General features: G+C 40.4%; 6 protein-coding genes and 1 long non-coding RNA gene across 8 annotated transcripts; 5 read left to right on the forward strand and 2 right to left on the reverse strand.

The window, feature by feature from the left end:
• Nucleotides 1–41,666: 41,666 nt before the first annotated feature.
• Nucleotides 41,667–43,692, forward strand: msx1a (muscle segment homeobox 1a). The gene is made up of 2 exons (XM_075462050.1): nucleotides 41,667–42,199; nucleotides 42,467–43,692. Exons 1-2 carry the CDS (start codon nucleotides 41,773–41,775, stop codon nucleotides 42,883–42,885), a joined length of 846 nt encoding a protein of 281 aa, XP_075318165.1. The 5' UTR covers nucleotides 41,667–41,772; the 3' UTR covers nucleotides 42,886–43,692.
• A 6,158-nt stretch (nucleotides 43,693–49,850) lies between these two features.
• Nucleotides 49,851–51,653, reverse strand: LOC142377741 (cytokine-like protein 1). Its single transcript, XM_075462051.1, has 4 exons — nucleotides 51,454–51,653; nucleotides 51,317–51,361; nucleotides 50,794–50,940; nucleotides 49,851–50,693 (listed from the first exon to the last, which is right to left on the reverse strand). The coding sequence occupies exons 1-4, from the start codon at nucleotides 51,598–51,600 to the stop codon at nucleotides 50,592–50,594; spliced, it is 441 nt and encodes a 146-aa protein (XP_075318166.1). The 5' UTR covers nucleotides 51,601–51,653; the 3' UTR covers nucleotides 49,851–50,591.
• Nucleotides 51,654–52,426: 773 nt separating this feature from the next.
• On the reverse strand, nucleotides 52,427–65,582 carry LOC142376882 (limbin-like). 2 transcript variants are annotated; one of them, XM_075460531.1, is made up of 23 exons: nucleotides 65,045–65,582; nucleotides 64,694–64,769; nucleotides 64,310–64,491; nucleotides 64,154–64,210; nucleotides 63,866–64,052; nucleotides 63,639–63,739; nucleotides 63,465–63,530; nucleotides 63,192–63,326; nucleotides 62,869–63,008; nucleotides 62,349–62,673; nucleotides 61,983–62,222; nucleotides 60,882–61,057; nucleotides 59,999–60,158; nucleotides 59,695–59,871; nucleotides 59,258–59,568; nucleotides 58,840–59,014; nucleotides 57,995–58,138; nucleotides 57,633–57,860; nucleotides 57,216–57,445; nucleotides 57,025–57,112; nucleotides 56,720–56,895; nucleotides 53,394–53,495; nucleotides 52,427–53,157 (listed from the first exon to the last, which is right to left on the reverse strand). In XM_075460531.1, exons 1-23 carry the CDS (start codon nucleotides 65,273–65,275, stop codon nucleotides 52,776–52,778), a joined length of 4,089 nt encoding a protein of 1,362 aa, XP_075316646.1. In that variant the 5' UTR covers nucleotides 65,276–65,582; the 3' UTR covers nucleotides 52,427–52,775. The 2 variants fall into 2 exon arrangements, 1 of the variants encoding a protein (XP_075316646.1); XR_012769483.1 differs by lacking the exons at nucleotides 52,427–53,157; nucleotides 53,394–53,495 and having other exon boundaries at nucleotides 56,807–56,895; nucleotides 57,193–57,445.
• Nucleotides 65,583–65,752: 170 nt separating this feature from the next.
• Nucleotides 65,753–74,184, forward strand: evc (EvC ciliary complex subunit 1). The gene is made up of 20 exons (XM_075462053.1): nucleotides 65,753–66,352; nucleotides 66,449–66,565; nucleotides 66,684–66,785; nucleotides 67,201–67,424; nucleotides 67,517–67,601; nucleotides 67,699–67,797; nucleotides 67,932–68,060; nucleotides 68,149–68,310; nucleotides 68,433–68,649; nucleotides 69,355–69,503; nucleotides 69,687–69,785; nucleotides 69,867–70,079; nucleotides 70,230–70,339; nucleotides 70,526–70,727; nucleotides 71,558–71,782; nucleotides 71,892–72,027; nucleotides 72,235–72,337; nucleotides 72,437–72,563; nucleotides 72,683–72,779; nucleotides 73,802–74,184. The coding sequence occupies exons 1-20, from the start codon at nucleotides 66,173–66,175 to the stop codon at nucleotides 73,942–73,944; spliced, it is 2,919 nt and encodes a 972-aa protein (XP_075318168.1). The 5' UTR covers nucleotides 65,753–66,172; the 3' UTR covers nucleotides 73,945–74,184.
• A 1,817-nt stretch (nucleotides 74,185–76,001) lies between these two features.
• Nucleotides 76,002–79,204, forward strand: LOC142377743 (major intrinsically disordered Notch2-binding receptor 1-like). Its single transcript, XM_075462054.1, has 3 exons — nucleotides 76,002–78,014; nucleotides 78,492–78,710; nucleotides 79,010–79,204. The coding sequence occupies exons 1-3, from the start codon at nucleotides 76,002–76,004 to the stop codon at nucleotides 79,202–79,204; spliced, it is 2,427 nt and encodes an 808-aa protein (XP_075318169.1).
• Nucleotides 79,205–85,585: 6,381 nt separating this feature from the next.
• Nucleotides 85,586–93,735, forward strand: LOC142377744 (rac GTPase-activating protein 1-like). Its single transcript, XM_075462055.1, has 17 exons — nucleotides 85,586–85,677; nucleotides 86,054–86,181; nucleotides 86,551–86,753; nucleotides 86,968–87,122; nucleotides 87,931–88,000; nucleotides 88,096–88,149; nucleotides 88,319–88,396; nucleotides 88,533–88,650; nucleotides 88,764–88,909; nucleotides 89,028–89,192; nucleotides 89,290–89,385; nucleotides 89,569–89,767; nucleotides 89,911–90,016; nucleotides 90,208–90,340; nucleotides 91,305–91,413; nucleotides 91,868–91,976; nucleotides 92,199–93,735. Exons 2-17 carry the CDS (start codon nucleotides 86,097–86,099, stop codon nucleotides 92,272–92,274), a joined length of 1,902 nt encoding a protein of 633 aa, XP_075318170.1. The 5' UTR covers nucleotides 85,586–85,677; nucleotides 86,054–86,096; the 3' UTR covers nucleotides 92,275–93,735.
• Nucleotides 93,736–102,334: 8,599 nt separating this feature from the next.
• Nucleotides 102,335–103,488, forward strand: LOC142377745 (uncharacterized). Its single transcript, XR_012769544.1, has 3 exons — nucleotides 102,335–102,485; nucleotides 102,685–102,771; nucleotides 102,890–103,488. It is a non-coding gene; the product is annotated as an uncharacterized LOC142377745 (long non-coding RNA).
• Nucleotides 103,489–144,179: the final 40,691 nt, after the last annotated feature.

Genomic DNA, 144,179 nt, shown 5'->3' on the forward strand with positions numbered 1-144,179 from the left:
AATTATCAGTTAAATGGCCACAAGGTACAGAAAGAAATTTCACAAAAAAAGCTGAAACGATGACGGAACGTGACACAAAACAATCTATTTTAAAAACCTCCTTTTCATGATTAACACTGTGTGAAAACCCCACAGTTATCTCATGGATAGCATTTCCGTTTTAAAAGTGCATGCAGAATTGCCTTGCGATGACAAATCTTATTCACATTTCAGGCCAAACGCTCCTTTTGATGATGGCACTGCAGAATACGCAGTCTGTCCTTGAGTCCAGCGAGTTTGTGTGAGCCCTGTGAAAAAACACCCTTGATGTTTTCGTAGCCACAGTGGGTTTGTGCTATTGACCTTCTGAGTGGCTTTCATGCAGTGCAGTGCTACAGCGCACCTCAAAAGCCACAACAAGCTCATGAATCAGTCACTCAGGGTAGACGAGGCAAAACGTATTAAGTTTTTAAGTGTCGCAAGGAACGAAAGGATGATTTGCTGTTTAAGTTGGTTGTACTATAAACTGTTATTTTGTTGAATGCTACAGTGAAAAGACAAATACAATCTCAGAAATCTATGAGGTAGATGTTGATGTATCAAACAAACATTACAAGAAAATGGCAGTAATACCAAAGTTAGAAAAATACGAAGAAAGTTTGATAAAATTCATATTTATTTTCATTTTAATCACCAAATTAGCTATTCGACAAGGGATCCTCTGCATTGTTGTCTGTATGTGATACTGTATGTGATGTGTCTGTACGGCTGTGTGATAGCAAGCACTGCTCTCTGTGTTTGGACATGCCTGCATGTTGTTCCTTCTCTTTGCTTTGCGGCGGTGGCAGGGGATGTTATGGAAGGACGGATCAGCCGTCTCAGCGATGGATTAGACCGGACTCAGAGGCTCTGCAGGGAAATAGGGCCTTCATTAGAAAAATGGGAAATAGTCCTCTGTCTCATAAAGAGCCATTAGAGTTTATTGATGAGACTAATGTGTGTGTTTAAAGTAAATTATAAGGGGAGAGGCCATGCTTTAGGGGGAGCTGGTGATGAAAGGTTTGCATTAATGAACATGGTGGACAGGCTGCTGTTTTCCATTTGAACAAACCGCTTCCCCTTTGCTCAATACACTAAACCACAAACACACACAAACACACATATCGTACCTACTTAGAAATACTGTATGTTGCACATACGGACACTCTCTCTCTCTCACAAACACACACAGACACTCACCCCTCCTCCCTTGCAGCAACATACACATGTAAGTCATATACTAACCAGAGTAGGCCTGGCGCCCGGGGAGAGCAGCCTGGAATTGCCCCTAAGAAACCAAATCCACTTTATCAAACTGCCAGATGTCACTACCAATCCTCCTCCACTGGATGCTACTTTCACCAGGCAGTAGCACGAAAGAAACACAGGGCCTACTGAAGTTAAAATGGTGACAAGGACACATATAAAAAATAATACATATATATTAAATAAATAAAGCAGATTACCTGTAACTTATCAATCATTTTGAAATAAAAGCATTTTCCAAACTTTATTGCATAGCTGGAAAATACCGTCATGCACACATTTCTGAAGAAGAGTGTGCGTTCTGTGCGTAGATATATGGATTGTTTTAAAAATATATTTTACCCTAAATATAAAAGCTTAATGAGGAAACTGAGGCTGCAAATATGCTTGTACTAAACGCTGTGAATTTTATGCTACATTTCTTCTTTGTTTCTAACTAATTTTTTATGTATGGTCTCTGAATGTTTCAAATGTGACTTGGCTGTTAAGAGTATAACTTTTTACACGTGTATCTAGTGCGGAGACAGAAACATTAAGCTTGTCTGTTCTATGAAATCAAGAAAAATAATTTTCCTGACCAAATTTCATTCAGTGCCATTTTAGTTCAGCTCTCCGCATTGCTTGATGTGTTCCATGCCCACTCCAGTATGTTGCTGTTCTAAATAAGGCATGCACAAAAATGAACTTTCCAAAATGGTAAAAAGTCTTCATAACAACAGGATCGTGATTCCCGAAGATGCCAAGCAAAGCAAACACTTTTCAAAGTCCAACAGCTCCCTTAACAGCTCGAGTGCCTGCTCAGATTGAACAGGAAGTGAGAGGTAATTTGCCGTGAGCTCTGTCCAGCTTCAGAACTCCCAGACATTGTGTCGTCCAATTAGAGTGGAGTCGCATGCTCACAGAGACACGGAGCCAGAGGGTCACAAAGTTGAAACAGATTCCTACCGTCCCCAGACAGTTGTTGATTGAGTTCCTAGTAATCTGTATGCTGAAATCACTCTTTCCCCATTGTCAGTTTTTTTGTTGTGAGTGTGTATGCATGTGTTTTACATAAATCTGAGCATTCAGCTGCAAAAGGGACAGCCAGAGAAAACTTTGGATATCTTTTGAAAAACAAAATACTGTATTACGGGTACTTTGAGGAATGGAAATGGGAAATGGGGACATGCAATATGGTTTGAATCAAGTCAACCTTATTTTACCATTATGTCACTAATTACATTTCTTGCTTTTCCATTCTCAAAATGGATGTTGTCTTCAGTGGGAGAGAGACATTTTAACGCATTTCCATGCCATAATTAATTGGTTCCACTTAATAGCTTGGAAAAGGCCTCTGATTGTACTAACAACATGCTATCTTTTCCCCATCATATCCAGACACAATCAATTACTCCCTGGTCTCATTGTTGGAGGGTAAAACCCACATGAAAGTAGTTTTTTTTTACTACAAAATGCTCTCTCTATTTTAGGAGAAACAAAATGGTTAGAAAAGTTGGATATTTCTTTCAGTTTAATTTGGAGCTGGTACCAGTTTTTTGAAAATGTTTCATTTGAGCTTATAATGCAATTTTGCATGAATTCAGTCAAGCTCAGACTTTTTTCCTATTTGTGTTGCAAATATAAACCATGTTAGGAGATTTCATGCAAGAGATCCACAGTAGGCTAAAGTACAGAGCAACCCTAACCCCAAACCACAAAGGCTGAAGTTACATGTGGCAATAAGGAGTAGTTATCTGTCTTTGTTTCTCATATAATTCTTGACTTTGGGAAATATTTTTATTTTACTTCATATCTAATATTAGATGAGAAAATGTATTTGAATCTCACCTATACCCAGTAAGTATGAAGCCACTGCCACTAGTTCATTGCCATAGTTCAGCATCATGTGAGTAAACATGCATGAACACATTTGCAACAGTTATGACTTAGTTGTGGAGGAAGCTCTGCTAATGAAGAATGCCATACATGAAAAGTGCTCATATTGATCTTCTGTGGTGGTGCTGATATTACTGTGATTTAACAAATTTACAACAAAAACCTGCTATGATCTGATTAGGTGGGCTGGGGAACGGCACTGAATAAAAAAAAAAACTATACATAAAAGACAGTTATAGCCAACTGTGACATCACTCAGTGGTTTTGGAAGCCCTTAGTTGGCACAACATTTATGAATTTTTGAGAACAGATGAAATGGAGAGCCATGGCTCTTACCTGTCACTCAAAAGAGCCCTGCCCCTTAAGTGATCTGTTGGCAGAATAAGATACAATTTGCACAACTATATATTCATTAGTGTAACATCATGTGGGAATAAATGACCTTAACAAGCAGTTTATATTCCTCATCTTCCTCCATGTTGCACTGCGATGAAGGGACAAACCTAACACTGGCTGTGTAGAGAAAGCCTTTAGTTTTTTGCTTTTTATTTCCACAGCCAACACAGTTCTCCTGACATAGTTGGATGGGGATCAGTTGGCTGCAACCTGCAATTTATTCTCTGAATGTCACTAAATCTTATACACTCGACCCTATTAATGCCTTACTAACTTACATTTCCTACTCAAATCGTTAGTGTTTACAGTCTACAGTTTTAGAGGGTGAGTTGGATCAAGATTCAACTCACTTTTCAAGTCAGCCTCAAGTTGCCATTGGAGGAACTGTAGAACATATTGGACACTCTCTCTCTCACACACACACACACACACACACACACACTCGCACACACACACGCACACACACACGCACGTACGCACACACCCACACACACACACACACGTTTCAGACAACAACAGTCAATTCATACAATTTTCTCATCATACACAGGAAGTGGTTGTTCAGACATCACCATTCCCAAGATGCCACGGGTAACATGGTTTTTCCTTACCACCTCTTCATCATCTTCATCTTTCTCCCCCTTTCTCCCTTGTTTGTTTGTTTCCCTGATGTTTTTATTTAAGGCATCAAAAGACACCCCCCACTTGCTCCCTCCCTTGCGACGTCCCCTCAAAGCCCCTGAGCAGTCAGAATGATTTGTAAACTTCAAAAGACTGAGAGCCTCAGCCTGGTCTCCCCTGCTCATTTAGGTAATTCAATAAGCCAGGGGGGACGAGCGCAGCGGCGCTCTGCTTCCCCCTCCTGCCCTCTGTGCCCTCGCTCTTCCGAATGAAGCCTCTGTGGACTATCTGCCACACATGTCAGTCTTTTATGAAGGGAGACTGCTAAGGAAGGATCCAGTACTGAGAAATGCTTTGTGTCATACCTGTTTTAAAATAATCAAGTTGAGGCATACTGCTATTGGTGATGAGGCTATCCTACTCTTACAATCCCAAATATATCCCCAAAATAGTAGGGACAGCAAAAAAACCCAAAACATATTGATTCTTAAATAACCCAAGTTATTTAATGCATCTTTTTCATCAATTTAATTTAATTTGTTAATATACATCCAGTTTTGTATTTCAGGAGGACAACACATTCCCAAAAATAGGCTTGGACAGTAAAACCATTTTTATATTGTTGTCAGACATTCTCTCAAGACTTAAAAAACATTCTGACAATATGTATATATGTATATGTATATGTATTTGTATATGTATACAATGTATTATATACAATATGTATATAATAATGTATATAATACCAAGCAATGAAGCACTTCAGGTGTTATTTTGTCAAGTACTTCTGTAAAAACATCTACGTTGTCAATGCACATTTTCTGCTTTTGAATTATTAATTCGTGGGTCAGGACTGCAGGTATAGGGCAGTCCATTAACCATACCCTTCAATCCCTCAGCCATGGTTTTATATTGTATTTTTTAAAAAAAAGGAATGGACATCCCTGGAAAAGATGTTGTCAGTGTTGCTTGAAAATCCAGAGTTTTTTTCTGTATTATTGCTTCCGTTAAAAATGGTGAATGCGCTCTATCATAGACACTGAGATATCCCCATACCATCATGATGCCTGTCTTTTGGACTTGTTATTGACAACAGTCTGGATAATCCTTTTCCTCACACAGTGTTCTTTTTGGATTCCAAAATAGATCTGGAAAAGTGATTAGTATGAACACAAACCATATTTGAAGGTCTGCCGTGGATTATTCTTAATTAAGTTGATGCTGTCTCTGTACAAGGTCTAATTTTTTCTACAGTCAAGTTTTAAGTGGCATCTGTGAATGTAGTTACCAAAGTTTCCCCAAAGAAGTCCCTTGCAAATTTTGTTATATCAGTATGAATGTGGGTTCTTGATTCAGTGTTGTCTTACAAATCCAGAAACATAGATATCCAACTTAATCATGCGCCACTGCTCTATTAGCACATAAATCCCTCCAAATTCCTTGAATCTTTGATCATATTATGCACTATGGAGGGAGGGATGTGCAAGTCCCTTCTAATCCTTCTTTGAGATTAATTAAATCTGCACGATAAAACATGAAAAATCTGGTTAATGCTGTCAACAATAAAATAAAAGTCAATGTAAGTGTTTTTTGTTTCCTTATATTTTCCATGTGGCCCCAAATTCTTCTAATTTAGGTTTGTAGATATTCATCAATATGTCAAATAATTCCTTTTTCCACAGAGAGAATAGTGTGAAAGATCTTTAATTCCTCCTTTTAACTCTCACTCTTGCATCATGACTTAGAATATAAAGGGCTAATTTTAATGTCTGTTTGAATTGACAGCCTTAAAAAACAAAAGTGGTCCAACAGAGAGAGACCCTGGGGAAATCCTCTGTGCCGCTGTTACATCTTTACCTCTTCACTGTAGATGCTTTATCAGTCAGGTCACTGTATGCATGTGACAGTTCAGCAAGGCACCAGTGCCAGTAATGATATCCTTCTCCCTCCCTTCTCGTTGAGTAAGAGGTTGCAGCAGGTTTAAGCAGGCATCACCACAATGGCCCAGACTCATAAATGCTGGAAGAGCATAAATCTCTATCTTTATCAAAACCACACAGAGACATTGGTGGCCACTCCCCACTGTGGCTGCCTATACCACCAAATCTGCATCTGATAAACTCCCCCTCTCAGCCCCCCGGCTCCACATCAGACACAATTCATAAATGCCACACAAAACCTGGTAGGATGGTAAAAGGCGGCTTACTCTGAATTGGTCCACAGAAAATAATCTGACATTGGATGACTTGTTGCAGCTCATGTTGAAACATAAATCACAGTCCTTATACCTCAGTGAATTGCTTTATTTTAAACTGCAATTCAAGACTAAAAAGGTGGTGCCAGTTGTGACAGGAACAGTTTGTGTGTCTCACCAGAAAAGCAATGTGATTTCAGGCAAACACAAATGTCCAGGGAAGGGCTAAAGAAAAAGGAAAAATAATGTAACAGTCGACATATTGATCCACAGAAGGTTAAACTTCCTCAGGCCAGCATTGTGTCCCTCTCTCTGACTGAGCCCACCACATAAGGAGACAGTAAATGGTCCGTTTTATCTCTTTTCTGTCAACCATGACTACAAGAGTACCGGATACTTATCTGGAAAAAAAAAATAGGAAAAACACTTTAATTGCCCCCCCCATAATTTTTTCCTTTTTTTTTTTTACAGACATCCAAAAACCTTTCAAAGCAAAGTATGATTGGGATGAACTTGCAGAGCCTCTTCCGCAGGAAGGAAAAGCCGACTAATCACCTTGTCATTAATGCTTGAGCTCATAGGGATTGTGCCGACTGCTGGCACTGCCCACAGGGCCACGCTGCCCGCTGTCGTCGAAGCACGGTTGGCAGATGATTTGCTCCGAGGTGAAAACAGCTCACAGAGAATATTTGGACTGTGTTGTTCAAATATTTGTAATGCCCCAACACAGCTGCCGCCACCCAGAGCTGGCAAGGCAAAGACTGCCTGTAATTGATTTAATTATCAGTAATTACCCATGGGTTTTTGTGTACTCTCTGTAGTCCTGGACTAGAGAGGGATGGGGAGGGGGGCGTCTGAGTAAATGATGTGTTTCCATCTTAATTAATGCTGTGGTCCAGTCTGGTTAAAGTGCAGGAATACAAACACATGTAGATGTAATTTTGTGGAGACTGGCACAGATTAACGCTGAGGGTGGCAGTCTGACATGAGATGACATGAATGAAAGGATGGCACTTTTTTTATGCAGCTCTAAACATAAAACATTAAAGAAAAGATAGCTCATAAGTTACAGAAATCCAAATGTGTGCATGTGCCCTTTGCATTCACGTAACTTCCTGAATAATTTGAGTGTGAGGGCGGGGGTAGGGTGGGCGGAGAACTATTAAAAGTCTTGAGTTCTAGGCTGTAAATGTCATGTTTGGTTGAAGATTTCCGTTTTTTGCCTTCTAATTGGTGTCGGGGGAATTTTGGTTCTTAAAACGGGAGGCTGAAAAAAAAAAAAAAGCAAGTGAGGAAAGCAGGGGGTGGTTGGGGGTAGGGTAGGTGCTTAAGTCTACAAAACTGCAGAGTTGCTCTGAACCCAAACTGGGTTTTAATGGTTCCTACTCCAGGAGAGCTCGGGTCACTGAGATGGGAAAATGGGGTTGCGCTGGAATAATAATTCCCTGCTTTGATTTGACAGCGCAAGAAAAATATTGTGTCAACACATAAAAGAGGTTACGGGTGATCATAAACTACATTCACTGTTCATGACTGTTGAGTGGGAGGTGTTTCTGAGTTGAAAACCTCAATGTAGAAATTAAAAAAAAGATGTGGCAGGTTTTGTAGAAAGTAACATATTCATCGTGGGTATTTTGGTAAGAACAAAGGAGGCGTCTTAAAGAGGCCTTTTAAACAGAGTTGCTCCTTCTGGGGGAGCTTCAAAGGTGACGGTGAGCTGTTGTCATAACTCCCGCTTATGAATCTGAAAGCGTTTCTCTTTCACACACTCTGTGCCCAAACACCTCCACGTCTCCCCCTCTCTCCCCGAGTCTCGGCCTCGACAGTGAGTGGGTTACTCTTCTGTTTACAATATTTCAAATTCCCTCTCAAGTGTTTGGTTTGGCAGGTTGTCTGGCCTTTTCCCTTGCAATTACAGGCTTGCTGGATTTCTCAAATGGGGCTTTTGAAGAAATAACACTTTTCTCCCTGAGCTCAAGGGGAAAAAAATGGAGACGTTTGGCCAGCAGCTCATACAGTCAATCACGCAGACCGAGCTCGAGCTCTGTCTGACGCACTTGGCTTCTAAAATATCTTCAAAACTTGTGTGAGTGAGACATAGATGCACATGCACATTTTTGGCTCCTCAGTTTAGAGTCTTAACCTTAGTGCGACTAATGTACTGTCATGGAAGATGAATATTTGATGTGAAAACTGTTCAATGTTTTAATTTAGGAATCGTAGTTAAAATACCAGAGGTTACCAAACATACTTTTTTTTCCTTCTTGCTTTACTTTTCTACTACATTAAAGAAATGCAACAATAAAGTGGCCTTCATGTCAATTCAGACAAGGGTTCATAAATCTGTTTTCCCACCTGCTGAAGTTTAAGGGCCTCAAGAAAATTGTGAATGCACAAAGACGATGCTCTGTTGGATTAAATTGAATAAGAGATTATCATTGATCATTTTCAAAAGCATCTAAAACACAGAACCAGAATAACAAATTAGACAGTGAAGTGAATATTGAAAGGGTCATAAATGCCCACACATAACTATCTAAAACTGAGTATATAGGTTGAGTTTATTAAAGATTGGCAGAAAACTCCTGCCACACGGGCACGATTTGATACGAATAAGTCTTTTGGCCTCACAATGCAACGTGTAGTTTTTTCAGATTAAAGAGAATAAGGAGCCTCAGCTTCTCGTCTCCTGCTTTAGAGCAGTACCAACAGAGACAAATAAAGCAAAGGAGGACAGAATTAGAGCTCAGAGATAGTTGTTAGTTGTGTATCCACCCAGAAGGTGAAACAAAGTACGCAGACAGACCTACTTAAAGACAGACAAAGAGAATTTGTCTGTTTAAGAGATTTTTAAGGACGCACAGCAAGTCCTTGCCATGTCACGTTCTGGTAATTACAATAAATGTACAATTGCGCTGCTAAACTTTTTCTGTGAAGATTATGATGCAGAGTTCAGATGAAAGGCCCAAATAACATCAACATAGTTGGCCTTGCATTGTCAGAAGGAAGGAGGGTGGGGGGGTGAGTTCCTTACCCTGGGGCTAAGAATCTCCCCTCCCACTGCTCCTCCTCCTCCTTGCACCCCTCCACCCACACAAGGGAGTTAAAAATCCCATTTACTCTGGCTGGAGCCAGGAGTTGGCTTGAAAAGGCCGGGGACAAAAAGCGATTTTCCACGGAACAAAACCATTACAATGGTCCTGCTTTGATCTGCACCCCCCCACCTTCTCCAGTCCTACCAGTGCCAATTGAACTTTGTCACCATGCAACTGTCATCTACGAAGGGAAAGCCCTTCTACTCTGAATGAAGCGGTCCACAGCAATTTACTCCAGACAGCGCTTTGAAGTGTCAGAGAGAAGTCAAGCTCCCGGACTGCACTTTTTGGACCGCTCACCCTTTCTCTGCTCCTTCCCTCACTTTCTTTCTTCCTCTTGCCAAATTCAAATGGCCAGCAGGACAGCATGGACAGTCCAGCAGGGCTTCGAGAGAAGAGAGAGAACATTCAATTTCCAGCATCACTGTTTTCTCCCTCCCTCCCTCCCTCCCATCTAAGTAACAGAGGCATGCAGCGCTGGCATGTGGATAATCAGCCATGGGGCCCTGCAACATCAAAAGCTTGGAGAGCCCCTAAGAATACAAATGTGAGGCCTAATGGTACACTTCATTAATGTCCTCCCCATCAAAGCCCACTTTACTGACTTGGGAGATTGACTAATTTACACATTGTGGGAAATTGCTCCCAGCCATGCGTAAAACTGCCAAGCATTATATAGAGAGACTCAGAGGGGGAGGTGGGGAGGTAAGTGGAAGGGACAGCCTCTGTTCTCTTTTCGAGTGCTTTCTTGAACTATTGGAAGTGGCTTAGGGCCAAGCTGCATCGTCACACATGCAAATAGAGGGAGGGCACACCTTGGTTTCTCATGAAGCTGATTACTTCAGGAGTTTTAATTTTCCATATTGCTTTCCTCCCTTTCTTCCTCAGCAATGACTCTGCTTTGTTTATATTCATGTTTTTTTTTTATCTTTAAAAAGGTTTGAAATTTTGCTAATTGTGCTTCACTCCTTTTTGAGTATGATGAGGCCAGCGATATCGGTCTCAGGTGTAATGTAAAGACAAAGCAGAGACCAAGACAGGGAGCTGAGATCTCTATAAACATTGGAAACAGAAGGAAAATGCAATCTGTGTAAATAAAACAGTTTAAGATTTACTTGATGTAATATATTTGTTTAAACCCTAAAAACAGGTTATTCTGAGCTGCATCAGATGATGTAATCGTCATATTATGCATATGGATATGAATGAAGTCTTCTGTCCGTCCTCTGCGTTCATTTTGTGCGTATTTTGGTACGTTTTCAGAGACCTTGCGGATGTGTACTAAAACGCAGCAAATGGAGCAGTACCACCAGAAATTGTGGGGGCAGTGATGTATAGCTCACATGCGAAAGGAACAAACAAAAAGAAGATAAAAACAGAAATGGCAAAACTCCGTCCACATGCCAAATATATTTTATGTCTCTTTCTGTGAAGTTGCATTATCATGATTTCCTCCAGCGACGCCATGTTTGCTGTTGCCTGAAACTGACGTCAGAACTTCAGAGTGAATTCTGATCTATTCCCATGTATTGCATAACAACCATGTAAAGCATGCATGGGAGTATGTGGGCAGTGACGCTTGATAACATTCGAAACTGACATACCTATTTACGTAGATAAAGGGAGCATAAATGAGCCTTAAGTCTGGGGATTTAGCCACTGGCAGCTGTGATCCATCCCACCGTAACAACAGAAAATGGGAATTGCTAAACCACCAACGACTCAGGATCTCCACAACTTTAACCTCAGATTATTTCACTAACTTCTTGTTTACGGTGCAGGAAAGTTCCAACATAAATGATCTCTCTACACTTTTATTCTGGTTTTTAGTGTGGAAATATCTGGGCATAATGTTATAATCTATTAACATTTCTCTGGATTCAATTACATATTTCCCAAAGTAGGTAGAATAGTTTCTTTTCCGATCTCTCTGTCATGACAACTTTGCATTTGATGATTCACTTCTAACAGGACAGTTTATCCACCTGTATAACTATACAGCTGAGCAGCACTCCCAGCTTATTCAGGAAAGAAGTGGTTCTGTATACTCTCACTGATTCTGGACTTTGAAAGTTTGAATTGTTAGATAGTTCCAAAGATTCAGTTTGCACCTAAAGTTTAAAACAAGAAGTCAACCCTTAATGATACATGAATTTATCATCTTTAAACAGCTCTTATATCATGTGATAGTCCCTGCTTACAGGAGAGAAGGGCTTTATTGATACAAAGTAGAGGAATGTATCATGTTGGGGTTTTTCGGTGCAAAGTATGATAACATGTGGCGTGTGCTGGTCCAACAAGCTCAGTTCTCTCAAAGAAAAAGTGAGAATATTTGACAATGCAAAAATGTGAACTGTTTAACTACTTAACACATTAAAACTAGGGCTGGGCGAGTTAACTCGTTATTATCGCATTAACTCATTAATTATTTAACGCCGACAAATATTTTATCACGCATTAGCGCAGGTTGTATTATTTATTTTATTTTGTAAAAGTCTGTTGCTGTCTGCGGCAGAACCGGAAAAGAAAGTAATTGGCGGATCCACCAAACCTGGAGAAGGGTACGGAACTTTTATGTTTATGTTTATGCATTTGGCAGATTTTACTTGGTCATTTTCATTTTAAAGTTCTTCCAGACGGCGGAGTCGACAGAACCAAAGTCATCTGTAAACACTGCCAAGTTGAATTGTCTTATCACCATAGTAGTTCCAGTCTAAAATATCACTTATAGGCAAAACACACAATTGATACCAGCAAGTCATTCAACAAAACAGACAGTGGAGCGAGGCTTCTACATAAAAACTATGATGTTAAAAGTGTGTTTGCACAACAAATGTTATGGCACTTTCATTCATAAGGCAGTGCATTTAAAATAAAACTAAATGCTAAAAGGATTTTGCGTACAAATGCGATTAATCGTGATTAATCAGGGAAATCGTGTGATTAATTCGATTAAAATTTTTAATCGTTCCCCAGCCCTAATTAAAACACATTTTGCACAAGTGCAGACACTTCCGATTTTCTGTTGTATATAGTGTTTATTTCCTCTTCTAATGTTTTGCTCATAGGCACAATTTTATTGTTTATTAAATCTTGTTTTATTCTCACTTGATTCTACTTTATCTGTGTCTACTTTACTAAATATATGGTTTCAAAGCGCAAGAATTTGCAAGTGTTTTTGACAGTTAACCACATTCTGGATGTTATGTGCACTTGTCAGTCAATGTCATTTACAAGTTCAGAAAATACTGTTTGCCAGGAATGTATAGTTGAATGTATGTGTATTATAAATGCTCAATAAAAACATGGGAAACGTGAGTAAAATAAACTACAAAAAATATTTTGTCATGCTGTTGGACATATTCGACCTGGGGATGGGATCGCCCTTTTGGAATAAAAAAGATAAAAACCTAAGTATTGAACTGTCTCCTCATCCTAATTATCTCTCTTTGAATACATTTTTTACAATCGTACACACATACACACAAGCTCATATTACTGTCATCACTGACTATTACAAGCTAGAGCCGCATGCAGGCCCAGTGTGTTTTACAACCATGTAAACCATATGGAGACTTAAATGACAGCTTGAGATATTTCTTTTGCAGCTGTCCCACATACATGTTAGTGTGAGCATACACTTTATGTGTGTGTTTTTAGGGGTCTGGAGGGAGTTAATGCCTGCTTTGGGCACTTACACCTTTGGTACAGAGCAAGTCTTTCAGCAGGCAAATTAGATGGTTTTAATTTGTCTTCCTGAAACAGTGTAGCCGGCCGCAGACACGGATGCCAAATGCTGCTCGACTGTAGCATTGAGGAGAGCATTAAAAGTGTGTTGAGTGTCTGTATATGTAAGCATAGCCTTGACATAAGTAAATACACTAGCCTGGGTGGAACACCTGTTTATGTTGGAGACTGGAGGAGCTGACAGATATCATAAAGGAGTTTTCATCGTTTTCCATGTAGCCAGAAAGTAGCAATGAAACTTCTTCAAGGAACTAAACTGGCAAAAGTGCTTTGCCACTGGACTGGGGTTTGTTGGCAGGAAGGGAAAGCCTAATGTGTCTCATTTGCAATCTGGACAGAGTTTTGAGGTTGGCTCAGCCCGCTGTAGTACACACTTCAGTCACTGGCTGGTCAACAGAAACGATTTGAATATCGTGACTAATTCGACCAATTAAACTGTCAGGGGCCTTTTTTTTCAACGGGACTTTTTCACAAGCTGCTCATCCATAAAGCTTTTCTCTGTTACCATGGGCTTTGACTTAAACTCTCTCCATTCACAGTGAAATGGCGCAAGTTAGATCATAGAGTATGTAAAAGCATAGCCAGAGGCACTACAGGGCCAAGCCACAGATGAGAGGGGGATCTTTACAGATGGAACAATGAGGTCAGTATAAATTGTTTGGGACACTGTCATTTAGCTGCTTGTGGATCAGAAGCGGTCAGATTGGTGAGAACAAAATTTACTGGAACAACCCACAAGCATAAAGATTTCATCCTAAATGAACTCATGTTGATGTGATCTCTCACAGAGCAGTTAGTGAGCTACTCTCAGCTGCTGAGAAGCTCCATGAAAGAAGCAGCAAACAGTTAAAAATGGCTCAAAATGTCCTGCTTTATCATGTAAATGGCATCTAACAATAAAACGAGCAAGTATACATTTTGTACATATCATGTTCCCATATGAATTCTGAAGTGATCTCATGGCAGTGCATATAAATGGCACACTACCTCAGGCACTTTATGCATGCCATTCCTATCATTACCATTTTTATGCCAAACTGGTTTGGCTAAAATAAGAAGAAAAGTAAAATGAGAACAAAAAAACCCCAAACAACTGGAGATCCTGCAGTGATGCCGCCTTTGCTTTAACCACTTGTTTAGATATATGTTACATGCTTTTAAACTTTACCAGAGTTTCTTTTTTTCTTTTAATTGATGTGCGTCCATGAAAGAAATTAAGTATAATGTTCGGTGCTGAATTACTGCTGCTGTATTTTATGATATATGTTTATTTTATTTCATGTGAATTCAAGCTAGTGCTATGCATGGGTGTCGGTAGACTTAACTATGTATATGCTAATAGTTTGGTCCCATTCTTCAATGCAGCAGCTTTTTGTTGCTATAAACAGCGATATGTTTCGAAATGATTCACCTAGAGGGCTGCAGTGGGAGTGGGATTCACAGGTCCCGCCACAAATGGATATAATGAGTGGGCGGTAATGAGTTCACTGGTTGGCAAGATCACAGGGCTTCTTAGCATAATGTTGCAAACCTGTTGTATTATTGGCTTTAAAAAACCTTGCAGTAAAATGTTCTGTTGTCCAAAACAAACAGAGCAAACATGTTGAGAACAGCTGGTGGTTATGATCAAGACCAAAGTGATAAAGGCCCATAACGGTGGGAAAGTTAAAGTAAGTTCAATCAGTTTGCAGTAAAGTTGATTTTTACATGGAGATTTGTGTCCTTCTATTAATAACGTCTCTTTGTCCTGCATGTTTTTTTCACTGTTCTTCTAACTATGTTGCAACCCGACTGTTACAGTTTGCCCAAGACAAAGCAGTGGCGACTGACCAATGGAGACATATTGGGAGACTGAGAGGAAACTTGACATCAATGGACTAGAGTCAGGTCTTGTGAACCTCAAAGGGAGCGCTTGAATTCACCTTTTGTTCGTCCCTAAACGAGACGCTGGGGAGACTGTGCCAATCTAGTCAGCAGATCTCAAAGAGAGAGAGAGCCACACTTGGATTTAAGTAATGTGGTGTTCCTTGTTGAACAAATTCACCATTGTGACTCGTTAGCCTGATACTATCCACATACCTGCTTTTGGGGAATGCATGTGAAAAGGCGGTTTGCAGTCTCTGCCAAGACGAGGGATGGAGTGGTGAGGAAAGAGGAGGGGTTCTACTTAATGGGTCACAAATTCACATTGAGAGGAGCCACATCTGCATTTTATCAACAGGGCCCAGATAGTGTTACAGGGGACGATTGTCTGCAGATTGGCCATTGGGCCCTTTAAAGTGGTAAATTGTTGAGCAAAAGCAGAACTGCATGCAGGATGACGTACCATGGTGCCTCCTGCAACTCACAGAAGATATCAGGCTAACACCACTCAAAAAGACCCGATTGAAGTGGAGGATATGTTGAATCATTCTGGATACTGTTCAATTTATCAATAAAACCTTTCATCCCCTTATGTTGTCATTGGAAAAGCTTCATCTGTTTGTGTGTGATTATATTTGTCCAGTTACGTACGTACGCATTCCAGCAACATATATTAAGGTGCCATTTATACTAATCTGTTTCTATTTCGTTTCTATCACGGATGCACTGTCCATTTACATTAAAATACTGGAATACGACTTCATAGGTGGAAGGATTCAAAGACGCCGGAGCCCACGTAAGCATTCGCATACGATGCTGATTTTAGCAGTTGTAAACGGTGAGAAACGAGGATCCGCAGTGCTGAGCTCTAGCTACTCGTCCTGGTTGGACAACATCACTATGACGTACTCCTCCCTGATTCGCTAGGCTGGTATCGTTGGTCATGTAACTTGAGTGCTGGGAAACTAAAAACAAACAGGAGTGCTTCACTTCAGTTACACACTTCCTTTCTATTCGTGTCATCGAGAAGAATATGGAAATCATGGACAACCACGATCAGCATGGGAGCCTGCTCCATGTCCTACTGCTGGTAGTACGCTGTGCACAACAATACGTGGCAAGGAGGCGCCAGATTCAACAAGCTTTTATGATGAGAACCCAGCCACTGCAGCAACGCAAGCCGTACATGGAGCGCCGCTTTTGGGTTAGACCGGGAAGAAGCAGCGCATGGTGGGACAATTTCGTGGACCAAGTTGTTGTCGCCGAAGAATGGCGCGAGAACTTTCGAATGTCCAGAGCAGCCCTGATAAATCTAGCAATAATAAATAATAAAGCAAGGGCGATGATGTGATGTGATGGCTGATTAGTCATGTGACTAGCGAATCAGCCGATCCCCGTTTCAGAGTAAACAGTTAGGCTTTCATTGAGAGGACAGCAACTTTGTGTGTAAATGTAAATAGTTTGCAAGACGCCGACACGAAGAAATGGTGAAATGAATTAATGTAAACAGAGCCTAAGACACTTCAGCACTTTTTAAGTTCAGGTCAGGCCTCGCTTTCTATTTACTGTCTCCAACATCAAACACATCAGTGGTAATTTGGCAGAAAGCCGTTATCTGCTCAGACATGCTCTCTTCCCATGGCTGACCCAGAACATCCTCTGACACATCTTCTCCACAGGGAGCTGTGGACGTGGGGGCCAGTGTGGTCTGACAGCAAAACAAGCCCCGCGAGGCGTCAGAGTCCCCACAGGGACCTCTTGTCTCTTCCCTCTGCTTCATTACCATCTTCCCCCTTTTTTTTCTGCCCTTTCATCTGTAGTCTATCGCTGTCTCCAAGCAGCTCTCATCCGGGAATTTGGCGAATGGGGTGGGAGGCTACAGACAGAGAAGGAGCGGATATGGGAAAAGGCAGAGTAAACATTTCAGAGACAGGGGATTTTCATTTCAGTCTTAAAGCCCATTTTTAACAATAAAATGGACATCAAAATAGAAAAAAGCTGTACAACTTTACTGGCTGTGTGATGAAAGACTTTTCTTTAATACAGTTCAGGTGGTTTTACACAGAAAAGTGATTCATTTTTCTTCTCATATTTAGTGTTCTGTGCCAGTGAAAGGGTCAATTGGATACTGGACTTCAACATCTACAAAGCATGGAATTAAATGTGACAGGCTGAAAGTATTTTATTGGAATAAATGAGGCACACAGGTAGAAAATTCATGAACAAGGATAACATGACGGGTAAATGTAACATATCAATTACATGCACTTCATTGTGGATGTAACTGGGTTCACTTTTCAGATTCCTGATGATTATTTATTCCTCATCACTTACATAAAAAGTTGCCATTGATCTTCTCTCTGTTTGCTATATTTTGGTAGTGTCCCGTATGAAAACTAACCACAGTGACCAAATCAGTCGTTGAACTGCCCTGCACTGCGAATACGCCGCACCTAAGTGACAAGGGAAAGTTACTGCATTTGTCTTCAAAGGACATGCCAATAAAGATGTTCAGCCAAATCTCTCCACTTTATCTTAATTGTCAGAGTAAATGAGAGGGAGAGCCATTCCATTTTATGATCACCTATTTGCACTCTAATGGTGTTTATGAAAAGGATGGGGATAAACAAATTAGGGCAGATGGACAGGATAAGGCACAACACGCACGCGACTTGTGCGCTCACAGTTCAGCAGTATTCCAGAGCTCAATGTCAAACATTTCACATTTGAATCGATTTCTCTTTTTAAGCAAGACAATACTGTATGAACTTCAATGATCGTTTCAAAGATAATCTAAGACTGGATGAGATATATTTGTGCCAATTCAACTTCACCTGAAAAAACACAATATTGGTAGATTGTTTGTGGGGGCATTAATAGCTTTAGAGATGTGCGAGTTACCTATGACAAGTCCAATGCACTGATACCTAGCTGAACATTTTTTCTTGTCTATAATTTTGATTTATTAGATCACAGGATAATTTGTCACTTAACTTCAGTCCATCTTTAATGAGCTCAGGTCCAGGGAAGGCAGTGACATTCGGGATCTCTCTCCTGAGCCCGCAAAGTCATTTCCACTCCAGAAATGAGTCTGTTTTGAATGCAATACTGCATAAAGCTCACAGACATTCAAGAATTCTACAGTTTTTTGGATTCTTTTAAAGGTACTTACCACACACATGTTCCTGTGAGATTTCTAGCATTTGATTCTTATTTTGAAACGTGTTACTGAAATCAAATTCGTGAGTATATGTCTGGGAAAATAAAAATTCACATCTTCAACATCTGATTTGCTGTCTTTGTAATGTTTTAAGTCAAGTTTATGGTGTAAATGATGTGCGAATCTGTCAAAGCTGTTTTTGATTCACATTTGATTCACAGTTTGTACCAACTTAAGTAAATCTCGTTTTGTCATTTTTATGTCACTTAGAAATTGAAAATGTAAAGATCTGCGTTTCACTTGGCGGCCCTGTCACTTTTTTATTTTTTCAAGTAATTCGCAATTATTTTTATCTGCTCGTTTTTAGTTCAGTGAATGCTCTCCTGATCTAACACAATTTATTATGTTTCTTTTTTGAGTAAAACATTCTACTCTTACATCATACTCTGATAACACAACCGTTTTCAGTGATACATTTCATGTTCATTTTGTTGACAATAAAAAAGGGAATATGCAGCGATTCACTGACCAGATATATGAAACCGCTTTCATTCGACAAGCAACAAGCTACTGAGGCCAATCTATTGCTTTCTCATTTAATCTGACAGATTTAAAACACACATTTTCTTTTTTCTGTGATTTTTCTGACCCTCACATGCTCTCACCTTCCTTAAATGCACATGAATCCACTGTGCACCAAATCACACACATGCACACACTTACCTTTGATTATGAGATTTTCTTCTGCAATTCTCAGTCTCTTACACACACACACACACACACACACTCAAACGCACACACCCTGGAAGCGACCTTATCGCCAGACTCTCATGCGCCCCCAGACTCCACTAATCAAGACAAACTCCAGCCCTCAGCCCCCCCCAAAACCCACCCTATCATATCCTCCTCTCATTCCTGCCGCCACCCCCTCCCCTCCCTTCATCCTGCGTCTCTCCATCCTTCTTGGCCAGCAGTGGCTGTTCGGCCGCACAGGGTCCTGCTGTAATTGGTTTAGACATAATTTACTGCCCACTTGGTAATGTAGCATTTCAGCATCTGATAAAAATCATATCAAGTCACAGTGCTGGCCGCAACGGCTTGAAAGGGACTCATTGTAATCATTTAGATACCAGAAGAGGTCCCTGCTCTCTTTCACTCAGCTCCACTCTGTTACTCCCCCGGCCCCAGCAGTCCTGCTTCTATGTACAATGACAAAAATATAAACCGATGAATTCACATGCTTGTATATTTCACACACTTGTAAAACTCCCCACTGACATTTCCATTCTTGCTGCCCCACTTTCCTTTTTACTGCAGGCCACTTCCAAGGGTCAGCACAAAGCACTGTAACCATTTTTGTGGCTGCTGTTACTTGCTCGACTACTCGGCATGATGTTCTTGTTTCCCTTAATTCCTCTGAAGTAAAACAGGCGAAGGATAAGAAACTCTGAGTCAGAAACAAAAAATTGGGACAGAGGAGAAAATCTGTCAGAAACTTTAAAATAGCAAAGCGGGTCATTGTAAATGCTCTTTACTTGTCGTAAAGTACAATTTACAATTGTGATTTTGATGGTGTTAGAAAAAGATTAATCAGAAATGTAAGGAAATATTAAGACAATGAAAAGCATATATTCCTATATATGAGAATGTTTATCGTACAATCTGAAAAAGAAAGATTAAAAAGCAGCAAATCTTTAGTCTAATGACACAAATCAGTTTAAGCACTGTATCATTATTTCAACAATTAATTTTTCTGCCTCAGTTAACATCTGGGCCATGCAAATAAATACTGGATGCTCATCTAATACATTGTTGTAATTGCTCTTAAGTAAGTTTGTAGTCAGAGTTACTCATACTCCTCAAGTTTAAAAGCTAACAGGATATTAAGATAATTGCTGTGATTCATTAGGATATGAACTTTGGGTTCCATTGTGTGTGAAAGGACTTTTCTTCCAGGCCTGTGAGAGCGGAAAGGAGGCTTATGAGCCAGATAATCCAATAATAACACTTATTACTCCTTAGCTTGCAGATTTTAAAAACATTTATGTGCAATAAAGCCTATGGCATGATTTAAAATAGAGATAATGTGAAACCATACTGTAAACACGTGTATTATATTCTTATCAGTAAATTAAAATATGGGCATTTTTTCCCCAGTGTTCTCTAAATAAACTTAACGCAAAAATTAATTTTGCAGAACTGAAGGTTGTTTTTGCTTTTAGAAGGAATGATAAAGATCAGACCCTCCACCCACCACCCACAGTGCTGAAAGGGTAAAAGAAAAAGAAAAAAAGAAAGAAAAAATCCTCTTCACTTGGCAGTGGTATTTGAGATGGAAATTTAGTGGACCCTATTCCCATTCCCAGCTCTTGAAGTAGATAGCTATAAGTGGACAATTTGCCTTGTGTTTTATGAGCGGCACTAAATCTGGGTTTTATCAGTGTTAGGGAAAATCCTCTTTGGGTGTCATTAACATTTGGGGGTGTTCACCAGAGAAGTTCATCCACCCGCTTCAGGACTCATCTGCTCCCTGCCTGCCCACACAAAGAAGACAAAAGATGCTATCTGAACTTTAAAGAGATGCCTTGCGCATTGACCTGTCCAGATAAGTAGACAGGTGACCAGGCGGTGAACGTAGACTCAACATTGCCTCCAGGGAGAATCCTTGCTTTAAAATAGCATCACTGAGCCGTGCTAATTATTGTCTGCCACCTCCAATTTCACATGATAAGCATTTATTGCTCGATTTGTACTGTTGGAGCTTCAATAGTTTCAGTTAAACGGGAATCTGTGAGTTGCTGTTGCTTCAGTCTCAGTGGATTTGATATGTTTATAGCATCTTGTGTAATAGAATACATGCAAACACATGTGAGTTTTAAAAAAAAAAAAGGAAAAATACAACTTCTGGCAAAAAATTTAGAGTCATGACAGACCGATCCTTTCTCCTTGAATTTTTTTTCTTGAACTGAATATGAAAACTTAGTTATTTGTATTATGTTGCCCTGCTATATTTCTTAGTTTATTCCTATTATTTGCATCCTTATATTTGATTGTTTTTATGGTGTATTCTTAAAGTGGACATGGCACGATCAATTCCAGTCATGTAATTCTTAACCTTGGGTACCTCAAGATTAGCTCTGCACACTTTGCAACTCCAAATCGTTGACAAATAGTTCAGAATGAGAGAGAGCTTTTCTATTGGCTATTGGCCAATATTGGCTATTATTCTCTTAAAAACAGGAGCTGGCTAAAGAGTTTTCTGATTGGTCAAATTCCTGTGGGTTAGCTGAGGGGGCGGAGAAAGGGATGACAGTCAGTGGGGTTACATGGCACTGAAAGGATCGGATTATTGGCTAAATTACAATAAGAATGAGTTGCTCCTTTTTTGAGCAAGGGTAATTATCTTTGAATATATGGCGGTGAATGAATCAAATCAGAGGCACAAAGCATGTCATACTCTGAAACGATAGGTGGCTCTCTACCCATTTCAACTATTGCTAATAGATCCACTTCCGGTTGACCCCTTCAACACCAACAACAACAACAAACTCAGGCATTCGAGAAAATGGCGAATGAAGAGCGAGATGAAGCTACGTCCCTCTACATTTCGTTTGTGATGAGCTGCTTATTGCACAAACGCGATGCACAACGGCGCATTCTCCATTGCGGTGTTTTTCTTTCCAACGGCGACTACAACAGTAATATCGTCTCTTCCGACTTCCGGTTGACGACCCCGGGAAAAAATCTCGAGCATACGCAGAACACAAAGTCTAATTCACCACGTGCTTCACCCGTCTACAAACACGTTTAATTTGACTTTGAAACTAGTTATCTCGGGGTCTTAATCCGATCGCGAGTAATCCGATCCAATTTCTTGTCAGATTAAGGTGTCTACATGCACTTAATAACTCAATCTTATTGTAATTTAGCCAATTATCCGATCCTTTCAGTGCCATGTAACCCCACTGAGTGACTGACTCATTAATGTGCCCTACAATGACTGCCAGCTAGGAAGCTACAACAGCACATAAACAAGAAAACACTTCAAGAAACACGGTACGTTCTCAAGCATGACAACACTTGAAATCCAGCCATACGTGTTTGAAACAGCATCCAATCCCGAAAATGAAAGTGAGCAGCATGGCAAACTGCCACAACAAATATTGCCAAAAGAAGTCTTAGTTTGGAAAACACACTCAGTACCTGCAATTGTGTAACTGCTTGAGTGAGTGAGTGTTTTTGAGCGGTTGTAGAAGTAACAAATGGATACTTTCACTTGTCTTCTTGTGTATAAATATATTAATACAAAGTAACGTTAGCCACATAAGATACCTTTTTGCTCAGAGTAACCAAGGCGTTTGCACTAAAATCTGTTCATACATTTAATGCCAACACAGCGCAGACAGTTGAAACACTTTCTCACTACTTGTGGTTCTGACTTGTGCCCTTTTAGTGTTGGAACAGCCTTGGCTTTCAGCATCAGCCTCCCCACAAAGCCAGCATCCTGCTGGTCCTCGTTAATAAGACTGTCGTCCATGAAGTGTAACAAACAAATCTAAGCATTTTTTTTACTGTGTTGCAGAATAAAAACCAAAACATGTTCTGATCCAAGATTGCTGGGTCTTAAAGGAGGCTGAAAATGATCAACTTGTCTTCAAAACCCAAAACATATTTTCTTGGAGACACCTCTGAAGCCGAAACAAAATGCTCTCAAAAGTAGACACTTTCTCTTTACGACTTGAATTTTTAAAATGCTTTCAGGAGATAATGTGCATGTTTTCTAACTCTGACCATGCAGTTTTGTTGTCAAGAGCCGACTGTCACTTCAGGAATAAGATATAAGTCTAAAAATGGACAAATACAAACTAAGTAGTGTTTGTGCCTCAGACTAACAAAGTAAAACAGAAAGCTGTTCTTAAAATAAAACATAATGTTTAAAAATGATTTATAAACTATTGGTTCCAGACAGGTCATAAAACCTGTCTCCTGATGGAGAGTCCTGTAAAATATATGCAAGCGGGTCTGGAAGTCATATGACAAACATCATTTTCCTCAATTTTCACTCAATTTCACTCAATTCACACAATTGAAGGAGACTTCGTGAGATCATGAGATTGTCTGCAAAGACAAATAAACTCGACAGGCAACTCAGAGTTGCACATATAGCTTTTGGTATGATATTAATATGTTTTACAATGAGGAGCTGTTACATGTTTTGATATGAAACTGTGATTTAGAATAAATTATTGATGATTTTTTTTGGCCTTTAAAATAAGAATATTAATATATTAATATATATTAAAAATATATAATATATTTGGCCTTTTAAAATGATGATATTAATAATATCATTGTGCCAATCTGTATGGGCTGAACTTTGTTGGTTTCCTTTAAGACTCTTACAGCACTTGATAGTTTTATGTCTTTGCTCATTAGACTTAAGCCAAGCTCAATGCTGGAAGTGACCACAAACCACCACTCGGTCTGTGAGACCTACCATTGGGAAGTTACCATTAGGGCTGGTTGGTTGTTTCAGTGGCCACCAGTGGTTTATAAACAGTGGGTGTAAAAGGTTATGGTTCTCATGCACTGAGCTGACTCTGGTGTCAGCTGATTTGTCTGTTTGGCGTTTGCGTGCAGCAAAGGACGCCGTCATAATGCTGTGAATCTCACATGTCAGGGTTTGCTATCCAAATGAGAGCCATTAATTCTCCTTGTGAAAAGTGAGTTGTTTAAGTGCTCACTAAATCAAAAGCAGGCTTTTATTTTCTAAAGAAGAAGGGCTTGGAAGTAAATAGGCGGTTTTCCTGTTCTTTCCAAAGTAAATAAGATAAATAGCTGTTTCCATCTACTTTGCAGCTCGGACGTCTGGGTTCTATTTACACCATTTTGCCATCTTGGCCCATCACATTCATGACAAAATGCGCAGATGAAAGGTATTGTGCTCACAGAGAAAAAAACCTTGAGAGAGGCCAAATCTTGCCAAGTTAAAATAACAGAAAAGGGATTATCAGTGCATGTGACTATCTGGTTAAATGCCAAGCCTCTGACTTGATAGTTTTAACAATCTAATAACATGTACAAAAGGTCGAAAGCAAGGCTCCGATTATTTTGGGACTGGAGGAAAATACAACCTGTTCACAGGATTGCTACAGGACTGGAAACAATTTCAGAAAAACGGCAAGTTAAGTGTTTTATATCGCTTTGGTTCGTTTAATGTAGCTCTTAGAAATTGGATCAGGTGTCAACAGCAGACAGAGTAACTGCATATTAATCCCATCTAATATGTTTCAAAACTGTGTAATGAAACAATTAATTCATAGTCCTGCCTCCCACGCCTGGAGTCAGTGGAAACTTGCCAAGCTTTCATAATCCTCGAACCGCAAATGGAAAAAGTCACAAAAAACTGAAACTGTATATCATTCAGCACTGTGGTCCTGCCATCATCATTTCGGTCGTGTGTTGACTCTCAGAGGGCGCTCTCTTCAAACAAGTGTGCACTTGATAAGACTTACGGCCACCTAAGAGGATTTTTAGTGGTGTTCAGCGCCTGTCAGGTGTCAAGTACAACCCTTTGGCTTTGTTACTACCAAAACTCCTTAGCTGCTGCAGAACCACGGAGCAAGCCTCATTCGTCAAAATTTGCTCTAATGTCAAGCCATGAGGGATTAGCTTCAGACCAATAACACACAACTAGATTTATTTCCCCCCTTTTAAGCTTATTAGGCTACAACTGAGCAGTCAGTGGTCTTGCTTTAGCTGAATTTAATTGTGTTTCTTATGAGCTCAATGAGCTGTGTGCTGCAGGGGGTTGAAGGGTGGAACAGGCCCTCGTGTCACATAAAGCCACACATTAAAGGGTACACAAGGGGCTGAGGTGATCTGGGCTCCAGAGAAGAGCTCGGCTGAGCTGCGTCGCCTGCAATGGAGAGGTGGGAACTCTTCGAATTGTAAAGTGAAACGGACACTGCCCCTAATTGTGTCACTTTGTGTGCCTTTCATGGGTTCACTAATCCTGTTACGCAAAGATAAAGACATGACCACGTCTTCCACTGCATGGCCTGCGCTGTTCATTTACAGGCCTCTTTGCCTTTTGTATACATGTAGGTTTATCCACCATTGTTGGCTGAGTGGCTTGCTTGCTGTGTTTCACAAGAGAGTAAAAACAGAGAAGAGATTATATAGGTCCACGTGCGTAGCAAATATGGTACTTTGTATTTTATTGTTTATATGAAAATAGCCTATTATTTTGAAGTTGGTGATTTGTTAATATCTTTAGATTTTTTTGTTTTTTGTTTATATAGTTTAGACCATAAATACTTAGACATTTATTATTCAGGGTCTGTGTTGCAGCACATTTAACATACAATAAAACAATGGATACAACATTGAGAATGTGGCATTTCTGTGGGGTTGGAGAGCACATCCTTTGCCTTTACATGGAATAACAAAGTCAACCAGATGCATACTGAAATGAATAGGGTCTTCCTTTGCGTAAATGTTTTTTTTTTAATTGTTTGGGTAGTCCAACGGAACCTAAAGTAAAGTAAATGAACAAATACACATAAAGACAACACCAACATTTTCTTAACTATAATTTTGTGGAACAACTAGTTTTGCTCTTAGCTGTTTGGTTTTGGAAGGAAATGCACTTATGATTTCTTGTGACCTGAAGTTCTTTTGCCTACCGATGTTGAACGCACTTATTGTAAGTCGCTTTGGTTAAAAGCGTCTGCAAAATGACCGTAATGTAATGTAATGTAATGTAATGAACCAACAATTAATCTACCATGGAACATAGAAAATATATCAAATCTATTCAATGAAAACTATCAGTTAATCTTGAATTTGGTGGCAATAACACATCTCAGAAAAGATGATCCAGATGATTCATAGAAGGCCTTGGATATTTCAGCAAGCAAATGCTAAAATGCATATGCATCCATTACAACAGTGTGGCTCCACAGTGAAGGAGTTGGGATGACTGGCCTGCCTGCAGTCCAGACCATTTTTTGAGCACCTAAAATCTCACATCAGACAAGAATGGGACAACACCGCTCTTCCAAAGGTAACTGGTCAGCAACTGGTCTCAGACGTTAATGGACTGTTAAATGAGTAGGGGGTGCTACACAGAGGTAAACATGACCCTGTTCCAACTTCATTGAGACGTGATGCTGCCAAGATGAGCCAATCATTTTCATTAAATAGTAAAAATATCAACATTTGATACATTGCTGTGTTCTGTTTGATATGAAATATTAGTTGATGGGAACTGTCTTTGTTCCAGTTGTCACATTGGCAGGCCAAACTTCTTGGAATTGGGGTTGTAATTTGCAAGCAAAGAGGCATTTTTAAGCGTGGACATATTTGTTGAATTTGTCGACACAACTGTTAGGAGTCAGTAAAAATAAGTTGTGCAGTGTTGTCTTAAGTTGATGAAGCAACATTCTGCATATTTCTAATAAATAGAGAGGAAAGTGAAGAGGCTTGTAATCCAGAAACAAAATTCTGAGGAAAACACAAGCCAGACCAGTTGTCATGGACATGAATTAAATAGATGGAGAGAAGTGAGTTATTTTTTTGATTTGGCATGTTTTATTTATGATTTAATCTCAACTATTATCGACCATCTAGAAATGGAAGAAGTGGATCCTTCATGTGATCAACTGTCCGAGTTAAATTTAATTTATATCAGAACTTAAAACACGTTTTCATCTCCAGTGATGTATATCTTTGATGAAAACGGCAAACCACTCTCAAGTTGGCAGAATTGGGTCTTTTATAGTCAAATAAGGAGGGTTTTTTCTTTCATCTTGACATTACCCCGAAGCTTCAAAAGATGCATGAAAAAAGTTGATGACTAATGACCATCTCAAGCAATTCTTTGTATTTTTTAACGTTATTGTCTCCAAGGCTTTCATTGTGGCCTTCCTTCAGTTTTTGATTGTTGTGTTTTCGTCTCTCTGCTTTTACTACGGTCCTTAACTAACTGAATGAAGCTCGGTTGAAATGAGTTCCAACACAATTCATGAACTGGCACAAAATGTATTGATTTATATCCTGGGATATGACTTTTCCTCTCTTTATTTTGTGACTCTGGACACAAAAACGTACACACGAATGGCTGCAGTTTCACAGCATTTGATCATAAAAGGAGTGTTTACCCATTTTAAAGGGGGACCAAATCCAAAGGTGATGGGTGTTGTGGCATTTACATACCAATGTTATCTAAGAACCCCAAATTAATTTTGATCTTATTCAGTATTCAATACTCTCCATATTTCATTTAGTTTTATATCACTTTCAAATCAAATCAAATCAAATTTATTTGTATAGCACATTTCATGTACAAACAGTTCAAAGTGCTTTACATAAAATAAAAGCATTGCAGCAGGGAGTGCAAGAAGCATTAAAAATACATAAAAGAATATAAAGAGAAACAAGTAAAATCATTTAAATGAATTTAAAATCAGGCAACAGTCTAGATAAGTTAAAAGATATTTCATGCATTGACACATGAGAAAAGAAATGTTTTTAACCTGGATTTAAAAATGTCTACATTTGGTGAAAGTTTAATCTCCACTGGCAGTTTGTTCCACTTATTTGCAGCATAACAGCTAAATGCTGCTTCTCCATGTTTAGTTTGGACTCTGGACTGGACCAGCTGGCCTGAGTCCTTGGATCTAAGTGCTCTGCTGGGTTTATATTCTCTGAACATATCACAGATGTATTTTGGGCCTAAACCATTCTGGGATTTGTAAACCATCAGCAGGCTTTTAAAATCTATTCTGTGACTGACTGGAAGCCAGTGTAAAGATTTTAACACTGGTGTGATGTGTTCAGATCTCTTAGTCCGGGTTAAAACTCTAGCAGCAGTGTTCTGGATGAGCTGCAGATGTTTAATGCTCTTTTTGGGAAGTCCAGTTAAAAGAGCGTTACAGTAATCGAGTCTACTGGAGATGAATGCATGGATGAGTTTCTCCTGGTCTTTTTGGGAGAGGAAACCTCTGGCTTTAAGGTTCTGTTCTAAACCTCCTAGTTAGGTTTAAAGGGATAGTTCGCCTCTTTTGACATGAAGCTGAATGACATCCCATACTAGCAATATTATTTATGAACATTTTCTTACCCCCCGCTGCGTCCTTTGAGCCAAGTTCGTAGGTGATGAGGTTGAGGCATTAATATGCTAATTAACTAAGCGTTAAAATATACTAATTGGGTGACCAGACCTGCCGCATCTGCAAAATGCTATCATGTGGTGTGGTATATACTATTTAAATATCTTTATATTTTTGCATGAATTGTTAACCTAAATTGTAAAAAATGTGTCCATTTTTAAGTATATTTCGCCAAATTTTAGCAAAAGGAAAGTTTCCGTAAACCTCTTCATCATGTCGCCACTACACCCTTACATGTTTCAGCTTGTTTTTGTTAGCCTATTTATGTGCATGAGCAACCTCTTTAATCTTCATATTAATGTAATTAACAAAATCATCAATCATCAAAGTCCACTTCAGTTTGAATGGATACGCCTTACAACTTCAACTTACATGTGAACTCTAATGTCCTTGAACTGGCATTGAAATGACCCACAGCTGCCAAGGAAAGATATTGGGGAAAAGTGTTCAATTACTTTTGAATCCTTGTAACCAATCCTTTGGTTAAAAACAGCAATAGTCCGTACATATATCTTTCACCATGGCTTTCAAGCAATTCCAATTCAATTTGACACTTTTATGTAATATCCAGTGTTGTATTGCAAATTGAAGGAGCTGAAGCACATCTTTTATACTGTAAGTACAATATAAAAGTTCTCGAGGTCTCAAATGTACATCAACACAACAAATGTAACATTCAAATATCTTGTGATCGCAGGACTGTGAATTCTAGTCATGAAGAATGAAGAACCAGCTGACAAAGAGACATATCATATTCAAGCAGACAATAATGGCTGGTACCTATTCTTCTAATCACATTCGAATTCAAACAAGGAGCTAAATCACCTTCAAAGAAAACCCTCTGTACCCACATTCTCTTTTATTCCCCTGTCTCTTGCTCCCTGTTCATTTACATATGTGATGTCTTGCTCCTACACAATTACAGAATTTGACTAATGAAATATTCTTCCTTCCTTGTCAGGTGATTAAACACCTTTGCCAGCAAATTTGAATGATTGTATAGGAAGTGCACAAAATCACAGTCATACATGCAAAAAAAAAAGAATAGCAGACAACCACAAGAGGAGCGAGGAAGACTTTGTTGACTGCGGCTGAAGATGGATCATCAGAAGCTCGGGCATGAGACATGACAAACAGGTCATCACCTAGCAACCCATTCAGAAAAAGTGTTTACTGTTTCATTGTTTTGTCCAAATCTAAGCATGTCTTTGTGATCCTGTGTAAAGTCCATGACACCAGTCCTGGTAGAGCCAACAAATTGCTGCTATTAAAAGTAGATTGCTGTAGCCACAATTAGACCAGTGAGCACTCAGAGAAGCATCAAGCCACACGCAATCCAATCAGAACAAAAACAAACATCTCGAGCTGAAAACCCTAATTACACTATCAACACCCACCCCCACCCCCACCCCGAGCCATTCTTCGGTTTCAAACACTTCTTAATGACTGAACAAACAAATCTCACCATCTTTACTATTTGGTGTTTGGAGGTTTTAGAGGGGGGCTCAGATTAGTAATCATATCTCTGTGCTGTTATTCTATGTCTGGTCAGAGAGGAGGAGGAATGGGATGGGGGTTTCAGCTGAAGGAGTTAGAAAAGGTTGGTGGGATTTTGTTGAAAACATAATTGGCATGGCCTCTGTGACACTGTCCATCAGATTCTGCTGTGCCTCTGCGTTTGCATTCGCAGGGCCCCTACAGTGTTTCATTAAACAAGGAGCAGGGGCCTCCAAGGAGATGTTTGTGCAGCCTCCGTGGCTCCACCACACAGCACGGAGTGCCTGGTCATCGCAGCTCGACACAACTACTATGTAACCGTGATTCATAAGAAGCCTCTGTTTACACACTTTCTCAAGTATGTATATATGTGTCTGAGCTAAGCTTTTGATAAAATAAACCATATTTTTAAAACAATTTACACTTCTTTTGCAGAAATCATTATATGTATGTACATAAATACATACATATACTATATATTTTACTATGTATCTAATTTTTATCATTTAAAATATTGGCTTCACATAGAAATCTGCTCGTGTTTAAAAGGGAAATGCATTTGTTTGCAATTAAAATAAGATTATTGTCAACTGTCAAATTAATTAATGAATTGATCATAAATCATCAGTGATTATGAAATATCTACTTAAGCAAAATTTTAGCAAACATCTGTTTTCCGCTGTGTGATCTAAATCAACTTCATCATTTTAAAAGGCCAAATGATCATTAGAGAAAAACCCTCCTTGTAGTTATGTTTACAGAGCTGCAAACTGTCATATTGATAAAAGAAAAACTGAATCTGGCTGGATGAGCAAAGCATCAGAACTGTCCTCTGAAAGTCATTAGACTAACTTTTTCTGAGAAATTAAGGCTACTCCACACTTGAAACTGCCAGAAAACTTGCAATATTATTAATTTCTCCAGAATCTGTCTCTACCCAGAAGTAAAAAAGAAGGAGACTCACATACACAAGCAAGAAAGCAAGCAGGAGTCTCCAGTTTGAGAAGGAGGAGCTTCAATATATGATATCTGCAAAACATTTGTCAACAATGAAAAAGTTATTTGAGGAGCCTTACCTTTTGGGGCATTGCTGGAAAGGAGAGTTATGAGAGAACAGGTTAAGATGGGCAACTACACACAAATAGTGGAAGATTGTTGAAAAGTGCAACAGACGTTTACGTCTGAGGTGTTCTCAAAATAAAAAAACATTTGTGAGATGTAGAACCAATGAAAAGATTCTTAAGGAATTAAGAATAGTGGAGATTATGTGACTGTTTGTACATGCTTTGTGGAGGGGAAACTATAGAATATTTCAGGACTATCTTGTGCTTGAAATGATACAAGTTAATATTGTAATGCCACAATTTACCATACAGATGTAATTTATAGAGCTTGATTCCTTCCACAACAGGGAAAGGATCCAAAACACAGCTCCAAGCTGAAAAAACTTTAGCTACTTTGTCATAAGAACAGTGTGACTTTAAGAAGTTTCTGTCAAAGCAATCCTCAGCAAAGTTCCTCAGGAAGGATGGGGATTTTCCTTAGTTTATCTTGACAAATAGACTGTACGAAGGGCAAAAGTCTGTAAAGTTTTGGACGACTCTTTGATGACAGCAATGTTTGGATAAAATAATTGAATTTCTAAAAATGTCAACGTCTTCAAACTATTTTTTCCATTCATTTTGAAGCTCATTTCATGAATAATAGTATGAGCTTTCATGAAAAATGTGAAATCTGCTGCCCCATCTGTACACTCATACCACAATCATATGACACTCCTGCAGAATAACTCCTAACCAAACATTTGGCATTCGCTTGTAAAAGTAAAAAGTTAATGCTAAAGTCTTCTGTCCATGCTTTAAAAATTGAGGTTTTGGTTCAAATGAATGTTTTATTAATTCCGTGGACTTTCAGAACTATGGTGCAGCCCAGTCTCACCAGAAAGCACCTAACAGGACAACTGTCCACATGTCTGATATAGAGTCTAGTAATCCATGGTTATAAATTGTGAGATGGTAATATATTCCTGACATGTTTTTTTTCTGTCAGGCAGCATTCAGGTGCATGGATATAAACACGTGTAAGCCCTAAACCATGTAGATTTCTGTAACTGGGAGTAACATTGTGTTTTGTAACATGGTCAGTGATGCTGACTGAGCTTGACTGTCATCATCTGGGCGGTGCAATCATAACTCTGAAAGCGTTCTTTACTGTAAAACATCTGTACCTATTATAACTAAATCAGCATGTCTCCAAATAATCCCCCCAGAGTTTGTAATCGCTCACAGTAACAGTGGTCAGCCATCTGTTGGATACAAAACTAATTACACAACTGTTTCGCTATGACACAGAAAACACAAACTGAGATCCAGTTCTGCATAAAAGGACCGAGGCTCCTGGTCATGGGCCTCAAATTCAACAAAGATAATCATCAGAGATATTGAATAAGGGGGATGTGAAGATAATATGAAGCATACAAGCCAAAGGAATCCATGCTGCCTTATAAGGACTCCACTGGTGCAGAGAGGGCAAAAGGGTTCGTAAGGGCACGAAATGGTGAACATTTACCAGCTCATCTATGGGAAAAACTTTCATCTATGAATGTGGAACAAACAAGTTTGATAAATATCACATCCAAATGAGATTTCATTGTTACTCGATCAATTTTGTCATGTTGCCTGGTTTTAATGAGTCAAGGAGGAGCCAACTTTTCATTTGAAGAAAAGGTCTATATCCTCCACTTAACTACCCTTAATTCCTGCATTCAAGTGGCTCTTATTATTTTCCACTAAACCATCCAACCCTGTCCCCTTTGCACTGCAGTGAACTGCCTGATCCATCTCTAAATAGCACACTTGTACCTCTCACTATGCTTGTCTGTCCATCAAGTGAAACTTAATAATCATATTTGTGTAACTTGCCCTCATAATTCCCATACACTCAACAGAAGCTTAATATATACCTCTTCAGCTGGCTCCACATGTCTACTTGTGTCTGCTAGCAATTAGTATACAGGTTTGTGCGAGTCCATTGTTTGGACTACCGGCCTCTCACAAAGATAATGAACCATAATCGTTGAGTGACAGTATAATTGCCAAGGTGTATGGTGACACGACAGCCGACGCAATTACCCTACTTTTGACATCAATGCTCTCATTAAATGATGTCATTGAAACATGATGCTCTGCATACACATACACACCCAGCAACCCTGGCATTTGCACACGTGTTCACATGCATCGCACATCTGTGCAAGGGCTTACATGTGTCTGGTATATATGGACATGCAAAAATGGAGTTATGATTCTCTGTTTTTTCTTTCCCCTCTAGAAATCAGGGTTCATGTTTTCAACCCACTCCAACAATGCCATAATGCCAATATTAGAATGCTTTTTGGATTTATTCAATAAGATTAATAATATTGAAGTAAAAACTACATGAATACTTCCCTAAAACTGTTAATATCCTATTTAATAGTTGCATTTGTGGTGGGTTCTTTTTGTGGCCGGGTCAGCTATATAATATATATATATATATATATATATATATATATATATATATATATATATATATATATATATATATATATATATTTGTATTTTCCATATTTTGTATTAATCAGCTTTGCAGTATTCAAGCAGCCCCTGATTCCAGCACATTAAACACAGGCCTGACTTCATGTCCTCATTCAGTTCTGTGTACCGTAACCCATGCAAAACGACAGCAATATTCATTTCTGTTTTCACTTAAATATGGCTTAGAAGTGCGTTTACAAGGTGCCTGTGCAAAAGCGAGCAAAAGTGTTTCTTTATTATGTGTTAGAAGCTACTGCTGTTTTAGTCACCACTTAAATATATGCTGTAAAAATGTGTCAAGCAAATCACTTGTTACACTTTTATTGTCACACCTAACAGTATTCATCCAAATCCCCTTTTCCCCTACTACACTTCTCAATATTAGAGGCACTCATAACCATTTTATTGCAGCCCTCCTGCATGCTACACAGAAAGATCTGGTATCTAAAGCTACGATCCAGATCCAATGGAAATATTTTCTTATACAAACATCATACCCATTGTCTCTCTCCAACAGCTAAAGACCAACTTGAAATAGTTAACTTACCCCTTAAATTTTCACACACACACAACACTGACCAGGAAGTACACAAACAGAACACAAGCAAAAGGCCAAGATCATAAATAAACACAAGAATTTGTAAGGTTGACTTTTGCAATTAGGACGGCAAGGGAAAATATATCTCTCAGAAACATTTTAATGAGCTTCAGCTAAGTAGCTGTGCTTTCTATAAACAGAGAACCGGTATGAATAATGGTTCATCACTCAAAAACTGATGTAGAGAAAATTCTTTAGGGTGTGAGATATTTCAACTGTGCCCAATGATTGCTTAGCAAAGAGCCTTGGGCGTCATAAAACCTGAAGACAATTAAAAGTGGTTATTTTTCAACCCCGTTTCTAAATTCTGTAGCAATTAATCTGCCCAATTTGATTATGAACGGCACAAATTAAACAATAAAGACCTGTCTAATGAGGGATTAATTATGGGTAGCAGGAGGGGAGCGAGACCGAGGCTACAGCCATGTGTCAGTGTCTCCTACAGACAGGGCAGGGCCATAAGGAAGACAAAGAGGTTCCTCGTCCATGTGGTCCCGAGCTGATAGGGCCCCCTCATCACAGATCAGTAGATCCACAGCCCATGGAGCCCATAAACGGCTGGGCCATAATTGAAAGTGCCAAAATCAATAGCGTTGACAGGCCTTAATTAAATTAAATATGTCTCCCATAGGAGAGGGGTAGGGTCTAGTTTGGAGGCGAGTACAAGTGCTGCTTCCTGAGTGTTTGAGGACTGCAGGGGCATCTCTGGTGTGTGTGCGTCGTGGGTATCTGACTGGAACCTTTAAACGGAAACTAAGACATTGAATCAGGCACAAACAAAACTAATGTCAGAGTGAAGATGTAGTTTTAAATAATGACACTTTTTCCCTCTTTTCTCACCAAAAACATAAGACACAAGTTTGGCTGTCAAATGCACTAGATTCTGACTTCTTGATCGCCAGTGACGCAAGGTTGTTTAGTGTAAACAAGTCTACCTTTAAAACTGCAGAACTGTCCAATCTTTCTCCCACTTTGATTTCACACAACAAATAAAGGGTCTGTACCACAGTAATGTCACGCAAAGCTGAGTTTGACACAAATCCTCCCGCATTCCTGCTGCTGGAGGCGAAGTCAGCTGCCCTTTACAAGCAGAAGACTTCTTGTGCCTGTGATCCTTCTGGCCACAGGGAGGCCGAGCGAGATGAAGGACATCACCTGTATAAAAAAAGAAAGAAAAAAAAAAAACAACTCCTCATCATTTTGGGCTTTGCCCACATTTAAAGGATTAGGCAGCCTGAGTCAGCAGAGGGTCACTGGAAATGGCAATCCTCTGGGTGGAGGCAAGCAAAAGACAGGGGGTGAGTTAGGTTAGGATGGTGACGGGGGGCTACAAGAGGCTCAACCTCCTCTGGATAAACTTGAGATGCAGACAGTTGTAGACTTGTGAGATTAGGATGGAGACAAGTCTGCTATGCAATGATCTGATGGACAGGGCACGTAAATGTGTGTGTGTGTGTGTCCATGATTCCAGCCCCCGCCAACCCCCTTTTTTTGTGTTATTTTGCTTTTCTTTGGCCAGATCCAGAAAGTAAAGGGAACAGCCCAAAATGATGGGATTAAGGTTTTTAAGTTCTTAAGTTTACACATGGTGCCACTGAAGTTTCAACACCTTTTCTATAAACCCTAAAGATTGCATTTCAAAACCTGTTTGTCTCTGATGTCAGTAACAACAGAATTAATTCCTGAAACAACTACCTACGACCATCATTATTCCTTCTATTTGAATAACATGGAAAGTGATTATATTTCCATGAGAAAATGTATTTATTGGAAATGGTAGGGTGGACACATGAAGGCAATTTGTTTATTCTATATGGTGCAAAAATAAGTGAGCTGTAATGTAGCATAACTAATAATTTAAGATCAAAATACAAAATAAAATTGCCTTTAAAAAAACACATAATAATGGCAATAATAATAATAATAGAAATGATAATTATTATTACACAATTTCCATATGATCAGAAGCTTCCTAAGAGATAATGAAAACAGTATCTATATCTTAAAATAATCTTTTCATTAGTTCTACAATTTGTTTTGAGCGCCTGACAGCGTCGCGATGCTTCACTTCCTTAATTTCATCATCAAGCATCTTTTTTAATGACCTCCCCTTGAACTGATTTGTTGCTAAAACCCATTGCTTGTTATGCGCTTATTAAGCATTTAATTTAGTTTCTATCAACAAGAGCACTCGGCGCTTGAAAGGCCCAAATGATGGACTTATCGAAATAAATCCCATGATTTGCCATTAGTTAATCAGTCCATTCAAGATATCATATTAGCCAGACCAGTGATTTGCAAATGATTTCAGTGTGCTCGCTGTTTAATGGCGCGAGAGAAATAAAGGGGCGATAATTCAACTTCACACCAGTGGCACCACCTCGGGTAATTGAGATGTCTTTTGGCTGAACGATGAAATGCTGCAAATTCAAAAAGCCGCAGTTTTATCTGAATTCCACCGAGCAGCCGAGGGGGCAGGCACAGTCACAGATACCGCCGACAAAACGGTCAAATGATTTTGCTTTTAAAGTCACGCAGGGGTCACGGTGAGAGGGATGCTGATCCTATCGGGCTGAGGGGGAGCGTGCAGACGTGTAGAAGCGTTTAAGTGCACCATGCGTGTGTAGCAGAAGGACGGAGGAATGAAAAAGACTCGTTTTCATACAAAAAAGCAAAGAAGCAAAAAATCTCAACCGTCAGTGGAGACGGGATGATATCTAAACACAAATTAGGTCAAAAGATTAGAAATGTTCCCTTTCGTTTCTTTACGGCATTTATTTACATATTCACTGATTTTGTTTAGTTTTTTTTCCAGTACTATGGCACCATTTTAGAGAACATAAGAGGACAACTTCACAGCCGCAACAACATAATAACAATAATAATAATCACAATATTTTTCTGATTGTTTTAATCAGAAAAAAACACAATGAAATCGTTTTAAATGAGTTGGACATTACAGATACCCTGTAACCTAATATCTTTGAAAAAATAAAAATAAAAAAGCTCACACAAAAAAATAATAATAATTTGATAACACAGAATTTCACGAAGATTAAATTAGATATAACCACTGGAACAAATAACAACACCAGATGAGGAAAGGGGTATTATATTCATCTGTTGTGGTAACTTTTCTTGTTGAAAATCACCTTCAGTCTGGAGACTAAAAGAAGGACCTGTGTTTCTGTCATAATAAAACGCGTAGGCTCGCGGTTTACTCGCTGAATTTATGAGAAGCTGGTGGGTTTATTTGGCTACCTCAAACGGTATTCTTCCTACAAGTGTTCGGACTATAGTTCCTGAATAACTGCAGTCCAGCGCCGTGGCGGCAGAGGTTTATTAATCAGCGGATTGATATTAAAACAGGAGGGGATGCGGTCACGTGTGTATGGAGAAGGCTGCAGACGTTTTAACAGACAGATTGAGCCAATCAGAGCAAAGTACCAGAATCATCTTGCATCTCACTGATGATTCTCTAAAAGAAGCCAAGCACCAACCCAAACATGCGTTTTTCCTTCAAAAAGGGGGGAGGAAAAAAGAAAGGGGGTTCGGGGGGCATTAGACAATGTTTCCGACTTTCATCTGCATCACATCAAAGGCAATTAGGTGCCTGGGTATCACATTTTCATGCAGACAACTTTAAATCGGCACACATCCTGATTTTGTGGCGATGCCACGCACATATTTCTTTTCAGAGAGTCTCCTCGAACAATGTGCCCCCCGCTAGTCTGGCGACAGCCGAGCCGAGAGGCTTTTTTCCCCTGAACCGCAAGAGGGGTTTTTATCATCCCCCATCACCGCGGGGACGCATTCATCCTGCCTGTCAGCCCGGGAAAGGTGAGGGAGATGAATGAGAAGTAAAGTTCTGTAAGCCGTGCGTTTGATTGACTTGGAGAGTTAATAATTCCATAAACATCTATTTCTTCTTTACCGAGCAGCACGAGGTCTTTTTTTTTTTTTTTTTTCCCCAATCGTCGAGGCTTCGGATGCATTTATCTTCGTCCGCCGGCATGCTTTCACATTTGGACTGTATTTCTCTGCGAGCTGCTGCTTTGCAGCTGTTCAACGAGGCTTGAAAGACTGAACAGTGGACTGGGTTAGACTGGGTGAAAAAAAGGAAAGTCAAATGGTTTTTACCAGGCCACGTGTGCCATTTAAACACGAAACACAGCCAACTGATAGGGGATATATGTGTCAAATGTAGTGTGTGCTACATTTTCAAATCTAACGCTTAAAGCATCGTGCTTTGAAATGATCACATAGCCTACATTTTGTGACCTTCTCTTTGTTTTATACATTTCATGACAGGTTGTGGCAGCCTCTTGCAGGTCTATTAAAATAAATCCCATTAACCCTAATCTCATAAGGCTATTCAATATTCAAAGAGGCATAATGGTAATGACAAACTTCCGAGAACGAAGTAAAAACTGGTGAACACGCAGGTACACCTGCCAAACTGACTGAGCCGCTGTGTGCTGAGTGTGAATTGCATCTTGAAGCTTAAATGATCGAGAGGCATTGTTACTTAGTGGCAGCAAAGTGCCCCGATCCGCCTGATTGCGCTAATTGCTTTGAAACAGGATACATTATCTACAATTATGAAGACCTTGGGCCGGACTGTCGGCTGCTCCTTTCATTTCTCTGTAGGTGGTGCATCACGATTAAATTAACTCAAAACCACTAAAATGACACAAACGCGATTTCAGACTCCTCAAGAGGTCACAAAACTGAAGATTACAGTTCCACGCCACTTTTTTGCTGACAAAGCATGCGTAGCGTTTAAAGCTTCAAACAGGCGCGAATCGGTCCATAAATGAAAGATTTGGGAGTTCATACTCACACGTGCGATGCCATTGTTCCCAGACCAAAGCCGCTTACATGCACCAAGTGCAAACGTCTCGCCTGAAAATGCCTGTTGACATCGACTGTGCCTTTTTTTTTTTTACGTCTTTACAGTCTAAATTGACAGAGCCCCCATGAAAAGGGTTAAGACAACTTTCAGCGGAGGCAACAATGGGCCTTTGTCTGGAGTCCCTGCCTCCTGGCTGCGAATCAAAGGTAGTTTATGAAGTTAAATAAAGGCCCAGTGGGCCTTACAGTTTTTAACTCAACCCAAGCCCCTCATTTGTTGCCTCGGGATTTAAATAAAACGCTATGGTAACCGTCTTCTCCACCGCATTTCAGACTTTTTTTCCAAGGTGAGTGTTTTGGGATGATAGCTGCCACGGATACATTGTTGTTTACCAGCACCACCAAGGCAAATGAACTAGCTACCAGAAAGCACAGGCAGCCAAAATGTAGGTTTATGGAAATCACAATGTGAGCGTAGTTTTCAGAGATTGGTAGGGGGGGGATCATGTATGAGTCAAGCAATGTGGGGCTTGCTCATCGATCCAAAAAGAGCTTCGTCAGATAGTCTGCTGTTTTAATTCTCTACATCTGAAAGCGGTGCTGACCGGTGTCTGACACAACGGACAAATAGGCACACTGTGAGCGTTGCCACACCTCGCCGCAGCGCGCGTTAATGCGCCTCTTGTGTGCCTTTTTTGTCTTTTTTACGCACACTGGTGTAACGAGTTGGTTAAGTGTTTGAGCCCCTCAGCAGAGGGGACGTTTTAGTCGGACGTGGGAGCCCGGGGGACTCCGATGACTTCAAAGCCTTTCGGAGTCCAATGCCCCTCGCTCCAGGTTTGAGGTTTTAAGTGTTTCCAAACGCACTGCAGCTGCGTTTAGAGCATCGATGACCTGCAAATACAGGATGTGCAGCTGAGGAAATGATAAATGAAGACCGGAGTGTTGCTTTTTTCTTTCTGCCCCCCCTCCAGCTCCGGGTGGAACTAAGTTATCTGGCTTAAAATGCAAGACAGTGAACACCTAAAGCTGCAATCAAAAGTGTGAGGCGATTAAATCAGGCCCACCTGTTGTCTAAGAAATTTAAAAACAATGACTCAAAAACAATAATTGACTGTAATCAATAATTTAGAGCCTCTGGTGAAAGATCATGCCAAACCTGAGCCCATAGCTAATTATTTACCTTATCGGGTTTATCTTTATCGCCTCCTGAGCAAATCACTGTCACCTTGAGTTGAAATTGCACCTAATGCGAAGGAAGCCATTTAATATTCTATCCAACCGGGAGAATTTATGAGGCACTGTTTCCAAAAGAGAGGTATTCTTCTAGTCTTTGAGAGTGATTTTTTTTTAATATGATTTTCATCCCCAAATGAGATGTTCTGAACAGCTCATGTACTCCTGCAAGGAGTCCTGACAGCGGCTCCCCTCAGTTATATCCGCGATGTGCGCAATGTGTTTCTTGGGTAACACTTGCTCCAAAGAATCCTTTTCAGCGCGTGGACTCGCAGAAGCCGACGGGCGCTGACCTTTCCCTCCGAGGAGCCTATACACGACTATAGCGTTCATATGAATAGATAGAAATTGCGTGCGATCAGCTGAGAAAAAGCTAATTTCTCAGGATGAATGCCTCTGTGTCCCAGGGCTAGGGCGGATAGAGGAGGAGGCGGTGCTGCGCCCTCCGCGCGGGTTCAACTTTTTCAATAGTCTCCCCAAAGTGGAGCCCTTTGATCCGGGCCGCTGCTGGCGCCTAAAAACAACATAACTTGTCTGCCCATTAAGGAGATTGACAAATCGTGACAGATTGTTTATTCTTGGCAATTAGTGACGCGGACGCTACACCGAGAACTGCAGCAAACAACTGCCTTTACTCCAACGCTTACCGGGGGAGGAAAAAGTGTTTTATTCATCAAGGTAAACCTTACGCATGCATCCCATGGGGCAATCGGGTGTAACCTACTCTTTCATATAGGTTAGCGCGTAAATATGTAGTGACACATTTTCCATTGGCGACGACATTAATAAAGAAATACCTTTTTTTTGTAGAGGCTGGAGATAATGAGAGGGTACACGGGCTCTAACCAGGTAAATCAATGACAGTCCTGAGTTAAATCCCTCCTTGGCTCCACGCTGCCTCCTCCCCTTTGCTCTGACTCCACATATTTTTTTTTTTTTTTTTACTTTAATGGATGAAGTCAAAGTGTGTGTGTGTGTGTGTGTGGGGGGGGGGGGGTGTCCTAGAGATCCCTCCCCCAAGCCCAATAATTACCCGCAAATGACCGCAAATGACCGCAAATGACCGCAAATGCCTGTGTGTTTCAATCTGATTAGAGCCCCGCAGCCATCAATAAACAGCGCGCTGCGAGAGGTTCGTCACATAAGGAGGAGCAGTAAAGTACCAAAGTTATATGGATTGATCCTGTCATAAGGCTCATGACGGTAAAGGCAGCCCTAGTTACACTATTAAAGATGGTTCCTAACAAACAGTTGCTCCATTTTCATTTGCACTAAAGCGTTTTAGTTTTTTTTTTTTTAAATGGAACTTTGGCTCATTACGCGTTTGTTTTGTTTATGTTTAGGCTATCTGAAGTCTGTTGTTATAAAAAGCAACTATTGTTCAACTTCCCACTCCGACTTTTTCCGCCTCACGGGGCCCACCCCCCCTCGTCCCTGATTGGCCGCCTCCCCCTCTACGTCTGCCTTATTAAAGCCGTGCGCTCCAATTTGGCCACATAAACATGAGGATACCGTCACCTTAGCGCAGCAGCTCAGCAGCAACTCTTCCCACGGTTCCCGTCAGAGTTAACTAGTCGTTTTACCAGTGCCAGTCGGACCTGTATGGCCCCATCGACCGCCATGTCAGCTTTGACCGCTGCTTTGAAAACTGAAGATCTCTCTCCCCGCTCGATTGTCATCACTAGAGGCGAAATGCAGACCAGTCTGAGCCCCGCAGAGGAGACCAGCAAGCCCAAAGTCGCCATTCTACCCTTTAGTGTCGAAGCGCTGATGGCTGATAGGAAGCCCAGCAGAGAGGTGTCATCTCCGGATGCCGCGGCCGGTACGTCCCAAGTGCTGGGAAAAGGGACACGGATGGGCTCTTTCGGCGGTCTGGATACTTCGGCTCCTACTTTGCCCATGAGCACTTCGTTTTCAGTGGGCGAGATTATGAACATGTCAGAGGAGGTGCTGATTAAACCCGAGAGCCCGGATAGTAAAGAGAGGACTTCGTGGATACAGAGTCCACGTTTTTCCCCCACACCTCCAAGTAAGTCATGAAGTTCATATTAGATAAAATCGTCATATTCAAAATCCCACATCTGTTCGTCTATGTAAATATTTACCCTAGTCTTGGATTAGTGTTAAGATTAAGATTTATTAAAACTAAGTTGGGGACAGTCTAAATAGAATTTCAGTGTTGTTTTAGCTTGCTTCGTGTCACTTATTATAAGCTGACATTTCCCCCGCAGATTTCTCCTGCGAATTGAAAACAAGGTTTGGAACTAAATCGTTTTGTTTTTTTTGCAATTTCCAGGACGACTGAGTCCTCCTGCCTGTCCGCTGCGAAAACACAAGACGAACAGAAAGCCCCGAACGCCATTCACTACGTCCCAGCTGCTCGCCCTGGAGAGAAAGTTCCGCCAGAAGCAGTACCTTTCCATCGCGGAGCGCGCAGAGTTCTCCAGCTCCCTCAACTTAACGGAGACCCAGGTTAAAATCTGGTTTCAGAACAGGAGAGCCAAAGCCAAGCGTCTGCAGGAGGCAGAGCTTGAAAAACTGAAAATGGCAGCCAAGCCAATGCTGCCCCCAGCCTTCGGGATTTCCTTTCCTCTCGGTGCGCACGTCCCCGCGTCCTACTCGGGGTCGCACCCGTTTCAGAGGCACTCGCTGCCCGTCTCTCCGGTGGGACTGTACGCCGCACACGTGGGATACAGTATGTACCATCTCGCTTGACAGGGACGCAGGATGAGGGGGGCGATCACAGTGGGACACAAGGGGGTTAGGACTACTTTGTGAGGGCCTAAGAGAGAAGGGGCCCTGTGGACTGGTGAGGTGACACTGCACTAAAGAAGCATCCTGGAGGGGAGGTCAGTGTCACATCTGGCCAGGGGGCCAAGGCCTCTTAACGGACCCCCTTCTGAGGACCTTGAAGTTTATCCACCTCTTCTGACCTCTTGAGTAAGTTCACACACTGCAAAAATAATCCAACCTTATCAGTCATTTAATCTGAAAGTCTTACATATGGAATGTAAAGCAAACTTATTTTTAGAGAAACGAGATGACGGTGAGACTAAATGACTTTAAGATGGAGATTTTTTGCGGTGAGGAGGTGGAAAACAACTTGTAGCGCCATGATATATCATGACTGAGAGTCAGGTATGGACAGTAAGCAGTGTGTCCTCCTTCACGGCTGCCTGCAGCCAGGTGAAAGGTGGCTTTAAGGATATCCCTGGGCCGCTGTCACACTACAAAAACCCCATACCTTCCCTCTCTTTGATTTTTTTCCTGCATTCATATCAATGCGAAGCCTTCGTGGGTTAGTAAATCGGTGTAAATGAGTGCTCTTTGTGAACCACAGCATTTGTTTTTGTTTTTTTTTGTTTTTTTTTTAAACAGCACTGTCTGTTGTCGGATTGACTCCCTTCGGAAGGGAAATATGTACTGTAAAATAATGTATATTTGAAGAATATCCTCATTTATATTATGAATATATTTGTGACATAACTTAACAATAAATTGTTTATTCTTTTTCATGAAGAAGTTGTTCGTTTTGATTGACGCTTGCTGGTTATTTTGTTGACTATTTACGTGTAAAAAAATGTGGGGAAAAAAACCCCAACTATATTTATATTTTACGAATTTAATGAAAACTTACTCAATTTTGGATGAGGTTGAGACATATTTTAGCTGTTGGAACTTGATCATCAGGAGGCAAATTTCCATTTGGACAAAACACACGGACAAATAAAAAAAACTAAAGAAAATAACAAGGGTGAGCGGTTATTATTATTATTACAGAAAATAAATCGTTCTGTGACCATCACAAAGGCTGACGTTTCTTCAGTTTGTCTCCAACCCGTCACGCTCACGTCTCACAGAGCTGTGAATTTAAATTGGTCACATGCTATTTGTCGGAATGTATTGCTACAGCTGTCACCTATTGCTTTGAGACAACTAACCCAGATTCTGTCGGCGCCAGAAGAGTTTAAAGGGTGGAGATGGAGGTGGGAGGGGGACAGCCCGTTGGGCTGACTTCAAAACGCGCCGATAAATATTGGAGATTGCCTTTCTGGCCGAAATTGCTCGTAAACAATCCGCTGGAGTGTCATTATGTGTGTTTAGGGTGTAAAATGAGCCAGGTGACACCCCATTATGGGGAGGGCTGCGTGGTGTAGAGCCCATGTGCCCCTGCAACAATAACACCACAAAAGCAAAACGTCTTCACTTAAACTTGAAGTCGTTTTCTATCCATCAGGAAGACTTAAATGCGAAAAGAGCGATCAGAAAGGAGGGAGGTTACAGGCCTCTCCAAAGCAGTTTCAAAGGCTTTCTCCGGACTTTCCTGCCATTCAGGCAGGGGTTAAACTCGAGTAAAATAATTGCTGTAATGAGCAAAGGCAATCTTCCGCAGACAGAGGCCGGCTCCAGCGAGGCTGTAGCTCCAGGCAAGGCGGAACTTTTATCATTCCTAAAATGTCAACGGGGGACTGGGACGGGCAATACTTCTGCTCGGCGCGCTGCGATTTCCTCCTCCGCGGCGCAGAGAAGCTCCTGTCCCAAAACAAGCTGCCAACGCGTCGTGCATGTTCTCTTTAAATAATCACTTGCAAAGTTTTGAGATATGGGATGTTTCATTTAAGCGCGTCTGGATTCGCAATGCGTTATTCCCCCCTTCCTCGGTGCACTATCTTCCCCATGAAGCACGAATTAATACATAATCCACGACAATAAGTTGAAATCACGCGCACGAACGCTCGATCTGAAAGGGAGAGAAACTTGACACAAAAGAGCCAAAGGGGATCAGTTCATTCTTCTTAACTCTTTCATTCTTTTGTCCCCTGCTCTCTATCTTGCCAGGGGCCAAAACAGAAAACAAAAGTCACTTGTTTATATCATCCAAAAGATCACAGGAGGCTTTTTGACTCCGTAGTAAAACCTCTTGATCCCCATGAGAGGCAAATGGGTTATTAGCATGGATAAAAGATAATGAAAGAAGACGCCTTTGACCTTTGTTCACTGTTTGATACGGAGGGGAGCCAAACTTAATGGGACGTTTTAAGCCGAATTATCGAAAAAGAATAAGCTTGTGGAGTCCACAAATGGTGTTAAATATGTGTTAATAACACCGCATTCATAACAGCCTACTTGTAAAAGAGAAAAAAAATCGTGGATGCTCCCTTTTTTAAACTAAAACCCAGCTTTTCTTTCTTTCTTTCTTTCTTTCTTTCTTTCTTTCTTTCTGTTTCACCCCCCCTTTTCTTTTTTCTTTTTAAATTTAACCGTTAACCTGCCTGACGCCTTTTTAAAAAAGGAGTCTCAGGAATAAACCAGTGATGAAGCATTTGATCGGAAACGCACCGATTTTACGTTTCCATGAGATCATCCGGACAAGATTTTTTCTTTGGTTGTTTCCAAATGAGCAAGATGCACATGTTTCACTGCTACAAAAGACCGACCATTTCTGCAGGTGTGCTGTTATTAGTTATTTAATTGACTGATGACAAACACTAAATCTCTCAAAGCCCAACTTTCGTTCAGATAGCACACCACCACCTTCTGTTCACAGGCAGATTAACAGAAGACACTCCCTCCCTGTTACCAAAAAAACGTTTGCCCTCATGAAATCCTTTTTACCTTTTCGTTAATTCATGATCTACAGTCAGAATGGGCAGTTATCACATCTCCTCTCTGGTATTGTGTTTTAGGCCCTTTGGGGGCCCCACTGTAGATGTTTGGGGGGGAACCCCCCCACCCCCCCCCCCAACAAACATTCATTTTCATTTTTAATATCTTCGATATAAAATGAGAGAGCTCAGCGGCCCATCAATGTGATCCGGTGATCTCACCATCATCCGACACATATGCTGTTGGGAAATCGTCCTGTTTCACCCGTGTTCAAAAGTAAAGGTGAAAACCCATCAGAGAATCTGATCTTCATCTTCGAAGAAATCAATCAGTGTTATTCAATCAGATATGCTAACAGTGACACCTTAAGACTTAATGAATGATTAAAGGCAGCCCCGTGCATGAAACCACACGCCAGCACATTACAGGCCGGCCATGAAGTCAACACTGCAAGTCTTAATAATGCCGCATGAATGTTATAAATCAGGACTCCAAAGATGGCCATCGCCACCATCATTTCTTGCGGGTGTCTCTACCAAAGAGAGCAAAAAAACCAGCCTCCTGCAAAAAACAAAACAAAACAAAACAAAAAAAAAAAACAGATGTTATCGTGGAATTTACTGTAATATTAGGCTACAGTGCGTCTCTTACGAAACGGAATCCAACAAACTCACCACGAAGTCGGTTTTGAAACAATCACAGAGGACGAGTCAATATAAAACAGAGAGGATATCATTGGGCCTGCATTATTAAGTCGGACAGAAGGGCTTCGGAAACAGGCTTCAGGGCAATATGCTGCTACGAAAGCGGATGAAAACAACTATGATAATCATAACATTCCATAATCATAACAGGCCTTCTTTATCGTTGTCTTCTAGTCGGTTTACCACCATAATACTTTATATTATGTGTAAACAGTTGTAGGCCTATTGTGTGTAGATCGTGAGGAAATCGCGCATAAGGACCACTAGAGGGCAGCAATGTCTTCGTCTACAGGTGTCACGAAGGGTGAGGATGTCCTGCGCACGTGTTGACTTTAGTCACTCAACACTAAAGAATCAGGAGATAACAATCGCGTCACCTTGCGCAGTGCTATTCAGTAATCAACCAGTTTAGCATTGAACTGCACCAGAAGTCCAGCGTTCCAGAGCACGCACCTCAAGGTTACCTCAACGCTCAAAGACACGGGGCAGCTTTATAAGGTGCATTTACTGTAGACAGGGGGAAACATGGTTCACTGTATTACACAGCCTATGTCCTTCCCCAAGTTTACTGAGCAACATAATTATGCGTCGAGTGTGCCAGTCATCTAATGGAAATTAAGGGGGAAACATTCTCTTACGCGCACTAATGAGGCAGCATTTCTTCTAAAATGCAATAAAAGTGGTAAATGTGATGGAAAATTGCCTGAAAACCCCATAAACTAATCGGAATCACAAACTGCATCGGCGCTCCTTTAATATAAATGGGTTTGCGATGTGTTCTTTACAAGGAAATTTATTTCAACAAAGCAGAGAATGATTACTGTCACCCCTCGGCTGGAGCGGTTTTTACTGTGCAGCGTCACTGAACATAAAACTGTTACATTACCTGGCCTCCCGTGGTTTAAATGCTCTGCTCTCGTTTTGCCTTAAAAGAAGGTGCGTTGCACGGTCCCATAATCACGATTAATGAGAACAGCAATTAAGCTTTATAACCCCACTGTGGACTGATTTCCCAACAAGCCACATGGCGCTGACTTACAATTCCGCCTTTGCAGGGTCAGTTAATTACCTGTGAGGGGCTCAGAAGCAAAGGCTTGAGACTTGGCGCAAAGAAAACTGCGCCTTGCGCAACAAGAGCCAAACTGAAATTAAACAGCAGATTGTTAAATGGCTATAAAATGATTAGTAGGCTATTCCGCACAGGACTGAGGATGCTGAGGATTTTTTAATATAGCTCAGAGTTTCAAGGATCATAAAAGAACACACGGATGTTGTCACATTACTGTGGCTATTACAACACAACGATATTGTGTTTTTGAAATTTTAAGCCAAGGTTTGCGGAAATTTTCGCACGACCAGCTATCCTTGCTTAAAATTGGTTGTTTATGCAGGTTAATGCGCTTTGGATCCTATGTGCACACGTTGCTCGTGAATTAGAAAAGAACATTGACACACAAATCCCTATGGCTTCCGTTTGCGGTTTAATAAATGATAAACAAAGGCAGAAAATTAACTTTAAACTTGACCTCCTCTCGGTGTAATGAAGAAATCCCACAACCCTAGATGCGCATGTAGATATTTAGCACTCGTGAGATTGTAGGATCACCCGTGTTGCCGTATGAAAATGGAAAAATCAGCACTTCTTATGCTGCAGTGTGGTACCTGGGCAACCAGCACCACCTTGTGATGGACCAAAGCACTCTCCCACCGTGTTTATGATGTTCAGTCAACAGAAGGCCTCTCCGTGGCCACTCTGCCTCCTTCAGAGTTGTCCTTGTACTGCTCCTGTAGGGCTGGTGCCATAACAACCACAACCAGTCTAAACGCATCTGTTCTCCTGCAATCTCCCAGCAGTTGATCACCCCTCACACATGATCTGCTAACCTCAGTGTGATAACATCACTGTGAAATGTGGCAGGCTGCAGGCATACTTCTGTAAATGAAGCAGTTGTAGCCTTGAGTAAGGCCAAATGCAAATTCAGGACATATGCAAAGCATCGTAAATCTGTTGAAGATGTTTCCGTGATGGGGAATTTTTCGAGAATGTTTGCAGTGTCAAAAAACCAAAAACAAACAACAACAAAACATCAAAGCAACAGCAGAAACTCCGTCTGCTTTGGGGACAAATTTGCAAACATGCAAGGTGCAATTTGCGGAAGTTTGCACATATGATCATATCAATCACATCAAGTGTATAAGACAAGGAATGTCAGACTATAAATCTTTCACTATTATAAAACGAAACACTGTGACATTTTGATTGTTTCTTTCATGAAGGATAATGCTGTCTGGCAGCTCAGTCATTCTTTTTATGAGCCAACAACTTGCCAAACATGTTCTCGCTGCATAGCTTTACCACATGACAATAAAACAGGACGGGTGAATGTTCACTGGAACAAGCTACATCACAAATAATATGAGCAGCTAATGCTCAAAGGTTTCAGATGAAATATCATGACTTCATCATAATATCAAAATGATTGTAGCATTTCCTGTGCTTTAACTCTGCTGTGTCAGTTCTAGGGAAGCTGTGGCGGGATGTTTTAGAACAGAGTTCAGTAGTATCTGTGTTCACTGACGTGTCATCATAATGCCATAACACACTGATTTACAGATCTCATTAAGCTGAGCTAAAACTTTGATGTTCTTTCATCAGATCTAGATGATAATCTAAGTGAGTTTACTTACACTGTTGAGAATGAATGCATTGTTTCCAACTTGTACAAATTTTAAAAACCACCTTTAAAACGTAGTAAATTCCTGCTTTATATGATGTGGAATTATTCTGGCATAGAAAAAAATACTGTAAATAAATCACTGCAAGCCAAAATGACCATAACGTTCATGTCCATGATGAGTGTATGTGCTGTGTAGTTGTATTTGCAAAACATTGCATGGATGAAGAATAAAATCACATACTTTGGGTTTAAATGGCCTCCAGACACTTGAATACTTGTTTGCTTACAAGAACTGGAGTTGCGACCACTCTGGATGTAGATAAGATAGTTTTGGCAACAGAGGGCAGCAAAGTCCATGACTTCAGAGAGTGAAGCAAGTTTTAACTTGCTTCACTTAACTATTCAAACAATGGCAACTGTACCTGTGTTACAAGTGGAGAAATAACAACAATGTCCAAGTTTTATATATGGAGTAAGGTTAGAAACCGCCTTGTGCAAAAGCCACATTTAACTTAATTACATTTAACAGCCAATGAGATACATCACTGTTTGGTTTATGGAAGACCTTTAACCTCAATATACAAATTTATCAGAAGAGTATTTAACTGTTTATGATCTTTTTAGATTAATCAGTAATTGTCAATAATGAAATCACTGATGTAAAGGAAAAAGAAAACCAAAACAAAAGAACTGATATAAAAAGAAAATATTTATTACATATAAGGTATAGTAGTGAATACTGATTGTATGTGGGTACACATAAAATTAAACATGTTTTTAATATGTCTGTGACAGGCTGTGTTACTTCATATTCATAGAGAAAAGCATGAAATTAATTTAGCTTCAGGACAAGCAGCAAAATCATCAGAACTCCTCTGGTTTCAGACTGCACAGGAACCTTCTCAGGGGAACATAGTGTACAACCGAGAGGCAAAAAAGCAACGCTTGGGGCATCCATTCGACCTTTCAGATGTTTAAGATGCCATACAGTGCTTCTTTAAGACATCTTCGTCTGACTAAAGTTTATGGGAACACAACACATTTCTCTTAAATGGCACACAAACCTTTGATCAGCCCTGCTAAGTAAGTAGCGGTTAAGCCCCGCTCACAAGCATCTTTTTGGTTTATTATTACAAGGTTTTCATCGGCATGGTTGGCATTCAGCTCATTTCCTGTGGAAAGTTCTGCACTTCTTGCTGGAATTTAACCACACATGTCCACTAACATGAATCTGTAGTTAACGGACAGCCAGCTATACGTAAGACATGAATCAGCACTGTGTGCTAAAGCCACACAACGCGCTCTTATGCTGCATCTGAAACAACACAAGCTTTGGTGGTAAATAGTACATGCTTTACTGTTCTACATTTTGCCACTAAAGATTATGAATACAGCAGCTCAGTGCACGTCTGCGGCCTGCTTTGTGTATTGCTCATCTCTCCTCTTGCAGTAACTGTAGCCTGTCCTCTGCATAGTGAGGGCTGCTGTGTCCAGTATCAATAGCATTGCAGTCGTCTGTGAAAAACACCAAGTCCTGCCAACAAAAAACAAAACAAGATCATGCATGTGGTTAAGCTGCTTCAGCTCCACAACCTCCCATCTTGTGGTCAAATACATCGCAGAGAGGCGCTCACCCGATAACAAACCCTGGTGATGATGGTGTACAGGTTCTGGATTTTCCGTTTCAGTATCACCATTCTGGGTCGCTGTCTGCAGTCCTGGTTCGGGTGGTTCAGCAGCACATAGAGAAAGTCTCGGAGCTTTGCGGTGATGCATGAGTTCTAGAAAGACAATAAAGTGCTTTTGAAATGGACACATGTGCGTCTCCAGTCTTCTTGTGAATATTTCTGTTTCTTATCAGAGATTATGTTCATGCAGGACACAGATCACAAAGTGCAACCATCCGCACTGCAGGTCAGTAACTCGGCTTCATAAAACATCAGGTGCCCATCAGCTAAATAATGTTAGGAAAGTAAATGGATGAGTTTGATTTCTGTGTGCAATCAGATATAGCTCTTATCTAATGGAAACTTACATGTACTGATTTAAACTTTTACACCTTAAACCCCGGAAATACTTCAAATTGCAAAGAAAAACTACTTACAGAACCCCTAATTTCCCATATCACACAGTAAGTGACCCTTGATTCTAACTTACATGCACATCCATGAAGATCGTAGGAAGAACCTCAGCACACGTTTTCTGCACCCCAACAGAGAAAGCCATCAGAGTACAGAGTAAGTTACGATCTAGAGTGATGGAAGTGACAAACGAAATGAAGTGAAATAGCTTACCGTGCGATGGAAATTGTGGATTTTTTCCAGTAGAGTCATGATTTCTTTGCTCAGACCGAGCGCTCTGGAGTAGCAGGTTGGAGGTGCGCACTCCGTGCGGAGCACAAAGCTGAGAAAGCACACCAGAGCTGCGGGTCCCAGCCTCATGTCGGCAACCCTCTGCCGCTCACGACTAAAAGTCCGGCTGCTTGTGCAGTCTTTCTAGAAGTATCGAGGGGGCCTGGCTGCATTTTTAATGATGGAGTGGCAGGGGTGGGGGACGGAGGATGACGTGGAAGTGCTGCGAGGCTCAGGAAAATATTTGGGGTCTGCTGAAGAGCAAATCACGCAAGCTCCGAATACGAGCGATGATTTATCTTACTCTGCTAACAGCGGCTCCGGTTTATTCAGCATTTGTCACATTTACTTTGTGGCTTGTCAATACTGAAAGGAAATTCCTAAACAAAAATACTAGTACTAAAATAGGTCTTCAATCACTAGGTTGATCGGGAAGTTTAAGCTGTGCCAAGTAAAAGTTAAGGCATTTTAGCATAAAATAGATTAATTGTATCTATATCATTTGATTTTATATTGTTTATTTAGTGGCACACCGATGAAAGAGTTTGGAGAGACTAATATCTCCAATTGTGAACAGGTCTGGAAACGTGTTTGTGGGTCTTTTTTTTAGTGAGAGGCCTACATAACTACTGGAACTTTATTCTGCTCTTTTTCCAATGAGCTAAATATTCATGGTTCACTTTTTAAGATCTCAACTCTCCTCAGGGGAGACACTAGTTGAAATCACAGGCCTGTTAGATTTGTGAAGCAATGTTCATTCAGAATTGACAGCATTTGGCTGAAATGCAGTTTTTTTTCTCTCATGTAAAACCATCCGGCACTCCTTATGTTACTCACATGTTTCTGATGATTTCATTTGTGTGCAAGTACCTGATGCTGACTAAGGAAAAAAGAAAGGAAAGAAAGGTTCTTCGTGTTTAACAGCTGCAACTCCTAAAATCATCCTTAGGAGTTTATTATTATTATAGTTTATTTATTTTATATGAATGATAAACGGACAAAGCAGTGAGACATGTGTTCGTGCCCAAACATTTCTGGACCTAATTGCAGTTAAACTTGTTTATTAAGAATCTCCAGTAATGAGAAGAAGACACAGGAGGTAAAAGTTTGAAGTCAGCTGCCTTTACTCGAAACAAAGCCAGATGCTAAAGAAATGTGCTGCTTTTGCTACGTACCAAAACTATTGATTTATTTTGGATTATATTCCGCCATGTGTCATCAGAAAATGCAATAAATATAATTGCAAAAGACAAAGTATGAAAATCTCATGGTAGGGTTGTTGGAGCCACTGAACCTTTCTTCAGATTGAGGAAATTCCTTTTCCTTTTTCTTTTAGGGACATCCACGTTGTCATACGATTCAGGTGGATCTCGAAACACAAACAACCGCTCGCCAGTGGCGGGGCTGCCCAGTGCGCTGCAGGCGGAGGTCATGTCCTTCTCTGCTGTGCTGTTCAGTGCTTCCCCCGCTGTGCCCACCTGCTGTTGTTTAACAGGCACGGCCGATTCAAAAACAGGCTGTTGTGCTTTGGTGAAACCGTCCTGCTTCCCTCTGTCCTCGGCTACAGATGGCGTGGCATCTCCTGGAAAAAGATGACGGGATCGGGGCAGCAGTTTTTCCATCAGGCTGTGCCTCTTTTCCTGGATTCTGGGAGATTTCAAGGACAAAGGAGCTGTTGTTAGTGGGATTGGAGTGTTTCAAGTGCTTACCTCACGCGTGTCTCACTGCAGCCAAGCCACAAAACTCCTCGGATGAAAGGCATACTTCACTTTAATTTGGGGATCTGTCAATAATGTCGGTGACCACTGATCTACGAATTAGTCTCGGGGATAGAGTTTAATCGTCTAATAGCAGAATTAAACACAAAAACGTGTCGCACTGACCTCTCTGTTTCCACAGCACAGCCTGGCACATTGAGCATATTTCTCCGCACCACATCTACCCTCAGCTTGAAAGGAAGATCTCTGTTCAGCTCCCCTGCACACCTGTTAAAAAAGCCATCGACACATTACAAAGCTATACAAGGGGCTTCAGCAAGCCCTACCTTTTGTCCTAGAGAAACCCATTAAGAGTAAAGGAGATTAAACATTTGATCTCTTCCTTATAAGGGTACACCGTGTCAGGCTGGTCACATCAATTAATCACCTCGGATAATTCAAACTGCAAAGCCCACAGAAGAAGTGTCCCCGAAACGTGGTGCTTTTAAAATATTGCGGCATGGATAATGTATATGATATGTGGAGTTGATACAGACACTAGTTCAATAGACACTTACCCACAGATTGAGAGGAAGACTGACAGTATTGAAAACTATGGAAATTCCTTTTAGTTTTGATTTTCTTTCAATAAGGATTCAGTGACTTTGTGTTAATTCCTCTCATTATCCTGCCAGACATGTATGTGCAGGACTGTAGAGTACATCAAGCTTTTATACAAGTTTAATATTGTAGAAGAAATGCTTTGATGAAGAAGTCATGTCGTTTTCTTACTCGTAAACTGTTCCATGAAGCTTACAATATAGCAAAATTTGCCATGTGCGTAAATACGCAGGCAACATCAAGTGATGTAAAATACGTGAGAGTGACATTTTCTAACTGCAGGTGGTGTATTTCAGTGTAAAACATAGCAGCGGTGGATGGGAGCAGTTGCCAATTGCCTTTATTTCTACATGTTTAAGAGTACTGAACAGGTCGTGCGATCATTCAAAAAACTTTATTTGTTCGTTTATTTTATCTTTATCTTTCAGGTCCCCGAGGTTCACTGTCTAAAAGGTCTCCTCTTTGCCGTCTGCTGTGCGTGACATTCAGCACAGCGTTATAGTTGGAACGGATCCCTGATGATGGAGGGAACAACTACAGAAAGGAAAGGCTTGGACCGCTGCTTACTTAATGACGGTATCTGTTGGAATCAGAAAAGATGACCTTTACATAAAAGTGCTCAGTGTGCTCATTCAGACATGAAGCCAACACGTTAGGATGTCATCAGAGTGAGAGGGAGGAGTTACTGACTGAAAGGGGCCCATGATAGAGTGTGTACTTGTGTTGCTCTGCGAGAAATAGATCAATGTGGCAGTTATAGGTCCAGTGTGCAGGATGCTGTGACACCTGGCAGCATAAACGGCAGATCTCAAACAGCTGAACTTCCTCCCCGTCTGTAAATTCTTAGCAGTATTTAATCTAAATGTTTTAATTGCCACTCTGGTGGACCATGTTCAACATGACTGGTTAGTTTTGGGATCTTTCTGTGCTTATTTTCTAAATTTACTGTACACCCTCAGGCAAATGCATTTCTCGTGTCAGAGCTGCTGCTGTCTGATAAAATCTTTAATTACTTGTCATTCATCTTCCGCCACAGGAGTCCCTCTTTCATTTCAGTCTTTTTCCATGATCACCGCCCAAACTGTTTGGCTTTATAAAAAAAAATTTGGACATTCAGCTGCCGTGACCTTTTGTTACGGTCGAGGTAGGCTGTAGCTTAACGATGGGACAGCTAAAGCCTAATCATGGAAAACAAGGTGATGGATATGTGAGGATGAGCCTTTGCAATGGGTCGACTGAAGGTTCTGACTGAATACTGAAGGTATTATATTGAATGTACTGACGGAAGGCTTTCAGATATTTTTGGTATTGTAAGTCAGTAATAGAAAATCTTCACTAACTACTCACATGACTCACATCAAACGTTCACCAGCAGGGCTGGCAGGCAGACTCAGACTTTTCCCTGCGTTTCAGCTGAAGATATGATTTAAAATAAACTCACATGATCACAGATCTCACAATAGGCAGACCCTATGCTTAACACCTGAAGCCTACTAATCTCGTGAATTGTCTTCAACAATACTTGTCAAAATCAGAATCAAAAGCTGAAAACGACTAGAAAAAAAACCCAACACGTATTGCATATCGTTCCAGACAGAGCAATTTCATTCCCTTGTATTTTAGCCAGACAGCTCGATTCCTAGGTGACCTCACGCTTGAGACATTATTCATCAGCAGAGTAATCCAAACTCAGCAGGAGACAGAAGTGTGTTCCAGTGCATCAGGAAGAAAGGGGAATTAAATGATGAGTAAAAACATTTATCTCTCCATCTTGGCTCGGGGGAGAAGGATCCTTGTGGAGCCACATTAAAAAGGTATTTCTTATTTAAATTGAAGACAATATTTGGAGATGGCTGTGCTTCAACCAGCTGCCCCCCCCCCCCGCGGCTTAATTTAATCTTTCGGAACAAGCTGTACAGAAGAAGGAAACACAAACCAGAGGGCGAGACAAGTGTATGACAAGAGAGTCCAAAAGATATGGTGTTGTGTACTTAACGAAGGACTTTCCCGGCATGCAGTAAAAATTACCGATCAAATTCTAATGCCTGGGACTTTTTAAGTAAAACAAGAGTTCTGGTATCATTACCACAGTTAATGGGGTGGTTCAGGACTCGAGCTAAGTACTGTCAAGTCTGGGACTTGGCATGTGGATCAGAGTGAGCAAAGCACTCCTTCGGGAAGTTTTGTTGAAACCGCCAAGTTTCAACAAACTGTGCCAAGTTTTTTTATTCTTATTTTTTTCCTCTCTACAAATATCCCATTTCCAGGAATAGGGGAAGATGTTTGACACGTGTGCATAATCACAAAAATATTCAGAAATGAAAATATAATCAGTCAGAATCAGCCGTGGTGTATGTCTTTTCAGGGAAAATTCAGAAAACATAATTACATAAATAAATAAATCATTTCAATGACTGGAATATTTGACTCTAGGCTAATCTGTTTTCAGAATTAATTGAAAAAAAGAAAAGAAAATCAATAAATAGGTTTTTATAGCACCACCTATGGATGCAGTTCCAACTGATTTGAGATTTGAGCTGTGGGGAGCTATTTGGCATCCTGTCATGAACTCAATGTTTCTGGGTTTCATCCTTTTTGCTGTACACACACACACACACACACACACACACACACACACACACACACACACACACAAACTTTGAAGGAGGAAGAAAAAAAAAAAAAAACAAGACTAAGTAGAGGAAGAGGAGAATAGGTTGCTAATCGTATCAGTATGTCAGAAAGAGAACAGCTGCACTGGAAAGAACTTCCCCTCCCATAAATCAAGACAAATCCACATAATGTGACTCAACACTGTATGAATATGTCATATCAAATCTAGACTTATGAAAGATTTCAACAGTGTTTGCCAGTAACATCCTGGTTCTCACCCAGCGTGCTCCTGCTCTCTGGAGGCTGCGGCAGGATGTTGTTTGGGGCAGAGGGCGTCCGTGATTGAAAGGAGTTCACTTTCCGGCAGCGTTGGGAGGAGGAGGCGCAGGGCCTCCAGGAGAACTTCAACGGACACCTGACTCTGTTTGACCAGCTGTGATGCAAACTCTAGATCCTGAGATGAAAAGCAGAAGAGGGTAACCGTAAGTACATCACACAGCATGAGCACAGGAGGAAGGTTTCCTTCACTGTACTGTATTAGTGATAATGCCAATAAAAAGCCTCTCCTAAAATGAAATCAGACCTGGTCGGAGTTTTCATAAAGTCTCTTGAGCTCCATTTGTTCTTTTAAATCTTCTTTGGCTTGATTGTTGGCAGTCATAACTTGAAATCTGAAAACAATGGAGTTTCCACACTTAGAAATTCAATAGCCTCTGTCAACCCCAGAAAGAGATTCTTCATCACTCCTTACATAAAACAGGAAAGATGGCTGACCTCCCAACCATCAGTGCGGTGACCTGCTCACACTTGTGAAGTGCTTCCTGGAGGATAGATGTCATCCTGCCATCTGACTGCAGCTGAAACACATCATCTCTCTTGCTGTCCTCCTCTCCCTCAGAGACCTCTTGGTGGATTCTACTAGGCACTTGTCCATGCTCAGACGTTTGCAGGCTGTCCAACTCTGTCCTCTCCTTCTGAAGTTGTTGCTCTGCTTCCTCTAAGCCCTGTAGCGAGAGAAAAGTTAACCTCTGAAGAAACGCAGACAATAAAATCCCAGACTAAATTGTCTGACAAAGGTACTATTACAAAGAAAACACGAAAAAATCTAGAGCTTAAAATGAAGTGACACTTGAGCTTGAATGCCATGCAATGCAGCAAGACAGAGGTTAACGTCAGTCAATCATTACTTACCAAGCAATGGCTCTGTATAGTGTGAGTCATGTCCTGTTTCTCCAGGTTTTTTCTCTCTCTGAGCTGCTGAATCAGCAGGCTTTGCAGGGTGAGCGTGGCTCTGGAAGTCTCCAAAACTTTGCTCCGTTTTTCAGCCTTCTGGTACTGGACTGCAGCCATCTGCATCGCCAGGCTGTCTGCCTGAGAGCACAGTTCATCTTCTCTCTCCCTCTGCATCTCCTCCAACACCTACCACAGTTAGAAAAGGGGGGGGGTTATGTTAAGGGATGGGTTTGTCGTAGGCTACTTTGTACAAATATTACACCAATTTAAGGGTTTAAGCAAAGGTAACTGAAAATAAAGTCAAAAGAAGACAGCGTTACCTTATTCATCACACCACTCTCCATCTCCTTCTCCTTCTCAAACAGCTGAATCCTGTCCTTGAGCCTTTTCTGGAAGAGCAGCACATCAGATGTGTCTGCTTTCTTTCTGGCCTCAGTGGTTTTCCCCTTGGATTGCATATTTGTCTGCAATAAACCACAATATCCACAAGAATTGTTGGGAAAGAACTCTGCGTGCACTATGATTAGAGATGAAACCACTCTGTGGGACCCTTTATTATTGCTGAATAACAATGTGCACGCATCCAACAGCTACACATGTGAGGGCTCATAGCACTGTGGGTTCAACTGGCGGTAACCGCACATCATTTCCCATCATCATTTCCACGCTGAGACAATAACTGTGCCTTTTCTTGTTCTCTGCTGTGGTTTAATATGCGGTAATATCCTTCCTTTTAATAACTCTAAAATTAGTCTCATGTAGTTATTCATATTAGAAAAAAGGAGACTTGGAAATTTCTCCTTATGAAGATTCACGAGTCCCCTCATGAAAATATTGTGTGGTTTGATAAAGAAAAAGGTCACAAGAAACGTGGAGAGAGGAGCAATCTGTAGGAGCGTGTTGTGCTGTATAAATTGAGGAGTTAAGATGCAGAGACGTTTCGAGTGAAGGAAGCAGGGAGACAAGTTAGTACAATGAAAAGCACCCAAACGCTTGTTGATTTAATTTCAACATAAAAGGATCATGCAGCGCAAAGATGTTTTTTAAATCTATGAAAGAGGTGAAATTATGTCTTTTCTCAGGAGTAGCAGTCACTAGAGCAAGCAGCTCTAACTCACTGACTCCTTAGGGGCAGAAAAAAAGTGACGTGCGATTATGTGTTCACCATCTGTTCTTCGCTCTCTTTTCTCCACGTTGCCAGGGCGATGTGTATTTTGGTTCTGGAGACAGCGTGGGGGAGCACCAGACAGCGGTCTATCACAGACAGACACTTCTGAAACTCTAGTTTCATCCTCAGCCTCTCCTCCTCAGACAGAGTCAGCTGGGATAAACACAAACACCTAAAATGAGTGACAGAGAGGAAAGACGGATAACTATAATTGGAGTACAGATGAGATGGTGAAAGCACCTTTTACCTTTGATCTAAACAAAAACATTTTTTTTGCTATCAATCCACAGCAGATGATTCAAAGAGCACTCACATTGTAAAAGTTTTTTACGTCCTAATTTTCTATCTTCAAAGATACGCTTTCCTGAACTTGAATCTGCTGACATGAGGAGACTGATGCTGCTGCATAACTGACCTGAAGAAATCTCTGCAGCGCGCCCTGAGCTCCTTCTGCTCCTGCAGCTCTTTCTCCATGGCTTCCTGCAGAGCCTCCCTGGTGCAGCTCAGGGTGCGTAAGGCGGCCTTGCCCTCCTGGTGAAGCTTTTCCTGGCCCTGCAAAAGAGCACTAGTTCCCTGTCCCGTGGCCTGGCCTGGTCCTACCTCTGTTTCTACCTGCAGCTGGGGGTGTTTCACTCCTGGAGGCAAGAGCGTTAGAACAGCCTGAGCTGCAGAAGGCTGGATGGATTTGATGTCAGCAATGGCTCCCTGGATGACTCGCATCGTCACCTAAAGAACAAGCAGAGCACCGACTGAATAATCAAAAGCAGTCGGGCTTAGTTTGTCATTACAGCTTTTATCTATATCCTTTTTGCACCGTGATTCAGTTGTGATGTTTACTGTCAAGAGTGGCACCTTGCGGATGTCTGCTGCAGCCTCCTCATCCAGATTGTTGATGAGCTCTGCGAGCTCAAAGCTGTGAGCGGTCAATAAGTTCTGCCAACAGCGCAGGTGCTGTGCTAACTCTATCTTTTCCTCCACACCTTTGGACATGGCTGACAAATCCCTCTGTCTCTGTTTGTGGACCCTGACCTGAAGAAGGCGTAAATGAAAGAATTACTAATGATGCCATGTTAATCTAGGAATATAGTGAAGAAATGTTTTATGCACTTATGCTTCAACAACATCCTTCATATTTGAACAGACATGACTTTCTCACCGTGTCAGAGATGAGCTCTCTCCTCTTCTTGATCAGTCCACAGCGCATGGCTCTCCTCTCTTGGTTTAGCGTCTCATCCAGTCTTTGCCTTACCATCATGAGCTCTTTCTGGGCTTTTTCTTGCAGCTGGTCTATCTGCTCTGCAGGTATGATGCTCCCTCTGGTGGAGAAGACACAGAATGCCACATTAAAACACAAGTATTGTATAACATGCTTTATGCCCAACATTTACTTTAAATGATAGGAAAAAACAAAACAAAAAAACAGCTTAGACTGACATAAACATACAAAGTTTCAGTAACGTCCTTTTCTTTTCTTTTTTTTTTTTTTAAGAATAAAAGTGGGAAAACCTCCACTTTGAGATTGACAACTAGCTGACATGAAGTGATTCTTTTGAAAATACAGTCCATGGAATTGTTTTGATTACAAATTCTACAACAGGGAAGGACTCAACTCAGTCATTTGTCAGACTTATTCAAGCTGTATTTTGACCGCAGAAACTTTTTCCAGGAACTCAGTGTTTGGACAGTCCTTTCCCTGACACCATTTCTGCCACAAAACAAGGGACTGATCAATAATCCGGGGGAGATTTTCCACCCCAAAAAACCAGATCTGGGCAGGGAAGCAGTGCTCTTCCAACTTTTTTTCTCAGCCACCACATGTTTAATCTCCATAATAGCTGTTGAAATCTGTTAACTTGAAGTTGTACTACAGAAATAGTTGTTATAGTCTGTGACGACATTGTTCAAACGCAGATATTCGTGCATGCTTCAATCAGTTGGGGAGTAGCAGCACCTTGTTAGCTGCACCTTTAGATGTAGAAATATTGGTTGTTTTTTTTGCTTAAGAAGCTCACTTAACCTGGTAAGTACAATGCACATACCTCCTGATGTAAGTAAACCAGCTGTCCAAGTTGTTGGAAGCGCTGGAGAAGGTGTTAGAAATCAGGCCGTTGAGGCTGTGGAGGCTGTGCACCAGGAACTTCCTCTGTGCGCTGCGTTCAGCCAGCACATAACGCTGATTGGCAAGCACTACGTCCAGCACCTCCTCTAGCTGATCCTGGTCAAAAAAGTCACATCACAGAATCCTTAAAGGAACAGTTCACTATTTAAGACCTTGAGTCCCAGTTCCAGCTTGTTTATCAAGAATAAGAAATGAGGAGACCATTTTCACAACAATAGCTAATTTCTATCCATTTTGGCTGTTTTCGCTGGTCCATCCTGCTGCTACAGACAGGGTTCCATTGGGCACTCTGTTCAATGTCCTTAAAACAATACTAATGTTAATTTTAAAGAAAAGGTCAACTCACCGGGTGGTTCGTGGATGTTCCTGTGTGTCCCAAAAAAAATTGCGTTGCGAAATAAAAGTTATTTCTTGCTTTATTTAGCATTTTGTAATCAAATTGTATTCCGTTTGGAAGACTTTTCACTTTCACTGTCAGATCACTGCGCCAGGGCTAGAGCCTCTCAAATATAGAGCGGATGTTTACGTGCGTCGTGATTTAGCATGAAAAATAGTTCCTGAACAGCAAAGAACACGGATTACACGGATGGAAAACCATAAAATGCGCCAACATTTTTTTTTTTTTTAATACCACTAACCACCCGGTGAGTTGACCTTTTCTTTAAAATTAACATTAGTATTGTTTTAAGGACATTGAACAGAATGCCCAATCGAACCCTGTCTGTAGCAGCAGGATGGACCAGCGAAAACAGCCAAAATGGATAGAAATGAGCTATTGTTGTGAAAATGGTCTCCTCATTTCTTTTTCTTGATAAACAAGCTGGAACTGGGACTCAAGGTCTTAAATAGTGAACTGTTCCTTTAATCAATTCATCATTTACATGCCTATGTTAAACCACAAAGGCACATTTCTAAAGGAAAAAAAAAAAATAAAAAAATCCTAATCTTGCAAGCTCTCACTTGACTGGTTAATCGTTCCATCCACAAGTCTGTAATCTGAAGATGAGCTTTGATTGTTCACCTGAAAAGTAAAGTACTCGTGCTGTAGACTTTCGGCTGCTCCCTTCTCTAACTCGCCCATCCTTGTGGCCTCCTCCAGCTCCTCTAAGAAGATTTTGTGCAGCTCCACCCGTCGCCACTCAATAATCTGCCTCTGGACCTTGGCCGAGGCTTCTTCATGTCGGACCAAGAGGAAGCTCTGCAGCTGACTCTGGCTCAGCTTGTGCAGTTTCTCCAGGAGGACACTGCACTGGAGGAGCTCCTAGTTACAAAACAAATATACAGTTTGGTGATTTATCAGATCAACATATTCTTTCTTGCTGTCATTTTAAAGCTGTTATTTCTTTGATGTCCTTTTCAGTAAAAATCTAAATATCCTTTTCTCTACCTGTTGGTCAGCATGTTGACAGAGCAGCTCAGCATGGGCTTTCTCGGCAGCTTCTCTGTGATGCTCTGCTTCCATTTCTTCTCGAGTCTCCAGGTTACACTGACCAGCCAGGGCAGCCATGCGGGCCCCTCGCTCCTCTTTCAGGCGCCCCTCCATGCCCAGCAGCTGTCCGTGGAGCACACTCAGCAGCCTCTGCTGGGCTTGAGCGCTGGCCTGGCCTCTTGATCGCAAGCCGCCAAGCAAGCAGGACATCACATCTTTGTAAATCTGAATCCGGGTGGCCTCCAGGTTACTGGTAGCGTGCAGCAGTGAAGACATTTCAAGGCTTCAAGGATTTAAAAAAAAAAAACAAGGAGCAAGAAAGTAAAAGTGTTATGTTGTAGGTTTAGGTTCAAATATACTATAGAAATCAGAAATACGAACAACTTCTAACCCACAAATAAATTAGTAAGTAACTGTACTGTTACTGAATAATTCATTTGTGCTTATTCTTTTATTCATTTTGAGTTGGTTCACTCACTTTTCCAGAGCCTGGTACATGTTTTGAGGATCCTCCAGTACCATAACATCCACCATCTTGTCTTCGAATGTGGCCTCATCTTTGACTGTCTCACTCATGTTGCAGTCTGCGTACTCAGGGTCTGGATCACCTCGATTTCTCTAAAGCAAAAAACACAACATGTACATGAATAACCCATATAATAAAAAAAAGTTAAATCACAACATTATGATTTTCACGGAAAAAATACTCTCCATATGTTCCTCTTGAAAATTGAATGCTTATGATTAAAAACAATAAAGATTCATTGGAATTAAACACAACGATTTTTCAACTGGCATCACCTTCTGCAGGAGAAGGCTCAGTCTTGATCCAGGACCCGTCAGGTTCATACCCAGGAAGCCCAGAGACATCAGCACCAAAGTGACAAAGAATCCCACAACAAATCCAGCAAAATGGACACCATGGTTAGGATAGATCTAGGATGGCAGCAAGATTTCAGGTTAAACCACCATCATAAACACAAAAAAGGACAAACTTGAAAATATTGCAAAAACAGACATGTAATGATTAATCCTGCAGATCTGTCCCCAGTTAAGGATCTGTCTGAAACGTACCCTGTCTGTAGAATTCACCCTCAGCGTCAGATTAGCTGTTAATGGGCCAAACATACTGACATCATTCTGTGGAGTGCAGAAAAACAATACACTGGGTGAGATGGCAGGTAAAGTTACCAATAAGAAGGACTGACCTATAAGTTAAGACAAGTAAGAAAATAAATAAATAAATACCTGTGAGGCGTTAGAGAAGGTGAGAAAAGCAGGGAGATCAAGGACTTCACTCTTGTGACTCCGTATGTGAGCCGTATAGTTAACAACAACCTGGGATCCAGCTTAAAAAAAATAATAAAAAAGTCAAATCAACGACATTTTATAAATAAAGGGAACAGAGCGCAGAAACTTCAACTAATACATGGATCATCAATAATCTTTTAAGACATTCTAACTCAGAGACATACCCAGCAGTGAATCGATTGCGAATGTCTGGTAACCTCTTTCCACCACCCTGCCTTCAGTTTTTAGGGGTACTATTCCAGAAATGGAGTCTCGGACGGCCACCTGAGACAGATTGGTGCCACCCACAGGACCCATGTTGTGGATCAGCAGGAAGAAAATCAACTGCGGGGGATCGGTGTCGAGCTTCACCTGGGACCCACGTGGTGAAAAAGGAAAGGAATGAACAGTCCTCAAAATATTAGCCCAGCAAAATAACTTGGCTCCAAATTCTACCTACGACATTGATGTACCTGCGCGCACTTGTAAAATTTGACCCCAAATGAAGAAGAAGGTGCCACACTCTGAACCTGCAGAGTCATTCAAACCATTTAAGAAAACAACTTACTTGGTGCATATCTCTTTAATCAGTTGTTCCTACAGTTCAACCAAACAACACGGAGACAAACCTGAGGCAGAGGGTGACGCGGGCTGTGTCTGGTGAGTGTGCTTCTGCTGTTTCTGAGGTGCAAGACGTTTGACATGTAGGTAAATGTGGAGTAAACAGAGTGTCCCCACGGACCAGCGGAGGCTGAAGAGGAGAGCGGGCTACCTCCAAATGGCAACATGGGCCCATCGACCTCCATTGTGCCTGTCAGGCAAACATAGAGTACTTGTACAGCTTGAAAACACAAAAAAACAACTGACAATAACACCATTACTTCACATACACACTTACAGATAGCTATCACCAGTGAACCGTAATAAAACAAGGTGTACATTATAATAGAAAACTAGCTGTATGAAGTAGTTCAGCTTTTGTCTGTGCAGCAAAATTAAGGGAAAGCTCAAACCGCAAATCCTGAGCAAATTCAAGTCCGCGGATTTCCCTCCTGGGTCATGTTGCATTGGATGGACAGTACAAAGGTTCTGTGGGTGAAAAATGGACATTCATTGTTATACATTTGACACGTTAACATGTCACTGATGAATGTGACAAAAGTTTCATGACATCCTACAGACAGGCTTAAACAAGGAAACCAAAGCACTGTTCGTCAACATGTCAACAGTTTACATTAAGGTAAAACAAAAACATTTTTAAATTTGTGTGTTGCTGTAAATGACATCTTTACGAATCCCGCCTCCACCAAAAGACAGATGAGCATCAAACTGTGCTCTCAGAATTGTTTGATTGATCTACTCACCCCATGTTTCCCTGAGTAAAGAGGTGGTGGTGATGTGTGCCATGAAGCACCCAGAGAGGTACCGTTACAATAAGGATAACCCTGTCCAGCCCTACCCTCCAGGACACCGAGCAGCGTCACGTCGTGGCAGCAACAAAAACGCACGAGGGGCGAAAACAGACCAGAAACTTGAATATGCAAGAAAAATGACCATATCGTGAGCCTCTCCGCGATTGAGTGCACCCGAAACATTCGCTTAAGTTGGTGTGCTACCAGCAAGGACAGCCGCTAGCTAACAGGCTGCGCTGTGTCTGCACGGTGCCGCTGAGAAAGTCGTGAAAACATTTTAGAGACTTTTCGTAAGAAACACCAACTGTAAGAGCGCTCATATGGCACAGAAACATCCTCCTTGGATATCGACACGTAAGGACAAACCACGTACGTCGTTTTACAGATATTTTTTCACGCGCACACAAGAGACATAATCCCCTATAGCTGAACAAATACGGAGGAAAAAAAATCTCCAAAAGTTTGGAAGAGCTGGACAACGGGCGACTCCTTCATACCGTTGTCAATAAAAGCAAAATAGACTGTGTAGTTTCCGGCTAACCTTTTAACATTAAAAGTGTATAAATACATGCCTGCTGGTTGTTTAGAATTACAGACACTTGTAAACACATGAATAGGCTAAAAGAAAACTCAATGTTATCCTTAACTACTATCTATACTTGAGAAAAAGTTATTACGGACAGTTCTGTGTGAACAATAATTAAAGTCTTGCTTTAATACTGAAAAGATTTACATGTGATTTCCGGTCCAGTTGGCTAGGTTTATCGTCTTGACACAGCTGTGTACTCCTCTGAATCTCTGTCCTCCCAAAAGCAAGGCGTTTGACGTTTAGGGAAAAAAAAAAAAAAAGTTTCTGCCCAGATAACTTGTGCAAGTTTGCGTGTCGAGTCGTGTTGAACGAAAAGAAAAACGTTAAAAGCAACACATGAGAGGCAACCCGCGAGACAGGGAGTTTGCGTGAAAAGCTCAAGAACACGAGCTCCAGCCGCAGTCTTCATTGAGATGTTATCTATCGCTGGAGGGGCTAGCATACAAAATACGAGCCTTCGTAGTTTTTCTACAATTTGAAGTCGCGGAGAAATGACAGCGGGGGAAGTGGCAGCGGAATGCGGCACAGATGTTTTGGTCAGTTTCGCCGAGTCGTTGCGTGTCTACACGGGACTGCTGACGGTGGCTACGGTGTGTGGAGGGCTGTCGGGAATATTAGCTGCTGCCCTCCTGTATGCCTTCTGCATGAAGCCTTTGTTACTGACGAGACAAGTGAGCACAGAACACACTGCAGCACTCTTGCCTGTCCACTCAAGTCCCCACGTTGATTCCTAATCACGAACTCTGTGTTTTCTTGCCTCCCGTTAGTGTTACAATGCAAGGAGGCTGCTCGAGCCCGATGATCGGGAAAAACAGGGGAACAACCAAAGTGACTGTGTCAGCAACAGCAGAAAGGAGGCTCCAAGTGGTACCACTAATGACAAAGTACTACTCTTTTGTTACTGCCAAGCACTGTGTGATTGTTACTACCTGAATGACACAGTAACACGTTACATGCCTAATTAACTTTACTTCTAAAGTTCTCACTAGCCTTACTTTTCAGTTGTTGATTGACCAGGAGAAGAAACATCCGCCCATCAACAGTGATGTGGCTGCATTTGCATCCAGGGCAAAGGTGGTTTACCCCATCAACCAAAAGTACAGAGTAAGTGCATTTACAAAACATGAAGCATCATGCAGCACAACTTATTCCTCAGTTCCTGTCTGCGTGTGTTGTTGTCTGTTGTGCACAAATAATAGCAAAGTGTTCAGTTTTGCATTTGGACAAACCACCACGTGAGAACAAAAAAAAAAAAAGAAATCCCCCAGTGGGATTCTGCTTAAAACTCAGTTCACTGCATTATGTTGAAGAAGGGTGGCACAAATGAATCCTTTCAGGTTTTAAGGGACAGTTATAAGGGATAGTGCATTTGCTGTTGAGGACAGTATTCAATCTACTGCAAAATGCAAAAATAATATTTATAAAACCAGGGAAATCATTATTTCTACGGACTGTGTGTATTATTTTTCATTTCTGTGGCCGTGTAAAATCTTTTCTTTCCTTCCCACGTACCTGTCAGCCTTTAGCAGATGGCGCGTCCAACCCATCGCTGCATGAACACTCAAAGTTGCCAGAGATGCCCAATGAAGACTCATCCTCCTCCGTGGATGGAGAGTCCCTGAGCCAAGAGCAGGACAACGACGACAGCAGTCGGTTTATGTCCAACTCGCTGATCCCCAAGAGTCTGCAGAACCAGAGTTTCACCAGGGTGTCCCACTACCCGCACACGCTGACACAAACAGGGTAGGAACCTATGCCTTCTCAAGTCTTAGCTTTAACCACATATCACGACATCAAGGATCATTGTGCGCATAACTTGTCTGCTGTCGCCGCAGTTTTGAAGGCAGGATCAGCCTTTACTGTTTGGCCCTGCAGGATATTCAGCGTCACGGTTCTCAGCTTCAGGAGGAAAAATATCTGGTGAGCTTTTCTCATTTCTGTCATCATCAAGACACACGGTGTGGATCTTAAAGCATGCAATTTTTTTTAATTTTCATTTTTCCCGTTTTGCTTCTAGATTTTTCTTCAGATGGTGAAATTGATATTCAGCTGTCGGTTTCCAAAAGACAAAAAGGAATCGGACTTCACCAAGAACGTTCTTCAGATGGAAGAAAAGGTGGACAGATGCCTGTTACTCACCGTGGCATTTTACACAGGCTATACATACTTGCGTTTTTACTGCAGCACCGAATTTCTTCGAGCTTGAGATTTTAAACCTTAGGAAAATATACACTGTCATTTTCCGTTAAGGAACTGAATGAGTTGAGGAAACGGATGCCAACAGGCCAAACTCTCAGTGAGAGGTGTCAGGACACTGCTTGTTCGCTGGAAGAGATTGAGAGAGCTCAGAAAGATCTCCTGGAATGCAGCCTTCAAACGGTAAAAGATAGCAAATTTTGCAGCAAGTATTCTGGATCTAATAGATCAACCTTATCTACTCTGACAGTCTCTTCATGTCTCTTCACAGTCCAAAAGTTTCAGCAGACAGGTCGAGAATTTGTGTCAGCTGCTGCTGAACAGGACCAGCATTTTCCCTCCAGATGAAGCACAGAATGCTATTCTCTCCGTCATTCAGAGTCTTCTTTTAGTAGAGAACAACCTGATGAAGTTGCAAGAGGCTGATCTTAAGGTAAAGAAACACTTGTTGGTCGGCATTCCGTTCACTTTGATTACTCGCCTTGTTGGGCTGATTATGAACCACGTGACTCTGAATACATCTGTTTTTTGTTTCTTTTTCCCCCAATTTCTCAGAGAACACAGGAGAAGTTGTTGTGGTGGGAGGAGTTGACCGGGCTTGTTCAGTCCCAGCCTGCCTTGCTGAGGTGGGAAGTGACACTGCGGCAGGGCTTGATCGCTACAACACTTGAGCAACTAACAAGCGATGACATCTTGAAGTTTAGCCACACGGAAAAGATACTTTCAGAGATTCAGGCCGCTCTGACCGAGGGCCTTCAGCAGTGCACTGACGGTAAGGTGCACAAAGTGAAAACAGTGCCAGTCTAATTCAATGAGCTACTGCGACAACAAAATGTAATGTGCATTTTAAAAATGAGCGTGGCATGCCAGGGAAAAATAAATTCCAAAGAGGAAAATGTGGAAAAGAGTCTTTTATTACACTCACCTTGTTTCTAGCGGCAACTAGCAGTGGTTAACATTTAGCCTACTTTTCAAACTTTAAAGACGTATTCTCCCAAAATAGACCATTTTCTGGGAATCCTCTTTAGCTCCTTGAATAAGGCCAAGTTATTTTAGGACAGAGCAGATTAATATGACGTCTATTAATGTGCTATAGACTCTCATTCAGCTTCTTTTAGCATGAATCTGTCCTGCCTGGCCTAATGTATAATCAGTGACATGACAACAACTTTTTAATGTACGCAGTGTTTACCGTACTTATGAGAGAAAGTTTATCTTACTTATTTTTGCACTCCCATTCAGTGACTTTCAAGGACTAATCTATGACGGATGTGGTTAGTTTCATTAGAAGTAAGAGCTATGCAGCTATGGCAAATTGTTTGATATTAAGAGGTATTATCACCTGTGAGTTCAACTTATTTTTTGCAAGAAATGAATTGGTATATATTGAATTATTAGCCAGATTAATTATGCACACTATAAATATTTTAGTAGCCCTCGACTAGGCTCAGGTAGAAGTTCAATCTTTATGTTCCAGAGTGCACGAGGAAGACAAAGGAGCTGGTGAACGAAAAGTGCAACAAAAAAGAGGCCAAGAGGAAGAAGCTTCAGAGGAGCCAGATGAAGGAGAAGAGCCAAACCCTGGAACTGAGGCAGACACACGGTGACTTGCAGGAGTTTGCCACGGTCAGAACATTTTACCATACTTTACTGTAATGTGCGAATCAACGATTACTCTGAGACGAGATGATTTGGGTGAGACACTGTTCTGCATTATAAGTATCTGTTGGCTCTCGAGTCTCCTCTCGAGTTGGACAAAAGATGCATGTAAACCTATTGGTTTGTAAATCTGAACAAACTCTCCCACAGCTGTACCAGGAGTTGTTGACGAAACACATGCAGCAGATTTCTGACATGGACCTGCAGCAGGACAACAGGGCGGCCGAAGCCATCTGTGACCTTTCGAAGGTAAGAAATGTAGTTTATTTGTTCACATACATGTATATTTGTGTATGTGGGCTATTCGTATGTAAAATCCTGTATCCCCAGAAACATCATACCTATTGGTCAAAGAGGCTTGGGGAACAAGCCAAGGACATCTTTCTCACCTCCGTTCCTGCCCAGACGAATCTCACCGCTGAACACTGTGAGAAACTGTGGCTGGATCTGGAGCAAAGGCTGGTAGCTCAGCTACAGCACACAGAGTGCACCACCAAACAGCAGCTGGAGGACATCAGGGCTGGGCTGGATAAAGATAGACAAGTAGACACCAAAACATTTAATCAAAATCTTTCTTGGTGCTTAGAAGCTGTATTCAATTGAACCTTGCCTAATTTTGACTACATCTAATTCCATAATTTTGAGTTGATTGAATTATTTTCATGGTCTCCAACTGAACCTGTTTTTTTGTAGGTGTGGAGTGAAGGGACTATTCTGGTACAGGCCTGCCTGAAACATCTGGGTAAACAACAGATGAAGATCCTCCAAGCCATGGTGGCCAGACAGAGCTACACAGTCAACAGGTGAAAACTGGAGAGACCCGTCACTATTTATGGCATATACATAAAGGTTGATTTACATTAGCAGCAGATTTCCAATGCAGTCATCGTCTAAGTGGCCATGCCCACTGATACAGCATCTGCATACATTTTTACGAGTTATTTTACTAGAAAATAATGGACTGTGATTTTTTTATTTTTTTACCTCAGTCAAATAGGGAGCCTAATAGAGAAGAAACATCAGCACCTTTTGGTGGTGGTGCAGAGGTACTTTGTGGTCAGACACTTCTGTCTGCACATGCTGAAGGAGATGAGGCTGTCCAAGCTGAAGGGACTCTCTCAGACTGATTTCAGAGCTCTGGTGATGGAGGATCCCAGCAAAGAGCTGTCCTGTGTTAATTCAACTCTCAAGGTGGGACAAATATATACATATATACAGAAATGCAATAGTTTGAGTGTTGAAACTGAGAACCCACCATAAAGGGATAGTTCGCCTCTTTTGACATGAAGCTATATGACATCCCATATTAGCAATATCGTTTATGAACATTGACTTACCCCCTACTGCGTACTGTGAGCCGAGTTCCAGCCTCGTTTTGGCGTTGACAAAGGTAGTCCGGCTAGTTGGCTGGGGTCGCAAAAATAAAGCATTTTGCTTCTCAAAACAATATGCGTTCAAAACAGTAATACACTTGCATCACAAAATCGTTCTCCAGAAAAAGTCAGACCTCACAATCGCTTGGTGCTATTTCTCTCTACCTTCGTATCACTGCGGGCTGTGTAAACTGTGCAGACCGAAGTGCAGACCGAGCAGTCCCCTGCTTCCGAGCAGTAAACACCGTAACAGGTGCGGCTATCGGCAGGTAGCTGTACGCATTGATATGAAGGGAGGCAAAAATAGCGCCAAGCGATTGTGAGGTCTGACCTTTTCTGGAGAACGATTTTGTGATGCAAATGTATTACTCTTTTGAACGCATATTGTTTTGAGAAGCAGGACTCTTTATTTTTGCGACCCCAGCCAACAGCTCACAGGACGCAGCGGGGGGTAAGTCAATGTTCATAAATGATATTGCTAATATGGGATGTCATACAGCTTCATGTCAAAAGAGGCGAACTATCCCTTTAAGATCATTCCATAATGTATTTATAGTTACTACTGACATTTTTTAAGATTCTCTGTGTTATAGACTTTACCTGTGAGGATATCACATCCCCTTAAACACCGTCTGTGTCTCCAAACAGAACAGTAGTGCCAGCCTTGCAGAGCGGCATCTCGGCCAAGAGAGCCAGCTTTTGGGGAATAACCTCCAGCAGGAGTTCCTGTCAGAGCTGGAAACGGCTACGGAGCTCCTTCAGAGCCATGCGCAGCTGGTGCTTGGCAACGCCCTCAGCCACGCCATCCGGCAGCAGATGGAGGCTGTGTCCACACAGTCAAAGACTTCTCCTAAGCAGGATGATAGCTTAAAAGTAGGGGTCTGGTTAATGTTATCTAATTGAGATGATAATTAAATTAATCTTTCTGTGCAGAAAATATTGCACATCATATATTTCCTGTTTGTTTTTTTCCCCCCGTCAGCACCACTTGACAGAAGCTGCTGCAGAGAGCGTCTATGTGACCAAAGATTCTCTTACTGAGCTGGTCCAAAGCTACTATTCCCACCTGCAGAACATTACCAGTAAACTGCAGCAGGATCAGTCAAACATAAACCCAGGTGAGAAGACCACATAAAACCTGACTTAAGTTTTTATACTACGTCTTAGCAAATGCTGCATGTATTAGATGTTAACTAATCCAAAATGCACTCTAATGTTTTGTTGATCAGTTATTTATGCACTAAAATATAAAAAAGATGTATAGAAATAAAATGTTCCATACCACAGAGAACACATTCATTTCCTTTTGTGAACTTTTTTTATAGAGGAAAATGAGAGGCAAGACCACAGCGCTCCGCTGAGCAGAGCCTTGCTGAGAGAGCTGGTGAACTGGGGCAAGAAACCTGCTTCTGCTGAGTTTCAACAGAGGTAAAAAAAATAAAAATAACACTGGCAGTAATAGCAATTATCTGCAAACTTATTAAAAGAGCATAATTTCTTCTTTGGCTTTGGTTTCTTCTGTATTAGGGTTGAACTAAATAAAAGGAAGGTGTTGGAGCAGAGTGAACTGGATCAAGAGAGGATGTATGAGGAGTTGAGGCAGAAGAAAGTAGCCCAAGATCAAGCCATGGAGATGATAAAAACCCAGTTAATGGTTGGTATTCTACATGTTTACGGTACTTCTCAACTTGATGGTCAGTGAATGGAAATAGAAATCTATTAACAACCCTGCGCTGATGTTTTCTCTAAGCACTGTGTTGTTGTGTCCATTAGGAGGCAGAGGAAAGCTTCCTAACTGAGCTGGCAGCTTCGGCCCGCGTTTCTGTCCACAGACCAGATCTGGAGCCCAGCGATGAAGAAGACGACATTGGTAAGCATCCTTACCCCAAACTGAAAATACACTGTATGCATGGAAACATGTTGACACTGACACAAATTTAAAAATGTTTTGCTATGAACAAAAACTCCTGTAGTTATAGTCATGTCATGAACATGGCCTTAAAGTGTTGACTCAGCTTTAATTTTAGGGTATTCACATCCAAACCAGAGGAAGGTTTTAAAAATTCCTGCTCGTTGATTTTGATCATTTGTGGGAATCCTATGTAGGCAGCGACTACCAGCACACACACCCCTCCCCCAACAAAAAGAAAAATAAGCTTTTCCCCTTTGTGATGCTTTTCTGGGGATTTCTGCCAATGCCTTCAGTTGTTATAGTTGCTATTTAGTTTGTGGGTCTCTCTCTGTCTTACTTTTGTCTTTGGCAGTGAATTGCAGCTGAATGTGGTTGAGATAAAGTGACTCTTACAATACAGAATGCTTTATTTTTTACTTTCGAAAAGATCCTTGGTTGTTTTCATGGTATGTTTTGAGCAATTTCCCCATCTGTACTCTGAAGCACCACATTATCAATTTGGCCACATTTAACTGAATCTGAGCTGAGAGTATGAATACATGCACGTCAGATTTCATCCACCTGTGGTGATCTAGTACTGTCTGTATGGTAGACTTGGAAAGTGAGACGCTTTTCCAAACACAGATGACACACTTGAACTGAGCTCCAGACTTTTTACCTGCTCAATTTGATGAAGAAATGATGAAGGAATTACATAGGTCGACAAAACGGCTTTTGAGTTGCCCGTTTTTTAAGTCACTGAAAATTAGAGTTCTGCATGTTGAGGAGCAGTGATTTAAATACTCAAATTAAAGCTGAGAGTCTGCACTTTAGGCTTGTATTCATAATATAGCTGTTACTAGAATATTCCTTTTTTTTTTTCAAACAGCTAAATTGAATTTTTTTTTTTAAAGGTGTCAATGTCTACATATTTCCAGGCCAAAATGCATGTACACTGCACCATTGTTTCCTGGTGTTTATCATGTGTTTTATTTTGGCAGGTGATCAAAGTACCGCAATACTGGACCTGCTAGCCATGAACCCAGCCTTAGATCCAGCCTTAAATCCATCTCTGACCCCAACTATTGTAACACCTGTGGGGAAATCTAAACCTAAGAAGAAAAGAGAGTCTCACCTCAGCTGAAATATTTACATAAAAATGTGGACATTCATACAGTAATACTCTGTAAAAATGTGCTTTTATTTTTGTTTTTAACTATTGTTTATGAAGCTGCTCTTATTCTGATGATGCCAATGTTCTCTATGTTACCCTCTAAATCACTGAGATTTTATGCTCTCATGATATCTACTTTTAAGAAAATGTACCATAAATTAATACCACTCTGAAAGTAGCAAAGCTAAGATGTCATCTTTTGTTTCTTTCTTTTCAACTCTCTATTAAAACTGCAGTACAGCAGGCCTGACAGTAATGCATTACTGTCCAATACTTACACACATACCACGCCTCATTCACTGCATTGATTCCTGAGTGCACGGGATGATGGACGCCCTCCTCTCAGCGAGTTGTTAGATGAATTAGAGATGTCCTTCCTGATTGTAGCAGAGTGCTACTACTCAGCTATGAAAGCCTCACCCTTCTCTCGCTCTAATGGGGTTTTAAGTACAACCCTTTATGGCTGATAATGCAGAGTAATGGTGAAAAGTATGGGAGGGTTGAAGTCTGCCAGACTGCTCTGTCCACAGCAATCTAGTGAGCAATTTAGCCCACACCATGCAGTTTCCTGTCAGTGTGGAGTTTTAGGTGTTTCAATTAAACAAACATCAATATTTAATCTGGCCTTCAATTGCACGCTTGGCTTGCGTACATAACCAACTATTGCTGTTGCACCCTGAGAAAATCTGCTCATGGTCCATACCCCACTCGTACACATGTGAGTTACCTGCCAAGAGTGTATCTCTCCTCCAGTTTATCTATTAGAAATGCTGGCATACAATTGACTTTGCAAGTGTCGTCGCGGCTGATCTGTGATGAAGGGAAACCGTTTGGATGTATTTTGAGGTCCCTTAGGGGACAGCAGTGACTTGTGGGAAGATGACCTGATTTCTAATTTTCTCCTCTCCTGCCTCGGCTCTGAGCTAGTCACTGCTACTAACAGAGAAGCTGTGAAAGGAATGTAAGAGGATGAGCTGACCCTGACTTTCTTGGAGTATGGAGCCACTGTTATTGTAAATGTACATTCTGTTGATGGATACAGGTGCGGCTGTAAATCTCCGTCAGTAGATTCAGGTAAGTGGGAATACCCGCAGGCTTACCTTTGCTTGTGCTACACCAGTAGAGAGATAGTTATAGCCCAAATTGGATTTGCAGCCGTGTTGTGTCATTGTTATACTCACAGCTGACACACAAACAAAAACTAGCTTTGTCTTTTACGTTTTTCATCTTAACTGCCTTCAAATTACAAATAATCAAAGAGTAACTGTATATATATATACAGTATATATATAGATAGATATATATAATTACTTTTATTCTTACATCATTCATACTTCTTAATTAAAGTGACCCTGGAGCGGTTGAAGGAAAATAAGTGAATTAAAGATGTCCAGAGAGGTAATGATGTGCGCAGTATGTCGGCGTCATCAGATCAGATGACCAGTTATTTTAAGACCCCAAAATAAGGTCGCTCCAGAATCTCACTTAAATCGCTCTTGCACTCCAATTCAAGCTGCCTTGATGCTCATACATTTTCTACTAGTTACATGCTTACTAGGAACTCTGAATCAGTTCATTTTAATTCAGAGAAACTTATAGTGTTGCCCAATCAAATAGAACATTTTATTAATTGCAGTAAGGTATTAAAAATGGGAGAATAAAGTACCTTAATAAACTTAGATTATTGATATTAATGTCACAATGCTTTACTATATAAAGACATCTATAATGTTGATGATAATGATGAAATAAACAAAATACAAACTTATTCAATCGACGGTTTTCTTAATTTCATGGATAGGAACCATATATTTTATATTATGAGCTACTTAAGGGGATCATCAGATGTGGGTTTTCAATTCCATCCACAATACTGTTTATGTGACAGTTTGTATCATTTTCATACCTTGCACTAATGATTTTTTGTATCATAAGGGCCTAGAATTGTCCTCTTGTTGGTAGGTGCTTTACAGATATATTTCCTTTGCCTTGCTAATTGCTTTGTTTTTCCTGTTAGGTAAGCTGCCATGGCTAACATGCAGCAAGAATACCCCGGAGTCCTCCTGGGGATCCTGGAGGAACTGGCCAATATGCGCCAGTGGCTAACTTTCCAGGACCTTTGCCGTATGGTCAGCACCCGTTTTGACCTAGAGCACCTCATCGAGCTAAGGAGTTTGCTGTTTGCTGCTGCCAGCAGGGACCCTTGTTTTCCAGCCACTCTATTTAGGGACCGGGTTTCCACAAGAGGCCAGGGGCTTTCACCCATAGGGGTCGCTGCTGACATAGTAACTATCTTCAATCTTATTCAGATGACGAGTGGGGTCTCTGATGAAAACTATCCAATGAGAGCTCAGACAGTCCTCCCCGTTGACCAGTCTCCAGGCCCCAGTCTTCCTGGAATCCATCCGTTTTACATTTCGGGTCGAGAACAAGCACGTGCCCACTTTGACTCCAGTGGAAGGCCTATCGATCAGCGCATGTTGTTTCCAAAATCAAATTACTCAGCACGCAAGCGAGCCAGTCTTCCCCCGGATCCCATCTCATTAGTGTCTTCCCCCTCCCCTCCTATCAGGACAAGGGCTGTGTCTTTTGACTTGCCTCACACTATACATTCGTACTCCAGCAGTCAAATCCCCACTGAGCTTATGAAGAATATTTACCTGCCTTTGGAGACGGACAGTGAATCTAGTGGAGATTCTGCTCCAATGGAAGTGTTTGAAGCTGAACAGGAATCAGCAGTTGACCAGAAGAGAAACATCTTTAGGAAGGACTTCCATAACCAGCCACCTCTAATACCGCAGGTGACTGTCAGCAGTGAGTCTCCCAGTCCACAAACAGGGCACTCAGGCTTTGACAATCACAGCTTTGAAGGAGTCCCAAATCCTTACCCGTCGCCTTCAACAGTTCTCCAGTCACCAGACCAGCGAATTAAAGCAAAGCATGAGAGCTTTGATGATCTGCAGGATTCAACTTATTTTGGACCCGGGTCAATCCAAGAGCCATCCCCCCTACACCTTCGACCACCCAGGATACAAAGGCCCATCTGGAGCAATAAGAGTCACAGCCTGGAAGACCGGCTAGGCCTGGGAAGCATTGACGTGGGGATGGAATCACGAGCAGGACAACATCCAAGGCGATCTACTCCCACCATCAGCATTTTGGGGGGGTTGTCAGGAACTGAGAGTGCAGATAGTGGACTGCCAAATGGAGGCGATAGCTGGAAGGCTCAGGGAACACAAACAGATCCACCGGATCCTCGTAGACTCCGTAGCCTGGTTCACGCTGATCGCCTCTCCTTTATGACCTCATTAGATGACCCTGAGTTTGGTGAGGATGACATTAGTACCATCTTTCGTTTCTTAGATGACATAAGCATGTGTGGTTCCACGGGAGTCTTGCACCCCAATGATGGCACTATTAACCAGGACACCCCTGAGGCCAGGCGTGGCCGCCTAGGTCAACTCCAAAGGCTCTTCCATTCCTTGGAGAGCAGTGACGACGGGCTAAAAGCCAGTGTTTGTAAGCTGCTGATTCGAATGAGTCAGATAGAAAGACAACTAGAATCACTGAACGATGTGAAGGCTGAGATTTCTCAGGTACTCTCTGCTTTGCACAGACTGGATGAAAAGATCCAGCAGCCGATTGTTAGTGGTGGACAAGGCACTGGTGGTAGATGGCTTGAGCCTCTGAGTGGTGTCTCCTCTTTAATGAGCCACCCCATAACTCCCTGTGAGTCATCAGAGCCTCAGCCTCTGTCTGCATCCGGACATCTGTTTCCAGGAACCAGCACAAGCAGTCTGGACTGGAGCCGATGGAACACCCCCGTGGATCACACAGAGAGCAGCAAAAGTCAAGCTGATTCTAAAGGGTTGAAAGAAGGAAAGAAAGATGCAGCATCTCGTCGTGCCTCAAAAACCCAACCTGAAGAAAAAAGTCTCTCTGATACCAAACAGCTGAATATCTCTAACTCTGCAAGAGACTGGACGGTGTCATTCTCGAAAATCAAAGATGGGAAAACATCGCAAAGAAAAATTGGACAGGTAAAGTATTGCTAAATATTACACCTACTGCACATTTTTATTCTGTATTTTCTATAAATAATTTATATCTTTATTCTCTGATACACAAATACAGTAAGTAATTGATGGATTAAAGTTCAGTTTTGCAGCACATGAGCCAAGCCTAAACAAACTGAGCTTCAACTCACACTGAACTCTACCTCATTTTGAAGGCAAAGGTCTTGGCATGCCGTTCATTATCTTCTTATAGTGCAGCTACAGTACCAGTCACGGCTTTGTCTATATCTCTGTATCCTGCAGAGAAGACAGATGTGATTATGTGGACGCTGAGAGGCCACTTTGTGTAGTATTGAAAATAAATATAACTCATCCAGTCAAATATGCGTGCATGGTTTTTAGATGCACTTTGTCTGAATTAGATATATTCTTATAATGAAAATAAGCATTGTCCTGTATACAATTTACATAAAATCTGTATTTGGTCCATTTTTATTTTAGGCAGATCAGTCAGACAGCACCACTAACCTACTCGCCCAAAAGTCCACTAGTGTGGTGGAACAAGTGTTTAACTCGTCCTTGTTCCGTCAAAAAGACAGCAGTCTGACTGGGGGGTTTACATCTGGGAAGGTCGTGGACCCCAGACTGGCTGAGGGAAGGGGAAGACCCATATGGACTGTAGATGACAGAGAGGCACGAATCTCCCCTTTGGATTTACACGTAAGAACAGCCTAATGTTTAAGCTCTGCAGAAGTTAAAAACATGTAATAATGTCCTGTTTCCCACATTACCTCTATATTAAGCAAGTTGATTTAATCTATAAACAATTAGATTAGTTTTTTGGAATGTTATAACTGAGCTAACATAAATGCATACTGTAATCCAAACAAACTGGAAAGCGGGATTAAAAGAATAAAAGGTTGTGTCACAAACAGGTTTAAAGCTAGTGAGACTATATGATATTTCAGTGTGCTTTTACAGCAAACCCTCTAAAAAACAAATGTCATTCTTTTGTTCAGGCTCAGGAGTCTCTGAACCCCAACAACATGGAGTTCTGGATGGACGACATCTACACTCCGGGCTACGATGCCCTCCTCCGGCGTAAAGAGGCTAACCTCCGCCGGCTCAAGGTCTGCAAGCTGCTGGCACTCATTGCTACTGCAGTGACCATCATCCTCATCATTGTCATTCCCATTTGCACCGTGGGTTCGTGAAGACACTCACAGAAAACTAACAATGTTGCCTATTTTCATTGCATTTATTTGTCTATGTATCTTCAGCAGCTATGTGCTGTAACCAGGAATTTGCACATCATTCTCATGGGGGTTAATTCGTGAGAGATTGTTACACTTGGACTCTACTGCTGTTCTGGTGGTCAATTAACTCCCGATACCTCCTTACATTTCTCAGCATGGTGCACCATTATTTCTTACTTCAGAAAAAAAGAAGGATTTGGACCATAGCTTGTTATGGTTCGTCATAACCGCATCAGTAAAATTCCTGTCATGCCGAGTCTTTTTCGCTCATTTGCTGTGATTTATTTCATGATTAAATTTGATCAATATTTCAGGTTGCTGAAAAGGGATATGATGATCCATGATGATTTTAAGTCTCTTAAATACTCTGATGACATTTGTTGAAACTAGTTAGACTGAGCCAGTGCAAGAGTGTCAATTTCTTCTTTTTTTTCTTCTTTCATCAACACCTCTCTGTTAAGCAACACTGTCATATATGCATTGTGATTCAGCCTCAGCACTGAGCACTGCCTGACTTGTTCTTGCTGTTCCCTTGTGAACAATACAGGGCTTATTTCACTTGTATGTAAGATAACAGTTTCATCAGTAGATGAGAATTTAGATTATTTATAAATAGTGTTGGATTATGTGGAGAGGGGCGTTTGCTTTCTTTTAGTTTGAATGTTCTTGTACTTCCCTTAAGCAACAAGATACACTGCTCAAATAAGCTGGAATCAATAAAAATATTATTTTTATAGAGTTCTCTCCCATTTTTTTCAAACAGGAAAATATGATCTGTTTAAAACACTTGTGAATATGTATTTGTGGTTCAGAGTGTTTACTACGTGTCAGGTTACAGCAGTGAATTATTATTGTAGATGACAGTGCTTTAGATGTGGAGCAGTGAAAGAAAGAGACAGCTTTTTCCAGTAAACACTCTCTGAGTGGGAGATTCCTCTTGTAATTCAATTGATGGGAAGTTTGAAGTGCGCCTATATGCACATTATCTTTTGACAACACTCACTTGGCCAAAGCTCTCTTATATATCTGCAGAATCACTCAGTACCAACAGAGTCAATTGGTATCTGTTCACTTGTCGGGTGACATTCCATTTTGTGCAAACATCCTGGTAAGTCACAATGTTCACATTTGAAGGTAGACTGTAAAAACCTATAGGGGATGACACAAAATGTGTACACATGTCCTATAGAATAGAATCAGACACAGTCCTTCAACAAATACTGCCCATAGTTCAGCATTTGCTGAGACAGTCAGAGCACTGGTGATTGAACTTTTAAGTAAGGCTGTAATGTAATGTACAGTCTCTCATACAGTGTGGTCAAAATAAAAAGCACACTTACAGTACAATGCAATCGAATGCAACCCCATCAGTAACCACACACTCTAAATGAACAACAATACCTCCACAAAAGTGTAGCACTGTACTGTAAGCAGCTCAATACAAGTATATTTTCCAGGACTAACTTGACTGCACCACATTTTAAACATTCATATTATGGAATTTTTTGCCTCCGCTGTAGAAGATAAGCAGGGACTGAAGGGTTAAGGCATAACTGCAACACCCGTGGTTTTTCTGGTCCTTCCAGAGCATTGTTACCTCTTATGACTTCCTTTCGAAACCTCATCTCTAGTCTGTCTCTACTGTCATTTTCAATTAAATCATTATGCCAAGGGGAAAAAAAGAATACAGCACTTTGCTGCATTAAAGTCATTACACTCCAAAGTTCACAGAAAGAATGCATATAAGCAGGAAAAAGCTCTGCATCAGAAAGATTGTTTGTTCTGTCAGACTTTAAAGACTTCACTTTGCCTTGTGTACACAAATACCTACAGGATGTGTGTTCTGCTTCAGTTTATACTCCTCAGTAGATGCACCGTCAATCTGCCAACTATTACCCACGAGGGCACTTGTGGATCCATTATCCCTCCAATGGTGCCACTAAAGCCCTGACTCTAGAGTCAGCACAACCTGCAGGTGCTTCCCCTCAAACTTTGATGCATTAAAGCATCCTGATGCTTTTTACACCTGAGATGCTAAGAAAGATTTCTTTAGAAATTTAGACCCTATTTTGCATCTATGCACATTTAACACAAACAAGTGCATATCTGTGAAACTGTTATTCAGGTAAACACTGTTTTATGAGATAATTGTAAATGATATATATGTCTGTTACATGAAAGGGTGCAATGCCTCATATGATTGTGGAGGTGTGTTTACATATGTTGCCTGTATGAATAAACTCTTCTAAGTGGTTGCATGTTTACTACAGATTTTTTTCATGTGATGATTCAAAAACGGAAGTCTCAACTTCAAAAACATGGACTTGTAACCGAGTAAACGGAGAAGAAAGGCATATCCTGAAAGAGTTGCTCTAAAATCAAATTATTTCCCATTTTCTCTTGGTCAAGTGTGTGGTTATATTTACAGCTAACACAATTAATCCACTCAGTTTGAGAAAGGTCAGACAGTGACTGGTGTAAAAGACAGTGAAAGGATCATGACTGGAGGAAATGCACCTGTAAAGATGAATTATTGATGAAGACAGAGAGGGCATATTGACTGACAGATCCTATTATCTTAAATCAACAATAATGGACTTACAGTGCTCACAAGACACTCATGCAGTTCTTGGGGAGAGTTTATTGCAAAATCAGACAGGTGCACAAACCAGCTGTAGCCAGTTGAAATGTTGCTTAAAATTACCTATTGGACACACATACATGCAAATTTTGCAGATGATTTAACATATCTGTACGTGTGAGTGTGATATCCTAATTAAATAATTAAAATATCAAATAATTAAAAATGACTTTATAAATAATGTTGCCAAGTCAGTGGGTGAAATAAGAAATTTATGCATCATGAAATAAAATACCTATGTACTTTTAAAATGTGCATCATTTTGACAGTGCGATATATTCATTCATGAAATGTTGCATTCATTTCATACAATAACATTTCAGTCATTGAAATGGTTGCTGAAATATTTTTGTATTCTTCAGGTAATATGCAGTCATGATATCTAAAATCATATGATAAATATGCCCCATACACCAAGAACCTCTGAAAAAAAATAACCCCACAACAGAATTTATCCTCAACTCTTAACATGGCTATTTTAAATGTTCGATCTCTTTTAAATAAATCTTTTATCATAAATTATCTGATTTTAGACAACAAGACTGTCTCCTTTTAACTGAAACCTGGCTTGGTGCTGACACACCAGCTACTCTCACCGAGGCTTCCCCACCAAATTTACATTTTTTATTTTCAATCGGGGGGGGCAAAAAAGGCAGTGGAACTGCATCTATTCCTTGAAGCTCAGTTTTAACAAAGACAGTTCTTTTAAATAATTATTCTTCTTTTGAGCATCATTCCTTTGTTTTTAGCAACCCGCCTGTCTTATGTGTCACAGTCTACAGACCACCCAAGCCTCCTTTCTGTTTTATTCAAGAGTTTTCTGACTTTTTAACATTTATAAACTCAAAATACAGCAACATTTTAATAACTGGTGATTTTAACTTGCATATTGATAACAGCTGTGATTTTTATGCAAATGAGTTTTTAAACCTATTGAACAGCATGGATTTTAAACAACACGTCACACAGCCTACTCACAACAAAGGACACACCCTGGATTTGGTCATAACCTATGGCCTGTCCACTGGTGTGTCCTCTGTTGTTGACCTGGCTGTGTCAGACCACTACTGTTTGTTTTTTAATGTCACCAGTTTTATCCAACAGGAGGCCCTGGTGAGAACCGTGAGGAAGCGGTATATTACTTATGAAGTGGCTGCAGATTTTATTGACATTTTACATCATACCCCTGGGCAGTTTTTACCTGCATCGTGCGATTTTATTGTTGATTATTTTAACAGCAAACTGAAATCAGCCATTGATGCTGCAGCTCCACTTAAAACAAAATCAGTAAAAGTTAAAACCATACCACCGTGGAGAAATGAGAGAATCAAACAAATGAAAAGGAACTGCAGGAGAGCAGAAAGAGAATGGAGGACAACAAAATTAACTATTCACTTAGAGATTTTTCAGGAACAACAAAAAAATTACAACAGTGCAGTAAAACAGGCAAGATACCTCCATTTTTCAATTCTTATTACACAGAACAAAAATAATCCTAAATTCCTTTTCAAAACATTCGATCTTTTAATAAACACAGATTTTAACAAGTCCTCCATCCCAGCATCAGACGCTGCAAGCTATTCGATCCAGCCTTTTATCTCAACAAAATGTTGATTTTAACATTTCTGAAGCATTGTTTTTACCCGAGGAAACACTGGATAGTTTTGTCCTGGTTGATGCCAAGATGCTTGGTCGAGTTTTCTCCCAACTAAACCCAACAACCTGCCTTTTAGATCCCATTCCCACATCTCTTTTAAAGACATTTTATGGTTTCTTCAAGTGTGAGCTTTTAAATATTGTAAATTGCTCTCTTCAGACGGGTGTTTTCCCATCTGCCTGTAAAACTGCAATGGTGAGGCCCCTTCTTAAGAAGAGAAATTTAGATCACAAGATCCTTGATAACTACCGACCTATAAAAATTTTCTATAAAATTATAGAAAAATTTGTTTTTATCCAATTAAATTAGTTTTTAAACAAACACAATATTTTTGAGAAACATCAGTCTGGTTTTAGGAAGAACCACAGTACAGAGACAGCCCTTAGATTGTAAATGATCTCAGGTGTAACATAGACTCACAGAAGCTTTCAGTCCTGGTGTTGCTGGATCTTAGTGCAGCTTTTGATACAGTAGATCACCAGATTTTATTAAACAGACTTAGAAGCCTGGTGGGTGTCTCTGACACTGTTCTTACATGGTTTTACTCCTATCTCACAGATTGACAGTTTTTCATAAGTATGGATACATGCTCCTCGAGAATTCATAAAATCAAGTGTGGGGTTACCCAAGGATCCATTTTAGGCCCATTGCTTTCTAATCTGTACATGTTGCCACTTTGGGATGTCATCAGGAGACATGGCATTGGTTTTCACAGCTATGCTGATGATACACAGCTTTACATCGCCGTGTCTCCTGATGACCTAGAACCAGTTAATGTTATTTTGAACTGTATTTTAGATATAAAGTCATGGATGGCAGAGAATTTCTTACAGCTCAACCAGGGCAACACTGAAGTTTTAATTATCGGTCCTGAAGACAAGAGAGAGATAATTTTACCAAAACTACAAAACTTTAAATCTTCTCAACATGTGAAAAATCTGGGTGTTCTTTTTGACTCTGAGCTGGATTTTATCCCACATATTAGAAAGGTAACAAAGACAGGATTTTATCATCTTAAAAATATTGCCAGAGTTCGCCCATTTCTCTCTCTTGCCAGCACGGAGGTGCTGATGCATGCCTTTATTTCTAGTAGAATAGATTATTGTAATGCCCTGCTCTCTGGTCTTCCCCAAAAAAGTATTTATTACCTACAATTACTACAGAATTCAGCTGCACGTGTGCTGACAAAGACCAGAGGGCGGGAACACATTACACCAGTTTTAAAATCGCTGCATTGGCTCCCCGTGCATTTCAGGATTGATTTTAAGGTTCTTTTAGTTGTTTATAAATGTCTTAATGGTCTTGGGCCTTCTTATCTATCTGATCTGCTTTTAAATTATGAGCCCTTATGAGGTCCTCTGGTACCGGCTTTTTAGTTGTTCCTAAAGTTCGAACAAAAACTTATGGTGAGACATCGTTCCACTATTGTGGACCTCATTTGTGGAACAGCCTGCCAGAGAACCTCAGGGCTGCAGAGAATGTTGATGTTTTTAAAAAGAGGCTCAAGACCTACTTTTTAGTTTAGCTTACAGCTGAATTTTGTTTGTTTATTTATTTATTTATTCGTTTAGTTTACTTTTATCTATTCATCCATTATTTTAAATATTTATTTTTTTAATTATTTTATTATATACTTATTATACATTTATTTCTATTTTGGGGGGGGGGTTCGTGTGCAGTGGGGTTGTCGGTGTGATGTTGTGTGTGAGTTTATGCATGAATTGATTTGATTATTGATTTTATTATGTAAAGGACTTTGTGCTGCTTTTTAGTATGAAAAGTGCTATATACATAAAGTTTGATTTGATTTGATTGAAATATGTTAGAAATACAACACAGTCTTACTTTCTGACTGAAAACAGAGCAAACTTCTGCCAAAGATCCTCGACATACCAACAGCAGCACCCCCTGCAGTTACACATCCGGCTGTGTGGGGGCGGCAGAGCGCTTGTACTTCCGCCAATAACGGACGAGGAAGAAAACCGGCGCTGATTTTGAACTTTGTAAAGGAATGTGCAAACTTAGTCAGGTGTGGCTGCTGGTGCGGGAATAATCTATCTAACTTCACGTCTGAGCGTCGGACGCTGGTACATTACATGTTCAGCGCATCATCACATGAACTGTTCCGCACAGGTATTTAATTTTATTCTTTTTTTCTTGATCAACGTTACGATATTTCACCTGCTGTAAAGTTAATCGCAAACTCGCTGAAGTTGTTGTTAGCAGGACGCTAGCCTCATCATGTGTTCAGTAACGCCAGACCCGGTGTGAAGTCAGTTCAACCGAACAGTTGCTATAAAATATTGATATACTCTCCAGGATGTTTTAATTTGTCCAACTCCATTGTTTTTTTCGCACTGTAGCTACACAGTTTATTTTAAGTGGTTACATTGATGTAAAGCGGTGCTTGAAACGATGCTTCTCATTGAAAGACTAACTCGGGGCTGCTACAGCTCTTAACAACAATGTGATGTGTCACTTAATTAAACATTTAATTTCTCCCGGCTAGTTTAAGTGGATATTTTTGGATAACGCAGCTGCAGTGAGACACTATGGAGTCGTCTGTGGTGAACCTGTACAACCAGTTCCAGAGTCTCAGGGCTCAGGTGGACAGTCTGAATGAGGGCATTGAACCACGTAAGTCATTTCCACACTCTGCTGAGGTATTTGCCACCTCCAACACTGTGGAGTTTATATATTTGTGAAGCGTTAGTGTTAAGCTGGTCCACTTAGGCATGTTAGTTAGTAACAGATTTAAGAGAGGTGTATTTTCATTTTCATACACAAACGTGATACTTGGTTCAGGTAATGATACTGATTAAACCCCTATCTAGGAATACATAAGCATTATACTGTATATCACAGAGCATGTGATTTAGTATATAGTATACTAAATATAGAATTAATAATGCAGTCAGTGACAGATATGGCAGTTGAAATAGCCTGTGTTGTCAGAAAATAATAGCAATCTAAATCATGTGTTCATTTTTGTTTGTTTTTATGCAGAGTTCCTCCAGATGGCAGTGAACTTCGAGGATTGTCGTAAGAAATGGCTGCTGGCAGGTGAAGAGCTGGTGTCTTGTAAAGAGACGCTGGCTAAAGCGGAGACGGAAAGGGGGGCCCTGGAGGTCAAGCTAAAGCACGCGAGGAACCAGGTGGATGTGGAGATCCGCCGTCGGCAGAAGGCAGAGGCAGTCTACGAGAAGATGGTTGGTGCTACGCTAATTTTAAAACTTGTGTACCTGCAGGATTGTTTGTAGGATATTGCCAGATGGAAAGAGCTTAGTGTTAGGCTTCAGATAATTGGAAATCACTTCAGTCTGAGTGACTGAGCTTAATTTTTGTCTAACTAGCATTTGTTTGTTTGCACTAAATGATGCATCTGTATTTGTCTCTCTCTCTCAACCTGCTTGGGTATGAAAGGATCGGCAGCTACAGCTGATCCGGGACATGCTGATCACAGAGAACAATGGTAGCAGTGTCCACTTAAGTGAGGAACAGCGGTCAGCCCTGGCCTTCCTCAGTGCCCACTCTCAGGCAGCACAAGCTGCTAAAACCAACCTCAACTCCAGCCGAAGGTCAGCCACATGTAACCTGGTTCTCAAAAAACTATGGTCCATCTTTGTTCTCTGGTTTCGTATCAGTAGCTGTTTTCACACTGAGATCCGCTACCATCGCGGGTCCAAATTGCCACTTCATCCCGCGTCGAGCAATGTGAAAGCTTGGCAATGTGAAAGCAATGTGATCCGTGCCGCCTGAAGCCGAGTTCCGGGGGCGTTGCCTAGTGGCAGAGCGTCACACGAAACGCATAAAATGCTGGGCGTGTACAATGACGTAGGCACCTTCCAGCAGAGGTCCATCTTTCACCGTACCCGACATGTGGCGGTAAATAACGTCCTCTGCTCGGAGGCTGACGAGCTCACGGATCTCCTTGTCTCCCCAGTTGGCCATCTTCAAAAATGTCTCGAACTTGATGTAGGCTAAAACAGAGGGAAACTTGTCGTCACCTGTCGCTGTTGTTCTTATCAGCTGTCCATCCTGTCTTTTAAACTCCTCACGTCACGCCACGCCCACGTCCATCCCGCGTCAATTGCTTTCACATCAAACTCGGCTCGGCAAAAAGACTAGGCTCCGACGTGGGTCGAATGGCGAATCGAGTTGACACCCCAGCCCGGATCGTCAGTGTGAAAGGAACAGCGGACACACTAAATTTGCGAATTAAACGCGGGTTCTTCCTCAGTGTGAAAGGGGCTAAAGTTTACTAACTGTACATCAAAAAGAAGGCAATTAGTGTAATTTGAGAAAACCTGTATAATCTACCAGAACATAGCAGCCTGTAGCCATGGCAACACATGATGCATTCATTTTTTTTACTCTAATTTACAGATTAACTAGAATTAATGAATCGGCTTCTTTGCTGTCAGACATCAGCTACGATCAAACGGATGATTCTTTGGTAAATATGCCCCTTGTTATGTTTCAAATAAAATAACAATAGATTTCTTCAAGGTTTGTAAAATTATATTTTCTCCCACACCACTTTCCCTATAGGACTGGGATTCCTCTGTTATGAAGAATGTGAGACTGCGCAAACGCCAAAAACGAGTGAGTTAAGTCCTTTCTCATATTCTGAAGTGAAACCCATTTACCCACTCTGATTAACTCATCATTTATACAGTTTTAGTGGCGGCTTAAAGACACTTGAGGGTTTGATCCAGTGACTCTAATTTGTCCCCCTCTCATGTGTTTTTGATAATTGCATTTTAATCCACAGCGTTCCTCAAGGAAGCACTCAGAAGGTCCTCCGCAGGCGGTGAAGAAGCCCCGCTCCACCGGACGTCCATCAGATAGGGTAATGCTGACCTCTGCAGCTGACTTTGCTCCGTGACATTTAAACAGCAGTCTGCGTCTGTAAACCAAGTTTAAGTAAATACGGCCATGTATTTGACATGAACATCACATGAAATATCTCCTTCCACGTGATTTAGATTAACGAGTCTATTGTGGCCAAAACGACCATCACTGTGCCTGCAAATGGTGGTGTTGTTGAAGCCGTCTCCACCATTGAAACTGTGCCTTACTGGACACGCAGCAGAAAGAGGAGTGGTAAGATTTATTTCTGTATTATGGGACTTGAATAGATGGATAGTCTAATAAAATGCTAAATGTAGGGTTGAAATTATTTTTGCTATTTGACCAACACATGATTGTCTCTCCAGTGGCTCCAGTCTTGGGTGACACAACCACTACTGACCAATCTGAGACTGTCAGTGAGGCTCCCAGTACGCCAGTCTCAGAGTTTCCAGCCCAGCTCCAAATCACTCGGGCCAGAGGTGGAAAGAAGCACCACTTTATTTCCAAAACAGTATGACTAATTTCTCATTGACTACATTCATCTAAATGTACAAAACAGAGCCTATATCTTTTTCTTTTTAAAGCATAACCAGCTCATTAGCTTAAGCTATACCTCCTTTATCTCTAAGGTGATCAAGTCTGAGTTCTGTGGACCGTGTGGACGAAGGACAAAGTTTGGCAAGCTGTATCTTCGCTGCCAGGACTGCCGAGTGGTGACGCATCCAGAATGTCGTGACCACTGCTCCCTGCCTTGTAATCCCACAGTTCTTGGTACTCCCATCAAGAGCACAGAGGTACATGCTTCTAATAGTTTTGCTCATGTTTCCCTTACATAGTTGTTAAAACTGTTTTTATGTTCCATAAATATTTAAAGATATCATTTATGCATAGGCCACCCTGGCTGACTTTGCTCCAGCCACCTCCCCAAAGATCCCAGCTTTGGTTATTTACTGCATTAAGGAGATTGAACGCAGAGGCCTTCATGAGGTGAGACCAGCTTTATTAATCTCTTGTGTACTTTTCACCTTCATGTTAACACTAATCCTTGCCCCCCCGAGTAATAACACGGTAGATAATTTCTTTCTAATTAGTCATCTCATTTAGTGCTATTAGAATATCACAGACGGTGGACAATGACAGCTGGTTTCTTTTATCTTTACTTTGCCTTAGGTTGGCCTGTATAGAGTCTCTGGCCATGAGCGCCTAGTGAAAGAGCTCAAAGAGAAGCTTGTTAGAGGAAAGACTCTGCCTCCCCTTTGCAAAGTGGAGGACATCAATGTCATTGCAGGTGTCCTCAAAGACTTTCTCAGAAACCTTTCAGAGCCGCTGCTCACCTTCCGTCTCAACAAGGCCTTTTTGGAAGCAGCTGGTAAGTTTTTGGGAATTCGAAAACTGCTGTACTCGCATATTGCTGTATCCTCAGAGGACTTTGTCAGTGTTAACGAGGTCCGAACAAGGATTTACACTCGAACACATCCAAAGAAGAGACATTTTTCATTTTTTATTTTGTAGAAATCCAGGATGATGGCAACTGTCTTGCCACTTTGTATCAGACCATCAGTGAGCTGCCTCAACCCAGCCGAGACACTCTGGCCTGCCTGATGATCCATCTGCAGAAGTAATTTTCATTTTCATAATGCTCTTCAGTATTATTAAGAGCTTCTTTGTTTTGTGCTGCTGTGATATCCATCAAACAGGACTGGAGTAACCTGAAACCATTTAAAATGTTTGAGCATGTCCAAACTCTTTGCAATCAGTTCGCAAAGTCGAGAAGCCAGTGATACATTTTCTGCTCTTTTCCTTTTCCAGAGTGTCTCAAAGTGTGGACACTAAGATGGATGTAAACAACCTGGCCAGGGTGTTTGGGCCAACCCTGGTGGGTCATGCTGTTCCTGACCCAGACCCCATGACCATCCTGCATGACACCAGCAGACAACCAAGGGTAACGCAACTTTCAAGTCAGTTTATTTCATATGGAGCCAAATCACAAGAAACATTATCTCAAGGCACTCTAAAGATGCAATCCTGTTAAATAAAAACCTAATCATTGTAATTCAGTTATAGTTAAATTTAATTAATTAAAATCCATTTTAGTCTTGTTCACATAATGCCGATTCATAAAAAGTTGACTGGCTAAGGAAACCAACAGATCTTACCGAATCTTCTGTTCGATTCAATCCCGTCCTGAACATACGCAAGGCAACAGTGGAGACCGTCCTTTTAACAGGAAGAAACCTCCAGCAGTCTCAAGGGGATGGTTTTCTGCCTCGACCAGTTGTGGGTTGAGAAGATGGGAAAGAGGTCAGCAAGCACCATAACAGGCCATCGATACTTGCTGTGAAAGAGAAAATGTCAGATTAGTGGGTGCTAATGGATAGTAAAGAGAGCAAAGTGAGAAAAGATGCACGGTACATCGTGGGACGTCCCCCGGCAGTATAGACCTGTGGCAGCAGGATGTTTCAGGGTCACCTGAGCCATCGCTAACTAGAAGCTTTATCAAAAGGAAAGTTTTGAGCCAAAAATTGAAGGTAAAGAGAGGGTGTCTGCCTCCCAAACCCATACTGGCAGATGGCAGCAGGGATCTGATAACGGAAGGCTGATGTCTGGAGCGCACGGAGGCAGCATGTCATGCACCGAAACAACTTTAGGAAAGTAGCCTTAGTTAGCCTGGCTACAGTGCTGAAAAGAAACCTGGCCAATGTGGACAATACGCAACAGCAAACACAGAAGTAGTTTTTTTTTTTTTCTGTGATTTCCACAAAATGGGGAAAAATTACTGACTATAAATTCTATTCTGAATACTGTACCATAGCTTATAAAGACATATTCTTATAAAGCAGCACATTGTTTAGGCTGTTTGTGTTTTTGTTTAGTTTAAGATTAATTAATAATTTCTTTCTTCTTAGGTTGTAGAGCGCTTGCTCAGTATTCCAGAGAGCTACTGGAGCCGCTTTGCTTATCCAGATAACGCAGACATGGATGCTGCTTCCCACACTAATACTCCAAACCACAAAGGTAAATCACTGTGTAGTGACAAAATAAAATGTATGGGTGCCTGTAAAATGAATCGCATGGGGTGATTTTTAAAAAAAAAAAAAATTCATTAGTCTTTAGAAAAATCTATTGGACCAGTTAGCGTGATGTGATGGAAAGAATGTTCCAAGCCCTGTCTCTGCACGACCGTCAAATCACCCAGTGCATATTGCAATAGGGACTTTCTTAACTGCACAGATTTTTGTATTTGTGTCTTTGAGTAGTTGGCTGAAATTAAAAAAATAAAATAATAATGATGCTGTATCTAATTCCTTCTTTTTTATATATATATTACCATTAATGAGTTCACACACACAAGCTCTACAGCTGTGATGCCATTTCAATCTGTATGATTAATTAGGCTTTAGGGAAAAGAGGTCAAAGGGAAAATTAGGTCAATGACACCAACTCCTACAATTTCTCCAATTCTCTGTAGTGAGTATATTGGGGCCGGTGACGACTCCAGAACACCAGATGATGGCCAAAACGCCCTCCTCCAGCTCGCTGTCTCAGCGGATGAAGCAGACCCTGTCCAGTACTACTATGTAAGCTTCCTCTTTCTTCTAGTTTGTTCCTTAAATGTATTTATTAGTTCTGTAACAATTGACAAGTAATGGAGTACTACTGCCTAAGCTCGTGTGATCCTCAATCCAACTCAGTCGTCCACATATTTTGGGACAGATTCATGGTTGTTTGACTTTTTGTTTCTAATGATTGTTTTATAGCAAGATTCAAATTTTGTGTGCGTCAACCTCTTCACCCTTTAGATTTGGGAGCAAGAGCAAAGCAACATCTGCCTCCAACCGTCAGGGCAACTTCTTCGCTTCTCCACAACTTAAGTAACGGCAAAGAAAAGAGAACTGCACGTGCTTCTGGGTGTTACCTATGCAATAAAGGAAAATGTTTGTATAATCATGTAGGAAAATGCAAAAAAAAAATCTCTGTGCAATTGTAGTGTATCACTTTTTCACTAACAGATTTTTAATTATTTTTTTCCCCGATATTTGATTGCTAACATTTCTTTACTGACCCAATCTGTGTGCAATTATAAAAGGTTTCACGGTTTTAATGACCGAGTAACCATTCTAAACTAATTGAAAAGATCAACGATCTTCTGCATTTTTTTTTTTTTTTTTTAATGATGTTGAGGAGCTGAATATTTGCTGGTGTCTGTCTTTGACCCTGTGGTTGTAACCACGGTGACACACTAACATGCAGAATACACAAGTAAAATGGACAACGGAGAGAAGGAGGCCAGTGTTTTCTGTTTTTTTTTTTTGTTTGTTTTTTTTTTACATTGGTTGCTTTGTTTGTTTTAATTATTTAACATTTGTTTTATTTCGATGTTGATGTCCTTTGACCTATCATGACAACTTTTAACTTCTGATCACTTTAACCGCACTGATACTGATGAGGAATGATATTGCGTTTTGCACTCCATGTTAGAACCAGATTACTTTCTACTTTACCACTAGAGAGTGCTGTTGTACCAGTTTTGATATGCACGCCTGAACCAGTAAAAGGATTTCCTGTATACGAGGCACATAAAATAGTCAGAATTACTGTCACCCCTTATTTAAAAAGTTATTTTGCTTAACCGGTTATAGCTCAGTAAAGAAATTTGATTCGCAATGAGGTGAACACCAAGTAAAGCTTTAAGTTGCTTTAATTTTATGTCATAACAGTAAGACACTCAAGCATTTGTAACAACAGCTTAATTGTACTGTTACACTATTGACATGTAAAAGAAGTGACCCTGTAGGGGTAGTTAAAAAAAAAAATAAGAAAGAAAGTGTTCACGTGCTGCTTTTAATGTCACCTTTGGCTGATCTTGGTGTGATAATGATACTGATTCGAGTATTAGTTATTTAGGATGGAAATGTTAACAAAAAGTGATTAATGGATTTAACTCAAAACTCAATCCAGCTACGTTTGAGATCGCAAGATGTTTTACGGCATTGTTTTATAAATACTTCATATATTTTTGTACATTTATTTTACTCTGGCTTTTGTGTAACTTTTACCAAAGATTAACATTCATTCCTTTGTCTAAGCTCACACAAGACAAATGTCTGTTGTTGAGCTGAAAATGATTTAAAAAAAAAAGAAAGAAAATTTAAAGGTTTCATTGTTGTTTTTATGGATGGGACCGGCCTGTTGGGGAAGGAATACTTCAGATGGAAGGGTAGGAAATGTTGGTTTTCTCCTACATGTTGACACGGATAAGAGTTACCCGATTTACTGAGTATGCTATTCATCTATTAATGCTTCATGGAGTATAGGTTCTAGTCTTCATTTTTTTTTTTACTGGTGTAAATGAAAATAAAGCTATTGTTTTTTCCGAATTTCATTGAAAGAGCAAAAGTACACTACTGGTTATTTCAAAGCTGACGTTGCACTGAATGATAATGCAATTTGGCCCATTGTTCCAATTGTCATTAAAGCTATTTCCATAATCTATTAGGCTGAATGGGCAGGCGATGAGGTTCAGCATTATAATGAATTAAAGCAGGGATCATTTATACATCTTATAGTTATTCCATTAGCAGTCATTGTAGAGGGTGCTAAGCCAGGCTGAACCCACTGACATACATTTTATATGGCCTCATTTGATACAGAGCTTTAATAGTAACACATCAGGTCCTCTGAGATCTACGTACAAGTGTTTGGGGGATGTGTGTGTTTTGTTTTTATTTCATTAGGAGGACCAAAACCTAACTGAGCAACTTGTGGAGGCCGATAAATGTGGGGAGCAAATTTCAGTTCCCACAGTTCCAGAGTGATTTTTGACAGTTAAGCATTCAGTTGTGTGGTACGAGTTAAACTAAGCGTTTACAGAATGCATTGTGTTCATGGGAGGTCCTCACAAAGATATAAAGACAAATGTGTGCAAAGGGAGGTTGAGATAGATATGGCATGAGGATTTCACCCAAATTAGTTTGTTCTCGCTTTCTTTATTTCCGCCTCAAACATACACTCAGCCAGGAATAACTGCTGAGAAGAGCCTGCGAAAATGTTTGAATTTCAAATCAACATTAATAGTTCATTAGCCTGAAATAAGGTCTCATGTGTGTCGATCTGTCCTCTCACCAGGGGATTGTGTGTTTATTTATGCTGTATGGTGCAGCATACGCTCGCCTGCTGCAGACATCAAACAGCTGGCTGTGTACAGTGTGTCTCTGTAGTTCCATATTCCAGCATGCCCCAGCGTGCTGTGATTGAGCTCCATTCTGCTGTGGGACCAACAAGGGCCAAATGAGTAACTAGTCCAATTAAGAGCTCTTAAATAAATTACAATGTAAGCTGGTAAACACGTAAGAACAACAACAGCACCACTTAATTCCTCTATTTATACAGTGAACCGGAGGCAGTGATGCCAAAGGAAACAGAACTACCATCACCTTCTTTGAAGGCTGGAAATAATCAATAATTACTCAAGTCATAAGGTTCAGTTATTGCCGGCATTGACTGATTTAAAATGCAGTCTATACGTGTCAAGCTCCAGCTTTGCAGCATGTAGCAAGCGTCTGCAGCTTCGCCTGCTTGAGGTCAGGGCAAATAATTGCAGAATGTCAGAGATGTCAGTTCAATAGCTGCCAGTCAAATTCCCCAATTCTGTATGTTTAATTATAATATTAAATGCCAAACTTTAGACGACGAAGTATTTGTAAGTCTTGTGTTTTACTTCTTGAATATGAAGATGTGTTCCATGAAAGCACACATATTTTGTCATCTGCTAGAGTCTACAACTATGCCAAAGTGATATTGTCAAAGAATCTCCACACTAGAGAAGATTTACTGATAGACTAAACCAGACATAATGCAAGATTTGGCTTTGAAATTACAACTAAATGTTCTACAGAGAAAGAACTACGAGGTTATGTTTAAGGAGCAAAAGTGTAAGCAACCGAATTTAATAAAAAAAACAAAAAAAACATGATTTCTTTGAGCTTCTCTCAAAAAAATGTAACAGGAACTGTTAATCTTGTTCACTCAGTACAGTCAATAATAATGAATCCTGCCTCATTTCATAGAAAAGCAACAAATCTTAAACCTGAACATGTATTTAAAACCGAAAAAGTTTCCAAAATTTCACAATTGCATACGTAGTATCTGTGTGTGTTTACATTTATAATTCATCTAATAATCTGGCTCCCATAACGCTGCTTCCTAAGCTTAGCATAAACTTTAAAAGTCATTTTCCAGATTTCTCTCTGACCCTTTTCTCAAGCAATTATGTAAAAAAAAATCAGAATGATGTGATCAGTGTTCTCTCTCTTAGGTAAATTGAGTAAACAGCACTGGCGAACAGCTGAAATATACCAAACTATGCTCTGCAGTCATTGTCTGATCTACACCCACCTACAGCCTGCAAGTTTTCATAACTGCAGGTAATTGCATGGCTTGTTGGCTTTCAGGCTCTTGCTCTCTTTTCCTCGGTTTCATCCCTCTTTCCCTCTCACCCCCCTCTTCTTCTCCACCCCTCCTTTGAATTGAACCGCCGTCTTAGCTGGCTACTGTGCGTGGTCGATACCTTGTTACCACAGAGAAATCAATTATCTCGACCAAGCAGCAAGGGAAAGAGGCAATAATGAAAGAATGCTCCTCCTTCCCAGACGATGGCCATGGTCATTAAATATGAATTTATCATTGGCTGAGGAGTTTTATGCATAGAGATGTGGGCCGAGAGTTCACGTTTTTTTTACAGCATAAATTCTGGTTAAAAGTGTAAAATTTTGTTAACAGGTTGTTAAAATTGTTAATTATTCTAATCACAAAACAGACATCTGTCAACCAAAAAACTGAAAGAAGAAAAATTCTGTTTATCATCTTTAAGGAATGAAGTCCATTCAGTCAAAGCTGCATGTGATGCCACCACAGAGCCAGAGCTGGCTCTTTTCAAATTGATGTCTGAGCACCACTCAGTCAGGTGACGGTGGGGATGGCAGTGGTGAGCAACGTGTAGATGGAGATGCCTCTGTAATGAGCGGCTCTGACGACTTGTCTGACAGCTACTGCTAGAACTGTGTGACTTCGGGGGAAACTCTCAACATTACGGCCAAAGCAAAAGAGAAACTGCAAATGAGGAAGGGAGCGAGGAAGGAGAATGGAGCAGAGAGGGGGAAAATGTGTGATTCGGGATTGCTCTTAAGGCAGCAATAAATTCCATTTTAATAGGGCAACACGAGCAGTAGCAGGCACTCAGCAGTCTGTTTTGTTTGATGCCAAATTGTGCAGAATAAACAGATTTGCTGTGCAGCTGGTCTAAACACACACTTTTCCCTCTATCTCTCTGACTTGCTGTTCCAGTCTTTCTTATCAGGCTCACAATGTCTCCTCATCCTCATCTCCTACCTCTCCATCTCTTCCCCTCCCCCCACGGACATACCAGAGGAGAATTAGACAAATCATCACAAAAAGATGGCAAGTAGTTTGATTCATTTTCCTCCACTTAGCTGAGTACTCATCTCCAGCTGTCATGTGCACATTTGAGGCAACATATTTATTTTAAGAGGGAAAAAAGTCGACTGCATGTCACTAATGAGAAACAACATGACACATCTGGCTAATTTCCTCCATCCATCCATTTTCTACACCCGCTGAATCCGTTGGTCGGGTCGCGGGGGGGCTGGAGCCTATCCCAGCGGTCATCGGGCGAGAGGCGGGGTACACCCTGGACAGGTCGCCAGTCCATCACAGGGCCACACAGAGACAAACGAGACAAACACACTCACTCCTAAGGACAATTTTTGAGACACCAATTAACGTAACATGCATGTTTTTGGACAGTGGGAGGAAGCCGGAGTACCTGGAGAGAACCCACACATACACGGGGCGAAGATGCGCTAATTTTCTCCTAATAAGATAAACCTTTGGTCATCGAGCATGAACTCCTCATAGACAAAGCTGCATGTTGTATCTGAAGCCTCTATTTAAAATCATCTTTACACACTGACCATGCAGGTGACATGATGCAACAAAAGCCTGTTCTGGGCTGTCAACAGTCAGAAATCAACTCTTGAACAAATGTTTTAATTGCAGTTTTAATAATATATGACAAAGTTAGGGTACGTTTGACCAAGAAAAGCTTAGAACTTAAAAATGACACATGGTTACATAATAATTACCTTCTTCGCTGATAGGTTTACAGCTAACCTGTTTGACAGCAGAATCTTCAACACACACACATGCCAAGGGCTGTGTTGCCACTGTTTCCATGATTGAGATGTTATTTTCAAGAAACTTAGCTCACGCATATGCAAGCATGCAACAGAATAGCTGCATGTGCACAGGTGCATGATATGAAATGGTGATAAAGGGGCTGTGAGCATGAATGACTGTTTTCTGGTGGGTGTGTGCAATGACCATTTGTGGAGGTATGTGTATGATTTTGAAAATCTATTTGTCACATGGAATAACATTGTGATAAATACTGTAAATCATATGATTCTTGGTTTCTTTTTGTGGCCATGGCTGGCATTATCAACTGGGTTTACCAACTTAGCTTAAGTTTAACTTCAGCATCACTGAATAATCTTTAGTCCTTAATATGGGCTCTATATGACACTTCTCACATGCTTCCCCCCCCAATATAGCATCAGAAATAAAAATACCGGAAGTTACTAAGTCGGTGCCTATCCAGATTATTTGAAAAGCCATGTAATGTAGACAATTTCAATCATTAGATTCACTGGAGCACATGCTCACTTTTAAATGTTCCCTGTGATTTCCCTTTTGTCCTGTAGAATGCACTGTTGCATCCCCTGTGCTATGAGGCACAGCTGAACACACCCATTAATTTCATCCATCTCCACATCTCTATCATGTTGCACTCCCCTGTGGTTGTTAGGATATGGGAGTGGTATAGCATTGTCACTATTTGTATCATTTGCACCACTGAAGCTTTTATTTGAAATGATAAAATATTGCTTTGACTGTGGCAGCATGCTCAAGTGAAAGATATTATCATCTTCCTCCAGTGGAAAATAAAAAAAATTTGCTGGATCAGAGTTCATACATAAGTGCAAGTGGAATAGACACTAGTTGAAGAAAATTGATCACATATAAAATCTCCATGTTCATGGTTTCATATTAAACTCAAGGTTGACAACTGTTTGCACACCCCACATGTGTTAGTAGAAAACTATCCCTACATGTTGGATAGAACATTCTATCATTCAAAAAATGTGAGCTTGAAAACAGAGTTCTCTACAAGGCAATCTTATATATTCTGTGACCACCTCTCAAAGTTACCTTAGAATAGTTTGAAGAAAAACAGAATATTAAAAAGAAACTTGAATGCATTGAACGAGACTATCCCAGCTGACATTGGGCAAGTGGCGGGGTACACCTCTGGACAGGTCACCAGTCCATCACAGGGCTACACAGAGAGAAACGAGACAAGCCACCATGAAAAGTGGTTCTACCGTTTACTTGCCCATTTAAGCGACAGTTCTTAACACCAAACTCTAAAAATGTAAACAAAACACAGTTGAATAGACCAACAGTTAAGTCCAGAGTTTATAGAGACTTTATGTGAAGGAGAAATTATGGCAGAATTTTTGACGATTATCACCCACTGGGTCATTCCATTACTTTTGTTTGCTCATCTGCAGGATAACAACCTGTTTTGTTAAAACAGCTTACAACTTAACGAGCAATATGATTGTGCCTAACAGATCAAATGGTGAATGTACTTATACAGCATGTTTCCAATCTAGTTGACCACTCAATGTCCTTTTACATTACAAGCCACATTCACCCATTTGCACACACTCATACAGCATTTAACAATCATTTATCATCTAAAAATGACATGAAAATAATTACTTATTAGTGATGTTAAATTGAACACAGTGCGTTTTTCTTTGTCACTCATTCACACACCAGAAGCAACGTGGGGTTCAATGTCTGGCCCAGGGAAGCCAGGAATCAAACGGGTTACCAGATGACTGCACTTCCTCCTGAGATACACCCCACCCCAAACAAGTTGCTCTGAACAAGGTTGTAAAGACAGGGCTCAGATGAGAGCTGTGCTACTGTAGTCCTGTGGTATTTGACGAGAGCACGTCGCCATCATTTCATTAGGACCTCAGAAAATTGTATGAGCTTGTAAAAATAACGGACATAAAGTCTCCTTTTAAGGTGTAAGTTCTTAAAAATGTTGCACTGCGAAATATAAACTACACAACACATTGCCTCGACAAAGATTCATGTGCACATTAAGAAAACAACGGTGCATTGTAAATATAGAGGAAATAAATGTATACCTGTGTGGGTGTTTGTTCATCAAGTAGATCTCCATTAAGTGTGAGAGCGAATTCCTTGTACGTTATCCCAGCCACACAAAGGAACATGGAAGAGGTGAGTTATAACAGTCAGTATAAAAGTATTCATGTAAATAAAGTTCCTGTTCATTTGGCTTAGGACCTTAATAAACCCAGAAAACATATATATATATATATATATATATATATATATATAAATACATATATGTGTAGTGCATTCAGAAAGTATTCAGACCCCCTTGACTTTTTTCCCTTTTGTTACATTTCTGCCTGATGCTACAATCATAAGAAAAAAAATCACATTGGCTTATGTATTCAGACCCTTTGCAACAACACTTGAATTGCCACTCAGGTGCCACTCATTTCTCTTGATCATTGCTGAGATGTTTCCACACCTTGTTTGGACTCCACCTGTTGCAAATTAAATTGACTGGACATGATTTTCAAAAGCACATCTCTCTATAAAAGGCCTCACAAGTGACAATGTAAATCAGAGCAAAAGCCAAGCCATGAGGTCAAAGGTACTGCCTGCAGAGCTCAGACGTAGGATCTGGGGAAGGTGACAAAAAATGTCTGGTGCAATGAAGGTTCCCAAGAGCCTCCATAATTCTCAAATGGAAGAAGTTTGGCACAACCAGGACTGTACCAAGAGCTAGTCACCCAGTGAAATTGAGCAATTGGGGGAGAAGGACCTTAGGAAGAGAGGTGACAAAGAAACCGATGGCCACTCTGACTAAGCTCCAGAGATCCTGTGTGGAAATGGGACAAAGTTCCAGCAGAACAACCATCATAGCAACCATCACTGATCTAGGCTTTATGGTAGAGTGGCTAAACAAAAACCCCTCCTAAGTGCAAAACACACGAAATCCTGCTTGGAGTTAGCCAAAAAGCACCAGGAGGACTCTCTGACTGTGAGAAACAAGAGGTCTGATGAAACCAAGATTTAACTTTTTTGCCTCAATTCTAGAAGTTATGGCTGGAGGAAACCAGGCGCAGGTCATTGCCTGCCCAATACCATTCCAACAGTCAAACAAGGTGGTGGAAGCATCATGCTATGGAAGTGTTTTTCAGCAGCAGTGACTGGGAGGTCAGGGTTGAGGGAAAGCTGCATGGAGCAAAGTATAGAGAGATCCTCAATGAAAATCTGCTCCACAGCCTTTAGGACCTCAGACTGGGGCGAAGGTTCACCTTCCACCATGACAATGACCCAAAGCATAGAGCCAGGACAACACAGGAGTGGTTTAGGGACAACTCTTTGAATGTCCTAGAGTGGTCCAGCCAGAGCCCGGACTTGAACCTTTTTGAACATCTCTGGAGAAACCTGAAAATCGCTGTCCACTGACGGTCCCCATCCCACCGGACGGAGCTTTGCAAAGAAGAATAGCAGAAAATCCCTAAAGTGTGAAAATATGCAAAGCTTGTTGTGTAATACCCAAAAAGCTCAAGGCTATAATTGCTGCCAAAGGTGCTTGAATTAAGTACTAAGTAAATGGTCTGAATACTTTTGCCTTTTGATAAGTTTTTACGTCATTATGAGGTCCTGAGTATAGATTAATGTGATAAAAAATGTACTTAAACAACTGTAGCATCAGGCAGCAACATGACAAAAGGGAAAAAAAGTGAAGGTGATATGAATACGTGTATGCAAGTAATTAATCTGGGCTGCCACAGCCACTTAATTTTCTATTGCTTTCCCTGAGCCAATCAGCTCCCCAGTTCTTCATCAGCACAATTTTGTCAGGTTGCTTTCATGCAACGCTTGAGGTTGTCTCCGTCAGCCATCTGGTATCTCTGCTCCATCCTTATCAAAGTCTACACTCCAGGAGGTCCTGTACCTACCTGCTAAATTTGTATGCGCTATAATTTATAATGTCATGTCTGATCAGCATCAAACTGCAAATTAGGTTGATTTTGCATGCTCATGTTCCTAAAAATAAGCTTTTCTACTTCCTTCTGAATTATTTTTACTTGAATTTAAGAAGAAATCATAAGTTTTCCATCAGTTTTTGCTGTGGTATTAATGGTAGTGACGAAATAAAAATGACAGTTTGAGTGCCCAAAACATAAATGGCTCATCCTCATAAATTTGCCTCTTTGATAGTTTGGATCATTAGATAAATCTTGTGCTAATGCAGAATAGAAGTCAAGGATCATCCAGATCATTGTGAACTATTCTCTGGGGGACAAGGATATTCATACTTTATTTCACTGCAATCTATTGGACCAAAGTCCAGATGGGCAAACAGTAACTAACCAACTTGGGAAATAAACAAACAGCCAGTAAAATAGTAGAGTAGACACTGTAATTTCCCACAAATCTGACCAACTTGTTTCTAGGCCTTTCAGTGTTTCACCATTCAGTTTGCTCCAAATCTCAACTGCATAAAATGTCAAGCCTTTATAAAGTGTAAAGGTAAAGCTGTTGATAGCTCTATGCATGCACTGTAAATATTAAATAGACCCCAAAATTTTACTCTTGAGTTGAATTATAAAATTGTTTTACTGTTGTCGTGTCACTTTAGAGGCTGACTCAACAAGATCTGTGAAACCACTCATTTCTCCAAAACAAAAACCACTTCCTTCCTTTATATGATTTGAGCTGAAAAGTCATAGAGAGCAGCAATAAATCAAACAGTGCAGAGAGCAGATGTGTACCTAAACCTTCTGATAGCTGGTAAATGGTCATGGCAGAAGAGTTGGAGCTCTCCAACTACCCGACAGGAGTTAAGAGGACTGAAACAACCAGTGGAGAATCTGATAAATCAGGTAAGAGCATGAATAAATACACAATAAAAAACAAGGAGCAGCAAAATGTCGTCTGAAAACTGTATTTAAACTGTCTCAGAATTCTAAATGATTTAACAAGCAATAAGCATTTATGTTTCCTTTTGTCAAGGTGGTCATATAGCAGTGTTATGAACTTGAACTACAAAATGATCGGCATACCGTGTTCATGTGTTCACAGAAGGAAGACTTCTCAGAATTGGGATTTTAACTTTTGGAGTACTGTGTATCATACAAGCCAGCCTCAATATTTCCCTTCGACTTGCCTGTAAGTTGTATAAAAAAGAACAAACATTGGGAGGCACTACGTTTGCATTCTGTGTTTTACTACATTCCTCTATGAGACGTATTTGAAATCGCGGTTCTCAATTTTCATTTCGTTTCAGTTCATTCAAAAGAGGACATCAACCAGTTTCCTTTTAACAGTTCTGTAATAGCAAACTTGTGCAAGACTGAGATGATGCAACAGAATTCAACCCAGTTCTGTTCCTGCTGCAACACCCTGGTGAAGAGGCTGGTGACAGAATATCAGGCATTGGAAACAGAGATAGGCCTGTTAAAAAACAAGATCAAACAACATGATAGAGATTTAACTACAGAAGATGATTACTGGTATTCGGGATCTGGCATCCCAGTGACATACGAGTATCCAGAACTGAGCTAATATTGAAGTTCAGCAAGGAGCACATATAATCATTTGAAACAACATAACTTAAACTCAAGCCTGCAGTAGAAATTTCTGCCTGTTAAACGGAAGTTCTTCCTCTACACTGTCACCTGGTGCCCCACACATGCTCAGAGGAACAGACTGAACCAGTTTGAAGATTAGATGTCATTTCACAGCATACCGAATCAAACTATATTGAATTGAATTGTTTTAACTGGACTTCATCGGATCGGATGAACTTGATATCTTTCTCTGTTATTATCCCAGAACTGTAATTTACTGTGAAATGTGTAAATAAACTAATTGTATAAAAATGAATCAGCCCACATTGGAGTTTATATGTTTATGACTTTGTCAGCTAAAATAATAGGATGTCTAGCTTACAACCAAATTGTTTGCTAACTATCATCATTAGTCATGCAAGTTCCTATTATTACAGTAGTTTAGGGTAGGCCTACAGGAGGAGAGGTCTTATATCTTGGGTTACAGTCAGTTTATCATTACAGTCTTCTTAATAAAGCCCTTTTTCTCTTTTTTAAAAATCTTTTTTAAGATCTTGAGTTTGTAAATGTCAATTAAAATGCTGGTTCTGTGCATGAAAATATAATCAATATACCATGTGAACATGTTACATTTGCTTTTAGTGACAAACTGCAAGAATGCAGTTTTGTGGCTACAGCGGGCGAGGCAGCTGCTTCCACCACAAAATGGCAGACAAATTAAGGGAAGTATTTCAGCAGAGGGACATTTGGGGGTTTACACTTTGCTGCAATGCCTCTGTTAGAAAAATATCATGAAATATCATATCATATACTATGAGAAAAAGCAAGTACCATGTGTGAGAATGTTTTACGATGTTGCAGGGTCAAGGGACACTGTGTGCTGGAGAAGGCCTCCTATCTATCTTATTTCCGCTTCTGTCTAAGCCTTGTTTTACTGAATGTCTCATAACCTTGTGTGGCTAGTGATCTCATAGTAGAAGACATAAATAGCGATAGTATCATTTTTTTTTAACTCAGACAACTATGTGTCAGCTTTGTGATACCTTGTGCAGACTTGTCTCCTTGCTACAAGAACAAATGTTTTGTGTTAATTGTCTCCAGCGACTGAGCCTCATTTTGAGAGAATTTTCTTGACAGCCTCCAATGACAAAAAACATCACGCACACACACAAACACACGTGCAAACTAAGATAAAATCTTTCTAAATAGTTAGGTAGTTTTTATTTTATGATGTTCTTCATTTGACCACAGCTATGTGAATTTTCAAACTTTGACTATATATTAACAGGTTGGGTGACTTTTCTTGACAGACATCTTGTCACATTAGCCTTTGCCACACCCAGGAGAAGTGAAAAAAAAAAAAGTGTGCTAAAGCATCTTTGGTTATCTTGGTGGGACTCACATCCTCTCGTGAGTCAATTAGATATTTTTGTCCATGAACTCTCACAAGATCACCAAGTCTTTCTTTGCAGATATTTTTGCCAAAGGTAAACTGACAGAAATGACAGCTGCTCCACATTCAATAATCTTTTCTCATCAAGATTGCTGGCTTTCTTTTAATTAGCCAGAGTGACTAACAACAGTGTTTATGTGACACTGTATTTACGGCTTGTGTTATCCTCCTTCTCAGCTCTTATTTACCAGTGTTCCCAAAGTTGTCTCTTGTTTTTCTTTTTCAAATAAGACATGTTCGAAGTTTGGCACTGTTCTGTGGCCCCCCAGTAAGAAAAATGCACATTAGACTGCCATCATTAAAATGTTATAACAATGTAAGTCCATAACGAGACTGTTAAAAGGTCAGGCGTAACACAGTATTCCATATGAAGAAACCTCCATATGAAAAAGCCAAACTCGTCAGCAGGCACAAATACACTTCCTAAGTATCAATAGAAACAGCAAAAGATTTCAGACTGAGCTCCTGTGCAAATACAGCGGGCTGACTGTTAGCCATTGCTGTGCTGTCCCAATCCCTCTGAGGGTGGAGAAAATGCCTACAGATGGTCAACTATTTTGTAATGACGTGAGACATTCTTTATTTAAATACAGAAGGCAAGATTGTGCTTATCCTTGTGTCCTCAGAACCTGCCCATGCAAACACAGAGACGTACATGTGCTGAACAAACAAGAGAGGCTCTGCTGCATATCTCACACGTAAAAAATGGCAATCCAAACAAAGCTATACAGTATGTGGTAAAGATGTTGAGGGTGAAAATAACTTTGGGATTGGCAAATGAAACAGGTGATAATGTCTGACGAAAACATTATGTTTCAATGACAACATATAAACATGAAAGACCGATGAGGATCTAACTGACTGTTTGTTTAATGTTGCCCTTAATTATCGTTTCTCATAGAATACTAACTGTGCAAGCCTCAGGAGACAAGCTTTGGGTTTTATCTATGTCAAAACAGTGTATTTAGGGCTTAAATAAGAGTAATTTTTTGGATCCAAAGAGCCCAAGGAGCTCTTTTCATCCAAAGTTTAAACCACCAACAATATTTTAATCACATTTTAACTTCTAATGAGATTGTACCAATAGAAGAAACTATTTCCTAGTTGCTCAGTGGTGAGCACGCAGCAAGTTTGACAAACTTGTGTAATTCAATTCTTGGAACTTTCATATGCTTCTAGAAATGTGAGTTCAGAGCTTAGGAAACTGTAAAACATTCGAAGATGAGATGGCCACACTTTCTGACCTGCTATTGACGTTACTTCCACAAGTTAATCTGGAACTCCTGCTACAATGGTATTGCATTTTTATGCTGGTTCGGTGGAAGTCTGCTAAAGTTTACCACTACTGACAGATGTCTAACCAACAGAAACAATGAATGATTTCATGATGTAACAAACTGTCTTTTTAAACTTTGCACTTGCAATGTCTTGCCAAAAATTAAGCAAATCAATAAAGATAAAAAAAAATAAAAAATCAGGAGATAGTTTGGAAAGCAGATGGTCATTAAAAAACTTTTTTTCTATTCTAATGTTTTTTTGTTTCTTTCGTCTTGCGTACAGTTTTCCAACAACCAAATCAACTGATTAAATTTTGTGATGCGGAGTAAAAAATTCACACAGCAGTCTAATGTGCTGGAATTTGCCTCAGATTGTTTATTTACTAAGCTCCAGCTGTCATTCATGATAGGATGCAATGCTTTGAGTTTTATGCTTGGTGGGGAATGAGGAGGTAGACAGCTTTGGGTTTTCAGGTTTAATTTAACTGACACATATGCACAATTATGTCCTTCCACAATACTCCCATCAAAAGCAGGAGCGGGGAACAGGAACAGCACTAAACTGCCAGGGCTTAATTACATATGGGGATGGCTTGTTTATTAAAGTTTTGGTAAAACCTTTAGCGAACTGTTACCAAGTCAAAAACTAGAAAAGCTCATATTGTGTAAAAACCTCAGTAGTGTGAGCCCCATCTTCTCAGTATAAAGATAATGGGGTGTAGGACCAGCAAGGTGAAAGGTTTACATCAGTCCCAGAGAGACCTCTGGATTTTTCCCTTTTATTTTCTCACTGTACAAGTGTGTTTTTTTCTTCAGCTCTTTTTTCTTTTATACGTCAAAATGCTGAAGTCAACTTCTAATTGGACCAGTTGTGGCCTTACCCTGCCTCTGATACTTGTGTAATTGTAAGCCGTAGATGGCAGAGAATATACCTCACAAGACTTAATGAACAAAATGAGACGTCTCTGTAGAATAAAACTACAGCAGTCAAGGTCAAAGTTTAGCTCCAGCCTTTTAGCTGCTAATTGGCTGAGCTTGTGATCTCTCCCAGAAGGTCTCGTTCATCAGAGCCTTCAACTTCTTGCTTTTAGCCCTCTACTTGTGACAGCCCAAAGCCAACAATTGACCCAGATCTACAGTAATGTACCACTGGTCAGAATGAAGCTCTGCATAGAATACATTTCCTGGTCTTGAAGTTTCATTAAAGCCTCCCATCGGGAATCGTAGTCAGAGCCTCAATAAAGAGAAAGCAGTTATAAGTGTACATACAGCCTACACAGATGTACTGTATCATACCACATGAACCTTCCTCCTATTGTCCCGTGTAATTTCTGTGTGAAAGTAACAGATTTAACTTAACAGGGTTGACCTTTACATAAGCCACCATAGCTCCAGTAGACCCCTAGAAAAAAAAATGTTAGAGCACTATAGTAACAGCAGAATCTTGGCTTATGATGGGCTTTTTTGTTTGTTTGTTTTCTTCATTAAAAGAAAAATCAGGAGCTGACAAGAGGTGTGGCGCTAATCTTCCCTACAGTGAGGTTGCAGGGACCAGTTGGAGATAAGACAGGGCTATAGATAAGGCTGGAGAAACCCTGCAGCACAACACAGGCTGCGAGGGGCAAGATCCTTTGGCCTGATATGAAATAAAAGGAAAAGGCCCTAAGGCCCAAGGCTCCTGGAAAATTAATTATACCGTTGGCCCCATACATGGCCTCTACTCATGTTGGATAAGAAGATAAGCTGTGGCTGAGTGTCAGTAGGTAGGGTTTAGTAGAAACACTGAGACATTGAGTTGTCTGGAACTTACAGAGTGTGAGTGTACGAGGAAATTGAACATTGGTGTGGTTCTGTCATGTTTATCTCTTGCAGATCCTCTGCTGATTACATAACATCATTACTCCCCTTTAGAGTTTGTCAATGGCACATGTCAGTCACGAGTATTACAATAAATGAATTTTAATTTTGCTGCTCAAGAACAGAATGATACGAGTCAGATGTTGAAATAAACTCTGAGAATGTGGACAGCTCTGTCAAGTTTGCTGGAAATTAAATGGCGTCTTTCTCTATAAACACAAGCATCTAAGGGATGTTGTGTACCGGGCCAGAATCAGCAGCACTATCCTTACTCCACATGCCGACCTGGTCTCATCCAACTCAACTTTTCTTTCTGCGTGTTGGTTGTTTTAGATCATGAGGAATTACACTCTGAATTTTTCCACCAAGCCTTACCAATGTGCTATCATTCATTAAAATGACAAAAAGTAAAATGTGAAATATATCTGAAGTGCTGTGCTATCTGTAAACAATGCCATAAGATTAAGTTACACACACATTCAAATCTAATCAGGTCAGCTTTCCTACAGGAAAATATTTGATGCTGCTTGTAGTTCTGAACCATCACTGAATCCGACAATTTATGGTAACCCCAGTGTGTTTGGCAATAACCTGTCGCAGAGCAGAGCACTATATTAGATCATTATTCTATAACTGGAAATGTTCACACTTGTCTTGCTAAGCGTCCTCCACCCCGTTAAAAGTAGCTGGCGTTTTCACTTCTCAGACGGCTTGCATGTAGTTGCAGCTGTGCTCATGTAGGTCCCACAGGGGCTTATTAGAGAGAATGGCAAGCCTTACAAAACCTCTGCACACGCTAGCTGCTTCCCCTCACCACAGTCAGTGGAAAGAGGAGAGAAAGGTTCACAATTACCATGCTCACCTCACCCCCGACTTCAGACATATTCTCACTGCAGCGGCTCTGCGGCAATGGGCAGAAGGGCCGATGGTGTGCTTGAAATTCTATTTTCAAAGACTTTAAACATAAAGTGTTTAGTGTAATTTACAATCCTTACCAATCCATATGCTGACTCTGTAAGGCCAAATGAAGACAAGGGCAACCTGTCCGTGTCTTATAAGCCAAGAATCAAACTGATGGCTAAATCAGTGGATAAGAGTTAGCATGTGAGTAATGACTGACCAAAAGTGTAGGGCAAGGATCTCTTTCAGCAAACGTTGAAAGACATTTGTTTGGCTTGACAATAATTCTTCATTGTACATAATATGTAGCAAAGCAATATTGTATCATCAAATGTTTTCCGTCCACCTCTTCATTTAGATCACTCTCACTCCCAGTTAGATATTGTCATACTCAACAGCCCCAATTAAATTGTTCTGTAATGTACAATGGAGCATAAAAAAGTAACTATAAATCTCCACTCCATCACATCCACCTCTTACTTTCAATAGAGCTCCTAGGATGCTTCTACTAACTACCTAATATCCATCAGTTTTAATCAGTTTTAACTATTGCTTTCCAGCTCCTTTATATACAGCTAATTGAACAGCTACCTTTTACACATCAGATACTCTTCACATGACAATAATACTATGACAATAATAATAATAATAATATCTATAGTATTTTTTGTTCACTGACTTTGATTTGGGATGTTTAGAAAAAAAGCTTAAGTACAGTGAAGCAAGAATTCAGTTAATGTTATTTATTTATTTATTTTTTTAAATGCAAATATATTATCAGTAGTAATATTTTGTCTCTTCATCATTCTCACTCCCGTATTTTTTTCTTAAGTCTGGAAATAGCTGGCATCATTGGAAATGCAGATCATGGGCATTTTAACAGAAAACGGAGGTAGCTGAGAGCATTTCCCTTGTCTAGATAATGGGCTTTAAACAGGATATTCAGCTGTGTGCATTCTGGATAATTGGACATCAAACACTGCATGTACGTGAGAGATTAGACTTCTGAGGATATGTCAGAGTAGAGGAGACTAGGTATTTGCTCTCTATCAGATACTTTTGCTCTAAATCTGTATTATTGGACAAGACAAGCTTCTAATTCAATTTCTGCCTTTAATTTACCAGGGGTGGGGGGATTAAAAAGAGCTTCAGAGAGATGTTGCAGGATTATGTTATGGCACTTTGCTGCTGGTAGTTTTTTTTAAATTCAATAATAGACCATGCTGAGTTTATAGCTGGAGGAAGGTCTAGACAAGAGATGGGAAGGATGTTAACATGCAAACAATGTATGATATGTATACTAAAATAGAATTTAGACAATTACCTAAAGTAAGCGGATTTAATTAAAAATAATGGGTTTCATTAACTATTATAACTTTTAGATGCCTCAGGTCATTTCATATCCGTGCACTGCGTAAGTAAATATGTTTTACACATCAAGATGCAATGATGTTATGAACAATGTTCCATTTTTGGGGAGAGGAGTGCACTGTGAAGCACAAAACAGGTTAGCAGGATAAATTAAAGCTCACAAACCCATTAATGCTGCTTGTTAAAGTTAAAGTTTTCTGTGTTACAAAAATGGTTCACTTTTCACCTGGTTTGTTGAAACATATGCTAAACACATAGCACCAAACCAAATAGATTATGGGTTAAATTGTACGTAGAAAGTGCCACATTTTCATCGATTCTTTTGCTGATTACATCACACATAGCAAGAACAGAATAAAACAACACTTACATATTTTCAGGCAGAAGAATTGCATCTATGTACATGCAATGCGTGGTAACAACTAAACTAAAAGTGTTGCTTGGAACAGTTGCTGAATAGCTTGTAAACTATAAGAAAAAGTACATCAGTAATTATACCATCATCTAAAACTTTGATTACTGTACCACACATAGAGGATGTTGATCAAATATTAGAATTTAATTTTGATGATCAAATTTAACAATGATCCAACATTAATTCAGAGTAACATGAAGTGTTGGCAAGCACTTTTGCCTCACAGCAAGAGGGTTTCTGGTTGAAATCTTGGTGAGGGCCTTTTTGTGTGGAGTTTACATGTACTCCATGGACCAGTATAGATATTTTCCTGGAAGTCTGGCTTCCCTCAACCATCAGAATGCATGTATGTTCTTTTAATTGGTAGTTATAAATTGAGTATAAAAATGTTCATGTTTTTTCCTTTTTTTGTGTTGACTATGAGATGAACATTCCAAGGGTATACACCACATCTTACCACAATATACATTTCATATTACATTTTGCCCCGTATTGCTGAATTGTCTGCTATGCATCATAGAATAATCAATCAATAAAATATTAGAGCTTTATGTGTAGCTTTCACAACATAAATGGTAGGTATATATTACTTACTACTTTGCACTACTAAGAATCTCCGGTAGCAGCAACATGTTTAACACCTGCTGGCTGGCCATCATGTCATATGAAAGTTCCCATCTGTGGTGAGAATGTAACCAGAGAAACAGCCCAGGAAGGTTTGTTGTTCTTTGAGGAGATCCCCTGTCTCCATGATCCTCAGAGAAAACTAAAGCCGGTCAGTCCTCCTATGTCTGTTACTTTAATGAAAAGGTGTTCCATAGACTTCTTTCCTGTTAGCAAGTAGTTCCATTGGTGTAATCATTGATGCACCATACTTGGAAGAGTATGGTCTTGATGACAAATGTGGTCCGTGCTGTACAGAATAAGTACAGGAGAAGGAACAGATCTGTGCCTGGGACATTGAACTGTTAGCTGTGAGATAACAACCATAGTATCTACGGATAGTTCACCCTGGTTATTCTTGTTATTCACCCAAGGCCACACTGTCTGTGACATCATCATCGCAGTCGTTGCCAGTCTACAAACACTGCTGAAGATTTCTTTCATGTTTCCCTCTCTGACACACTTCCAACCTTGATCTGCAGTGAACACTTATGTAGAATTTCACAGCACCTCTCCAACCCTGAGTCAGCCTGAGTCAGGAGAAAGTTCTAGCACTGTGAAGGACATCCGGCCTTTTTCTAGTACATACGAATTCTCACACCTGAGCCCTCAATGACTACAGACCAGTTGCCCTAACATCCCACATCATAAAAGTTCCTAGAGAGACTGTTATAGGCTCACCTCCGTAGGCAAGTGAACACCTTTCAGGACCTTATACAATTTACTCATCATCCAGGGGTTTGAGTTGAAGATGGCAACGTCTACCTGCCTCTGCCAGCCCACTCTCATCTGGACAAAGCAGGCAGCACTGTGATGATCATGTTCTTTGATTTCCCCAGTGCCTTTAACATGATTAAGCCTACACCCTTATGTGAGAAGCTCCAGAAAATTGAGTTGGACACCTCCACAACCGCCTAAATGATTGACTACCTCAAAAAAAAAAAAAAAAGACCACAGTTTGTGATACAGAGAGGTTGTGTGTCTAAGAAGGTGGTCAGCAACACAGGAGGACCACAGGGGACTGTACTCTCACCGTTTCTGTTCACTCACACACTGTACACCTCAGACTTCCAGTACAAATCAGTCATCTACAGAAAAACTCAGCTGACTCAACTAATCAGTTACGGACAAAAGGCTGAGTTTAACAAGTTTTTTTTTAAATGAACTAAACAAAAGATATAATTGTAAGAATTCAGGAGGACCAAGAAGAAGCAAAACAGTATCTCAATCCTGGGAGAACAGGTGTCGTAAAATTATGTATTTCAAGTCAAACAACAATCTTTTCCTTAAATAAACCAAGTAATTTTCTGTTTAAAACAAAACCAGTTTAAATGCCAAAGACTAACCATACATTAAGTGAGAACAAAACAAAAAAAAACCCAAAGAAACAATTATCTTGTAAAACCCACTGATGGGATTTCATATCCCATCTGGCCAGAGAATGGCTCAGGATCCCCTAGGAAGAGCTAGTGTCGCTGAGTTTCCTTCCTGGACCTGCTGCCTCTGTGACTCAACCTCGGATAGGCCAAAGATAATTGATGGATGGATTGTATAGATGGAAGGATGGAAATTCAGTTTTTGTGTTTTCAATTACCAGCCACCAATGATATCCGCAGTGTTCAGAAATGTAAAGCAGTAATATTTTGCTGTCTTGACTGGGTTGGCACAAGTCAGGGTTGAGCAAAAAGAGAGCCAACTATTCTAAGAATACATATTTTCCTAAAAACATCCACTCACACAAATGCTCACAATGTTTCCTACACAAAGACATCTACAAACAGTTAATGCAAAAACAGCAACATATACAATACGAAACCATCTAAAAAATCTTGGAGCCAAATCTGCATTTCTCAAAGCTCAAAACTCAGCAAAATCCTAGTTTAAACAATTTACAAAAGACAAATTCTTTATGAAGGCAAGTATTTTGCAAAGCTATTTTCACAAGTTGAATTATATTACAAAAATTCATTTAAATGTAGCAGGAGGAATATTTAATTCCTACCTTGCTTTAGTTAACTGGTCCCCTTTAATTGCGTGGAACTTACCAGCCTGTCACTCTAACATGGCCACCTATATAAGCAGATTGTAGCTGCAAATGGTGTGTGCTCAGCTCTAGTCTCTGCCCACCTCCTGGTTGCCTGTCCTTTGATACTGCTGCAGCTTCTTTAAGTGTAGGTCCTCCTTGGATATTAGTGGATCACTGCTAGCCCAGGTTAGTTAATTTAGCTCAAGCTCTTTGTCTCTCCCTGGAGCCATTGCCTGATCGGATCTGTAAGCCTGGTCTGGGGCCTTCTTGTGCAGCCTTCTTGTGCAGCCAACTCTACTGCTACTGTGGCCTACACCCGTTAACCAGCACTAATACCATAGCTGGAACTCTACTGCTATTTTGTCATTTTCTTTTTGTTTTAATTTGTTTTGCTCCCTTACATTGATGACTCGTGTTACTGGCTCATAAGTGGCTATCATTTGTGTCATTTGGGCCATTTTAAGGTGTGCATTTGTGAGCGAAAGAATTTTAATCATTGATTAACTTTTGTTTGATATAATAAATATCATTGGGTTCTAATTGATATATTGGAGAACCCTCTGGACTGTTACTCAATGTTATTTTGTTGTGTTCTTTAGATGCTGATGACTTGACTGGGATGCCCCTGCTCATCCTATTTTGCAAGCCCCACCATTGATGGGCCTATCTGCACAAAAGAACTTGTTTTTAATTTGTCATAGTTCCTTATTACTTTTTGCTCTTCTTTTGTAAATAAATATTTGAAATGGGAAATAGAATAGAATAGAATAGTGTACATTTCTGGACATTTCCTTGGGTACAATTCCCAAGGTGGCGTTGTTGGACTTCTTCCTATTTTTCTGGCTTAACTAGATATCCCTGAATATAACCATACCCAATCCCACATAACATAACCAACCACACAATCCCTCACCACATGAATGCTTCCTTTTTTAATAGAAAACCTATGTAATGATACCCATACCCAATCCCTTTTTCTTCCACAGTCTATTGCTCAGTTTACTATTACAATTAGAAAAAAAGTGTGTGCACAAACACTCACACGTTTCTGTCCTGATCCTTTCTTAAAAAGTGTCGAAACTTTTCCCATTTCCACAGGGCCCTGTATCTCACTGTGGGAAGGGAGAGAAATAAGCAGCAGCATGCTGCCTCTGCCAGCCTGTCGGATTTGAAGTTTATTAAGTATATCAAACCGGGGCCGGCCCCCTCAGGGAACATTTGCAATCCAAAGCTCTGCTTGCTGTTGCTTCCACCAGCATCAAGCTGTCACAAACATTCCACTTAATTTGCAAAGCAGAGCACAGAGGGAGGAAAAAAATAAGAAAATAGGAAATGAGTGTCATTTTCTACCGTGCGTAAATACGCTATTTGCATCTAAATCAATCTGATGAAAGTTGTTGGTTTTTGCTCTTGGGGAGAGGTGATGCATGGGGTTGTTAAACATTGCTGGATTTTACAGTTATATTGTGCTGGAGAAAGTGCCATACAAACAGCTCAGCATTTTTAAACAGTTATACATACTTTTAAATTGCACTTACAACCAAATTGCACGATTTGTTGTTTGCTTATCCTATATCTCAACATAAACACATACATAAATATCAGTCATGACATTAAAACCCCAGCTATCTCCTACTTATGCCACCTGAGCAATCTGGGAGTGTCCTGTTGTCTCAGGCACTGGGACACTGAGAGTACTGGGATACTGAGTATTATTTGGATCTTGTGTGTTTCAAGGTGGGGTCCCCATGGATTATATTTGTTCATGCATCTCCACATATTGTTGTTTGTATTGGGTCTTGGGAGTTTGATGGTTTTGTGCACACCTTAAAGCTTGAACATGGTTCCGCAGCCACTCTGCCATGGTTCTGTGCTTTTCACCTGTGTACCTTCGTTTTTTTGTTGCTTTTGGAGTTTTGTCTTGCTTGTGAAAAAGCTGATTATTGTTGACCAGGCGCTGGCTCAAACTGACTTTCAACCAATTGGCATTTGTCCTATGCATAATATCATCTCCAGGGGGTTTGTGTAGTTAGCTTTTTGAAGGAGTGCACACAAGCCCGTTTGTGTTAACTGAATACCCAGAATCCTTTTCCTCTGCATTGGAAGAGATCAACGCAGATGGATACCTACGTGCTACCATAAATGAGCTCTAATGCTCTTTGATGTCCCCAACAAGCGTACTGTTTAAGGGATTCTGTGCACTTGGGGAATATCAAGACAGACATGTCATGGCTAAGACATGTGACAGAAATGTGCCACGCAAAGAAATTTTGTGGTGGGTTGTACATGTGAAAGTAACAGCCACATGAATGCCAGGACCCAAGGTTTCATAGCAGAACATTGCACTGTAACAAGATCAATGTTTTTCACTTCGCCTGTCAGTGGTTTTATTGTGGCTAATGTATGTATATCCAATATCTGTTAACAGCTGAGATAAGGTTGGGTTTCATTCCTCATACTGTACCGTTCTGTATAGATTGATTGGCTTTTGAGCAGCTCATGGTCAACCAAGCAAACACTGGCTTCAAGTGAATTAGTGTATTTTCAATTGACACTTCGACAGCCACCACCAGGAGCATCACCATCATCCTACACACTCACCAGCTGAGTGCCTCTCAACTCATAAAACTGACAGACCGTCCCAGCTCCACACGCCCAGACCAGATATGCAATTTATCAGCTAGAAAACATGCAGGAGGGCTATAGATGGAAGAACCTCCTATCTGGTCTCGCTACACAAGCCACTGCTCAGAATGCTCTGCCTGGACTCATTTCACCCTCCAGCAGACAGCAGAGTCTATATGGGCCCCTTGGTAAAAGACCTAAGGCACTCCCGCTCAGAGTCCTTCCACCTCTGCCCCCCTCCTTGCCTGAGGGGGAGATCAGACTGACAGGGCCAACAGGATGGGGAGTTATGATGCACCTGGCATGTGTAGTATGTGCGCATGATTCTGTGACTGTTATTACCACAGTGCGATCATGTGTTAAAGCAGGATTTGTCCATCACATCAGGTGCCACAAATACTTAGTGTTCAACAAGTAAGCTTAATATCAGCTCTCAGAGAGGATGTGTTCCAGTGAGATTTTCAACTTAGCAGGGAAACAGATTACTCTCGCTCCAGAATTAAACAATTCATTTCCACCATTCTTTTTATAACTATAGACTAATTACATTAGCCAAGATGGTTGTGTCATAAGTCTGTCGGCCTGCTTGCATAGTGCAAATAAATGGACTCACTGGGCAAGATCTGTGCCATTTTTAAATTGGTTCTGGGAACTTATAAGGCAAATGTATAAGCCTGTGTAGCATGAGTTATTCATTGGCTTGAGGTAATGGTTCTGACATAATACAGACTAGTTCTACAATGAAGATATTAGTTATGTGAGCAAATTAATGTCTGACAGGCTAATTTCTAGTGTATTTTATCAAATGCTAATTCATCCTATTTCTCTTCCACTTTTTGTGCTATGCTTACATTGGGATACTCTCTTTTGTGAGCTTGACCTACTCGTCTGCTTCAACCTTCAACACCAAGAGTGACGAATTGCGAGTTGTTCCACTGGCGATAGAAGACACCTTCACTCTTTTTGTTTATCAGAATACAGGTCTGTGCTATATGGTGCAATAGCAGCAGCAATGTGCCAGACACATCTTACAAAACTATCAGTTGCATTGAAATCTTGCATGTGTCCCCCCCCACAAAGCACCTACTGAAAAATATATCAGCATTTTGAACAAACCTAAATGTACTTTTTTTTGTGTCTTTCTGCCCCTCTCTTCGTATCTGTCGGTTCACAATCTAAATGATCACAATACGGGAGAGGTCCAACTTAAAAGGGAGGCCAATTTCAACAAGTAGATGTGGCAGCAGGCTGCTCGACCGCAGTCTGTTCAGTGAGGCGCAAAATGAACAAAGAGCTGCAAGACACATGACAAGGCTGTGAATGTAAGTGAGTGAGGAGAGAAATAAGGGATTCTGTTGCTTCTAATGTGATAATAATGGAACAAGCAATGAAAATTTAGCCAATTAAGATTTTTCTCATCGGCTAATACTTACTCCTTATTTTTTGGGACCAGCCCTTTTGACTTTGGTGATCTTCTTTCTTCTATTCTAGCACTTAAATGTGCTTGAAAGTTGCATTTAATTATGAATGCCTTAATTATTGGATGGAATCCAATTCAATTAGGTAATTGGGCACAACTAATTACATTACTATCAGCCTCAAATATCTTTTAACTTTGTACAACTGTTAATATGAGCAACAATTTAAGTAATGAGATTAACATACACAGAAGTAGGAAAAGTAAAAAGCAGTACAAAGTAATATTACATTTTACTGTGTTTTAGGTTGGAGTGTCTGTAAAGTCTACAGCATCCATGTCAGTTATTCTTACCTAATCTGTAGTTAACAGCTGATACAGCTACAGCTACTATGCACAAAATGCTTCTTTTTCAGTTTATCAAATCTTTGCAGCCCTGTTGATATTGATGCTTTCACATGCCAATATATCTGTAGCATCCGATTCAAGTTTTAACATTAATTAACCGTATGTGTATGGGGCCATTTTGGACCTCAAACAACATGTTGTCTTTAGAGGTCGTGCCATTGTATTCAAAATAAAAAAGTGCACTAAACATTATTTCAGTTTGAGTTTAAGTTTCATTGATTTTTTCAAAACCAATTTAATTTCAAATGTTCACTTCTTTTTCTTAGTTTAATAGGAATTTCTTCAAATTTCTTTTTTTCCCAGTTTCAGAAATGATATTTTCAGATACTTTGTTTTCAATTCAAAACCCACTCTATGAAAGTGGGTCTAAAACAAGTGACAAATTTCATTAAAAAAAAGAGCTCAAAGTTCCTATAGATAATCAGCATCTATAACGATGGAGGCATGCATCGTAAAGCAGGTGTGTGTGTTGCCAGATGGCGAGAAAACTCTAGCAGGATGCAATATTACAATTAGGTTGTACACATGCCTTCATAATGTTAAATCAGCATCATCCACTTGGCTTAATTCAGTTGTTGCTTACTGCAAACATAAACATGTTTACATGGCAGTGTCTCATTCTGATAATATTGATACTGATATTGAAATATTGCTGTGTATGAATAGAATAGAATAGAATAGAATAGAATAGAATAGAATAGAATAGAATAGAATAGAAAAATACTTTATTTATCCCCCAATGGGGGAAATTCAAATTCATCAAGTAGCTCAACATTTTTTTTAAATATTTGCAATGATTTAATTAACAACAATAAAACAACAATACTACTACTACTACTACTACTACTACTACTAACTAAATAATAATAAATGACTAAATGGCAAAATAAACAAATAAATAAAAATCAATCAATCATTTTGAGAAGAACTCAGCAGTCACTGTTATAAAGCCTTATGGCTGTGGGAACAAAGGACCTTCTGAACCTCTCAGTCCTGCAGCACAGAGAGATGAGCCTCTCACTGCAGCTGCTCCTCTGTCCTGTCAGGATGCTGTGGAGAGGATGTTTATTATTCTCCATCACAGAATCTAACTTCCTCCTCATCCGTTTCTTCACCACAGCACCGAGAGGGTCCAGCCTTCTGCCTACAACAGAACCAGCCTTTTTCACAAGTTTGTCCAGGCGCCTACAGTTTCTGTCTGTAGTGCAACTCCCCCAGCAGACAGCAGCATAGAACAGTGCACTCTCAATGATAGTGTGATAAAACATGCACGTCGGGCAGGGCACCAGGCCCGGACGGCTTTCCACCCGAATTTTACCAAAAGTTTTCTGATCAACTTGCTCCCCTGCTATTGGATATGTTTAATAATTCCTTTGAACTTGGCACCCTTCCCTCATCATTGACTCAAGCATTGATATCACTTATCCCAAAGAAAAATAAGGACCTCGAAGATTGTAGCAGCTGGCGTCCTGTCAGTTTGCTTAACAGTGACATCAAACTGTTGGCTAAGACCCTCGCCAGCCGGCTTGACCCCTGCCTACTAAGCATCATTTCAAAAGACCAGACTGGTTTTATAAGGGGTAGGCAGCTATCCTCAAACATACGCCGTCTGCTCAATATAATACTGTCAAAACCTGAATTGCAAGTCCCTGAAATGGTCATTTCTATGGATGCGGAAAAGGCTTTCGACAGAGTTGAATGGCATTATTTATTCTCAGTTTTATATCGGTTCGGTTTCGGTCAAAATTTTATCACGTGGATTAAACTGCTATATGGTGCTCCAGTTGCTAGTGTAAGAACTAATTCATCACAATCCGACTTCTTTCCTTTAACACGCGGCTGCCGTCAAGGATGTCTGCTATCACCATTGTTGTTTGCTATTGCGATTGAAGACCTTTTACTCTATGTCTCAAATCCCACTGGCTGCACCGGAAAGATCTTGGACATTCTACGCACGTTTGGCTCCTTCTCCGGTTATAAATTGAATATTAATAAAAGTGAATGTTTCCCTCTCAATAATGCAGCAAAACAGATCCCGGCTCAAGCACTACCATTCCGCTTAGCCTCTACTAGCTTTCAATACTTAGGTATTAATATCTTGGATAGTCTCCCTTTGTTGTATGAACATAACATTGCGGAACTGGTTAAAAAGGTTAAATCGGATTTTCAACGCTGGAATGTCCTCCCATTGTCGCTCATAGGTAGAATTAATTCTGTTAAAATGAATGTCCTACCAAAATTCCTATTTATTTTTCAGTGTTTACCTATATTCCTGCCTAAAGCATTTTTCAAAGAATTGGATAAGATTATTTCACATTTCATCTGGGCAGGAAAGAATCCAAGGGCAAGATACTCAATTTTGCAAAGAACCAAGGATGAGGGGGGCCTTGCCCTACCGGATTTTAGGACATACTATTGGGCAGCCAATTTGCAAAAAATTCATACCTGGTATAACTCCCCCAGTACAGATTGGTGTCAGATGGAAGCTTACTCATGCAACTCCATCTCTTTATCAGCCTTAATATGTGCTCCTAGTAATGTACATCCAACTAAAGTCACCTCCAACCCAATTGTTTTGTCTACTATTAGAATCCTGAAACAGTTTAAACAGCACTTCAAAATCACCTCCCTCTCTACATTAATGCCCATCTGTGAAAACCATTTATTTACACCCCCGTCACTTGACTCAACATACACTCTGTGGAAAGAGAAAGGACTGGTGAATTTTGATCAACTCTTTGATAAAGACTTTTTTTTTCTCCTTTGCTGACATACAAACTAAATTTGCCCTTCCAAAAGCTCATTTATTTAGATACTTTCAAACCAGAGATTTTGTTCGCTGTAATTTTCCTAACTTTCCGCAAAAACCACCTCGTACTCTCCTTCATACAATTTTGTCTCTTCCTGCAGTTCGTGGATTCATTGCAATCGTGGTAAAATTAATTTAGTCTTCACTACCAGCCCCTCTGGCGACTAGGAACTCATGGGAAAAGGAGCTAGGTGGTACCTTGTCAGACGAATGGTGGCAAAGTGCCCTTGACAGGGTTAACTCCACCTCTTCTTGTGCCAGTCTGACATTGATCCAGTTTAAGGTCTTACATAGGATTAATTTTTCTAAAGCTAAGCTTAAAAAATTTTTCAACACAAGTGACACATGTGACAGATGCTCTCTGTCACCAGCTAGTCATACACATATGTTTTTTTCTTGCCCGAGATTGAGCTCTTATTGGTCCTCCTTTTACAGTACTCTTTCAAAAGCTCTAAACAAGCCAGTGCTTTCGAGCCCTTTAACCTCCATCTTTGGTGTGCCTGAAGATTTCACACTCTTCACCAACAGGGAAAATAATTGTATCGCTTTTACATCTTTGGTAGCTCGTAGACATATTTTACTTAATTGGAAGGATAAGAATCCTCCGTCCCCTAACTCTTGGCTAAAGGACTTAATGTCATTCCTATACTTAGAAAAAATCAAGTACAGTATTAGGGGGTGCTCTGACAAATTCTGTAAAACTTGGAATCCCATTCTTTCTTTGATTGATTCCATTCCATCTCTAGATGATTAATGTTTAGGATGGTTGGTGCTAATTAAGATATTGGTGTGTACCCTGTCGGAGTTCTGTAAGAAGCCAGTGTGTCTATGATTCAATGTAGTGGTGGTAATAGTGTATTTCTGCTGTTTGTACTCCTCTGAATGTTCCCTTTTATTATTATTATTATTTTTTTTATTATTTTTTTTTTTTCCTTTGGGGTAGGGAGTTGTGTTTGCTTAGTAGCATTATTACCCATTGTTATGTGACTAAGTCAAGTAAATGTGACTACGTTGGGGGAGTTCTAAAAGGGGAAAAATAGGTGAAATGTATCCTTTCAGACTGATCTTGGATTGTATATTGACAACCTAATAAAGATATATATGTAAAAAAAAAAAAAAAATGCACGTCATATCACTGCAGACACTGAAGGACCTGAGCCGTCTCAGGAAAAAGAGACGGCTCTGGCCCCTCCTGTACACTGCGTCCATGTTGGCAGACCACTCCAGTTTATTATCCAGCACCACCCCCAGGTATTTGCAGGTCTGAACAGTCTCTATCTCCCCTCCATCAATGCAGACTGACTGGTATGGGGTTTTAGATCTCCTGAAGTCCACCACCAGCTCTTTGGTTTTGGTGGTGTTCAGGAGCAAAGAGTTATTTTTGCTCCAGTCAGTAAAGGCCTCCACAAGGTCCCTGTACTCCTTCTCCTGTCCACCGCGCACACATGCCACAACAGCTGTATCATCAGAATACTTCTGAATGTGGCAGGACTCTGAGTTGTACCTGAAGTCTGATGTGTAAAGGGTGAAAAGAAAAGGAGCCAAAACAGTACCCTGCGGAGCCCCAGTACTGCATTCCAGTGTTCCAGAAACATATTTCCCCATCCTGACATCCTGTGGTCTGGAAGACAAATAGTCTATAATCCATGATGTCAGGGAGGGGACCACACCCATTCCGAGCAGCTTGTCTTTCAGTATGGGAGGCCGTATGGTGTTGAAGGCACTGGAGAAGTCAAAGAACATGACTCTCACATATGAACCAGGCACATCCAGATAAGCATATGCCCGATGCAACATGTACAGAATCGCTTCTTCCACTCCTATGTGTTTCTGGTAGGCAAACTGGAGGGGGTCAAGAGCCTCAGCAACCTGCAATCTCATGCGACGAACAAGGAGTCTCTCCAAGGTCTTCATGATATGAGATGTCAGAGCCACCGGTCTGTAGTCATTTAGCTCCACCGGTTGCCCTAATTTGGGCACCGGTACGAGACAAGATGTTTTCCACAGTACTGGGACTTTTTCCATCTGAATGCTCATATTGAAGAGCCTCTGAAGAGGGACTGCTAGTTGACCAGCACAGTCCCTCAGAAGCCTTGGACAGACTCCATCTGGGCCTGAAGCCCTCCCTGGCTTAAGTCTCCTGAGCTCAGCTCCAACCTCCTCTATAGTTAGACACAGAGGTTGTAGCGGAGGGATGGCGACAGGAGTGATGTTGCTATCAACCATAGAGATGCGGGTGGGGGTGCAGCTGGACAGAGGAGGGCTAGTGGTGGGAGTTGCTGCAGAGGTGGAGGAGCAGCTGGACCGAGGAGGCCAGGCGGTGGGAGCAGCCACAAATGTGGAGATGGAGCTGGGCTCTGGATGCCTGGTGGTGGAAGCTGCCGCAGAGGTGGAGGTGTGGCTGCGTTCAGAAGGCCTGGCAGTGGAAGCTGCCGCAGAGGTGGATGTGCAGCTGGGCTGATGAGGCCAGGCGGTGGGAGCTGCCGCACAGATGGAGGTGTGGCTGGGTTCAGAAGGCCTGGCATTTGAAGCTGCCGTAGAGGTGGAGGTGCAGCTGGGCTCAGGATGCCTGGTGGTGGAAGCTGCCACACAGGTGGAGGTGTAGCTTGGCTCAGGAGACCAGGCGGTGGAAGTTGCTGCAGAGGTGGAGGTACAACTGGACAGAAGAAGCTTGTTGGTGACAGCAGAGGTAGAGGTGCAGTCAGGCGGAGGAGGAGGCTTGGCGATGCAGGTTGCCATTGAGGTGGAAGTACAGCAGGGCAGTGGAAGCAGTATAGAGGAAGCAGCTGTAGTGGTGGGGGTGGAGGGAGCAGCAGCAGAGGAGGGAAAAGCCACACTGTCAAACCTGTTGTAATAATGGTTGAAAGTGTTGGCTCTGTCCACATCACCTTATGATCATGTACAGATCATGTATAGATCATGTATATGATCACCTTATGATCACATCATCATGTATAGCCACTGTGAATAGAAAACTATTACAGAATGATCTGGCCAGTGATGTGACTGGCTAACAGAGAAATTCCTTTTTTTGACAAAATTGACATGCCAATTAGGCCAGAATAATACCAAAATGGTATTTACACAATATTAAATCATACAGTTTGTGGACTCAAGACCTACTGCTTTGTGCTAGTACAGTGAGCTGTTGCTCTACTTTAAAATCAAATGAGATTATAAATAAATTTGTCCAACTTGATCCAACTCCCAAAGCCTGCAGCATCGCTTCTGTAACATGCAGAGTACCTCTAGTGGTCTTATTGATTCATTTATTTATATGCAGGCATTTCAGAGCTGGTAACATAGCAGCGGAATGCATCTCCATGGCAACATGGAAAATGTAAGCAAAGCTTGCAGTGATGAAAGGTCTTCTATTATGTTGCATGTTGACAACTAATCAAAATGTTTTCCAAGTCTTAAACAAGCTGCTAATTGCTTATATCACCAAGTACGTTTAATGCGTAGTATAGCAAAGAAAGTCAAAGTAAAATAAATTAACAAAGGATGTGAAAATCAGCAGTACAGGTCAGTCTTCAACACAGGTCCATTGCTTGAGATCAGGTTAACTATCATCCACCTCTCCTCCACCCTACTTGCATGTTAGTTGCTTATTAGCAAGCTCTGTGAAATGATGTTTCACTTTTTACAGCTGGTACAGCCCCCGCAGAAGTATAACTGGCAATATCATAATATGGCAGCAGGTCCCGGTAAACTGAATGCAGATTTACAGAAAAAAACTATGCTTGGTTTATTTTCAAAAACGGATAACAAAGCGCAGCTGAGCCGGATAACAAAACTAGACTGTGAAAAAACTAAAGACTTGACTTGACTTGGCTTGGCTTGGCTTGGCTTACTGTAACCGTGAGACCATAGGCGTCAGTTTGATTTCAGAAGTGCTGGGGACAATTACCATAAACATGAGTAAGGTTTGAAAAGTGCTGGGTACAAGCTAGGCCCATTACTTCAGAATTGAGGTTTTATGATAAATAATAGGCATTGCATTAGATGATGCGTACTGACGCGATATTGTCCCCATATTAAAAGTTAAAAGCCATCTGCGTGGTCTTGTTTAGGCCGTCGGAAACATCCTGTTCGGTTATTGCACAGCCCTTGACACACCAACAAATCTCAGACAAACCTCGACCAAGCAAGAGCGCATCAGGAGATGTAGCCTGGCTACAAACAGCCCTTGCCCTAACAAAGTTTTCAAACATTGCCAGGTTATGAAATGACTGGCAAGAGTGAACGAGCAGCAACCCCTCTGTGAAATAAGTTTTCATTCATTGTCTATCTCGCCTGATATGCATCATAAACACTGACGAATCTTCACCTGCAACACCAGCGACGTCTTTCATTGCTCGTTACACTGTAACAGACTGCAGACCGCAAGCGCAGTGTGTGGGAGCCAGTGACGGACTGGGGTAAAAAAACGGCCCTGGCATTTTGCAACCACAAGCGGCCCCGTAGACCAGCATTTGCCAAAAAGAGACCCAGCTAATACTTCATGACAAGACAGTTATGGTAGTCCAACTTCTATGCTAACCAGTCCAGAGCTAAATACAAAGCAACATGGAGATACTGTAAAATTGTCAGCAAGACAAGCCGTTAAATCGAGAACCCATTACCAAGTCATGGAGTTAGGATTAGGAATAAGAACAACTACAACAGCCCTGCCATAGATTACCAGGCAGTTATCACAAGCTAAACAGGTTTACACATCGTGAAAAGTGTGCCTTGTATTAATCTTTAGGTTAGCCAGACTAGCCACAGACTAGCTTATGACAGTAGGCTACACACTGATTTAGAAAAGTGAGTGACAATACAGACAGACCCTACGTGAAGGAGATGAGATGAAATATAAAAAAAAATAGTGCCACGGCGGACACAATGATTAGTGGAAATCCTTCAGCCCCTACCTTGTCTTGTTCGTAGCGTCTGTGCAACACATCTTGTTAATATCCATATTGTGTAGTTGCTATCCCATTGTGAACGTATTTCTTGGCGATTGCAGAGACAAATCTGTTCAATTTGTCCCTCTTTTTCTCCGCTTCCCCTTCTGTCGTTTAATACCTCCTCCTGGTCCTCGATTCATTTTTTTAAAAATTGTTGTAAGTAATCCATCCGCGACATCTACCGTCCCCGTTTATCTCTTACTTTGACCAACAAGGTACAGAATGTTGAATCTTCTACGTTCTATTTTTTTTTGGCGGGAGCCGGGTAAATGAAATAATATATTATTTAAGAAATGTTGAACGTGGCAGGACGATGTGGAAAATGTGGTAACGTATCAAAGGGAGCTCTGTGTAAATGGACAAAAGAAAAAAAAGGATGGGAAGAAGCGGATGGAAGGGAGGAAAGGCCATTTTCGGTACACAAAACAGGATGAAAACAGTCACACTTCATTATTTGCAGTTGCTTAGAGCTTGGAAAAGTATAGCAAATTCAGGATGCACTATGTAAAGGAAAGGGTCATAAATAATATATTTCTCACATAATGTTATATACATGTTAAACATTTCTAATTTCACATATTGACTATGCACAGCATTCATACTTAAGTAAGTGCAGGCTGCCTCTACTGCTTTTCTTTTTGTTAGCAACCTGGGGCGAGTCGACCCCAGCAAGCTTAGGCATGTAGATGAATATTAATGCCCGTGAATCGAAATAATGCACTGCTTTAAAATTTTAACACCTACAAAGCTAACAACATATGGAGAGCAGCAACATGTGCGCTAGTGTTGATAGCGGAGCTCCATGGTTCGAAGATAGAATTTTACAAAGCTGGAGGTGGCAGAGGTTAATTAAGCTCCAGTCAGCAACATTCCGTTTGACACGCTTTTGTTTTCACGTTTCTCGCTGCAGTTAAAAATACACAAGCTATTCATCTGTTTTTTATAATAAGCTTTACATTTATATATATTATTTAGATAGATCATCAGAGCGTTTGATGTATATATTTAGAAATGTTGGCACTGCAGCCTTCATAGACACAAATTGGAATTTCTTGCACTTTGCTGAAGTACGGCCACTACATTTGATTTTGGTTTACAGTTTTAGTTCAGCTTTAGTCAATATTTGCTTACTCAGCAGGCTAAGCTTCACAAAGGAAGAATAGCGTGAACTTCTATAAGTTTTCACTTCTATAAGTTTTCACTTTTAAGTAATGTTCAGTCAATGTCGCAACACATTTTCACACTACACATGCAGTTGTTTTCCCCACCACTAAAGGTCACATATTCTTATAATTTGCATGCATGAACATACAAACTGTGGGCACATTTATGGGTGAAGGACGGTCGCCACTCATTTCTTTTCTCTCACAGTCTCCTCCCTGTTTGACCTGCATTGAGGGCCGGACATTTCTTTTGTCAATATCAGCCTTGCCCCCAGCGGGAAAAAAGAGTCGGGTTTTAATCGCATCTCAGTTATCATTTGAGGAAATACTGTACACCACTTTGACACAAAGCATGAGCATTAACCATATCGCAAAAAAGCATTCTCTGGAGGTCTTTACTTTCACTTTTGAAACTTAAAGCATAATTTACTATTATTTATGTACTATTGAGGTGCTGTACTTTACCTTTAATGGAGTATTCTGGGCTGAATTTTCTAAACAAAAGACCAGATCAACTTCTTATACAGATTTTTTCTACGATATAAATGAGAAAGGTGAAGACATGCACAGAACTGACGGAACTTGGAAGAAATATGAATGTAATTCAGAACTTTGATGAGGAAATGGCTGTCACTTCCACAAAAACATGACATTAAACTGTAAAAAGTGTAGTTTCAGAACTGATGTCAACACATAACTGGTTTGCACACAGTGGTTCAATCTAATGAACAATCTTTATCGCCTCATATCAGGATCACTGACTTCTTTTGATGTCCGTCTATCATCTATCACCTCATCAAATGTTAAACACTTCTAGCCACGGTACCACTGGAAAATCCTCCACCAATTCTTAAGCAACAACGAGAACAAAATTGTATCAACTTGAGAGATGAGACATCTCTCCCCACCATGCTGTTTGTTGTGGCGAGCCGAGCCAGCTTTTGCACTGGTAGCACTACTACTACTTTTAATGCACAACCATTTCTCTCCCCTGCATCTAAATGTTTCATTATAGCCGGAGCACAGACACAATTTCGCGGCCTATATGGGGCCGCTCACCAGCAAGCGTGCTCTCTTAAGGGAAAAGTAAAGCATGACAAATTGAAATAAATGAGAGAGGGAGAGAGGAGAAGAGATGAGGAGGAGGAGGATGACAACCACAAGGCTTTTTCTCCATATGGCCTCACAGGGGAGATAAGTCTTGTATTTTCCTAATATCTTTGGGTTTCTGTCCCATTGCAGTCAAAAGTCTTCCACTCTTCTTCTTTGTCATTTTTCCAGCCATATTAGTGGTGACCAGGCTATCAGTCGTCTTACTACTAATAGAGCAATACTTTTTACAAGATTAATGACCTAATATTTAAAGACTATAATATATTATTTGAGTGCATCTAAAAATACCCATAGCACAGTAACATGACATGGTTTTCTGCATCATATCTGTGACCAGTCTACCAAGGTAAGATTACACCATTTATCCAGTATAATAGATTTCTTTGATGGGTGATTTAAATCTTTTATACAGTGCACGTAAGATACTATTTTTCCAGGTAACTGAAAAATGCACTTAGTAAAAAGTCAGACTAATGTATCATATCCTTATCAGCTGTAAACCATGTTGGATTTACAGTAGGATAACTTGTACTCCACGTACCTTAGCAGCCCTATCTTTTAAAAGGAATAGTTAAGATCATTTTACCAATTATTTAGCTGACTTAAGACTGTTCTTCCTTCAGGTCAGCCTTTGGAGACGATCTGATGAAGTACAACACTTTATTCAACACGTATGTCATGAGTCATAACATTTTTCAGAATTTTAAATACTTTGTTTTGTCGACATTTATATGATTGTGATGAAATTATTGCAGCAGTAAATATGGGTGGGAATCAAATTTTACCACCAGAGACAAGCATTTAAACCTAAAACAAGTGCGCTTAAGGTCAAAAAACACCAAAAAGATTAGAACTCATAGGGGCAGGGATATCACAGGTGCCTTTCAAGTCAGATTGGAATGGCTTGTTTACACACAAACGTGCCAACACACACACATACACACACAGACAATGCATTAGCTTTCTCCCCATACAATCCCTTCAGCTCAAACCCCCATGGCCCAAAACCCTGGAGCCCTCATATCAATGAAGCCATACCGATATTCCATCACAGCAGGTGTGTTACCATGGCAACAGGGGGCTTTCTACTCCTGATTCCTCATTGGGTATGCATATTCTGTTTGGTAGACCCCCCCCCCCCCCCCCCCCCCCCCCCCACCCCCACCATCACCATCATCCCCCTCTTCCTATCCCCAACACAACACACACACACCAATCCCCGCAGTACCCACCACCCCCAGTCAGTTCCTCCACTATCTCTTCTCTGATTGGCTTGTTTCTTTCATGACCTCTTCAAAGTATTGACCTTCATACATGGCTGACTGCCGCATGACAATGAGCAGAGAATCACCTGTTCTGCTGTCAGTCTGTGAAAAACACAGGGCAACACAGCGAAGAAGCAGGAGAGCAAGCACACCTGTTGAGCATCTGATCCCTGAGCTACAGAGGCTCAGGTGCAGTTTGAAGCCGGCGCATCTTCAAAATTATGCTGTAGATGAGAATGTGGATCAGAGAAAGAGAGAAGGCTTGGGGAATTTTCTCTTGGCTTTTCTGTCAATCATCACCTCTCCCTACCCCCAGACTGGTCATGTGATATTTGGTTTCTGCCAGTGACAGTGGATGCAAGACTGTTTGAAGTTTGAAGGTTTGTTAAAGGGACCGTGTCCGGCAAATGCGTTTCATAAATGTAAAAATGTATGTAATTCACCATTATAGTCTGATTAATCCATTATGTATGCCTTGCAGTACAAATTTGTATGTACTCTGACAGGTTTCTTATTATCCTTGAAGTTTCTTCATGGATTTTAAGGGCAGTCAGGGGTATTGACTTTATCTTCTCTATCCTTTCCACTTGTAAGCTCACAATGTCTGCTCCACTGAGCTCCAAAGACCGGTTGCGGCAGTGCGGGTGAGGAAATGCGGGATAACTAAGTCTCGTTATCTGGTTAGTTAACTCCTCTTATCTCCTCACTCATCTCATTACTGATGGAAGCCTTAGTGTGGAAAGTTGGGTGGAAAATCTTTTTGCAGCAACTTGGACATTCTTCAGCTGCATTCTTTGACAGCAGCAGATATATTTTGTGGACTGATATAGTTCACAAACAAATTCTATGACAATTTTATTGGTCAAAGTTACAGAACAAATCTGATGACTACAGCTATAATATTTACTTTCTCCAAATTTTACATTTGCCACTACTGGCAGCTTAGACTTGTAGTTGTTCTTGGAAGGCTTTTCCTACATCTGCAGTAAATCCACACAAAAAAAAGATTTTGATAAGATTGTGGTGAGAGACTTTAACTTTATTGTTTACATGGATACTAATATACTGATCAAATATGGTGTGTGCTTACATGTCTCAAGCTGATCTGCCAGTCAGCAGGCAATGTAATAAAAGGGATTTATGATTAAGATCATTTGTTCCAAAAGCCGATCAAAGTAATTAAAGTGATACTCCGGAGTAGATTCAACCTGGGGTCATTTGAACCGTGATATCCAGCCAAGTAGCCCACCCGCAGTTTTTTCGATATTGGCTGAACATCAGCTGAGTTACTGAGTTATCCCGAATAGCTTCGTACAAGGGTTAATGGATCCAGGTCCGTATCTCCAAAATTACCACACTAAAATCACATGCCATGACACCAAACTTCTACAGTAGTACAAATATGGTCTGTACTCACCAAACGATGCATTTGGAAGTTTGAAAATAGTCCAGGAGTTTATTATTATCAACACAAGCCTGATAGCTTCTCTGCTGCTAAAGCTACGTCGACGTCACTTCCTTGATCTGGGAGCTTCAAAGTAAGATGAGGGTTGATCTACTACTGTAGACAACAAAGTATATGCTATATTCTACATGTTTTTTTATGAATTTTTATGTTGTAGAGTTGTGAAGTTATTTTATCAATGGAGAAACTGAGCAGCCTTGCTTTGTTGTCTACAGTAGTAGATCAACCTTCATCTTATTTTGAAGCTCCCAGCTCTCTGAAGTGACGTCGACGCAGCTTTAGCTGCAGAGAAGCTATCAGGCTTGTGTTGATAATAATTAACTCCTGGACTATTTTCAAACTTCCAAATGCATCGTTTGGTGAGTACAGACCATATTTGTACTCCTGTAGAAGTTTGGTGTCATGGCATGTGATTTTAGTGTGGTAATTTTGGAGATACGGACCAGGATCCATTAACCCTGGTACGAAACTATTCGGGATAACTCAGTAACTCAGCTGATGTTCAGCCAATATCGAAAAAACTGCGGGTGGGCTACTTGGCTGGATATCACGGTTCAAATGACCCCAGGTTGAATCTACTCCGGAGTATCACTTTAAGGCTGAGCATCTGTCAATGCCAAGTCTCAGTCCTATTCTTGAATTTTTTTTACAGCACACAGTTGCAAACTATTCACATCAACAAAATCTGTGCTATGTATATGCTTGATGCATCAGCAGGTCTGTAATTGATCAACATGGTAAAATAACTGCCATGTAATTCCTGCACACTTACACAAAGTGCAGCACAGGTTTAATTTATTCATTATTTCTTTTTTTTTTTTTTTTTTACAAAAATAACCATGGTCTTTTTTTTTTCAAAAGTATCTTTAAAAAAGCTCCTAAAGTGACCCCCCCTTTTCTTTTAGGTTTGTGAATCTTAAAACTATGTGCTTTTGCCTCATTTAGAAGCATACCAACCCTTGTTATTCACATTTGAGGGGAAAAAAAATAGAAAACAAACAAACAAAAAACTCAGTCGTATAGATTAAGTAATAAGACCCAAGACAACGCTATGAGGAAGAAGAGATAAAGCATATCAGTAATACATGGACAAGAATAAACATAAGATTGGATTTTATTGCTGGAGAGAGCTCAGAGATTTAGTTTAGTTGTTGCTATCAGTAAGCAATAACCGGTTATCTCTCTTGTTCTGTTGCATTTGTTGTTTGGCTCTGTCAGTGCAGTTGCTGATGTGCAGGTTTAAATTCATGAAAAGAATATGATCGTGATTCTTTCTTCCTCTCCTCTGCCTAGGCTGTAAATAAGACGAGATTGAAATTGTGGTTCATTCGAATGATAAAACAATTGAAACGTGTTTATATAATGTAAAGACATTTACTTTTGTATCCTGTATCATCATTTTTTGTATCATGACTAACAAGAAATACACAACATTGCGGTAACAGTGTGTTCATCCAAGTTATTCATAAGAAAAATTAATTGAAGTTATTACTTTATCCCTATTGTTTTTGCCTTTCAGCTTAAGCCTCACTTAGCCATTTCAGGTCTATTTCAGACCAACATGAAAGTATCTTCTTCTCACGTAAAAAAAAATTTGGTCAGTTTTACTGAATTTCTCACCAAAATCATGAACTTTTTGCAGCCTTTCAAATCTTGCAACACATGGCACTGTAACATATACAGCGAGTATTATTTTGTGCATGTCTTGATTTCACACAAACCACATTCAAATCTTTAAAAAATATAAATGTGGAAAAGCTAACTGTGTTACAGATAAACTAGAACTTCTCTTTCATCTTTATTTGAGCATGTTTAATCATCGCATGTATCATAGTATATAAAAATACGAAGTCTTACTCTTGTTAAATCTTGTAAGATTACCCTACCTTGTCTCTCAACATTTTTGTGTTTTTTGTCTGCCTCCAAAGAATGACAACAAACCCACACTTAGTGTGGCTGTGCATGCGCAGGGCTCAGACGGAGGTTTGTTTTAAGAAAGTGGCATTATTTCACAACTGTACATAGCCAAAATCTTTTTTTCTTGCCTATTAAAGGTTTGGCTTTGAAGGACACAACTGACTGAGGAACCATCTTTAACTTTGAGAAGCAACTTACCAGCAATCATTGATCGGTGGCTACACATGAACCGCACAACAGATGTTCTGGAGTTGAGAAAATGTGGTGCCAAATAGATTAATCATGAGAGGCCAAAGTGGAATTTTGTTAAAAATTCCCTTCACACCTACACAGGGAACATAGAACTTGATCAATCAATCAATCAAAAAAATAAAAAGATGGGCCCCAGTCAGGTGCTTGCGATTGATACTTAAGATCAGATTACTACTAAAGAAGAATAGTTTTCCCCATAAATTCCATTTTTTTCAGTAAAAGAGAAGTCACACCGAGTCACATTATGTCCTGTGAACAAGTATTGCATTAATGCTGCACCTTCCAGTGAAGCAGCAAACTCAACAACAATAGGCTGACTTCTCCTGCTCTGTATAAATACCAAAGTGAAAATAAACTTTTTCAGCCTACTGTGGACAACTGTGGGCTTTCTGTGCCAAACACCAGGAGCCACTTCATATTCAACTCTACTCTACAAAGTAAGTACTATGAACAACCAGGTGGTCTCATATCAATTGAAAAACCATTAGAGCTTTGCCAAAACATGTGTGGATGTTTACTGAGATCGTGGCTAATTTAATAACAGGTCCCTTCACTAAATGATTAGGGGGTTTTAGAGATTGTCAAAAGTAGGGATGCACCGATACCACTTTTTTTCAAACCGATACGATACCGATACTTGGATCAGAGTACTTGCCGATACCGAGTACCGATGCTGATACTTCTACCACAAAAAAAATGTAATGAATTGGAAGACAGGTTTTGGTCTCACTAGCCCAGTGGTTCCCAAACGTTTTGTGCCCAAGGCACACCAAAGGACAAGTAAAAATCTCAAGGCACACCTATTGTGCAAAATAGCCCTTATAGCACGTATTATCACTCATATCATGTAAAATATCTGTAAATGTGCATTATTATTTTCTAATGCCAAATACAGTGTGACAAGACAACTATTACTTATGAAATATTTAGTGTTGCACCGATACCGATACCAGTATTGGGCGGGGCCCTGATCGGCACTAAAATGGTGGTATCGGTATCGGCAAACCAACAAATAGGGCACCGATACCATTTCCGATACTTGTATGACACTTGAATGTAGCCCTCTCTCTCCCGACACTCTACACTGTGTTGTGATCACTGTGCAGCTATCGCTATTGGCCTGCTCCAGACCAATGAGAGCGGGCCAATAGCCGCTCTTAACCAATGCTGGGGCAGCTTTTTCTATGTGTGAGGAGCAAGACGTCTGGCGACACGGCACTCTGTCAGCTGGGGAGGGTGTCGTTCGCAGTCATCTAGCCTGACTTGTAGTGGGTTTTCATTCCGTGTGCTGTGTCTCGACCAAGGAAGCCTGTGTTCCCAATCCTTCTCTCTCTCCATTAGACCGGAGCCCCCCACCCCATGTGTTTTATGAACTTGTAAACTAATAGAGATTTTACATTTTACATCCAAGTATTATGCAGCTCTTCATATATAAATATATATTTATATATATATATATATATATATATATATAAATATATATATATATACCGATACCACTTTGTTGGAAAAAAAATAAAAATAAATTAATATATATATATATATATATATATATATATATATATATATATATACATTTTTTTAATTTTTTTTTTTCAAACAGAGTGGTATCGGTATCGGCCGATACTGCACAGCCAGGTATCGTATCGGTGCAACACTAGAAATATTTATTAACGAAATATTGAAAAAATTAATTTGAAACTTTATCAAATTAGACTTCATCAAAGCAGCAACAGTCATTTAAACCAGACAAGTCACAAAATTAAAAGTGAGGGAAAGGAAACTCAGCAGAAATTCAGCACAGAGAACTGTCAATGCAAGGAAGCTGCATTGTCCATGGTCCTAAACTACAATTTATCAATGCAACATTTCAGCAATCAGTGAAACATGTGCTATTGTAAATATTTTGCCTACTTACAAATTAGTGAGTCGGCGCGCAGGTTTCTTTAATCCTCGGTGGTACTGAACAGAGGGCCACTCGCAAGTCTTGTTCAACAGAGAGCCGTGCCCTCCTGTTGTTCTTCATAGAGAAACGCCAACTCACACAGGCAGGTAGCGGGGAAAAGGAGACGTTGCTCAATCGCGTGGTGGGAGATGCTTAGGTAGTCCGATGCAGAAGAATTAGCTAACTAGCAGTTAAGTTACCATTAGATAACTAGCAGTTAAGTTAGCATTTGCTAACTTCTCCCGACAGGACACACTCGGGCTGAGGATTGCTGGTCCAACTGAAGCCATAAGACGGTAACTTTCATGATACTGTCAGCTGACAGTTTTTTTTTCCTCTTTTCTTTCGGTGGTGGGTTGTCGGGCAGTCTCTGCACTGGTGGTTGGTGGTTTGCTCCGCACAAGAAAGCGCTCTTTCTCTGTTTTCATGTTGTCCTTCAGCCTTTGATGTGTCACAGTCTCATAATTCCCACCTGCGCAACTGCGTTTACAGCGAAATATGGGTTCTCTGAGGATTTTTTTTTTAAATAATTTTTTAGGGGATAGAGTTTTCCTCTGTATTATGAAATGAGTACATACAAAGTACTAATATAGTAAATAAGATAAAAATATTTTTGTGTAGTTGTATATTGCACACCAGGACTTGGACACCCTCTGATCGCGGTCTTCATGGTATCGGTTCATGGTATCGGTTAACTTTAACTAGTACGAGTAAGAGTATGTTAGAACAGTATCGGCCGATACCCGATACCTGTATCGGTATCAGTGCATCCCTAGTCAAAAGGTTTGAGGCATCATTTACCCTAGGACAGAGGTCTTCAACAGGGGGTCCGTGGAGGTACTGCAGGGGTGTCGCGAAATCTTTGGTTGATTATACGATTTTTTATATATATATATTTTTTTTTTTATTTCAAACTGTTTTTTTCCATCCACAGATGGTTTGAAGATTCATTGTCCCATCTACATGCATGTTTAAAGTTAAAATCTGTGGATTATTTGAATAGCTCAGTGTTGTATGCAAGATGTTTGTTTATAAATGGCAGTGGCACGGCCACCCTGTACCTTGCACATGTTTAAAATAAAAACATGAATATATCAACCTATGTATTATTTGAATAGCTTAGTATTGAATGTACAATAACAGGGTAGCTATGTTTACACACGACACTAGGCCCCAGTTAAATATAAAACACAATTGTATGCCATATAAATAGTAGGGGGGTCCCTGCTCCAACTCTCCATCAGTTTGGGGGTCCCTGGCCTGAAAAACGTTGAAGACCCCTGCCCTAGGAGGATCAATTCCAACCAGAGAGACACAGTGTGTATATATATATATATATATATATATATATATATATATATGACTGATTAAAGGCTCCAAAATAATCTAAAATGTCTAAGATTTGTGTCATGGTTATTCGATATAATGCAAAAAAAATCTAATTCCCACACAACATTTTCTGAAATGCAATAAATATGTACATACAACTGCTAGTGTTCTTATTGTCCATCCATTTTCCATACCTGCTAAATCCAACTCAGGACAGCAGGGGGCTGGAGCCTATCCCACCTGTCATTGGGCGAAAGGCAGGGTAAACCCTGGAGAGTTGCCGGTCCAGCATAGGGCCAAACAGACAAATCAGACAAACAAGCATCTACCCTCACACTAACTCCCAGGGCCAATTTAGAGCCACCAATTAACCTAACATGCTTTTTTGGGAAGAAGCCAGAGTACCCGGAGAGAACCCACATACACGGGGAGAACATGCAAACTCCACACAGAACCATCCCGTATTCAATCCAGGGACCCACTTGCTGGGAGGCGACGGTGCTAACCACCACACCACCGCCAGGTGTTTATTGTGTGTATCTGTATTCATCCACCCCAAAAAATGCTGAACAGCATTGTCTGATGATATGTTTACTTCATCTTTTTTTTTCTCTGTTATTTTGTCACACTCTTGCAAGCTTACCACATTTCAACATAATTAAATTAGTAGGGAAATATTAATCTGGAAGCATGCCTTGCCTTGGATATAGAGTCTAATAGACTTTGTATTTACAACATGAGTCGACATGCTTGCATTGCTGATGTTTGACTTTTGAACTCTCAATTTTAATACATACTTCATAAGCGTTAAAACACATTGCTGTTATCTGTGTCCCCATTCCCTTCATCATCACCCAATCCATTACCAAAAGAGATTGGAACTTCATGCACTTCACTGTCTACCCCGTCCCCCTCTGACTGATCAGACTGCAGATGTGTCTGGGACAGATCACAGAGGAAAAATATGGATTTGTTGGCACATTGGCTCTGGCATTTTGAGACAACAACAGACAAAGATACATCAGAGACAGGAGGAAATGCTTTGTTCCATCTGTCTCTGGTCTGAATAATCTGATCAAAAGTGTGAAACCGACATGTATCTTGTTGCTTTTGTTTCAAATTCACAATAGGGTTTCTAAGATTTAAAAAAAAAATGTGGATAATTATTCATACTTTTAAGTTAAGGGTGTGCATGCGGAATATGTGCCCTTCAAAATGAAGGCGCAAATGAAAATTGGAGTATATTCAAGCCCAAAAAGTCCTTTTTCTCAAAGTTTGTATGTATTCACTTCTCAAACAAATTTCCCCTCACATGTTTAACATGTTCTCTGGTTTTCTGTTCTTCGCCATTTGTTTTCTTTCTCTCAGTGTGTCACCACATGACTGTTTGTTAATGGATTGGCCAATTTGCCCAAACATTAGCAACTTGCTAGTCCATTTGATGTGACATTGTATCTCTTTGAGGTCTTTCAATTCCCTCACACAATTATTTATTGCAAGTACCCAAGCATTTTTAGGGCAGTTTTTCTCCCACTGGCCTTGTTCTTTCTCTTTACTTAAATCACGTTTTGGCCCCTTCAAATGAGGCATTTCTTTAAATTGTGCCGTGCAATTTCAGACCCCGATATTCACACAATTTCAAGTATTTTTTGTGTGATGCAGCATGTAAATCCCAGTGACCAGAGGCAGAGTGAAATTGGTTATGTTGTCATTTCCCTGATTTGCTGGGAGAGTTGTGGAATTATTTTGAGTCCCCTGGCATTGAGTCAGTGCATGGGCCTAAACAAACACCAGCTAATACAAAGTTTCCCTATCTCCATGGTACTGAGGCATAATGTTAGGAAAAAGACGTTTCAGTATTTCACAACCACAATCTTTTTGATGCATTTTAGTCTAATACAGTATGGTATGAAGTTATCAAAACTCTGTTCTCAACTAAATAGTTTCAAATATCATCACACCAATGAGCCAATTATACCGAAAAAAGGGCAATTACAATGCATTTCCAAACATGTCTACAAACATATTTTTACTTTGTCATTACAAGTTATTGTGTAATATTTTCTTAATCTACGTAATGGCAACTTGTTATTTTCAACTTTAGAACTTTAGACTTTTTTTTTTTAAACTAGGGTAATCGTGCCCTACATCTTAATAATAACGCAATATTGTGATAATACCATACAATGCTTATCTCTGCATTCACTACATCTCTACATTACTTTTACATGATTATTTAGCAACTTACAAATGAGTAAAACAAGTAGAACAAGTAAAAATGTGCAAGTGCAGGTTAAGATGTTAGAGGTGTTAGGAGAGGAGGTGTTCTCTGAAGAGTTGAGTCTTCATGAGACTCTTGAAGCTATAGAGGTAGTGAGGGATGCTTCTGCTTTGATAGCGTGTGGTATAGCTAGTTCCACCACCGTGGATACATAAATAAGAACAGTCCAGAATGATATTGTATATTGTGGCTGAGAAAGACTGTATAACTAAGTTTAGATAGATGCAGACCCAACAATAACTCTATGGTTAAGTGCCTGAATTAGTGACCTGAATATTATTTAGGGAGTCATGGGTCGCCTGTGGAATTCAGTGAGTAATGGAGTGTTCTCCATTAGATGAGATAGTTGAAGAGGCATTTTTTTTATGTTGATATTTTGTGGGATGGAATGATTGGCTGGGATGACCAATGGCTTGGTCTTAGAGAGGTTGAGTTGAAGGTGGTGTTCTTTCATCCATGTGAACATGTAGGAGAGACAAACTGAGAGAAATAAGAGAAAATATTTCCTATGCTTGAGAGATTTTATTTGGTTATGTGACGTGACTACCAATTAGAAAACCCTGTACCTTTTGGTAGGGGCTGAAAAAAAAATCCTTTTTTTTTTTAAACATTTGGATTTGCAGGACTCAGTGTTATCACAGTGTCAGCTTACAGTAGAATGATCCAATCACCACATCTTTAGCTCCACGCACAACCTCTGCACTTGGTTTACCTCATAAGTGGGATTTTGAAATTCATTTGCATTTTGTTTTTTGTTACAAACAGCTACTTTTCATCATAAGTTTTATAGTTCACTTAAATTAGGAAAAGAGTTAGCTGATAATGCTCCAGCATTCATATCTGTAGCGTGGTGTCTCAACGTGACACAGGGATCGGTTCTTACTGTATGTAAACTGCAGACAAGGTAAATGCAAGTATTCAAGAACAAAACTGCTGCGCAAGTAATTTCCCATCAGTTTGGTATGTGATGGTGGGTGCTATCATGCTGAGTTAGCATTTGCTCTCTGATATGCTAATAATGTCGCTCAAGGGTAATTGAATGTAATTTTTGTCCAGATTTATTCTCTGGTTCTGTAAAGCTGTACAACCTACAGTACTCTCAAATAAGGCATGCCCAGTGAAAGGTTAGGCGTATGGAGACGAATTGCTCATTTTAGCCCCCCCTAAAACTAACTTCTATAAACAGAGCTGCAAAGACAGAGTTGAGGAGAATACTGTGGCGCTGTTATCGTGGAATATTTTAACCAAAACATCTCAGACATTTTATTTAGACCTCAGGAATTCGTGTCAGCTTTTGAACAAAAAGGGCATAACATGTCCCCATTGAAATTAGCCAGGGTCAGAATTTAATTACACAAAGCCAAAAGATATTAGCACCCTTAATATTTAGATAAAACTAGATATTGGCACTGCAGTCTTCAATCTCATTTGATTTCACATTAGAGAATGTTGGCTTTGTACTTTCCATTTTTGAGACATTTTCTTATTTTAGGAAGTCCATGAAAAGCTTACTATTGCCAAAAAGTGAATAGAGATTTGAAACACTTCCTCATGCTGGACGCCATGGTAACAGTTTGGTTATCATTTAATGCGTCTTTGTTGTGTAGCGGCTCATTAAAATGAGGAAGATGCCACCGAAAGGCTGTTCATTGCACCACTGGGGGAATTCTGATGATCTATCGTCTTTTTATTCTCCATTCTTTATCCTGTATCCGTCAAAGCACCATGCATTCGCCTCTCCCTCATTCACGCAGCTTTGTAAAAAAGTGTCAAAGAGCAGCCTCATCAAAGGGTCATTTGTGAGTCACAATGGGGAAGCAGAGCTGCTATTTTCCTTAATGGGGTTCGGGTCAACAGCAGTTTCTTTGAGGGACAATGGAAAGTGTTTTATTCCTAAATGAAGCTTTATGAAGGGGAGCTATAAAATCAGGGAACTTTGTTTCCTATTGGTGGATCGTGATTATAGGGGTGATTGAATAACATATGCCACCACAGGATTGTGCTAAGAGGCACTTCAAAGGGAAAAGAGTTGTATGAAAATGCAAGGCTTGATCTCATAAGTAGTTTGTATTGCAAATATTTGCAAAATGAAGATAGTAGTTTAAGAGCACAATTCTGTCTGAGTTTTAGGGATAATGTAAGTAGGCCAGTTTTAGGCTGTTGTGCATGGATACATTATTGTACCATTATCATGGATACTTTATCATGATCATATCATGATAAAGTTTGGTCTTCATATCATAAAGTCATTTACTCATTTATAAACATAGACACACACACACACAAAGACACATCCACACACAGCAGTAACTCCTCAGGCAACAATAATCAATTAGGATTTTCTGGCAAAGGCTGGCTGCACCATGTAAATGATTTGATACAAATGAGCTTTTCCTAATTAAACGGTCTAATTTGCTAAAAGGGGTGTGAGGCTTGCGTTGGAGCCAGCTGAAATGTGCAACAACAACTACACGCCCTAGGTGCTGCTGAAGATGACAGTTGGGAAAATATTTTTTATTTTTTGTGTCTTGTTTTGCATTTTTTATGATCTATTTAAGTGGACATGATGTAAGTTTTAGTATTTACTCACTAAAAGAACAATGATATTCTCTTTCAGCCAAGCTGTAACAATCAGGATTTGAAAATCAAAGACATTGCAGAAGTATCTTAAAGTGCAACATCATTCAATAAATCAATATCAACCAAACTTTTGCTCCAAAGAAAACCTCATCTTCATTAAGACTCTTCGAGTCCCCTGGAAAATAAGTCTAAAGGTCAAGTGGAAAGAATCTGAAGATTGGACCTTTCCTTGATTCTGCCTCAAGGAAGGATATGTTCGGAGGTGTGACCGGCTGGACTGACGTGCCTTTTCTGGTGCCACAGACAAGCTGTTGGGAGAGGCGGGCAAAGAATGTCATTACAATTACATTACATTTCACTTAGGTCAACTGCATGCTGTTTTGATTAATTTATTATATACTAAATGTTATTTTGTTGTCTGTTTTTTGTCAGTGGTTTAAAATCTGTGATTCTCAACTTTTTTTCTGGGAAGTCTATTTATAAGACAAAAGCTGCCCTCCTCCCCTGTAGGGGAAGCAGGGACCCCAGGTTGGGAACTGCCAGATTTCCACAGAGTTTTGCTGTTTCTTATCTTTAACTTTTAATTTGGTTCACTGTAATTATGGCTTGTTCTTCAGTTCTTAATCGACATCTTAATCTAAAATGTTTAATAAATGTAAGTTTATTATCCTAATGGTTTATATTTTCAATGTACTTGAGATTCAATGTTAGATTCAAAAGGCCTCAGCCATTAAACCATTCTCAAGTCGTATTTCGACTGAGATGCAAATTAATGGCTGATGACAACTAATTCTTGTGAAACTGCAAAATTCCCACATTTGTGTCCGATATTGAAGACATGTGCAGCCATAGCTTATGTTTTTTTCCTTTTAATCCTTTTTCATTCTAACCCCCAGATGTCAGTTACTGGAATACGTATGCCCATTCACTTTCACTTCTGCTCTGTGTGTGTTTCTATTTTCAAAATCTCGATTGCTACTCAAAACAGCAAATTCCGAGCTGACACATATACCCTGAAAATAGCAGGTTATGAAGATTTGCATTATGCAGTGAGACCTACGTGGTTCACCAAAAGACTTATGGCTGTGAGGAAACATGAACAACATGGTAACAATATCTGTAGCAAAAAAGCCTGCCCGCTTGGACCCAATTTTAAAGGAGCACTGAAGCTGCATCCTGGGTTTAGTGCTACCCAGGGTAGTTGTAATTGGTTATAAGAAATATGCACGAATCAGTGTGTTTTTAAAAAGTATTTTTTCCAGAGCATTAAGGTGCTGTATGCAAGAGTGCTATCACAATTCGAGGGCAATGAGTGTGAGCGGTCCTAGACCCACTCGGGGATCTCCAGCTGCTCAGTGCCTCTAAAGTTGGAACATCAAGATTTTAAAACTTTAAAAGTTTAATGTTGAGCAAAACACAACTTAAACAGGATTTGGGGTTGAAATTAAAGTCACATTTAAGCAGAAGTAAATCCACAACATCTGAGTTTGTCACATCAAAGACAAATACATTTTTAACCACTCAGCTAAATGTAAAAGATCAAAAGAATCATCAAGTGAAAGAGACTGGGTCTAAAATCAGAAAAGAAACAAGCAGACTTCAGCTGAAGAACCCTTATTACAGGATCTCAGATAAGCTCAAATTAAAAACACTAACAGGGAAAACAAAGCTGAATTTATTTTAACTGTTGCAAACTTCTTGGACGTGAGATCCCAAATGCACATGAAATTTTTTCGTCACCTTCCAGCTGCAGATTAACGTTGTTAAATTCTGCATCCTTCTTTTTCATGGCTGGAATATCCTAGCTGCAGAAAAGTTAGCAGAGATACCAACGTAGCATTGCAAGCCAGCAATGTCTGTGGCAAAAAATAAATAAAAATACTTGGTGAGAAATGAGGTGGGTTTTGTCGGTAATCCTGAATTCTCACTGCAGTTCCACACAAACTTTGGTTCTCTGAGTCAGTTCAGGCCCGAAACCTGAAACAAATGATATTTGAGTGTTTGGGGTGGGTTGGTTTTCCTTGCCTTACATACTCAGTCCTACTGCGTCATAAAACTGTGACGTTAGATCTGTCCTAACAATCCTAAGCAGAAAATCTATAAAAAACTGTGTAACAGCTCCACCATTAAGAAAAACACAGTATGCAGCCTTTTAACATGTTTTAAGCAACTACTGTCTAACAAATAGAACGTTTCCATGCAGACCTCTGAATTTCTCAGACTCAAATTTCGAAGGTATTGAGTCTTTTATTCAACAGGCCAGTTTCTGTTTCATCACAAATTAAATTTTAAACATGCATTGAGTTTTTTATAAATCTGAATCATACTTCTACAAATGGTAGCAATAAGGGATTTCTGCCAATTAAGCTTTTATAGCACGATTCATAACAATTGAATAATGGATAGTCCTACATTGTGTTGCATTATTCACATGAAAAAAGTCAAACAAGCCTGTACAAATCAATATGTCTGCAATTTGTAATTTGGTTGAAACAGGCTGATCACATATCATGTGAGCAAAAATCTAATTTATACACAATGCAGATGCTAGACCAAAAGCAGCTGTAAGGTGGGCACCTGTCCTTCAAAGGTAATTAATGTTCTACTTGTGAGCTTTTAGCAGCAGAATCTTTTATCAAATAATTCAGCAGAAGATAAAAGATGCAAGGCCTGAGATAGCACACCATGTCCACTGTATTTCCTAACAGAAAAGAGTGGTATATTAGCCCAAATAATGAGGACTCGTCATAGCATCAGGGCTGTGAGGGTGCAAGCACTCGGTGATGTGATGGAAAACTGCCTCCAGCACATTTTATTTCAATAATAAAAAGTTCCGCTGTCAGAGGGATTTTTTTTTCACACGTAAAGCTTGCTTATTCTTGAAGGTTGTGTTACGCAGAAGGCTCCAGCAGAAAGCCAGAGCTGATCATCCTTCCCTGGTTTGCTGACTCCTCTTCCCTCTGCTCTATCCGTCCAGGGCATGGCCAAAAATGAGAGATGGACAGTAGCAAAATGGTGGAAGATAAAAAGACAGATAAGCAACACAGCACCAAGAAAAAAATCTTGATGTGCACATACAGTTTACTGTACATCCCAGATGTCCTTGAAGATGGTGTAAATAAATATCAAATTCCTATGTATATGTGTGTGTTTTCTTGTTTTTGTTAACTAATCTGAACCTTTCTCAGTGGGAAAAAAAACCCTGGTGTCACCCTCTGAGAAATAAAAACACGGCTTCTTTCCTTCATTTCTTATTATTTGTCTTTGAACAAAACCACACAAGGGTTGTTTTTGTTTTCGTTTTTTTTCCAAATGATGAAGCAGATGACATCCAAACACCTGGGGTCCGTTTCACAAAGCAGGTTCAACCAACTCTGAGTCTATTCCTGATCTCTGAGTTGATCTACTCTGAGATAGAAAACTCTGAGTTTTCGGTTCCAGAAACGCTGATTTGAGTGAGGTTAATCAACTCTGAGTAGGTTCACCTTGAGTTTAGCGCGTGCACCACAACTTTAAAAAGCCAG

The sequence above is a fragment of the Odontesthes bonariensis genome, chromosome 3, assembly GCF_027942865.1.
Source record: "Odontesthes bonariensis isolate fOdoBon6 chromosome 3, fOdoBon6.hap1, whole genome shotgun sequence".
NCBI lineage: Eukaryota > Metazoa > Chordata > Actinopteri > Atheriniformes > Atherinopsidae > Odontesthes > Odontesthes bonariensis.

Bases quoted from the DNA above. Each gene is read 5' to 3' on its own strand.
- LOC142377744 (XM_075462055.1), top strand. From the start codon at position 86,097: ATGGAGTCGTCTGTGGTGAACCTGTACAACCAGTTCCAGAGTCTCAGG. The intron at 86,182-86,550 runs GTAAGTCATTTC...GTTTTTATGCAG, and splicing joins GAATGAGGGCATTGAACCAC to AGTTCCTCCAGATGGCAGTG. The intron at 87,123-87,930 runs GTCAGCCACATG...TCTAATTTACAG, and splicing joins AACCTCAACTCCAGCCGAAG to ATTAACTAGAATTAATGAAT.
- LOC142376882 (XM_075460531.1), bottom strand. From the start codon at position 65,275: ATGTTTCGGGTGCACTCAATCGCGGAGAGGCTCACGATATGGTCATTT. The intron at 64,770-65,044 runs GTGAGTAGATCA...TTTCACCCACAG, and splicing joins TTTACTCAGGGAAACATGGG to AACCTTTGTACTGTCCATCC. The intron at 63,327-63,464 runs GTACGTTTCAGA...CTGCCATCCTAG, and splicing joins GGGTGAATTCTACAGACAGG to ATCTATCCTAACCATGGTGT.
- evc (XM_075462053.1), top strand. From the start codon at position 66,173: ATGACAGCGGGGGAAGTGGCAGCGGAATGCGGCACAGATGTTTTGGTC. The intron at 66,353-66,448 runs GTGAGCACAGAA...GCCTCCCGTTAG, and splicing joins CTTTGTTACTGACGAGACAA to TGTTACAATGCAAGGAGGCT. The intron at 72,338-72,436 runs GTAAAAAAAATA...CTTCTGTATTAG, and splicing joins TCTGCTGAGTTTCAACAGAG to GGTTGAACTAAATAAAAGGA.
- LOC142377743 (XM_075462054.1), top strand. From the start codon at position 76,002: ATGGCTAACATGCAGCAAGAATACCCCGGAGTCCTCCTGGGGATCCTG. The intron at 78,015-78,491 runs GTAAAGTATTGC...TTTTTATTTTAG, and splicing joins CGCAAAGAAAAATTGGACAG to GCAGATCAGTCAGACAGCAC. The intron at 78,711-79,009 runs GTAAGAACAGCC...TCTTTTGTTCAG, and splicing joins TCTCCCCTTTGGATTTACAC to GCTCAGGAGTCTCTGAACCC.
- msx1a (XM_075462050.1), top strand. From the start codon at position 41,773: ATGGCCCCATCGACCGCCATGTCAGCTTTGACCGCTGCTTTGAAAACT. The intron at 42,200-42,466 runs GTAAGTCATGAA...TGCAATTTCCAG, and splicing joins TTTTTCCCCCACACCTCCAA to GACGACTGAGTCCTCCTGCC.
- LOC142377741 (XM_075462051.1), bottom strand. From the start codon at position 51,600: ATGAGGCTGGGACCCGCAGCTCTGGTGTGCTTTCTCAGCTTTGTGCTC. The intron at 51,362-51,453 runs GTAAGCTATTTC...GTTGGGGTGCAG, and splicing joins TCCACAATTTCCATCGCACG to AAAACGTGTGCTGAGGTTCT. The intron at 50,941-51,316 runs GTAAGTTAGAAT...TTGTCTTTCTAG, and splicing joins CGATCTTCATGGATGTGCAT to AACTCATGCATCACCGCAAA.